The sequence below is a fragment of the Oncorhynchus keta genome, chromosome 2 (assembly GCF_023373465.1).
Source record: "Oncorhynchus keta strain PuntledgeMale-10-30-2019 chromosome 2, Oket_V2, whole genome shotgun sequence".
Classification (NCBI taxonomy): Eukaryota; Metazoa; Chordata; class Actinopteri; order Salmoniformes; family Salmonidae; genus Oncorhynchus; species Oncorhynchus keta.
In genome coordinates this window covers 52,096,066-52,240,244 of record NC_068422.1, presented here as the reverse complement: position 1 = coordinate 52,240,244, position 144,179 = coordinate 52,096,066, and the positions used below count along the sequence as shown (strand labels likewise).

The following is a 144,179-nucleotide window of genomic DNA, read 5'->3' as shown; positions in this document are numbered from 1 at the left end:
CCGTTTTTAAGTCACGAAAAAATTAATTAAAAAATGCACTTTTTCGTGAAAATGGTTTTAAATTATTTTTTGGGTCCTTTCCAGAATGTCGCCAATTCGGCATGTCCAGGTTCGCCATATTTGGGTCACGAAAAATGTTTTTTAAAAAATGCACTTTTTCGTGAAAATGGTTTTAAATAATTTTTTGGGTCCTTTCCAGAATGTCGCCAATTCGGCATGTCCGGGGTCACCATTTTTGAGTCACGGAAAAATTGATTAAAAAAATGCACTTTTTCGTGAAAATGCTTTTAAATTATCTTTGGTCCTTTCCAGAATGTCGCCAATTCGGCATGTCCGGGGTCACCTTTTTTCAGTCACGAAAAAATAAATAAAAGAAATGCACTTTTTCGTGAAAATGGTTTTAAATTATTTTTTGGGTCCTTTCCAGAATGTCGCCAATTCGGCATGTCCAGGGTCACCGTTTTTAAGTCACGAAAAAATTAATAAAAAAAATGCACTTTTTCGTGAAAATGGTTTTAAATTATTTTTTGGGTCCTTTCCAGAATGTCGCCAATTCGGCATGTCCAGGGTCACCGTTTTTAAGTCACGAAAAAATTAATTAAAAAAAAAAAACTTTTTCGTGAAAATGGTTTTAAATTATTTTGGTCCTTTCCAGAATGTCGCCAATTCGGCATGTCAGGTTCACCATATTTGGGTCACGAAAAAAATGCACTTTTTCGTGAAAATGGTTTTAATTTTTTTGGGGGGGTCCTTTCCAGAATGTCCCCAATTCGGCATGTCCGGGGTCACCTTTTTTAAGTCACGAAAAAATAAATAAAAAAAATGCACTTTTTCGTGAAAATGGTTTTAAATTATTTTTTGGGTCCTTTCCAGAATGTCGCCAATTCGGCATGTCCAGGGTCACCGTTTTTAAGTCACGAAAAAATTAATTAAAAAAATGCACTTTTTCGTGAAAATGGTTTTAAATTATTTTTGGTCCTTTCCAGAATGTCGCCAATTCGGCATGTCAGGTTCGCCATATTTGGGTCACGAATTTTTTTTTTTTTAAATGCACTTTTTCGTGAAAATGGTTTTAATTTTTTTGGGGGTCCTTTCCAGAATGTCCCCAATTCGGCATGTCCGGGGTCACCTTTTTTAAGTCACGAAAAAATAAATAAAAAAAATGCACTTTTTCGTGAAAATGGTTATAAATTATTTTTTGGGTCCTTTCCAGAATGTCGCCAATTCGGCATGTCCAGGTTCGCCATATTTGGGTCACGAAAAATGTTTTTTAAAAAATGCACTTTTTCGTGAAAATGGTTTTAAATAATTTTTTGGGTCCTTTCCAGAATGTCGCCAATTCGGCATGTCCGGGGTCACCATTTTTGAGTCACGGAAAAATTGATTAAAAAAATGCACTTTTTCGTGAAAATGCTTTTAAATTATCTTTGGTCCTTTCCAGAATGTCGCCAATTCGGCATGTCCAGGTTCACCGTTTTTGGGTCACGAAAAATGTTTTTTAAAAAATGCACTTTTTCATGAAAGTGGTTTTAAATAATTTTTTGGGTCCTTTCCAGAATGTCGCCAATTCGGCATGTCCGGGGTCACCATTTTTGAGTCACGGAAAAATTAATTTATAAAATGCACTTTTTCGTGAAAATGGTTTTAAATTATTTTTGGTCCTTTCCAGAATGTCGCCAATTCGGCATGTCCGGGGTCACCTTTTTTCAGTCACGAAAAAATAAATAAAAGAAATGCACTTTTTCGTGAAAATGGTTTTAAATTATTTTTTGGGTCCTTTCCAGAATGTCGCCAATTCGGCATGTCCAGGGTCACCGTTTTTAAGTCACGAAAAAAATAATTTTAAAAAATGCACTTTTTCGTGAAAATGGATTAAAATGGTTTTTTTGGGTCCTTTCCAGAATGTCGCCAATTCGGCATGTCCGGGGTCACCATTTTTGAGTCACGGAAAAATTGATTAAAAAAATGCACTTTTTCGTGAAAATGCTTTTAAATTATTTTTGGTCCTTTCCAGAATGTCGCCAATTCGGCATGTCCAGGGTCACCATTTTTGAGTCACGAAAAAATAAATTTAAAAAATGCCCTTTTTCGTGAAAATGGTTTAAAATTATATTTTTGGTCCTTTCCAGAATGTCGCCAATTCGGCATGTCCGGGATCACCTTTTTTAAGTCACGAAAAAATAAATAAAAAAAATGCCCTTTTTCGTGAAAATGGTTTAAAATGATATTTTTGGTCCTTTCCAGAATGTCGCCAATTCGGCATGTCCAGGTTCACCGTTTTTGGGTCACGAAAAATGTTTTTTTTTAAATGCACTTTTTCATGAAAATGGTTTTAAATAATTTTTTGGGTCCTTTCCAGAATGTCGCCAATTCGGCATGTCCGGGGTCACCATTTTTGAGTCACGGAAAAATTGATTAAAAAAATGCCCTTTTTCGTGAAAATGGTTTAAAATTATATTTTTGGTACTTTCCAGAATGTCGCCAATTCGGCATGTCCGGGATCACCTTTTTTAAGTCACGAAAAAATAAATAAAAAAAATGCACTTTTTCGTGAAAATGGTTTTAAATTATTTTTTGGGTCCTTTCCAGAATGTCGTCAATTCGGCATGTCCAGGGTCACCGTTTTTAAGTCACGAAAAATTTAATAAAAAAATTCACTTTTTCGTGAAAATGGTTTTAAATTATTTTTTGGGTCCTTTCCAGAATGTCGCCAATTCGGCATGTCCAGGGTCACCGTTTTTAAGTCACGAAAAAATTAATTAAAAAAATGCACTTTTTCGTGAAAATGGTTTTAAATTATTTTTTGGGTCCTTTCCAGAATGTCGCCAATTCGGCATGTCCAGGTTCGCCATATTTGGGTCACGAAAAATGTTTTTTTAAAATGCACTTTTTCGTGAAAATGGTTTTAAATAATTTTTTTGGTCCTTTCCAGAATGTCGCCAATTCGGCATGTCCAGGGTCACCGTTTTTAAGTCACTAAAAAAATAATTTAAAAAAATGCACTTTTTCGTGAAAATTGATTAAAATGGTATTTTTGGTCCTTTCCAGAATGTCGCCAATTCGGCATGTCCAGGGTCACCGTTTTTAAGTCACGAAAAAATTAATTAAAAAAATGCACTTTTTCGTGAAAATGGTTTTAAATTATTTTTTGGGTCCTTTCCAGAATGTCGCCAATTCGGCATGTCCAGGGTCACCGTTTTTAAGTCACGAAAAAATTAATTTAAAAAATGCACTTTTTCGTGAAAATGGTTTTAAATGATTTTTGGTCCTTTCCAGAATGTCGCCAATTCGGCATGTCCAGGTTCGCCATATTTGGGTCACACATTTTTTTTTTTTAAAAGCACTTTTTCGTGAAAATGGTTTTAAATTTTTTTTGGGGGTCCTTTCCAGAATGTCGCCAATTCGGCATGTCCGGGGTCACCTTTTTTAAGTCACGAAAAAATAAATAAAAAAAATGCACTTTTTCGTGAAAATTGTTATAAATTATTTTTTGGGTCCTTTCCAGAATGTCGCCAATTCGGCATGTCCAGGTTCACCGTTTTTGGGTCACGAAAAATGTTTTTTTTAAAATGCACTTTTTAATGAAAATGGTTTTAAATAATTTTTTGGGTCCTTTCCAGAATGTCGCCAATTCGGCATGTCCGGGGTCACCGTTTTTGAGTCACGAAAAAATAAATAAAAAGAATGCACTTTTTCGTGAAAATGGTTTAAAATGATATTTTTGGTCCTTTCCAGAATGTCGCCAATTCGGCATGTCCAGGGTCACCGTTTTTGAGTCACGAAAAAATAAATAAAAAGAATGCACTTTTTCGTGAAAATGGTTTAAAATGATATTTTTGGTCCTTTCCAGAATGTCGCCAATTCGGCATGTCCAGGGTCACCGTTTTTGAGTCACGAAAAAATAAATAAAAAAAATGCACTTTTTCGTGAAAATGGTTTTAAATATTTTTTTGGGTCCTTACCAGAATGTCGCCAATTCGGCATGTCCGGGGTCACCATTTTTGAGTCACGAAAAAATAAATTAAAAAAATGCCCTTTTTCGTGAAAATGGTTTAAAATGATATTTTTGGTCCTTTCCAGAATGTCGCCAATTCGGCATGTCCAGGTTCACAGTTTTTGGGTCACGAAAAATGTTTTTTAAAAAATGCACTTTTTCATGAAAATGGTTTTAAATAATTTTTTGGGTCCTTTCCAGAATGTCGCCAATTCGGCATGTCCGGGGTCACCATTTTTGAGTCACGGAAAAATTGATTAAAAAAATGCACTTTTTCGTGAAAATGCTTTTAAATTATTTTTGGTCCTTTCCAGAATGTCGCCAATTCGGCATGTCCAGGGTCACCGTTTTTGAGTCACGAAAAAATAAATAAAAAGAATGCACTTTTTCGTGAAAATGGTTTAAAATGATATTTTTGGTCCTTTCCAGAATGTCGCCAATTCGGCATGTCCAGGGTCACCGTTTTTGAGTCACGAAAAAATAAATTTAAAAAATGCCCTTTTTCGTGAAAATGGTTTAAAATGATATTTTTGGTCCTTTCCAGAATGTCGCCAATTCGGCATGTCCGGGATCACCTTTTTTAAGTCACGAAAAAATAAATAAAAAAAATGCACTTTTTCGTGAAAATGGTTTTAAATTATTTTTTGGGTCCTTTCCAGAATGTCGCCAATTCGGCATGTCCAGGGTCACCGTTTTTAAGTCACGAAAAAATTAATAAAAAAATGCACTTTTTCGTGAAAATGGTTTTAAATTATTTTTTGGGTCCTTTCCAGAATGTCGCCAATTCGGCATGTCCAGGGTCACCGTTTTTAAGTCACGAAAAAATTAATTAAAAAAATGCACTTTTTCGTGAAAATGGTTTTAAATTATTTTTTGGGTCCTTTCCAGAATGTCGCCAATTCGGCATGTCCAGGGTCACCGTTTTTAAGTCACGAAAAAATTAATAAAAAAAATGCACTTTTTCGTGAAAATGGTTTTAAATTATTTTTTGGGTCCTTTCCAGAATGTCGCCAATTCGGCATGTCCAGGGTCACCGTTTTTAAGTCACGAAAAAATTAATTAAAAAAATGCACTTTTTCGTGAAAATGGTTTTAAATTATTTTTGGTCCTTTCCAGAATGTCGCCAATCCGGCATGTCCAGGTTCGCCATATTTGGGTCACAAATTTTTTTTTTTAAATGCACTTTTTCGTGAAAATGGTTTTAAATTTTTTTGGGGGGTCCTTTCCAGAATGTCGCCAATTCGGCATGTCCAGGTTCACCATTTTTGGGTCACGAAAAATGTTTTTAAAAAAATGCACTTTTTCATGAAAATGGTTTTAAATATTTTTTTGGGTCCTTTCCAGAATGTCGCCAATTCGGCATGTCCGGGGTCACCATTTTTGAGTCACGGAAAAATTGATTAAAAAAATGCACTTTTTCGTGAAAATGCTTTTAAATTATTTTTGGTCCTTTCCAGAATGTCGCCAATTCGGCATGTCCAGGTTCACCATTTTTGGGTCACGAAAAATGTTTTTTAAAAAATGCACTTTTTCATGAAAATGGTTTTAAATATTTTTTTGGGTCCTTTCCAGAATGTCGCCAATTCGGCATGTCCGGGGTCACCATTTTTGAGTCACGGTAAAATTGATTAAAAAAATGCACTTTTTCGTGAAAATGCTTTTAAATTATTTTTGGTCCTTTCCAGAATGTCGCCAATTCGGCATGTCCAGGGTCACCGTTTTTGAGTCACGAAAAAATAAATAAAAAGAATGCACTTTTTCGTGAAAATGGTTTAAAATGATATTTTTGGTCCTTTCCAGAATGTCGCCAATTCGGCATGTCCAGGTTCACCGTTTTTGAGTCACGAAAAAATAAATTTAAAAAATGCACTTTTTCGTGAAAATGGTTTTAAATATTTTTTTGGGTCCTTTCCAGAATGTCGCCAATTCGGCATGTCCGGGGTCACCATTTTTGAGTCACGGAAAAATTAATTTATAAAATGCACTTTTTCGTGAAAATGGTTTTAAATTATTTTTGGTCCTTTCCAGAATGTCGCCAATTCGGCATGTCCGGGGTCACCTTTTTTCAGTCACGAAAAATTAAATTAAAAAAATGCACTTTTTCGTGAAAATGGTTTTAAATTATTTTTTGGGTCCTTTCCAGAATGTCGCCAATTCGGCATGTCCAGGGTCACCGTTTTTAAGTCACGAAAAAAATAATTTAAAAAATGCACTTTTTCGTGAAAATGGTTTTAAATTATTTTTGGTCCTTTCCAGAATGTCGCCAATTCGGCATGTCCGGGGTCACCTTTTTTCAGTCACGAAAAAATAAATTTAAAAAATGCACTTTTTCGTGAAAATGGTTTTAAATTATTTTTTGGGTCCTTTCCAGAATGTCGCCAATTCGGCATGTCCAGGGTCACCGTTTTTAAGTCACGAAAAAAATAATTTAAAAAAATGCACTTTTTCGTGAAAATGGATTAAAATGGTATTTTTGGTCCTTTCCAGAATGCCGCCAATTCGGCATGTCCAGGGTCACCATTTTTAAGTCACGAAAAAATAAATTAAAAAATGCACTTTTTCGTGAAAATGGTTTTAAATTATTTTTTGGGTCCTTTTCAGAATGTCGCCAATTCGGCATGTCCGGGGTCACCATTTTTGAGTCACGGAAAAATTAATTTATGAAATGCACTTTTTTGTGAAAATGGTTTTAAATTATTTTTTTGGGTCCTTTCCAGAATGTCGCCAATTCGGCATGTCCGGGGTCACCTTTTTTAAGTCACGAAAAAATAAATAAAAAAAATGCACTTTTTCGTGAAAATGGTTTTAAATTATTTTTTGGGTCCTTTCCAGAATGTCGCCAATTCGGCAAGTCCAGGGTCACCGTTTATAAGTCACGAAAAAATTAATTTAAAAAATCCACTTTTTCGTGAAAATGGATTCAAATTATATTTTTGGTCCTTTCCAGAATGTCGCCAATTCGGCATGTCCAGGGTCACCGTTTTAAAGTCACGAAAAAATTAATTAAAAAAATGCACTTTTTCGTGAAAATAGTTTTAAATTATTTTTGGTCCTTTCCAGAATGTCGCCAATTCAGCATGTCCAGAGTCACCGTTTTTGAGTCACAAATTTTTTTTTTTTTTAAATGCACTTTTTCGTGAAAATGGTTTTAAATTTTTTTTGGGGGGTCCTTTCCAGAATGTCGCCAATTCGGCATGTCCGGGGTCACCTTTTTTAAGTCACGAAAAAATAAATTAAAAAAATGCACTTTTTCGTGAAAATGGTTATAAATTATTTTTTGGGTCCTTTCCAGAATGTCGCCAATTCGGCATGTCCAGGTTCGCCCGTATTTGGGTCACGAAAAATGTTTTTTTTTAAATGCACTTTTTCGTGAAAATGGTTTTTAATAATTTTTTGGGTCCTTTCCAGAATGTCGCCAATTCGGCATGTCCGGGGTCACCATTTTTGAGTCACGGAAAAATTGATTAAAAAAATGCACTTTTTCGTGAAAATGCTTTTAAATTATTTTTGGTCCTTTCCAGAATGTCGCCAATTCGGCATGTCCAGGGTCACCGTTTTTGAGTCACGAAAAAATAAATAAAAAGAATGCACTTTTTCGTGAAAATGGTTTAAAATGATATTTTTGGTCCTTTCCAGAATGTCGCCAATTCGGCATGTCCAGGTTCACCGTTTTTGAGTCACGAAAAAATTAATTTAAAAAATGCACTTTTTCGTGAAAATGGTTTTAAATATTTTTTTGGGTCCTTTCCAGAATGTCGCCAATTCGGCATGTCCGGGGTCACCATTTTTGAGTCACGGAAAAATTAATTTATAAAATGCACTTTTTCGTGAAAATGGTTTTAAATTATTTTTGGTCCTTTCCAGAATGTCGCCAATTCGGCATGTCCGGGGTCACCTTTTTTCAGTCACGAAAAAATAAATAAAAAAAATGCACTTTTTCGTGAAAATGGTTTTAAATTATTTTTTGGGTCCTTTCCAGAATGTCGCCAATTCGGCATGTCCAGGGTCACCGTTTTTAAGTCACGAAAAAATTAATTTAAAAAATGCACTTTTTCGTGAAAATGGTTTTAAATTATTTTTTCGGTCCTTTCCAGAATGTCGCCAATTCGGCATGTCCGGGGTCACCTTTTTTAAGTCACGAAAAAATAAATAAAAAAATGCACTTTTTCGTGAAAATGGATTCAAATTATATTTTTGGTCCTTTCCAGAATGTCGCCGATTCGGCATGTCCAGGTTCACTGTTTTTGGGTCACAAACATTTTTTTTTTTAAATGCACTTTTTCGTGAAAATGGTATTAAATTATTTTTGGTCCTTTCCAGAATGTCGCCAATTCGGCATGTCCGGGGTCACCTTTTTTAAGTCACGAAAAAATAAATAAAAAAATGCACTTTTTTGTGAAAATGGTTTAAAATTATCTTTTGGGTCCTTTCCAGAATGTCGCCAATTCGGAATGTCCGGGGTCACCATTTTTGAGTCACGGAAAATGTTTTTTAAAAAATGCACTTTTTTGTGAAAATGGTTTTAAATCATTTTTTGGGTCCTTTCCAGAATGTCGCCAATTCGGAATGTCCGGGGTCACCGTTTTTGAGTCACAATTTTTTTTTTTTTTAAATGCACTTTTTTGTGAAAATGGTTTTAATTTTTTTTGGGGGTCCTTTCCAGAATGTCGCCAATTTGGCATGTCCGGGATCACCGTTTTTAAGTCACGAAAAAATACATTTAAAAAATGCACTTTTTCGTGAAAATGGTTTAAAATTATATTTTTGGTCCTTTCCAGAATGTCGCCAATTCGGCATGTCCAGGTTCACCGTTTTTGGGTCACGAAAAATGTTTTTTAAAAAATGCGCTTTTTCGTGAAAATGGTTTTAAATCATTTTTTGGGTCCTTTCCAGAATGTCGCCAATTCGGCATGTCCGGGGTCACCGATTTTGAGTCACGAAAAAATAAATAAAAAAAATGCACTTTTTTGTGAAAATGCTTTTAAATTATTTTTTGTGTCCTTTCCAGAATGTCGCCAATTTGGCATGTCCGGGGTCACCTTTTTTAAGTCACAAAAAAATCTATTAAAAAAATGCACTTTTTCGTGAAAATGGTATTAAATTATTTTTGGTCCTTTCCAGAATGTCGCCAATTCGGCATTTCCGGGGTCACCGTTTTTAAGTCCCGAAAAAATAAATTAAAAATATGCACTTTTTTGTGAAAATGGTTTAAAATTATTTTTTGGGTCCTTTCCAGAATGTCGCCAATTCGACATGTCCGGGGTCACCATTTTTGAGTCACGGAAAAATTAATTTAAAAATGCACTTTTTCGTGAAAATGGTATTAAATTATTTTTGGTCCTTTCCAGAATGTCGCCAATTCGGCATGTCCAGGTTCACCGTTTTTGGGTCACGAAAAATGTTTTTTAAAAAATGCACTTTTTCGTGAAAATGGTTTTAAATCATTTTTTGGGTCCTTTCCAGAATGTCGCCAATTCGGAATGTCCGGGGTCACCATTTTTGAGTCACGGAAAAATTAATTTAAAAAATGCACTTTTTCGTGAAAATGGTTTTAAATTTTTTTGGGGTCCTTTCCAGAATGTCGCCAATTCGGCATGTCCGGGGTCACCGTTTTTAAGTCACGAAAAAATAAATGTAAAAAATGCACTTTTTCGTGAAAATGGTTTAAAATTATATTTTTGGTCCTTTCCAGAATGTCGCCAATTCGGCATTTCCGGGGTCACCGTTTTTAAGTCACGAAAAAATTAATAAAAAAAATGCACTTTTTTTGTGAAAATGGTTTTAAATTATTTTTTGTGTCCTTTCCAGAATGTCGCCAATTCGGCATGTCCGGGGCCACCTTTTTTAAGTCACAAAAAAATCTATTAAAAAAATGCACTTTTTTGTGAAAATGGTTTTAAATTATTTTTTGTGTCCTTTCCAGAATGTCGCCAATTCGGCATTTCCGGGGTCACCGTTTTTAAGTCACGAAAAAATTAATTAAAAAAATGCACTTTTTTGTGAAAATGGTTTAAAATTATTTTTTGGGTCCTTTCCAGAATGTCGCCAATTCGGCATGTCCGGGGTCACCATTTTTGAGTCACGGAAAAATTAATTTAAAAAATGCACTTTTTCGTGAAAATGGTATTAAATTATTTTTGGTCCTTTCCAGAATGTCGCCAATTCGGCATGTCCAGGTTCACCGTTTTTGGGTCACGAAAAAATGTTTTTAAAAAAATGCACTTTTTCGTGAAAATGGTATTAAATTATTTTTGGTCCTTTCCAGAATGTCGCCAATTCGGCATTTCCGGGGTCACCGTTTTTAAGTCACGAAAAAATAAATAAAAAAAATGCACTTTTTTGTGAAAATGGTTTTAAATTATTTTTTGTGTCCTTTCCAGAATGTCGCCAATTCGGCATGTCCGGGGTCACCTTTTTTAAGTCTCGAAAAATTAATAAAAAAAATGCACTTTTTCGTGAAAATGGTTTTAAATTATTTTTTTGTGTCCTTTCCAGAATGTCGCCAATTCGGCATGTCCAGGGTCACCGTTTTTAAGTCACGAAAAAATAAATTTAAAAAATGCACTTTTTCGTGAAAATGGTTTAAAATTATATTTTTGGTCCTTTCCAGAATGTCGCCAATTAGGCATGTCCAGGTTCACCGATTTTGAGTCACGAAAAAATACATTAAAAAAATGCACTTTTTTGTGAAAATGGTTTTAAATCATTTTTTGGGTCCTTTCCAGAATGTCGCCAATTCGGCATGTCCGGGGTCACCTTTTTTAAGTCACGAAAAAATCTATTAAAAAAATGCACTTTTTCGTGAAAATGGTTTTCAATGATTTTTTGGGTCCTTTCCAGAATGTCGCCAATTCGGCATGTCCAGGTTCACCGTTTTTGAGTCACGAAAAAAATTATTAGAAAAATGCACTTTTTCATGAAATTGGTTTTAAATAATTTTTGGTCCTTTCCAGAATGTCGCCAATTCGGCATGTCCAGGTTCACCGTTTTTGGGTCACGAAAAATGTTTTTTAAAAAATGCACTTTTTCGTGAAAATGGTTTTAAATTATTTTTTGGGTCCTGTCCAGAATGTCGCCAATTCGGCATGTCCAGGTTCACCGTTTTTGAGTCACGAAAAAAATAATTAAAAAAATGCACTTTTTCGTGAAAATGGTTTTAAATGATTTTTTGGGTCCTTTCCAGAATGTCGCCAATTCGGCATGTCCAGGTTCACCGTTTTTGAGTCACGAAAAAAATAATTTAAAAAATGCACTTTTTCGTGAAAATGGTTTTAAATTATTTTTTGGGTCCTTTCCAGAATGTCGCCAATTCGGCATGTCCAGGGTCACCGTTTTTAAGTCACGAAAAAATAAAAAAAATGCACTTTTTCGAGAAAATGTTTTAAAATTATTTTTTGGGTCCTTTCCAGAATGTCGCCATTTCGGCATGTCCGGGGTCACCGTTTTTAAGTCACGAAAAAAATAAATTTAAAAAATGCACTTTTTCGTGAAAATAGTTTTAAATTATTTTTGGTCCTTTCCAGAATGTCGCCAATTCAGCATGTCCGGGGTCACCATTTTTGAGTCACGGAAAAATTTATTTAAAAAATGCACTTTTTCGTGAAAATGGTTTTAAATTATTTTTGGTCCTTTCCAGAGTGTCGCCAATTCGGCATGTCCGGGGTCACCGTTTTTAAGTCACGAAAAAAATAAATAAAAAAAAAACACTTTTTCGTGAAAATGGTTTAAAATTATTTTTGGGGTCCTTTCCAGAATGTCGCCAATTCGGCATGTCCAGGTTCACCGTTTTTGGGTCACGAAAAATGTTTTTTTAAAAATGCACTTTTTCGTGAAAATGGTTTTAAATATTTTTTTTGGTCCTTTCCAGTATGTCGCCAATTTCGGCATGTCCGGGTTCACCGTTTTTGAGTCACGAAAAAATAAATTTAAAAAATGCACTTTTTCGTGAAAATGGTTTTAAATTATTTTTTTGTGTCCTTTTCAGAATGTCGCCAATTCGGCATGTCCAGGGTCACCGTTTTTAAGTCACGAAAAAATAAATTTAAAAAATGCACTTTTTCGTGAAAATGGTTTAAAATTATTTTTTGGGTCCTTTCCAGAATGTCGCCAATTCGGCATGTCCAGGTTCACCGTTTTTGAGTCACGAAAAAAATAATTTAAAAAATGCACTTTTTCGTGAAAATGGTTTTAAATGATTTTTTGGGTCCTTTCCAGAATGTCGCCAATTCGGCATGTCCAGGGTCACCGTTTTTAAGTCACGAAAAAATAAAAAAAATGCACTTTTTCGAGAAAATGTTTTTAAATTATTTTTTGGGTCCTTTCCAGAATGTCGCCATTTCGGCATGTCCGGGGTCACCGTTTTTAAGTCACGAAAAAAATAAATTTAAAAAATGCACTTTTTCATGAAAATAGTTTTAAATTATTTTTGGTCCTTTCCAGAATGTCGCCAATTCAGCATGTCCGGGGTCACCATTTTTGAGTCACGGAAAAATTAATTTAAAAAATGCACTTTTTCGTGAAAATGGTTTTAAATTATTTTTTGGGTCCTTTCCAGAATGTCGCCAATTCGGCATGTCCAGGTTCACCGTTTTTGGGTCACGAAAAATGTTTTTTAAAAAATGCACTTTTATCGTGAAAATGGTTTTAAATATTTTTTTTGGTCCTTTCCAGTATGTCGCCAATTTCGGCATGTCCGGGTTCACCGTTTTTGAGTCACGAAAAAATAAATTTAAAAAATGCACTTTTTCGTGAAAATGGTTTTAAATTATTTTTGGTCCTTTCCAGAATGTCGCCAATTCAGCATGTCCAGAGTCACCGTTTTTGAGTCACACATTTTTTTTTTTTTAAATGCACTTTTTCCTGAAAATGGTTTTAAATTTTTTTTGGGGTCCTTTCCAGAATGTCGCCCATTCGGCATGTCCGGGGTCACCGTTTTTGGGTCACGAAAAATGTTTTTTAAAAAATGCACTTTTTCGTGAAAATGGTTTTAAATATTTTTTTTGGTCCTTTCCAGTATGTCGCCAATTTCGGCATGTCCAGAGTCACCGTTTTTGAGTCACGAAAAAATAAATTAAAAAAATGCACTTTTTCGTGAAAATGGTTTTAAATTATTTTTGGTCCTTTCCAGAATGTCGCCAATTCGGCATGTCCGGGGTCACCTTTTTTAAGTCACGAAAAAATAAATTTAAAAAATGCACTTTTTCGTGAAAATGGTTTTAAATTATTTTTGGTCCTTTCCAGAATGTCGCCAATTCAGCATGTCCAGAGTCACCGTTTTTGAGTCACACATTTTTTTTTTTTTAAATGCACTTTTTCGTGAAAATGGTTTTAAATTTTTTTGGGGTCCTTTCCAGAATGTCGCCCATTCGGCATGTCCGGGGTCACCGTTTTTGGGTCACGAAAAATGTTTTTTAAAAAATGCACTTTTTCGTGAAAATAGTTTTAAATTATTTTTGGTCCTTTCCAGAATGTCGCCAATTCAGCATGTCCAGAGTCACCGTTTTTGAGTCACACATTTTTTTTTTTTAAATGCACTTTTTCGTGAAAATGGTTTTAAATTTTTTTTGGGGTCCTTTCCAGAATGTCGCCCATTCGGCATGTCCGGGGTCACCGTTTTTGGGTCACGAAAAATGTTTTTTAAAAAATGCACTTTTTCGTGAAAATGGTTTTAAATATTTTTTTTGGTCCTTTCCAGTATGTCGCCAATTTCGGCATGTCCGGGTTCACCGTTTTTGAGTCACGAAAAAATAAATTAAAAAAATGCACTTTTTCGTGAAAATGGTTTTAAATTATTTTTTTGTGTCCTTTTCAGAATGTCGCCAATTCGGCATGTCCAGGGTCACCGTTTTTAAGTCACGAAAAAATAAATTTAAAAAATGCACTTTTTCGTGAAAATGGTTTAAAATTATATTTTTGGTCCTTTCCAGAATGTCGCCAATTCGGCATGTCCAGGTTCACCGATTTTGAGTCACGAAAAAATAAATAAAAAAAATGCACTTTTTTGTGAAAATGGTTTTAAATCATTTTTTGGGTCCTTTCCAGAATGTCTCCAATTCGGCATGTCCGGGGTCACCTTTTTTAAGTCACGAAAAAATCTATTAAAAAAATGCACTTTTTCGTGAAAATGGTTTTAAATTATTTTTTGGGTCCTTTCCAGAATGTCGCCAATTCGGCATGTCCGGAGTCACCTTTTTTAAGTCACGAAAAAATCTATTAAAAAAATGCACTTTTTCGTGTTAATGGTTTTCAATGATTTTTTGGGTCCTTTCCAGAATGTCGCCAATTCGGCATGTCCAGGGTCACCGTTTTTAAGTCACGAAAAAAATAATAAAATAAATGCACTTTTTCGTGAAAATGGTTCTAAATTATTTTTGGGGTCCTTTCCAGAATGTCGCCAATTCGGCATGTCCAGGGTCACTGTTTTTAAGTCACGAAAAAAATAAATAAAAAAAATCACTTTTTCGTGAAAATGGTTTAAAATTATTTTTTGGGTCCTTTCCAGAATGTCGCCAATTCGGCATGTCCGGAGTCACCTTTTTTAAGTCACGAAAAAATCTATTAAAAAAATGCACTTTTTCGTGTTAATGGTTTTCAATGATTTTTTGGGTCCTTTCCAGAATGTCGCCAATTCGGCATGTCCAGGTTCACCGTTTTTGGGTCACGAAAAATGTTTTTTAAAAAATGCACTTTTTCGTGAAAATGGTTTTAAATATTTTTTTGGGTCCTTTCCAGAATGTCGCCAATTCGGCATGTCCAGGTTCACCGTTTTTGGGTCACGAAAAATGTTTTTTAAAAAATGCACTTTTTCGTGAAAATGGTTTTAAATATTTTTTTTGGTCCTTTCCAGTATGTCGCCAATTTCGGCATGTCCGGGTTCACCGTTTTTGAGTCACGAAAAATTAATTTAAAAATGCACTTTTTTAAAAAATGGTTTTAAATTATTTTTGGTCCTTTCCAGAATGTCGCCAATTCGGCATGTCCGGGGTCACCTTTTTAAGTCACGAAAAAAATAAATTTAAAAATGCACTTTTTCGTGAAAATGGTTTTAAATTATTTTTGGTCCTTTCCAGAATGTCGCCAATTCAGCATGTCCAGAGTCACCGTTTTTGAGTCACACATTTTTTTTTTTTTAAATGCACTTTTTCGTGAAAATGGTTTTAAATATTTTTTTTGGTCCTTTCCAGTATGTCGCCAATTTCGGCATGTCCGGGTTCACCGTTTTTGAGTCACGAAAAAATAAATTTAAAAAATGCACTTTTTCGTGAAAATGGTTTTAAATTATTTTTTTGTGTCCTTTTCAGAATGTCGCCAATTCGGCATGTCCAGGGTCACCGTTTTTAAGTCACGAAAAAATAAATTTAAAAAATGCACTTTTTCGTGAAAATGGTTTAAAATTATATTTTTGGTCCTTTCCAGAATGTCGCCAATTCGGCATGTCCAGGTTCACCGATTTTGAGTCACGAAAAAATAAATAAAAAAACTGCACTTTTTTGTGAAAATGGTTTTAAATCATTTTTTGGGTCCTTTCCAGAATGTCGCCAATTCGGCATGTCCGGAGTCACCTTTTTTAAGTCACGAAAAAATCTATTAAAAAAATGCACTTTTTCGTGTTAATGGTTTTCAATGATTTTTTGGGTCCTTTCCAGAATGTCGCCAATTCGGCATGTCCAGGGTCACCGTTTTTAAGTCACGAAAAAAATAATAAAATAAATGCACTTTTTCGTGAAAATGGTTCTAAATTATTTTTGGGGTCCTTTCCAGAATGTCGCCAATTCGGCATGTCCAGGGTCACTGTTTTTAAGTCACGAAAAAAAAAAAAAAAAATCACTTTTTCGTGAAAATGGTTTAAAATTATTTTTTGGGTCCTTTCCAGAATGTCGCCAATTCGGCATGTCCGGAGTCACCTTTTTTAAGTCACGAAAAAATCTATTAAAAAAATGCACTTTTTCGTGTTAATGGTTTTCAATGATTTTTTGGGTCCTTTCCAGAATGTCGCCAATTCGGCATGTCCAGGGTCACCGTTTTTAAGTCACGAAAAAAATAATAAAATAAATGCACTTTTTCGTGAAAATGGTTCTAAATTATTTTTGGGGTCCTTTCCAGAATGTCGCCAATTCGGCATGTCCAGGGTCACTGTTTTTAAGTCACGAAAAAAAAAAAAAAAAAAAAAAAATCACTTTTTTGAAAATGGTTTAAAATTATTTTTTGGGTCCTTTCCAGAATGTCGCCAATTCGGCATGTCCAGGTTCACCGTTTTTTTAAGTCACGAAAAATGTTTTTTTAAAATGCACTTTTTTGAAAATGGTTTTAAATATTTTTTGGGTCCTTTCCAGAATGTCGCCAATTCGGCATGTCCGGGGTCACCTTTTTTAAGTCACGAAAAAATAAATAAAAAAATTCACTTTTTTTTGAAAATGGTTTTAAATTATTTTTGGTCCTTTCCAGAATGTCGCCAATTCAGCATGTCCAGAGTCACCGTTTTTGAGTCACACATTTTTTTTTTTTTTTTTAAATGCACTTTTTTGTGTGAAAATGGTTTTAATTTTTTTTCGGGTCCTTTCCAGAATGTCGCCAATTCGGCATGTCCAGGGTCACTGTTTTTAAGTCACGAAAAAATTATAAAAAAATGCACTTTTTCATGAAAATGGTTTTAAATAATTTTTGGTCCTTTCCAGAATGTCGCCAATTCGGCATGTCCAGGTTCACCGTTTTTGGGTCACGAAAAATGCTTTTTAAAAAATGCACTTTTTCGTGAAAATGGTTTTAAATAATTTTTTGGGTCCTTTCCAGAATGTCGCCAATTCGGCATGTCCAGGTTCACCGTTTTTGGGTCACGAAAAATGTTTTTTAAAAAATGCACTTTTTCGTGAAAATGGTTCTAAATTATTTTTGGGGTCCTTTCCAGAATGTCGCCAATTCGGCATGTCCAGGGTCACTGTTTTTAAGTCACGAAAAAAATAAATAAAAAAAATCACTTTTTCGTGAAAATGGTTTAAAATTATTTTTTGGGTCCTTTCCAGAATGTCGCCAATTCGGCATGTCCAGGTTCACCGTTTTTGGGTCACGAAAAATGTTTTTTTTTAAATGCACTTTTTCGTGAAAATGGTTTTAAATATTTTTTTGGGTCCTTTCCAGAATGTCGCCAATTCGGCATGTCCGGGGTCACCTTTTTTAAGTCACAAAAAAATAAATAAAAAAAATGCACTTTTTCGTGAAAATGGTTTTAAATTATTTTTGGTCCTTTCCAGAATGTCGCCAATTCAGCATGTCCAGAGTCACCGTTTTTGAGTCACACATTTTTTTTTTTTTTAAATGCACTTTTTCGTGAAAATGGTTTAAATTTTTTTTTGGGGTCCTTTCCAGAATGTCGCCAATTCGGCATGTCCAGGGTCACTGTTTTTAAGTCACGAAAAAAATTATAAAAAAATGCACTTTTTCATGAAAATGGTTTTAAATAATTTTTGGTCCTTTCCAGAATGTCGCCAATTCGGCATGTCCAGGTTCACCGTTTTTGGGTCACGAAAAATGCTTTTTAAAAAATGCACTTTTTCGTGAAAATGGTTTTAAATAATTTTTTGGGTCCTTTCCAGAATGTCGCCAATTCGGCATGTCCAGGGTCACCGTTTTTAAGTCACGAAAAAAAAAAAAAAAAAAACTTTTTCGTGAAAATGTTTTTAAATTATTTTTTGGGTCCTTTCCAGAATGTCGCCAATTCGGCATGTCCGGGGTCACCTTTTTTAAGTCACGAAAAAATTAAAAAAATGCACTTTTTCGTGAAAATGGTTTAAAATTATTTTTTGGGTCCTTTCCAGTATGTCGCCATTTCGGCATGTTCAGGTTCACCGTTTTTGAGTCACAAATTTTTTTTTTAAATGCACTTTTTCGTGAAAATGGTTTTAAATCATTTTTTGGGTCCTTTCCAGAATGTCGCCAATTCGGCATGTCCGGGGTCACCTTTTTTAAGTCACGAAAAAATCTATTAAAAAAATGCACTTTTTCGTGAAAATGGTTTAAAATTATTTTTTGGGTCCTTTCCAGAATGTCGCCATTTCGGCAAGTCCAGGTTCACCGTTTTTGAGTCACAAATTTTTTTTTTTTTAAATGCACTTTTTCGTGAAAATGGTTTCAAATAATTTTTGGTCCTTTCCAGAATGTCGCCAATTCGGCATGTCCAGGGTCACCGTTTTTGAGTCACGAAAAAATAAATTAAAAAAATTATCTTTTTCATGAAAATTATTTAAAATGATACTTTTGGTCCTTTCCAGAATTTCGCCAATTCGGCATGTCACGGTGTCACCGTTTTTAAGTCACGAAAAAAAAAAAAAAGCACTTTATCGTGAAAATGTTTTAAAATTATTTTTGGGGTCCTTTCCAGAATGTCGCCAATTCGGCATGTCCAGGGTCACCGTTTTTAAGTCACGAAAAAATCTATTAAAAAAATGCACTTTTTCGTGAAAATGGTTTTAAATTATTTTTGGGGTCCTTTCCAGAATGTCGCCAATTCGGCATGTCCAGGGTCACCGTTTTTAAGTCACGAAAAAAATTATTTAAAAAATGCACTTTTTCATGAAAATGGTTTTAAATAATTTTTGGTCCTTTCCAGAATGTCGCCAATTCGGCATGTCCAGGTTCACCGTTTTTGGGTCACGAAAAATGTTTTTTAAAAAATGCACTTTTTCGTGAAAATGTTTTTAAATTATTTTTTGGGTCCTTTCCAGAATGTCGCCAATTCGGCATGTCCAGGGTCACCGTTTTTAAGTCACAAAAAAATTAAAAAAATGCACTTTTTCGTAAAAATGTTTTAAAATTATTTTTTGGGTCCTTTCCAGAATGTCGCCAATTCGGCATGTCCGGGTTCACCGTTTTTGAGTCACACATTTTAGTTTTTAAATGCACTTTTTCGTGAAAATGGTTTTAAATTATTTTTGGTCCTTTCCAGAATGTCGCCAATTCGGTATGTCCGGGTTCACCGTTTTTGAGTCACGAAAAAATTAATTTAAAAAATGCACTTTTTCGTGAAAATGGTTTTAAATGATTTTTTGGGTCCTTTCCAGAATGTCGCCAATTCGGCATGTCCGGGGTCACCTTTTTGAGTCACGATAAAATTAATTTAAAAAATGCACTTTTTCGTGAAAATGGTTTCAATTAATTTTTGGTCCTTTCCAGAATGTCGCCAATTCGGCATGTCCAGGGTCACCGTTTTTGAGTCACGAAAAAATAAATTAAAAAAATTCTCTTTTTCGTGAAAATTATTTAAAATGATACTTTTGGTCCTTTCCAGAATTTCGCCAATTCGGCATGTCACGGTGTCACCGTTTTTGGGTCACGAAAAAATGTTTAAAAAAAAGCCATTTTTCGTGAAAATGGTTTTTAAATATTTTTTCGGTCTTTTCCAGAATGTCGCCAATTCGGCATGTCCAAGTTCACCGTTTTTGAGTCACACTTTTTTTTTTTTTTAAATGCAATTTTTCGTGAAAATGGTTTTAAATTATTTTTGGTCCTTTCCAGAATGTCGCCAATTCGGCATGTCCGGGGTCACCATTTTTGAGTCACGAAAAAATTAATAAAAAAATGCACTTTTTCGTGAAAATGGTTTCAAATAATTTTTGGTCCTTTCCAGAATGTCGCCAATTCGGCATGTCCAGGGTCACCGTTTTTGAGTCACGAAAAAATTAATTTAAAAAATTCTCTTTTTCGTGAAAATTATTTAAAATGATACTTTTGGTCCTTTCCAGAATTTCGCCAATTCGGCATGTCACGGTGTCACCGTTTTTGGGTCACGAAAAAATGTTTTAAAAAAAGCCATTTTTCGTGAAAATGGTTTTTAAATATTTTTTCGGTCTTTTCCAGAATGTCGCCAATTCGGCATGTCCAAGTTCACCGTTTTTGAGTCACAAATTTTTTATTTTTTTTAAATGCAATTTTTCGTGAAAATGGTTTTAAATTATTTTTGGTCCTTTCCAGAATGTCGCCAATTCGGCATGTCCGGGGTCACCATTTTTGAGTCACGAAAAAATTAATAAAAATATGCACTTTTTCGTGAAAATGGTTTTTAAATATTTTTTCGGTCTTTTCCAGAATGTCGCCAATTCGGCATGTCCAGGTTCACCGTTTTTGAGTCACAAATTTTTTTTTTTTTTTAAATGCACTTTTTCGTGAAAATGGTTTTAAATTATTTTTTGGGTCCTTTCCAGAATGTCGCCAATTCGGCATGTCCAGGGTCACCGTTTTTGGGTCACAAATTTTTTTATTTTTTAAATGCACTTTTTCGTGAAAATGGTTTTAAATAATTTTTGGTCCTTTCCAGAATGTCGCCAATTCGGCATGTCCAGAGTCACCGTTTTTGAGTCACACATTTTTTTTTTTTTTAAATGCACTTTTTCGTGAAAATGGTTTTAAATTATTTTTGGTCCTTTCCAGAATGTCGCCAATTCGGCATGTCCGGGGTCACCATTTTTGAGTCACGAAAACATTAATTTAAAAAATGCACTTTTTCGTGAAAATGGTTTTAAATTATTTTTTGGGTCCTTTCCAGAATGTCGCCAATTCGGCATGTCCAGGGTCACCGTTTTTGGGTCACGAAAACATTAATTTAAAAAATGCACTTTTTCGTGAAAATGGTTTTAAATTATTTTTTGGGTCCTTTCCAGAATGTCGCCAATTCGGCATGTCCAGGGTCACCGTTTTTGGGTCACGAAAACATTAATTTAAAAAATGCACTTTTTCGTGAAAATGGTTTTAAATTATTTTTGGTCATTTCCAGAATGTCGCCAATTCGGCATGTCCAGGGTCACCGTTTTTGGGTCACGAAAACATTAATTTAAAAAATGCACTTTTTCGTGAAAATGGTTTTAAATTATTTTTGGTCATTTCCAGAATGTCGCCAATTCGGCATGTCCGGGGTCACCTTTTTTAAGTCACGAAAAAATAAAAAAATGCACTTTTTCGTGAAAATGGTTTAAAATTATTTTTTGGGTCCTTTCCAGAATGTTGCCAATTCGGCATGTCCGGGGTCACCGTTTTTGAGTCACGAAAAAATTAATAAAAAAAATGCACTTTTTCGTGAAAATGGTTTTAAATAATTTTTTGGGTCCTTTCCAGAATGTCGCCAATTCGGCATGTCCGGGGTCACCTTTTTTAAGTCACGAAAAAATATATTTAAAAAATGCACTTTTTCGTGAAAATGGTTTAAAATTATATTTTTGGTCCTTTCCAGATTCTTTCTTTTTGTGATTAATGGGAAAAGTAAAGTTTTGAATTTTAATTTGGTTAATTATGTTTTAAGTCATGCTAGATACGCTGTAAGATTAAGAAGGAACATGGGTCATTATGAAGGGAAATGTGTGAGTGTGGAAGGTCTTTTTAGGAGGATTTTAGAAAAGGATACAGAGATAATATATAAATACGGTGGAGGAAATTTTGAAAAACTGTTTGTGTGGGGGAGTACTTTTATTGAAATTCTGTCAAATGGGAAACTTGTATTTAATTACTAATTGGTATTAGTGAATGATTGTGTTTTAAATTGTTTTTTTTCTCTATTATTTTTCTGATTTTGTAAAAGGGTGAATTGTTCATCCTTAATTATTATTGGCTGAATGTTGTAAATATGATGTGTTTTAGTACTAGGATGGGAGACCGCCTGGGAATACAAATACCATTTGTCACTGCCTTGTGGAATTTCAACTCTTTGTCCGTTTTTTCCCACAAGGCTGAAATATGTGCCCTCGCTTTGAAATAAGTAAGCAAGGTTAGTTTGTATTTCATCCAACAATCTGTGCTACAAATTATGGCTACAGTATATGCAATTTCTTCCACTTTTTGAGTGACACAAAGAATTTTTGATATCTGTTATACTGTTTCCGTTTATCACTTTCTTGTCCTCTTTATGTCCTCCTTCCGCTTTCATTGGATCTCTCAAGAAACTCAAGTGCCCCATTGTGACATCATCACTTCCAAGTGACATTCTTTGTAAGTGAAATCAAGCCATTTTTGACACAAATCAGCTAATAAATCCACTTTGCAACCACTTAGACAAGACAGTTTGGAGAGTTTGGAGACAAAAATGATATTTGCATCAAAAGTTACAGGAGTTTAAGTAACAGCACTGATAGAGGAATTTCTAATTTCCTTATTGTTTTGCAGCCAAAACCAAATTCACACTCTTATCTATTTCATTATAAGTTGTAAGTTTATCATTTGCATGAATTAGCAAGAGACCAGTCTTAAAAACAAGTTCAGCATTTATTCTTGATGAAAATACAAAGAACCTTATTTTAAAGAGAGAACATAAAATGACGTCATCAGTTTCACACTCTCTCCCATCCTTACAATAGCGTAGTATACTCAGGCCTGGAGATTTTCTACTCCCCTCATAAAACAGACATTCCAATCTGTCTAAAATATATACTTTTTCTCCCCTAATGGAACATAAGCCAAACATTCTTATCTTGTCTGAAAAGCTATATCATCTCTCCCCCTTAAACTTCCCAAGAGGCACAGACAATTAATTCGTTCTGCTTACATTTTCAGTAACAGCTTAACCAAAAACTCATACTTTTCATATCATAACATAATAGTATTAGAATAAATGGTTCTAATCAATAATGTATACATAATTAATCATTTCAACTATAATTTCCTCTAACAAGCAACAACATCAGTTTTGAGAACTAAATCAAACAAAAAGTTCTGTATTTCAATGTTTCCACTTTCTGTCCACAATGTTCATTTAATCTCAAATAGACAGCACAGCAAAAATTGGACATCCAGAGTGCATCAAACATGATTTAGAGCTTGTTTATGGGGAAAAAAACATTTTTCTGTATTTCAATGTTGAAACTTGCTGAAAACTGTCCACAATGTTCATTTAATCTCAAATAGACTGCACAGCAAAAATTGGACATCCAGAGTGCATCAAACATGATTTAGAGCTTGTTTATGGAAAAGGGCTTATTTCTGCATTCTACAGTGTTTTCATAACATCTCAAATAAACATAACAAAAACATTTTTTATCCAGAGTGCATCAAACATGATTTAGAGCTTGTTTCTGTATTTCAATGTTGCAACTTGCTGAAAACTGTCCACAATGTTGATTTCATCTCAAATAAACAGCACAGCAACAATTGGACAGCCTGAGTGCATCAGAGTCACTGTTTGTTTAGTGGTCAAAATGATAGTTGTTTGGGAAAGTAATAAATTGCCTTGCTGCTGGCATGATTTACAGACACTTGAAAGTGAGGCGATGGGTTATGAAAACGGCTATAGTTACAGATTGGTAGCCCCGATTTGAAATCCACCCTTTTCTATGAAGAGCAGAGAAGCAGGGGAAGATTTTAGCTTGCGTAACTTTTTTCCTAAAAAATGGTCCGAAAGTGGTCAAAACGACCGTTGTTTGGGAAAGGAACACTGTGGACAATTTTCAGCAAGTTACAACCATGAAATACAGAAATAAACACTTTTCAATAAACAATGTATAAATCATGTTTTGATGCACTCTTGTAAGTACAATTCTTGCAGTACTGTTTAACCTAGATGATAGGAACACTGTGGACAATTTTCAGCAAGTTGCAGCCATGAAATACAGTTAAATAGTTTTCCATAAACAAGGTCTAAATCATGTTTGATGCAATTTGTAAGTAAAATTTTGTCCAGTACTGTTTAGTTCATATGTTATGAACACTATGGACAATTTTCAGCAAGTTGCAACCATGAAAAATTGTTATAAACAGTTTTCCATAAACAAGGTCTAAAACCTGTTTAATGCAATTTGTAAGAAAAACATTGTCCAGTACTGTGATTGTGAGATGGTAGGAACACTGGTGTTACGTTTTTTTTCTATCTCCTCCTCTGACGAAGAGGTGTAGCAAGGATCGGACCAAAATGCAGCGTGGTAATTTTGATACATGTTTAATGAATAAGAAAAAACACAAACAATAAAGGTAACGCGAAAACCTAAACAGCCTATCTGGTGCAAACAAACACAGAGACAGGAACAATCACCCACGAAACACTCAAAGAATATGGCTGCCTAAATATGGTTCCCAATCAGAGACAACGATAAACACCTGCCTCTGATTGAGAACCACTTCAGGCAACCATAGACTTTTCTAGAAAACCCCACTATACCACAATCCCAATACCTACAAAAAAACAAGACTAAACACACCACATGATAAACCCATGTCACACCCTGGCCTGACCAAAATAATAAAGAAAACACAAAATACTAAGACCAGGGCGTGACAACTGGACAATTTTCAACCATGAAATAATGTTATGAACAGTTTTCCATAAACAAGTTCTAAAACATGTTCGATGCAATTTGTAAGTAAAATTGTTTGCAGTACTGGGTAGTGTAGATGATAGGAACACGATGGACAATGTTCAGCTAGTTGCAACCATGAAATACAGTTATAAACTGTTTTCCATAAACAAGGTTTGATGAAATTTGTAAGTAAAACTTTGTCCAGCACTGTGCAGTTGAGAATGTTGGAACACTATGGACAATTGTCAGCATGTTGCAACTATTAAATAAAGTTAAACAGATGGTAGGAACACTATGAGACACTTGCGCCTGTGAAATACAGTTATAAACAGTTTTCCATAAACAAGTTATAAAACATGTTTGATGCAATTTTTAAGTAAACATTTGTACAGTACTATGTAGTTGAGATGGTAGGAACACTGTGGACAATTGTCAGCATGTTGCAACCATGAAATTAAGTTATAAACAAGGTTTAAAATATGTTTGATGCAATTGGTAAGTAAAACCTTGTCCAGTACTGCGTAATTGAGATGATAGCAACACTATGGACAATTGTTAGCAATTTGCAACCATTAAATATAGTTATAAACAGTTTTCCATAAACAAGGTCTAAATCATGTTTGATGCACTCTGTAAGTACGTTTTTTGCAGTACTGTTTAACCTAGATTATGGAAACACTGTGGACAATTTTCAGCAAGTTACAACCATAAAATACAGAAATAAACACTTTTCCATAAACAAGGTCTAAATCAGGTTTGATGCACTCTGTACATACAATTCTTGCAGTACTGTTTAAACTAGATGATAGGAACACTGTGGACAATTTTAATCAAGTTGCAACCATGAAATACAGAAATAAACACTTCTATAAACAAGGTCTAAAACATGTTTGATGCACTCTGTAAGTACAATTTTTGCAGTACTGTTTAAATGATCGTGCTCCAGGTTATATGAAAAACCACATTGATATGGTCTATAGCCAACACTATTACAATACCAGAGCTGGTATTGTCTTGTAAAATCCCAAGTGTAAACAGTACTGCGAGAAGTGCGTTTTTTTTACAGGCATTTGTCTGTGGAATAGCCTCCCCCTGGATATCAAGCAAAGAAAAAGTAGAAATAGCTTTAAAAAGCAGTCAAAGGTTAAAATTTGGACAAGGTTGTTTATGTAAGAGAAACCACTTCACTGCCACTTGTTCGATATGATGTGAAATGAATAGATTGTTTTAATGTGAAATTGATATGGTTGATTTTTAAGGTTAGGGAAAAGTGCAGTGAATAGTGCCACTTTTTAGGATGTCAATATAAATTAATGTATTTATGGTTGTTTGCAATTTTGTCATCATTATATGTCTTATTATTTTTACCATTGAGGACCACTTTGGAAACAAGCATTTTGATGAATACTTTCAAGTGATATCCTCTGGGTCCACATTGTAAATTGTTGTATATGTCTCTTACCCCCCAAAAAACTCAATTCAAAACTAATTGAAGAGCTTATGACTGAACAAAAATGTAATGTTCATTTGAGAATATAACACAGAAAAAGACAAATTAGAAACATTCCCTTCCACTCTTTATTGCAGGATTGTGATCTGTGATTAATCAACATCGACCCTTGTTCATCTTGAATAATAGTTCAGTTAACAATTAAAACAAGTTTAAAGACTGAACATCAAAGATGAAACACTATTTCATACATTTTCAAAGTGTACAAGTAAGATAACTCATGTATGTAAAAGTTAGATATCTTATTATAAAAAAAGAGCCAATTCCAGAGGTGTCCAACCTCGCTCCACTGATCCCTGATCTACTTGGTGAGCAGACTTCTGTTCCAGCCCAGCAATAGCACACTGGATTATTAACTAATTAGGTTTGATATATTAAAATAGAAATGGAAACATTGTGATTTTAGAGACATAAAGTAACAATAGCCTCTGATTAAAGGGTTAGGCTATACTGGGCTCTCACCATCATTGTAATTATCATTGTTCCCATCATTCAAAATGAATCAAGTCACAATTATCAGCTTTGGTATTGACGTCAGTGATCAGGCTTTCCGAGTGTGGAGAGACACATCGGTAGGTCTACCTACGGAAAATGTCTGAAAACGAAAATGATTTATAAACTGGAGCCAGAAATCCAATGTTTATATAATATGTCTGCCTTTCCCCCTGCATTTTAACAGTCTAAGTCTATTAAATATAGGACAGCGTCACAAAATCCACAAAGACCAAGGAAAAACAAAAACTATATAATTTCCTGTAATTCCACATCATTTTACATGACAGACATATTTTTTTATACCACACAAATGACCCAAATGACAAGATACTCTGACATTGACATAATGAGATCAATAAAACAAACGACCCATATCTTAAATGCAACCAAAAGCAGAGGCCAATGAAAATAGTGGATAACAGATTGTGTCATAGTGGATGGATCATAATACCCATAATAGCTAATGGTCAAACACGCAAATGGTTCCAATCGTATTTCCAACATTCATTTTAGACATAGTGAACTTTACAAACACTTCATATTAAGTATGTGTTTGGTGTAGACTTACATTGGCATGACATTTTGAGAACTGTGTTATTCTCTCTCATACAAGGTGAGTTTTTATCAATATAGTCGCCTCCATTTACTTTAAAAAAATTGAAATGTTAATTAGCGACAGAGAAGACCTCAGCAAGACTACTAATTCAGTAAGACACTGCTACTGTCCTAGCTAGCCACTGACTACACCATAGCTAGCTAGTTAGCAGTGCAGTAGATACATTTTTTATTTTGTAATACTTGGCCTAAAGAACTGTTTGTACAGTATATCGACTTTGGTGTCAATTTCAGACCACATAGCATTTTTGAAGAATTAAAGGTGAAGAGGTGACGTATTACAACTGTACTTCTGATACTAATTCTCAAAAGGAAAGTTAAAGACCTCAGCTGTGAGGTCAGTGAGGAAGACCAACAGTGATAGGGAGATTGTCTGAAAGGGACTGACATGCAGAGATGGAACATAAGGATTAAGACCATGATTTCTACTAACCCGGGTAACATTCAGGTCCTAAATCTGTGGCATGCAATGTTTGTAAAGGCAAAATTTCACTGCTGTGTCAGGCTAGTTTGTCAAATTTTCTACTAGCCATTTCACTGCTGTGTCAGGCTAGTTTGGCACATCGCTAACTTTAGAAACTTTTGCTAGCATGTCAACACCTGTCGGAAAAGTCTGCTTATACCACAGTGAGATATGGTACAACGTTAGCTGTAAGGAAGTACAGTGTGTTGTAGACGTAACTACAGTCAGTGGTTATCTAGCTAACCACAGATTTTTGACCTAACCAAAATAGTTTGTTAGAAGCAACGCCTCTGGCTTACAGAGGTTGGAAAACGATAACATGCACGTGTGCTTATCAGAGTAGTTACAATTTGGTACATAGCAGAGAACCATCCTTGCTTCTGATCGATGAAGAGACCTAAAGGTTAGCCAGTTAGCTTCAAAGGCCAGGGTAATTAAAAAAACATTTAGTAATTAAAAAATGGTAGCTAGCTAGGTAATTACAAAAATGCTAAACAAGAATACACACAAGAAATACATTATATAAATGATTTACATGATAAACTAAAAAGGCTATAATATCTACTTGCTTGGTTACTTGCTACTTGTCGATGAGAGTTTGCATGGAGAAATGTTAATGTTTTTCCCACCCTGTTCCATGAGTGATGAAGTCAAAACTTGTGACAGGATGTGTAGTTCTGCATGATTAGCGGCCACATTTAGAGGCTAGTTAGCGTTTCCTTTTTTGGGGTGTAATTACAGGCGAATGTATTGATAAATGTTACCTTGTCCGAGAGAGATTTGCGTGGTTATGAAAACATCATGTCAGGGTAAGCCTACACACAATACAGGCCTTATATGAAGTAGTTCTAAAATCCCCTATGAAAAAAGGAATGGTGGAAAGACGATTGGAACCACTAGGTTTTATGAGTATTATGACTCATACTGTGGTACTCAATATGAGGAGGTAATTATAGTCTACCAACTTTCCAGTGGCACTCACATACCTAAGGTCTAAATTATGTTTGATGCACTCTGTAAGTGCAATTTTTGCAGTACTGTTTAAACTAGATAAGAACATTGTGGACAATTTTCAGCAAGTTGCAACCATGAAAATAGTTATAAACAGTTTTCCATAAACAAGGTCTAAAACATGTTTAATGCAATTTGTAAGAATAACATTGTCCAGTACTGTGAGGGTGAGATGGTCGGAACACTATGGACAATTTTCAGCAAGTCGCAACCATTAAGATGTCAAATATATCATTAAGTTTAAGTTGGTCCATTCTGAACTCAAGGCAACAAGCCCACCTCCCGGAACTCCTGTACCCCTATGTGGGTCCTAGGGGGTGCATTCAGCATATACCTGATACCATTATTTTGCATGACCTGCATTCTCTTTTTCAGCATTTTTGATATCCCTCTATACCAAGCAGAGCAGGCATAATAAAAATGACACTGAATCAAGGTTGAGTCAAGCAGTTATTTTTTATTTATTTAATGAGGGAAGTCAGTTAAGAACAAATTCTTATTTACAATGACAGCCTAGGAACAGTGGGTTAACTGCCTCGTTCAGTGGCAGAATGACATTTTTTTTTGTCAGCTCAGGGATTCGATCTAGAAATCTTAATGGCTCTAACCACTAGTCTACCTGCCGCCTCATCTTAACTTTGATGTTAAAATAGTTACAATGTTACAATATAAACATTTCAATTTGTTCGCCGTTTCAGAAATAATTTTAACAGTAATCATGTCTCAAGAAAATGATTTATCAAGGGACACACCAAGATAAGTAACACTTGTTTTAGATTCAATCTCCTTGCCTGAACAGTTTGCCTTTATCTTGTCAGCCCTAAGCAATCCACGTTTGGTTCCAAACAAAATCGATTAAGTTTTTACAAAAATGTAGCGACAATTTGTTGTCATTTAACCAATCGCTAACTAAATCTGCAATTCCTTACTCAGGGTCTCTGCTATGTAAACTATATCCTTCCCTGATACTAGAATATGGCTGTGTCATCAGCATAAAGTAGGAGTTTGCACTTTACTGTATCTGGCATATCATTAACATATACAAAAGAGACCCTTAAATGTATCCCTGCGGAACTCCATAGGATATTTATTTGGCTTCTATTTATTTATTATATTTATTTGACAGAACATCACCAACATTACATACTTGTGTTCTGTTGGTCAGATAAACCAATTCACTGCTATATCATTTCAGTTTGCATTTCAGTTTCATCAGGAGAATATCATGGTCCACAGTGTCAAAAGCTTTCTGCAAGCCTAACTTCTTTTTTTAATGAGCAGAAAGCAAACATGACCATACCTGTATAATTCCCCTTCTCACCTTCCTGCTTGATGTAGTCAAAAAGGTGGATACGGCAAGTATCGGTGGAATGAGCTGTTCTAAAGCCAGATTGGAGTTCATAAAGAAGTTTGTGCTCGAGAAGGTATCCCTCAAGTTGATTAAAAAATAATCTCTCAACAACTTTGGATAAAGTGCTGAGGATTGACACAGACCTGTAGTTTCCTACATTTGTTTTACTGCTCTTCTTGTGGAGCAGAACCAGTCGGGCTGTTTTGAGAACAGTGGGAAATGTACCACTACTAATAGAAAGGTTTACAATATGCATGATCATTTTAGCAGTGACACAAGCACTATCCTTTATGAATCTTGCAGGAAGGGTATCCAACCCAGTTGCTTTGTTTGTGCTCATTAAGCATAGTAGATTGGAGACGTTGTCCTCTGTTACCATGTACAGATCAAACAAATTTGCAACCTTTTCCTGGTCATAGCATAAAAAAATCATCAATATCCAGGCCAATACTACTGGTTTTTACCTTATGGGGAGATTTTGAGCCAACATTTTCCACAGTTTACCAGGCTGATGTAAATTGTCATTTACAGCGTCTATGTAATGTTGGGATTTGGCCTCATCCATTTTGTATCTTGCGTGGTTTCTAAAGTTTATATAACCATCATTATCTTGTTGTAGTTTGTGCTTTCAAGACAAAGTTGTTTTTATTGATCTGTTGTCAGTGTCAGTAGAGTAGGCTTGAGCTACTATCGCATTAAAAAAATATTTAGCTATCCTTTGCTATAAAGATGTTTTTTTTATGGTGAAAAAAAGACCTTCCCCAAAACTTGAAACTCATGAGACACATGCTAATAGGTGGACTGACTATATGCTATCTAGCTAATTTTGTCTGACAGCTGTTTGCGTTCAGGTTTTGTCGGGCAAAAAGGTCTCTTCACTCTTCTCATTGGCATCACCAATGGTGTTTCATGATTACGGGGAATCTTCCTTGTTCGAGCAGCCAAACACTCCACAGAAAATGACTGTGTCCGTCTTTGATGAATCAACTAGTTTTAGGCACTGTAATTATGCAGTTTGGAGAGCCACTCAGCTGTTGTTGACAAAATAATTAATGCGGTGGTCTTCCAACATGGCCGCCAGGAGGCGTCGTATGTCAACTGCAAGCACTCTATATTTGCACTTCTCCACATGGCCAGACATAGTGCTCTTCTCCCCTTGTAGTGCTCTTAAGCTCATCCTTGAAAAATGCCATAAGGTCTGAAATAGCAGACTGTACAAACAATTATCTAGGCTAAGTAATATCAATTTTTTTTTTATCTACTGCTCTGCTAACTATCTAGCTAAAGTGTAGTCAGTGGCTAGCCAATACAGAGAAAGGGGACGGAAGAGGTTGAACACTTTCTGGTTCATGAAACAACCTATGAGAATTGTTAGGGGGCACAGTAAATCTGTTATTTGTTATTTTGTTATTTTCATGTCCTCCCTCTCTTTGCTCCTTTCATCTCACCTAGAGGTTATTATAGGCACTTATTTTTTGCCTACGTTACAGACTGCTATATAGGTCCACAAATACAGGACTAGTAAAGACCTGTTTACTACTTTTGTAAAAAAAAATGTAAATGATGTATTCTGATTTTTCAGGGAGTGCTGCAGTACCCTCGGCATCCCTACTTCTTGTGGCTACGCCGGTCCGGACAGAACCAAAAAACAAAACAAAACAACAAGACAAGACAAAAAAAGATGTCCAAAAGATATCAACTGTGCCACAAACAGACCACCGACCATTTCGAATCTCACCGTACCTTCTCCGCTATGCTATCTGGTTTCTGAGCTGGTCATGGGTGCACCTCAGCCATGCTCAAGGTCCCAAACAATATCATAACCTCCACTGACGAAAGATAATACTGTGCAGCCGTATATATCGACCTGGCCAAGGCTTTCGACTCTGTCAATCACCGCATTCTTATCGGCAGAATCAACAGCCTTGGTTTCTCAAATGACTGCCTCACCTGGTTCACCAACTACTTCTCAGACAGAGTTCAGTGTGTCAAATCAGAGGCCCTGTTTTCCAGACCTCTGGCAGTCTCTATGTGGGTGCCACAGGGTTCAATTCACGGGCCGACTCTTTTCTCTGTATGCATCAATGATGTCACTCTTGCGGCTGGTGATTCTCTGATCCACCTCTACGCAGACGGCACCATTCTGTATACTTCTGGCCATTCTTTGGACACTGTGTTAACTAACCTCCAGACGAGTTTCAATTCCATATAACTCTCCTTCCGTAGGCTGCAACTGCTCTTACATGCAAATAAAACTAAATGCATGCTCTTCAACCGAACGCTGCCCGCACCTGCCCACCCGCCTAGCATCACTACTCTGGACGGTTCTGACTTAGAATATGTGGACAACTACAAATACCTAGGTGTCTGATTAGACTGTAAACTCTCCTTCCAGACTCATATTAAGCATCTTCAATCCAAAATGAAATCTAGAATCTGCTTCCGATTTCGCAACAAAGCATTCTTCACTCATGCTGCCAAACATATCCTCGTAAAACTGACTCCCCTACTGATCCTTGACTTCAGCGATGGCATTTACAAAATAGCCTTCAACACTCTACTCAGTAAATTGGATGCAGTCTATCACAGTGCCATCTGTTTCGTCACCAAAGCCCCATATACTACCCACCACTGCGACCTGTATGCTCTCATTGGCTGGCCCTCGCTTCACATTCGTTTGCACTCGTTTGCACACTGTATATAGATTTTTTTCTGTTGTGTTATTGACTGTACGTTTGTTTATTCCATGTGTAACTCTGTGTTGTTGTTTGTGTCGCACTGCGTTGCTTTATCTTGGCCAGGTCGTAGTAGTAAATGGGAACTTGTTCTCAACTGGCCTACCTGGTTAAATAAAGGTGAAATAAATCAAATAAAAAAATACTACTGGAGTGTAGCCTACAGTGTCAGCCTGCAATGGAATGTTACGAATGCCCATTCATGTGGTAGGCCCAGTGCTTAATTCAAGCCTATCCATTTTTAACTGTTTTGTTCCGGAACCTATTTGGCCGGATCGGGTACCTCTACGTGCGAGATTTAAAAAATCCCTGTTTGCAATGTAAAAATTATAATAAAAGCAACCAGAGTTAATTCGAGTTACCTCTTATCTCCTGCCCACTAAAAAACATGAGAATGAGATTCACATTCTGTCATACCCTAATCTGTTTCACCTGTTTTTTTGCTTGCACCTGTCCAGGTGTCACCCATCTTTCCAATTATCCCCAGTGTATTTATACCTGTGTTCTCTGTTTGTCTGTTGCCAGTTTGTTTTGTTTGTCAAGCCTACCACCCTTGTCACACCACCCTGGATTATTGCCCTGACCCTGAGACTGCCTGCCATTCTATACCTTATGGACCCTGATCTGGATTACTGACCTCCTTTTGCCCTTGACCTGTCATTTTGCCTAGCCCCTGTTCTAGTAATAATCTTTTGTTACTTCGACACGGTCTGCATCTGGGTCTACTCCTGAAACGTGATAGTACGAACTGGCCATGACTGACCCAGCAGACTCTGACCAGCTCCGCAACACCATCACCTCCCAAGGAGCCACGAGGAGTTGCTTTGTGTTCTTATGGAAGGGTTCCAGACCTTGGCCGAACGCCATGACCGAGCGTTGAACACATTGCTGGAGCAATTCCACAGGATGTCTGTTAGGCAGCCTACCACGATAGTAGCCTATCATGATGATGGCAGCCTACCATGGCGGCTTAAATTCCCAGCCACTCAGTAACCCGGCTATTAACAGCACCATCTCCCCAGCCACCCTATTTACTGGGGAAACCCGCTTACCTCCCACGGAACGCTACGATGGAGAGTCGGGCAACTGTCGGGCATTTCTCGCTCAGTGTTCCCTCATCATCGAGCTGCAGCTCTTCTCCTTCCCCTCAGACCACTCTAATATAGCGTACCTCATCACAGTGATGGCCGGGAGGGCTCTCACCTGGGCTACGGTAGTGTGAGGAACAACAGTTGGCAGTATGCTTCCTGCACAGAGTATCGGAGAAAGTAAAGGATGAGCTTACAGCCCGGGATCTACCGACGGATCTCGACTCGCTCATCGCTTTGTCCATTCAGATTGATGGGCGGCTACGGGAGCGAAGGAAGGAGAGGAGATTTCACTCGCCCGCCCAAGGCTTTCACCTCGCCTCCGAGATATCCCAGAAGTCCTCAACGGCTCCGTTGCTGAGAGAACCTGAGGCTGCCCGAGTTACCCCGAGAGTCGCCGAAGTCTGCCAATTCCCCTCTTCCAGTGGTGATGCAACTAGGCAGAGCTAGGCTGTCCGCAGTAGAATGGCAATACAGGCTTCACACAAAGAGTTGCCTGTATTGCAGGACTACTGGTCATTTTGTGGCCACGTGTCCACTAAAAGACCAGGCTCACCGGTAGGAACAACTACTCTGGTGGGCCAGACGGAAAACTTTTCCTCTCCCCTTACTCGCACCCCCTTTCATGCAATCTGTGGGGGAACCAGTTGAAATCTCTCCGGGGATTCATCAACTCTGGGGCCAATGAGAGCTTTATGGACGCTACCCTTTTGCCCGAGCTGGGCATCCCCACACAGTCCCTCTCCATTCCCATGGACGTTAGAGCGCCCGTGGGTTGGGTCACCCACAATTCCACCCCCATCAACCGACGTGTGTCAGGGAACCACAGCGAGACCATCCAATATTCCTGCTGTTTAAGTCTCCTCAGGTTCCTGTGGTATTGTGGATTCTCTTGGCTCCAGTGACACAGTTCCTTTATTGACTGGCCTGCTGGGCTGGAGCCCATTCTACTCAGCCTGCCCCGGGATGTCTTCCTGGGGGCTCAGAAGTTTCTCCGGATGTCTCCACCATTTCCGCGGAGTACCAGGACCTCCGAGAGGTGTTCAGTGAGGCCTGGACCACTTCGCTTCTGCCGCACCAACCCTATGACTGCGGGATCAACCTTCTCCCAAGCACCACTCTGTCCCCGGGTACGACTGTACTCCCTGTTGGGTTCGGAGACCAAGGCTATGGAGAAGTACTTTGAGGACTCCCTAGCTGCAGGATTCATCCGTCCTTCTTCCTCCCCCACCTGTGCAGGGTACCTCTTTGTGGAGAAGAAGGACAAAACCCTGAACCCATGCATCGACTATCGGCGCCTCAACGACATCACGGTGAAGAACTACTATCCGCTACCGCTCATCTCCTTGGCCTTCGAGCTGCTCCAGGGGGCCAGTGTGTTCTCCAAGCTGGACGAAACGCCTACCACATGGTGCGGATTGGGAAGGAGAAGAGTGGAAGACTCCCTTCAACACAGTCACTACGAGTATCTGGTCATGTCAGTTGGCCTTACCAACGCCCCTGCTGTGTTCTAGACTCTGGTGAATTATGTTCTCTTGTGGTGAAGCTGGCATTGAAGGAATGGAGGCACTGTCTGGAGGGTCGGAAAATCAGTTCATTGTGTGGACAGACCACAAGAACCTGGAATATCTCCCCATTGCCAAATGTCTCAATTCCAGGCAGCTAGGTAGGCACTGCTTTTCACTCGGTTTAACTTCTCCATCTCATACTGACCGGGATCCAAGCATGCCAAGCCGGATGCGCTGTCATGCCGCTATAGCCCTGTGGCTCTCGGAACCCAAAACCATCCTTCCCACCTCGTGCCTGGTGACGGCACTCAGCTGGTGAATAGGGTGCAGCATTCCCAGCCGAAACCCCGGACAGGGGCCAAGATAACCAGATATTTGTTCCTGATGCTGTCCTCTCCTCGGTCCTAGAGTGGGCCCACTCCTCTAAGCTTGCCTGCCACCCAGGCTCTCGTCGGACCCTGGCCTTTGTGCAACAGCGCTTTTGGTGGACTACCATGGTTCCTGGCATCACCGCGTTTGTCGCCGCAGAACAAGACTCCCCATGCGATACTTTCTATGATTTCTCTCACTCTCTCTGCAAGACATGAGCCTGCAGCTCTCAACTCTCCAGTGTTGCACTTCATCATTTATTTTCAATCATAGCAGCGGGAAGAGGGCTGGAGGAGCTGCAGCACCCCTAATTAGGCTAATTGAAATACCTTGCCAAAATTATAGAATTGCTCCTGTCTGTTCAGAAATAATTGAAATAATGCAGATTACTACATTGGAGTAGGCCTATAATTTTGCCACACAGGACCAATAGCTTATTTGTTTTATTGTCTATCTGTGGATTGTGTTTATGCAGCCCAATCACAAGGCATGGCCCAGGAACGCATGGAAAATCTGTCAGTGAACAGCATGCAGCCAGAACAAGCCTTTCGCAATATTTCAGATACAATTGCGAGAAAACATGGGTTGGAAAACAAATGGCCTCTGCTTAAAAGAGAACACTCTAGTCTGACTGTTGGATGCTAAAATAGTTGATCAACTTCCGAATAGGCCGATTGATAGAGTCTCGTGCCAAAAGCCTATCGCCATCGCGGGCAATTGAGCTGCGCGTCATTGGGTGAGTCAGTGAAAGTGAAAAGCTTTTCTAGGACTATAATGTCCTCCTCATATTGCATGCACACAGTTTTTAATATACCAAAAACAAGTTATTCAATCAATCAAAGCTAAATATGATGTGGCAGTCCATGGTTCTGATTTGAGTGCGTTCGTGTAGAAAAAACATGTTGACTCACCCTGCCATCCTCCTCTCTTTCATGTTGATGAAACGGTCAATGACTGTCATACTGTTTATTTTTTGTTGACCCAAGCTACCTAGCGAAAATGCTTGCTCGCTATCCTAACTTCCTTTCATGGCAATGTTAGCTAGGTAACATTAGCCTTCTACATCTAGCTACTTCCATCCTCTCAGTCCAGGGGCACACTGTGTACTTTTATGGTTTGATCAGATTTTTTTATTTAACCTTTATTTAACTAGGTAAGTCAGTTAAGAACAAATTCTTATTTACAACGATGACCTACTCAGTTAAAATGGCCATTACGGAGGATTGAGTAAAACCACAAGTCCAAATCCCTATCTCTATCCATGGCTAATTTAGGAAAGGGTCAATTTTAACTTGCTAGCCACTGGAGGACAACAACACAACGAGGTGCAACAATTCAAGTTGTTTCAGTTATTTTACGTGATAGGGGTGAAGTCAAATCCAAACCGGCTTCCTTTAACACTTTTCTTTGGTAAGCCAGGACCATTCACAGTTGAGCTCACTCAGTTTACCTCAAAGCTGATTGGCTATTATTTTATCAAGTGAGGCCAATGCTCACTGCCTTCCCTTGTATTCAATGCTACAGGTGGCAGTCATACTCTTTATGACCAGACAGATGATAGATGGATGGCTTACAGAGACAGTGAGGTTTCACTCGCTCGGATGCTTTCTCCTGTGAGATACATTCAACCTCTTGCGAATTGAAGGGAAATTATGAAAACACAGAGATGAAAAATGAGTTATTTAATTTAAAAAACAAATCTTGGTCAATTTTGGGGGGAAGCTTGGCTTCCCTTGGCATCCATGAATACACGCCACTGTGTGTATATAACTTCTGTAAGTTCCTCTACTCTAATGCTCTCTGTGTGATATTCCTCCATTCCAGGTACCTCAGACCCTCCCAGGCAGTTGCATTATTAGTCCTGATTCCTGTGACGAATCAATTTGGCTATTTAATATCAGCTACCCAACTTTATCAGGAGTTATCCCGAATGAGCCTATTTGCAACGAGAATCAATAGTTTATTTTATTTTTTCGCCATGATCTGCTCGTATAAAAACATTTACGGATACAAACTTGAAACCATTGATCATGACAATTTAGCTCACGGGGTGAAACTCCTGGACAGTAGTTTTGAGTAGCCTGTGTTGTGACATGACTATAATTAATGTGATGCTACTTATCGAATAATTACCTACTACATTTAATTATTACTCGATTCAATTAAACATGTAAGAATGAACTCATTAGGAATTTGGGGCACCACATGAAAAGTCATACCAGTCACTAAATAATCATTTACTCATATCAGTTTCATTCTGAACGTCGTTGACTTCGTAAATATGCACAATCATACTAATCATTCTGTACCACACAAATTGATTTTTATTATTTATTTATTAACAAGCTAAATGATAACATAAGATAACACACACACACACATAACACATACACACAATATAGGTTATTGATTGGAAACTTAGTCGGCTAGGGATTTGTTGTTGTATTAACACACGATGGAGATTTAAAGAGTGAGCGAGAGAAAGAGAAACAACACTTGGATACATGTGTAAACAACGCCCTAATACCTTGCCCTGAACAGCCGTTCCTTTGGGTACGAAGTAATGTAAGGATGTATTTACGTGTTGAAGGTCTTTGTCGTGTATCTCTGTTGGGCCCTCTTCGGATGGCCTTGTCTTTTATTCTCAGGTGTAAGTCTCTGATTGTCCACAAGAGGTCACAATGTCCTTAGTTGTCTGTTTACTTGCACTCGTTCTGGACAAGTGGCCTTACTGAGGACGGCTAATCAGCCGTGTCAATGATCCCAGAGTGGTGATGAAAGCAGTGTAGGACACAATGATTTGAAGAGATTAACTGGATTGTCCTACTTAAATTCACTTTCTTAGATACAGTACAGTACTACTCAACCATAGCATTAATTGTTAAGAGGTTATTTAGTATTTTTCAACTTCGTGTTGCATTTTCGGGGTTGCGACTATCTGTGGTCCGTTTTAGTCTGATATGTTATTTCTTAACTCAAATACTTTATGCCCTCGGATAAAAAGGGGGCCTTTACATCAGGCTGACACGCTCTCTGGGTTCCCTGGGGCGTGGCTATGTACGAGGCAAGGTATCACAACTTACTATGATCTTCTTAGAGAACTAAAATCACAATCTTATTGTCACAATAACGTTATCTTTATTCTGGATATTTTCCACACAACGTAAAGCATGTAACATGACATACACAGTATGAAAACTCTTCAAGTTACAGTGTTTTCGTTATAACGTCTTCATGAAACTTTTAATGGCATCACAAAATAGACATTCATTTTCCATATTCCATCTCTCATCATTCCCAATATTCTGATGTTGAAATATATTGTCCCAGTGTCCATGGTTTGATGTTGTAGTTTTGGTCGGAAAACTCTTCATAAGACACAAAGACATCACCCAAAATAGGCCCCAAAATAAATCGTCTGCTGCCTATGGTTTATGATCGACATGAAGTGTCATAAAACCCCCACATCCATCCCTCTCCCCCTCTGCGGTAGAGAGAGAGAGAGAGAGCTCTGTGGAGTTTATCCCCTGAAGCCTGAACTTTTGGATCCTCACAGGTGAGTCATGACACCTGATTGTCCATTCCATTTTGTCCATTTTACCTTGACCTGTCCTGTTTTTAGGATATAGTGTTTGTTAACATGTCAATGCATTTTTTATTTCATTGGGAACCATTTAGGTTAGGCTATTTGATTTGAGAAACGTGCATGATGTAAAAAAGTGTCCATCTCGTTACATTGTACATGTCATCTCCGGCCTGTAGGCTACAGAAAAGGAAATATAATAGGCTATATCTGCTACATGATTTATGTAAGATCATTTTTTTACGGAACGTTGGTGTAGCGCACCAGCGATGAATCTCTCCAACAGCACCTTGGAGAGGCGAACTGGGAATGGACAAGCAAAACATTTTGTGCCAGTCGTCACTGCTTATCACAGGGCAAATTCAGCGCTCACCTTAAAAGCCCAAATGCCAATTTTTTAGATAAATTGTTGTTTTTGGGCAGAATTATGTGAGGTTTTATGTGTTGTTGGAGGTGCGTCTTAGTCCGTTTAGCTTGTCAATCTGCCGCCATAGGCAGCTGACTAATCCTGACCAATGGGCAGACCGGCCTTGTTCACAGAGATTAAGTGGCTCCCACGTGTGGGGAATTTGATTGGTTGTTTACTACACACCTCCTTGTGATTGGTGGATTGTAGCTCACCACGGCCAAAACTTGGTCTGCATGGCTAGTGGTTAATGTTAGCCAGCATCTAACTCAGAATAGATTCTCCATATGACATTGAGAAAGAGTGTATTGTGGGTAGTTTTTAAGAGAAGTTAATAAATATGTAAAAACACAAACATAACTGTGTTTGGATATAGTTATAGGTAAATAGATCGTGACTACAACTAAGTTACTTCCGAGGGCTCCCGAGTTGCACAGCAGTCTAAGGCAATGCATCTCAGTGCTAGAAGCATCACTATGGACCCTGGTTCGATCCCAGGCTGTATCCCAACCGGCCGTGATCAGGAGTCCAATAGGGTGGTGCACAATTGGCCTAGCGTAGTCCGGGTTAGGCTGGGGTAGGCCGTCATTTTAAAATATGAATTTGTTCTTAACTCAGTTGCCTAGTTAAATAAAGGTTAAATAAAAAAAATTAAAAACGTAGTCTTTGACCACACTGTGTTGTTACTTTGCTGAGTAAAAACTCTTTAATAGAATAGAATGTTACAAGGTGTATGTCACGATCGTCGTAGTGAGGAGACCAAAGCGCAGTGTGATGTGAATACATCCTTTTAATGATAGATGAAAACAAACACGAAGTACACTAAACAAACAAAACGTCAAAACGAACATGCCCGCTATAAATACTGAGTGCAAACATGCAACATCACATAGACAATAACCCAAAAACCACAATACAAAACAGGCTACCTGAATATGGTTCCCACTCAGAGACAACAACAAACACCTGCCACTGATTGAGAACCATATCAGGCCAAAACACATAGAAATAGACAAACTAGACTTACAACATAGAATGCCCACTCATATCACACCCTGACCAAACAAAACATAGGAACAAACAATGCAAATAATGGTCAGTGTGACAGTGTATGACAACATAGTGTCACGATCGTTATATAAATAATCAGACTATACTCAGTTCCACATTTTATTGATTGTGAAACTTCAAAGAAATAACGAACGTGAAAATACGTAGCGCGCATACAAAAACAATATCCCACATCGCAGGTGGGAAAAGGAACACAATAAGTATGATATCCAATTAGAGGCAATGATTATCAGCTGTCTCCAATTGGGAACCATACACGTACACCAACATATAAACACAATACCTAGAACCCCCCTAGTCACGCCCTGACCTAAAACACCATAGAGAACCCAGAGGACTGTTAAGGGATTTTTTATCAATGATGACTAATTATGTATACATTTCAATCAGGACTGACTAATCCGAATAATATTATGCTACTGTACATGTATGAATTTTCTCTCTTGCTCCCAGTATTGAATATAATGTAGTGAATGTAGTCACGAGTTTAGAACAATGACGGTCTGTTCCTTGGTACAAATGAATGAACTATAAATCCATACTGTCTAGAATGCTTAACTACACTGACTGACCTTGGCTCTAGGCGAGGAGGGAAGGCTTGAGAGCTATAGAGCCTTTCTACCAGTGTCAAGAAGAGACGGAACATTTAGAAAAGGGGCAGTATTTCATTTTTGGATAAAAAGACGTGCCCGTTTTTAGCGCAATATTTTGTCACGAAAAGATGCTCGACTATGCTTGGAATTGATAGTTTTGGAAAGAAGACACTCTGACGTTTCCAGAACTGCAAAGATTTTCACTGTGAGTGCCATAGAACAAAATCTACAGGCAAAACCAAGATGTTTGAGTGACCAGGAAATCAACAGGATTTCTGAAGGCACGTTTTCCATGATCTCCTTATATGGCTGTGAATGCGACAGTGACGTATTTGTAGGCATATCATTGGAAGATTGCCCATAAGAGCCTACAATTACCAAGTGTCCCGCATGGTGTCTGCGTGGAAATTGGTGTGCAAAAGTCAGGTCCCAGTATTTTTCCATCCGAATCAGAGAAGAATGCACGCTTCTAGGACTGGCATTTCAATGAAGAGATATATGACAAAACACCTTGAGGATTGATTCAAACAACGTTTTCCATGTTTCAGTCGATATTATGGAGTTAATTCGGAAAAAGTTCGACGTTTAGGTGACTGAATTTTCGGTTAGTTTCGGTAGCCAAATGCATAGTAACAAACGGAACGTTGTGTCCTACACAAGCATCTTTCAGGAAAAACTGGACATCTGCTATGTAACTGAGTCTCCTCATTGAAACATCTGAAGTTCTTCAAAGGTAAATTATTTTATTTGATCCCTTTGCTGGTTTTTGTGAATGTTGCGTGCTAAATGCTAACGCTAAATGCTAAGCTAGCTATCACCACTCTTACACAAATTATTGATTTTCTCTGGTTCTAAAGCATATTTTGAAAATCTGAGACAACAGGATTGTTAAGAAAGGGATAAGCTTGAGGACAGGCATATTTATTTCATTTATTTTGCAATTTTCAGAAATTGCTAATGTTGCGTTATGGTAATGAGCTTGAGGCTGTAGTCACGATCCCGCATGCGGGATGGGGCGGCCTAAGAGGTTAAGGGATTTTTTTATCAATGATGACTAATTATGTATACATTTCAATCAGGACTGACTAATCCGAATACTATTATGCTACTGTACATGTATGAATTTTCTCTCTTGCTCCCAGTATTGAATATAATGTAGTGAATGTAGTCACGAGTTTAGAACAATGACGGTCTGTTCCTTGGTACAAATGAATGAACTATAAATCCATACTGTCTAGAATGCTTAACTACACTGACTGACCTTGGCTCTAGGCGAGGAGGGAAGGCTTGAGAGCTATAGAGCCTTTCTACCAGTGTCAAGAAGAGACGGAACATTTAGAAAACGCTGACGTCATTTTCAGTTTATAACCTGTGGTAAAATGTGTATGAACTCAGTACTCTCTTGAATAAAGGCTGTTACTTGACTTTTAAGACCGGACTCTGTCCATTCCAATAAAATAAGGGTCTTACAAATTCTTATGAACTGACAGAGTGTTTAATTTAATTGGGTATTAAAACAGAGGAATAAAATTCCTTCAACAAGGACCTAAATCACCATAGAGAACCCAGAGGGCTCTCTACGGTCAGGGCATGACACATTGTCAAACAGCAGAGTCAAGTTTGAGTTCTCTATATGTCAGGGGTATTTCAGGTTATTTCATGATTATGACATATTTATAGGGCATATGAGGGAGAACTGAATTCAGGGGTCGAGAGGGCACGACTTTCCTGTTACCAGTGGTTTAAGGACAGACTGACACAGACAATGCATACACACACACACACACACACACACACACACACACACACACACACACACACACACACACACACACACACACACACACACACACACACACACACACACACACACACACACACACACACACACACACACACACACACACACACACCACACACACACACAGTAAATCCAGAATAAGTGTTAAGCAGTGGTCAGGTTGGTAAGGATGATTGAGAGATAAGTTCTAACAGCCCGTTCATACCAAGGACAGTTACAGATATAGACCCAACTCTAGACCTCTGGGAACACCAGACCAGACATGTAATCTAAAAGCAATCACTCAATTATTCATTCACTCACTCACTCCCTCCCTCACTCGCACACATACATTCTCTCTTTCTCTCTCTTTCTCTCACTCACTTTGTCCCCCCTCTCCAACCTTATTTTTTTCTTTTTGAACCACCACCCAATCAAATCTTCTCTCTTTCGCTTTTCCACGCCTTTCAGTAAACTGCTGTTGTTCCTGTCAGTGCACAGAGGCGTGTGGTCCTGCTCTATGAGACACATCTGTGTTAGAATTTATCCTCTTTCAAATACTAAATCTTAGCTTGATTGAGCTCGTCTGGCAGTGGGATAGTCCCAAAAGTACTGTACAAACCCTGTCCACCTGACAAGCTCAAACAAACGTGCGAAGAAAACAAATACTATTTGATAACAGGTCTGTTAAATCCAAGTGTGTCTCTTTTGCTACAAAAAACTACCTATAATTTACAAAAGAAGGATTTTTTTGTTTGTTACACAGCTGTGCATGGTGCAATGTTTCATCCTTGGTGTGTGTGTCCCTCTTACGGTTATAGCAACCCCCTCACAATTCCATGTCTAATGCCCCATACGTCGAACAACCCCCTGAAAAGAGAATTTTGTTCTCCAGGTTCATAACTTTAATTGTGATTACTCAAGTCTGCTATATCAGGATTTGTAAGATACTGATAGAAATGAAAACAGACAGAGGCCCAGTCTACCACAGTTAAATGTTTATTCGCGGAACGTTCTAAGGTCAAGAATACAAAAAAAATGATTTTATACACACTTCTCACGCCCACACATTCACACAGCCATACACACACACACACACACACACACACACACACACACACACACACACACACACACACACACAAACAGACGCACATACACACAAACAGACGCACACACATGTCCTGCTACGCACACACTGTCTGTCTCACTACCCTGTCTCACTACCCACCCTACCCTGACATAGATAGTGACCTTGTCCTTGTCCTTGAGACGTACTCCCCGTTGACACGCCCTGATCGTAGATTGCTTTGTAGGTTTCTATTTTTAGTTTGGTCAGGATGTGATGTGGGTGGGTATTCTATGTTGTAGGTCTAGATTTTATTTTTCTATGTGTTTGGCCTGGTATGGCTCTCAATCAGGGGCAGCTGTCTATCGTTGTCTCTGATTGAGAGCCATACTTAGGTAGCCTGTTTTCCCATTTTGAGTTGTGGGTGATTATTTTCTGTTTCAGTGTTTTCACCATACTGGACTGTTTCGGGTTTCCTTTATTATTTTGTTTGTTTGTATTCAGTGTTCAGTTTATTAAAGGCATCATGAACACGTACCACTCTGCGCTTTGGTCCACTCCTTCTTCCACCAACAAAAATCCTTACATCCGTTCTCACCCAAATCTCTAGTCAGGTCGGCACCAAGCTCAGACAGTCTGTGTTTAAAATACCATAAAGACATTATTTTACCCTAATTCTGACTAGGACTACACATTTATTGATTATGATTTGATACATTCTAATCAATTCCATACAATTATATGTTTCAGGGCGGAATATTCTAATCATTAAATTAACAGACAATTCTCACCTATCACCCCCCCACATACATTTCTTTTAACAAGTGCTGTTTGTGTCACACACACAACACTCACACTCACATATGCATGCACACAGTTTGCGACAGAGTAATATAGTTTACAGTAGCTAATGTAGTTTACATCAGTAGATGATGCAATTTATGTTAGTTTCTCTGAGAGAACTTCCCTTATACGGCTCTGAGAGCATTGAGGTATAGAACTCTTTCTCTGAGCTCTGTAAGGACAGGAACATAACAGGGAGACAGAACATCAAGATCGCTTAGCAGGCCTTGCTATAAAACCCCGTACTGCCTTAATACCAAAATACTACTGTAGGTAAGTAACCTGAATGGCCCATAGGGCAGGAGTCTATCTCCTGTTTCTGTAGTGTGAGGCAGCTTGATGTACAAGTACACCCCCTGGATAGGACGCTAGTCTATCACAGGGCCTTACCCTCAATCCATCTCCTTAATGCTGAGTGCCAAGCAGAGAGGCATTGGGGTCCATTTTTTTAAAGTATTTAATAAGACTAGGCCGGGGTTGATTCAACTGGGATAATTCTAACCCCTAACCTTCCAATCTTAGGGCAGACACTCTTAACCACAAGGCTACTAAGTTACCAAGTACTACTGGTTCGTTTTCAAATCAGGAGGAGCCCATCTCTTTGCGCAGCTGGTCACACTAGAGAGTCAAGTCCTTCAGCTCCTGCTACAGTTTCTGGTTTCCAACCCTAGATTCAGATTAACCTCTATGGGCCACTGCTTATACACACAGACCACCCAAACTTAAACATGTACAGTGTACACACCATACATCTAACCACAACCCATTCCCCAAACACTCAACAAACGTATAAGCCTGCCCAGAAAGCAAATGCACTGACCAGACACTACAGACCTCCTGGAGAGGGAGAGAACTGGAGTTATACCAATGTCAATATCCTCCTGGTAGTTCATCCACCTACTCCATCTCCTTAATTTTCAGCATACTAGACAGTCAGGCAGGCTCTACAGAGGAACAAGGGTTTAACCAAACGTCTAAACCCAGGCAGTCCATTTGCCATTGCGAGAACAAGCCTCAAATGTCCTTATTAACCCAGCAAGCAGTAAGGAAAGTTGGGCTGGGGTAACTGGGTGGGGTAGTAGCGCAGTGTTACATTTCCATTCCCCCTCCCAGCTCCTGTGGGCTGCAGAAGATAGCTGAGCTGCTTGATCTGGGGCAGCTAGGAGCAGCAGAAGGAGCCCTTGTTCTTATTATAGAGCTAGTGGCCAAAAACGACAGGCTGGAGACACGTTAACGGTAACTCCTGACCCTCCTTTTAGCTAACCCAGATCAGGTGACAGACCAGGAGAAGTCCCAATTGGCACCCTATTCGTACATAGTGCACTATTTATAACCAGGGCCCATACGGCTCTGGTCAAAATTGGTGCACTAGAGTATAGAGTGCCATTTGGGATTGACACCAGCTCTAAAGCAGCCTAACACTCAGACTCATAGACCAGAGAGAGTGTTTTTTCCCCCAGTGGCTTGGAGTGGGTACGGTTTAAGTTGAGGTCTACTTGTGGTTTACCTATGGTCTGGTTGAAGGTATATGATGGCATGTCCGAAAGTTACATTGTTACCATCCAGCTCTGGTGTGAAATGTTGCAATAACTCCATATTAATACCAGGTCTCTCTCACTCTCCTTCCACCCCCTTTCCCCGACCCCCCACCATCTCACTCTAGCACTCCCTTTTTCGGCAACCAGAATGCATGACGTCATTTGGGAACAGCTTTCACATGCAGTGGTATAACGGTGTGCGTGCGTGTGTGCGTGTGAGTGTGATGAGAAGCCGTCTGTGCCCACCAATCCTATTAAGAGATGTATCTCGTGCAGTCAGTCATTGGCTGAGATCTCGAACTGTGATTTCTCCTGTCACGATTTTCGGTGTTCGTCTCACAATCGCGGACAAGGGGCTGACACCGCGCATTGCAGACCGTCCACGCTGGAATACGCACTCCAGGAGTGGAACTAAAGAAGAAAAAGGCATTTTGTTTGTCAATTTTTATTGTCGGGTAAAGACGGCGGAGGAATAAAGCAGGATTTTAACAGCGGGGTGTTGGAGCTGCAGCAGCCGTGTTTCAGGTCTCTTTGAGCGGGCTAACAGCTGTAACCATGCCAGTGTTCCACACGAAGACCATCGAGGGCATCCTTGAGCCGGTGGCCCAGCAGATCTCCCACCTGGTCATCATGCACGAGGACGGGGAGGTGGACGGGAAGGCCATCCCGGATTTGACCGGCCCGGTGGCCGCGGTACAAGCAGCGGTCAGTAACCTTGTCAGGGTAAGTGCGTCTCCCTCTCTCTCCCCTCACAACTCAGTTTGGTGTAGTGATTTTGTAATGTACTGGATGGTAAATGAACCGAGAGGAGTTTGTGTTGCAGAATGAAACGGGAGTGTTGTTATTGTTTGTTGTAGTGGTAAACACTTTGTTACAGGGACAATCTCGACAGGCACTGCTGTCACTGTGGACTGGTCAAATGGGGTTAGGGCAGTATCCATTCATGTTGAATAAACCTTCATCTGTAGCAGAAAGAAGGCAGTGTAAAACAGTGTAATAGTATTGTCATAAATGCCATGTCATACAGTAGTGTACATTGGAAGAATCTTATCTCTGGAAAACTGAGCGAGCAACAGAATAGCCTAACCTTTCAGCACATGTGAATGTACACTCTGGTGTGGTGTGTGTGCGGGAATGTGCATGTGCACGTGTGTGTCTCCCCTCTTGGAGTGAGTCTATTAGACTTGAGGATTCTGCTGGTTTCTTTCACAGGAAACAGCATTAAGAATGCTCCCTCTTTCTTTCTCTCTCTCTCTGTCACTCATTCGCTCTCTCTCTCTCACTATTTCCTTCCCCCTCACTCTCGCTCCTCTGTAATAAACAGAGTCATGTCTCGTTGTTTTCAATGAGACAGCAAGTGGTGTAGTGTTGCCTGGAGAAGTGCATATATTCTAATTTTGCTAAATGATTCCCCAAACGGCCCTCCAAAGGAAAAATGCTCTGTGAAAAATTAATGAGAAATCGTGTCATACACTCTGAATTACCAAAAATAAAAAATTCCACATTGGTAATTCACAGTCACGTCAACCCATGTTGTACTGTGCAAGTAGGCTAATTGAAGGTATATTATTGAAACAGATAAATGAGGCTGTGAACTGAGTCGGAAATACTTTGTGTTTCAGATTTGTTCATTTTGTTCACAAAGTTTGTTCATTTTGCTCTCAAAGTCAGACTTTTTATTAGAAAACAACAAATTGGATGTTGTAAGTCATAACTTGCTTAAACCACATCAGGAGATCAATTTTGAGGTCTTGTGTAGTTACCCTTTAATTCAAGTGTGCAAACACCTAGCTCTGTTTTTATGGTGGTGTTTCTGTAGCACATGAGAGGGAGTTTGCAAAACAAATAGCCACTGGATTGATGCAAATAATCATATCATTCTGCCTGGTAGTCATAGGCTACTCTGTGTCGAGTTTACATGTAATTTAGAAGGCTTTGGGAAAGCCTCTCCATCTACCAGATATGGTTAGGCCTATCATTAGCATCACTATACTTTACCTGTTCCTTAATTGTTTGAAATCTGAACCTTTTCTACATATGAGGCATGTCTTACCTTGCTTCAATGTAGCCTATAGCCAAAATCCCACCATGGAAATGTAAAGGCAATTATTTTATAAGCACTTATGCACTTATGCATTCTCCTGCTCTATTGGTTTTCTTACAACTTTGGTTCATTGTGTAGCACCCAAAAGCATTATCCTAGTCATATTAGCAACCCATGATAGTTATTGCATATTTAGATCTTCCCTCTTTCTAAATTTCAAACAGATATTTCCATCCCTGTCCATAAATCCTCTTGCATGTGCAGTGTGCATTTTAGAACATTGTTTTCCCTCAAATTGCATTTGGAAACATTTGTGCATACACCTACTGCTATGTGCACATTTCTGCACCTAAAATGTGAAGAAATAATAGTTTATAAAAATAAATAAAGTGAGTCGCACGCTCTCTCCCATTAATTAATGTATTTTATAGCTTACAGTTTATTCGCCATTTGTCAGCACCTCTACACAAAATAATTTTCTCTGCGTTTGCGCCAGCTCATGTTTTTTTTAAGAAGTAATAGTTTACAACATTTTAAGCTAAACATTCTGATCTGTTCCATCAGCCTTATTAATTGGTATGGCTTTTACCTCCACTACACTACTTTGATACACACCATGGGGATTAAGTAGTGAATATATGCAATACACACTGAAAAATAAATGGGCTTACGTCATATAAGTGTACCCTCCACTACACCACTGGACAGCAAACACAGAGACTGGCAGAGAGCAGGCTGGGATAGTGTAACGAAGACGCTGAGGGTCGAGAAGCAGGTGCAGGTGGTACGTTTAACAAAGCAACAAACATGGAACAAGACAACATAGCAGTGGCGTCTACACAAACAATACTGACAGGGGAAAGAAGCTAAGGGAATTCCAGATATAGGGGAGGTAATAAATGAGGTAATAGAGTCCAGGTGTTCCTCATGATGAAGTGCAGGTGCGCGTAATGATTGGTGCCAGGTGTGTGTAATGATGGATGTCAGGACCGCTGGACACTGGCAACGTCGAACACCGGATGGGAGGAGCTGTAGATGTGACAGACACATTCTTTTTTTTAAAACATCGAAACAAAAATGGTAGTTTATATATTTACTTTCTTTTACATTTGTCACATCCCTACATTACACTGACACTCGTCATAATCTACCTGTCTGGAGTCAACAATTGTTTTATTTTTTTTAATTCACCTTTATTTAACCAGGTGAGCTAGTTGAGAACAAGTTCTCATTTGTAACTGCGATAAAGCAAAGCACTTGATAAAGCAAAGCAGTGTGACACAGACAACAACACAGAGTTACACATGGAGTAATCAATAAACAAGCCAATAACACAATAAACAAGTCAATGACACAGTAGAAAAAAGAAAGTCTATATACAGTGTGTGCAAAAGGCATGAGGAGGTAGGCAATAAATAGGCCATAGGAGCGAATATTTACAATTTAGCAGATTAACGCTGGAGTGATAAATGAGCAGATGATGATGTGCAAGTAGAGATACTGGTGTGCAAAAGAGCAGAAAAGTAAATAAGACAGTATGGGGATGAGGTAGGTAGATTGGGTGGGCTATTTACAGATGGACTATGTACAGCTGCAGCAATCGGTTAGCTGCTCAGATAGTTGTTTAAATTTGGTGAGGGAAATAAGAGTCTCCAACTTCAGCAATTTTTGCAATTCGTTCCAGTAACTGAAAACTGGAAGGAAAGGCGGCCAAATGGGGTGTTGGCTTTGGGGATGATTGCTGGAACATGTGCTACGGGTGGGTGTTGTTATCGTGACCAGTGAACTGAGATAAGGCGGAGCTTTACTTAGCATAGACATAGAGTACCTGGAGCCAGTGGGTCTGGCGACGAATACGTAGCAAGTGCCAGCCGACTAGAGCATACAGGTCGCAGTGGTGGGTGGTATAAGGTGATTTGGTAACAAAACGCATGGCACTGTGATAGACTGCATCCAGTTTGATGAGTAGAGTGTTGGCAGCTATTTTGTAGATGACATCGCCAAAGTCGAGGTTCGGTTGGATAGTCAGTTTTACTTGGGTAAATTTGGTGTGAGTGAAGGATGCTTTGTTGCGAAATAGAAAGTTGATTCTAGATTTGATTTTGGATTGGAGATGTTTAATAATAGTCTGGAAGGAGAGTTTACAGTCCAGCCAGACACCTAAGTATTTATAGTTGTCCACATATTCTAGGTCGGAACCCTCCAGGGTGGTGATGCTAGTCGGGCGGGCAGCGAACGGTTGAAAAGCATGCTTTTGGTTTTACTTGCGTTTAATTAAGAGCAGTTGGAGGCCACGGAAGGAGTGTTGTATGGCATTGAAGCTCATTTGGAGGTTAGTTAGCACAGTGTCCAAGGAAGGGCCAGAAGTATACAGGATGGTGTTGTCTGCGTAGAGGTGGATCAGGGAATTGCCCGCAGCAAGAGCGACATCATTGATATATACAGAGAAAAGAGTCGGCCCGAGAATTGAACCATGTGGTACCCCCACAGAGACTGCCAGAGGTCCAGACAACATGCCCTCCGATTTGACACACTGAATTCTGTCTGCAAAGTAGTTGGTGAACCAGGCGAGGCAGTCATTAGAAAATCCAAGGCTATTGAGTCTGCCGATAAGAATACGGTGATTGACAGAGTCGAAAGCCTTGGCCAGGTCGATGAAGACGGCTGCACAGTAATGTCTTTTATCGATGGCGGTTATATTTCTTGGGACCTTGAGCGTGGCTGAGGTGCACCCGTGACCGGCTCGGAAGCCGGATTGCACAGCGGAGAAGTACGGTGGGATTCGAAATGGTCAGTGATCTGTTTATTAACTTGGCTTTCAAAGACTTTAGATAGGCAGAAGAGGGGGATGACTGCGGCAGCTTTCCAATCTTTAGGGATCTCAGACGATACGAAAGAGAGAAAGAGAGGTTGAACAGGCTGGTAATAGGGGTTGCAACAATGGCGGCGGATAGTTTTAGAAAGAGGGGATCCAGATTGTCTAGCCCAGCTGATTTGTACGGGTCCAGGTTTTGCAGCTCTTTCAGAACATCTGCTGTCTGGATTTGGGTGAAGGAGAAGCTGGGGAGGCTTGGGCGAGTAGCTGTGGGAGGCGGAGCTGTTGGCTGGGGTTGGAGTAGCTTTCCAGGATACCCGGGCCAAGTCGATTAGAAAGGCCTGCTCGCAGAAGTGTTTTAGGGAGCGTTTGACAGTGATGAGGGGTGGTCGTTTGACCGCGGGCCCATAGCGGACACAGGCAATGAGGCAGTGATCGCTGAGATCCTGATTGAAAACAGCAGAGGTGTATTTGGAGGGCAAGTTGGTCAGGATAATGTCTATGAGGGTGTCCATGTTTACGGAGTTAGGTTTGTACCTGGTGGATTCCTTGATGATTTGTGTGAGATTGAGTGCATCTATCTTAGATTGTAGGACTGCCGGGGTGTTAAAAGCATATCCCAGTTTAGGTCACCTAACAGAACAACTCTGAAGCTAGATGGAGGGCGATCAATTCACAAATGGTGTCCAGGGCACAGCTGGGAGTGGAGTGCGGTCGATAGCAGGCGGTAACAGTGAGAGAGTTTTTTCTGGAGAGGTTAATTTTTTAAATTAGAAGTTCAAACTGTTGGGTATTGTGAGAGGACCAAGTAATTGGGCGTCACTCTAAAGCGGGAAGGTGGAATAAACGAGACAGGAGTAGGTTTTCTTGATTCAACACAGTTCTCTATTGAGGGCATTTGGTCAACACAAACACTCCAACATCTTCCAAGGAAAAACATACATCTTCTTCTCCAGATGAAACAGGAACACAATAGGCTTATCTTTAAACTACAACAAAAAGTCACGGGATTGTCACCGTCTTAGTGGTTCTTCCTGGATAGCTCCTCTCTCTCGGTGGCCATCTTCCAGAGATAGTTTTCCCCCCTCCTCTCTGCTGATTCCATTCTCTCTCTTATAGGGGAAGGAGAGTATGTCATTAATACCGTCAGCTGTGCTTAATTGCCTCTGGTTACCTTGTCTCCCATGCCTTGTTGGGCTACTATCCATGAGCCCAGCCTGCCCTCTGGTGGTCCTTCCACAGTATAGACCTGGAAAGTTTGACAGAACTTTGCAGGCTATCTCTGCAGTAGATTACAACTCCTCCTCCTTTAGCAGTTCTATCTTGGAGGAAAATGTTGTAGCTGGGTATGGAAATCTCAGAATTGTTGGTGGCCTTCCTAAGCCAGGATTCAGACACGGCAAGGACATCAGGGTTGGCGGAGTGTGCTAAAGCAGTCAGTAAAACAAACTTAGGGAGGAGGCTTCTGATGCTGACATGTATGAATCACAGAAGACGAAAAATGAGAGTGCCTGGGGACACGCGGGGCCTGGGTTTACCTCCACATCACCCGAGGAACAGAGAGGGAGTAGGATGAGGGTACGGCTAAAGGCTATCAAAACTGGTCGCCTAGAGCTTTGGGGACAAAGAATAAAAGGAGCAGATTTCTGGGCGTGGTAGAATAGATTCAGGGCATAATGTGTAGACAGGGGTATGGTTGGGTGCAGGTACAGCGGAGGTAAGCTCATGCACGGAGTGATAAGAGAGGTTGTATCTCTGGATAAGCTGGTTAAAATGGGTGAGGTCACCGCATGTGTGGGAGGTGGGACAAAGGAGGTATCAGAGGTATAATGAGTGGAACTAGGGACTCCATTGTAAACTAAAACAATGATAACTAACCTAAACAACAGTATATAAGGCATATTGACATATGAGAGACATACAGCAAGGCATAAAGTAATCACAGGTGTTGATTTGGAGAGCTGGCGAAGACAACAACGAGTGAGACAACAACAGCTAATTAGCTAAAACAACAACAGGTAAAATGGCGATGAATGGGCAGAGAGGGTCGGTTAACTACACACAGAGCCTGAGTTCGCGGCTGGGGCCGATAGATGAACAAAATAAAATAAACAGAATAGAGTACCGTGATTAATGAACAGTCCAGCGGGCATCAGCTATGTAGTCAAGTGATCATAGGGTCCAGGGGGCAGGAATAGATGGAACAGGGAAGCTGCGGAGGAGTCACTACTATGCATGTGGGCGACACAGCGTTTAAAGTTAGCCGTGGGGCTTGTAGACGCGTCTGCTCCTACGTCCGACGGAGGCCGGTTGAAAGGCACAGCGGATGGAGTATTCGTCGGCAGACCTGTCTTGGTGGTGTGGAGGGGCGCCGTGTCGACTAAGGATCCAAGCCAGATGGCGAAAGAGATATTATAGTTGTTGTAATTTACTTTTCTATATGGGAGATGTGCCTGATTCACGGCTAACCGGGGCAGGGGCGTTAGCCACACGGTAGCAGCGGTGATCCAGTGCCAAGGTCTAGAGCTTGCGGCAAGGATCCGGTGGAGTAGTGTGTTATAACAGTGTCTGGGTGGAGTCCGGGTGAACAACTGAGTAGGCCGGGAGGTGGGCCTCAGGGTACTTCGGTACTGGGTAATTTAGTCGGTGCTAGCTAGCTGTGAAGATCAGGAGAATTACGGCAGGAATACGGCGTTGTAGAGGAGAGACAGTCCTTTACTGGTAGGCTGGCGAGTATTATCCAAGCTAAAAAAGGGCTGGTACCTGTGCAGAAGGTAAAGGCAGTGGCTAACAATGACTAAATATCTTGTAGCTAATTAGCTGGTTAGCTTCTGATGGCGAGGTGGTTCTTTCTATAAGGTCTAGAAATTAAAAATAATAGCGGTTCCGTATCACATTGGGTGAGGCATGTTACCGGAAGGTATAATTGAACTAAAATGGAGAAGAGATTGAAAATAAAATTGAAATATATACAAAAAAATACAAAAGTACACAAGAGGACAAAGAAAACACATCTGCACTGCTACAACATCTTGGAAGAATGAAGAGTGGGACTTCCACAACTCCATTGCAGATACAATCCCCTCCTCCTCCAGTCCCGTGTCACATTTGTGCTGGTCCAAATATGCAATCTCTGGCCTGTCTCTGCGAGTTGGTACCATGCAGTGGTTTCTAGAGGATCAGTTCACTTGCTGGAGTGTCCTTCTGCCTGTAAACATGTGCATTATGGCATGTTACTGTGGAATGATCAGTACATTGATTACACTGATTCTAGGTTAGCTAGAGAGTGTTCAGTCCTAACTGAACTGTTACTACTGTGGAAAGCAGGGATTTCTGTCAGCAACTACAGAACCAAAGTTGACCAACAATTGACTAAACAGTAATATTTTATTTACATACATATATTGTTTACCTCAGGGATGGGTAACTTCGATGGGGGTGGAGGCACTCATCATAAGGGGCCGCAGTGTACCCACATCCATACCCACACATGCAGTCTGAGCCAGCCCTAGCCTTTTGGGTGCCCTAAGCAAAACAATTGAGTTGCTTCCCTTTTGACAGCAGAAAGAAATCATCTATGTTTTAGTTAATTTCCTGCAATTCTACACATTTTGCCATGGGGCGTAGAGAAAGTGTTGCAGTTTTAAAGCAAGTCTGCAGCAATTCTACAAATTTTGCCATGTGGTAGAAAGAAGATTTAGCAATTTTAGAACAAATTTCATGCAATTATACTCATTTTGCTATGGGGTGGAGAGAGAAATTAGCGGTTTTGCAGATAATTTCCTGCAATTCTACACATTCTGCCATAGGGTGGAGAGAAATGTTTGCAGATTTTAATGATATTTGAGTGAGAGTGAATAAACAAAATCAATGGGGGCTTCCCGGTCGGTAATTTGACCATGAATACAACAAGTTTGGATAGCTGGATAGACTGATTTAACAATCTAAAAATGTTTAGCTGACACGAGACAATTGAGTGACTTGTCAGAGACTGACATAAGAAAGAAACTGCTGAAGCACAACGAAATTGCACGTTGTGTTCAACTATTCTAACTCTCAACGATAAGTTTAGACCCGGACTGATTTGGGGGAGTTGACCTGCAGTTATCCATCCCTGGTTTACATGATCTTGGCAACTCCTTGACAACAGATGGTTCATTACACTTACGGGAAACGTGTATTTTGCGACGTTTGGAAGGGGTTTGATGGGTTTAGATTTTTTTTTGAGGGACACACATATACACCACTGACTAAGTTAAATTATATTGAGTTTCCTTTCCGATCTGAGGGTTGCTCAGTGTTTATTGACCCTGTGGTACACGCCTCCTCCCGCAGTACGGAGCAGGCTAATGCTAAATCCAAAAACCACTCAACATGAATTATATATGAAAATGGCTAATCGACGCTAAAGGCACTCGGTGTGTTTGTGTCCATGCCGTTCCTGTGGTCAAGCAAAATTAAGACAATTTATACAATTTTAAAAACATTATATTATATTCATAGATTTCCCCACTCCACCACTACCACATATCTACATTACTAAATCCATGTGTATGCATGTTATCGTGTGTGTGTGTCTGTGCCAATGTTTGTGTTGCTTCACAGTCCCCGCTGTTCCATAAGGTGTTTTTAAAATCAAATTTCAGTTTATTGATGTGGAATAGAGTTCCATGTAGTCATGGCTCTATGTAGTAATGTGTGCCTCCCATAGTTTGTTCTGGACTTTGGGACTGTGTAGAGACCTCTTGTGGCATGTCTTGTGGGGTATGCATTGGTGTCCGAGCTGTGTGCCAGTATTTTAGACAGACAGCTCGGTGCATTCAACATGTCAATACCTCTCATAAATAAAAGCAGTGATGAAGTCAATCTCTCCTCCACTTTCAGCCAGAAGAGATTGACATACATATTATTAATATTAGCTCCCTGTGTACATCCAAGGGCCATCTGTGCTGCCCTGTTCTGAGCCAATTGCAATTTGCAAGTTTTGTTGCACCTGACCACATTGTAGCGGTATTTATTAGAGAGGGGTAAAGAAAGATTTTGTTCGGGTGCCAGGCAGGTATTAACCATGCCGAAAGGAAAAGAGTAGAATAGAGAGTGTACCACTACCAGACCCACACACATCAGCAGAAGAGACTGCCTACTGTAGCCTGTTTACCAGATAGCCAGTAGAGATAAAAGAGAATACACACCATATAAAACCCACATCACAGCACAGGGGTAACCCAAACAAGAATACCTCATACAATAATACTAATACTAATAATGGCAGAGCAATTCAACAGCAACTTCATACAAGAACGAACCCAGTCATCAACATAGGATTTGCAATAATCTGTATTATTTTCTAGTGGGTGAGTGCAGAGGGTATGAATGTGGGGGGTGTTCATCGACACAACAAAGGCCTTAAAAATGTCCACAGTCTTCTCGGCCACATGTCATTAGTACACCCCACCTCAATACAGTTCACATAATATACAACTTGCAAGCAACCTACTAAAATGTCCATCCAAATACTTCTGGCAGGGAAATAAAAGTCCAGCTCTAATGAACTTCAATGGGAAGTGCATTTAAAAATAGAGAGTCTGTTGCAGGGTAAAGCACTGGAACGAGAGGGAAGAGAAAGAGAGAGAAAAAGATAAATCTTAGCTGTGGTCTTCAGGCCTGCCGGTGTCTGACTGTCTGATGGTTTGTTGGTTTGTTTGTTAAAGCTTCGCAACAATGTTGCTACTAATCCATGCGATCAATAACGGGCGCGGTCCCAAACAAAGACAACCATGATCTAAAGCGATCACACCGATGATTGAGTTAAATACTTAATAAACTACAAACGCTGAAAACAAACAAAACTTCTGCAGCACAGCACACACAATCAAACTATCGCGCCACCCAAGAGTTCCTCCCCAAAGAGCTGAACTAGCTCTCTTTATTTCCTCCTTCCTTACTGCTCATGCGCTCTTAAAGTGGCAGCGCACGGTGAAGGCTGAACAGTATTCAGGGTGTGACAAAACTAGGGCCTGCAGGACCTGCCTTGCTGATAGTGTTGTTAAAAAGGCAGAGCATCACTATTATAGACAGACTTCTCCCCATCTTAGCTACTAATGCATCAATATGTTTTGACCATGACAGTTTACAATCTAATGTTACTCCAAGCAGTTTAGTCATCTCAACTTGCTCAATTTCCACATTATTTATGACAAGATTTAGTTGAGGTTTATTTAGGCTTTAGTGAGTGTTTTGTTCCAAATACAATGCTTTTAGTTTTATAAATATTTAGGGTTAGACTGTTAACTTATTCCTTGCCATCTGTTCTGAAATGAGCTGCAGCTCTTTATTGAGTGTTGCAGTCATTTCAGTCACTGTAGTAGCTGACGTGTATAGTGTTGAGTCATCCGCATACATAGAAGTGGCTCGGCGCCGACAGAGATGGCCGCCTCGCTTCGCGTTCCTAGGAAACTATGCAGTTTTTAGTTTTTTTACGTGTTATTTCTTACATTAGTACCCCAGGTCATCTTAGGTTTCATTACATACAGTCGAGAAGAACTACTGAATATAAGATCAGCGTCAACTCACCATCAGTACGACCAAGAATATGTTTTCCGCGACGCGGATCCTGTGTTCTGCCTTACAAACAGGACAACGGAATGGATCGCATGCAGCGACCCAAGAAAACGACTCCGAAAAAGAGGGAAACGTAGCGGTTTTCTGGTCAGACTCCGGACAAGGGCACATCGCGCACCACTCCCCAGCATTCTTCTTGCCAATGTCCAGTCTCTTGACAACAAGGTTGATGAAATCCGAGCAAGGGTAGCATTCCAGAGGGACATCAGAGACTGCAACGTTCTCTGCTTCACGGAAACATGGCTTACTGGGAAGACGCTATACGATGCGGTGCAGCCAACGGGTTTCTCCACGCATCGCGCCGACAGAAACAAACATCTTTCTGGTAAGAAGAGTGGCGGGGGCGTATGCCTCATGACTAACGAGACATGGTGTGATGAAGGAAACATACAGGAACTCAAATCCTTCTGTTCACCTGATTTAGAATTCCTCACAATCAAATGTAGACCGCATTATCTATCAAGAGAATTCTCTTCGATTATAATCACAGCCGTATATATCCCCCCCAAGCAGACACATCGATGGCTCTGAACAAACTTTATTTAACTCTTTGCAAACTGGAAACCATTTATCCGGAGGCTGCATTCATTGTAGCTAGGGATTTTAACAAAGCTAATCTGAAAACAAGACTCCCTAAATTTTATCAGCATATCGATTGCGCAACCAGGGGTGGTAAAACCTTGGATCATTGTTACTCTAACTTCCGCGACGCATATAAGGCCCTGCCCCGCCCCCCTTTCGGAAAAGCTGACCACGACTCCATTTTGTTGATCCCTGCCTACAGGCAGAAACTTAAACAAGAGGCTCCCACGCTGAGGTCTGTCCAACGCTGGTCAGACCAAGCTGACTCCACACTCCAAGACTGCTTCCATCACGTGGACTGGGACATGTTTCGTATTGCGTCAGCTAAAAATATTGACGAATACGCTGATTCGGTGTGCGAGTTCATTAGAACGTGCGTTGAAGATGTCGTTCCCATAGCAACGATAAAAACATTCCCTAACCAGAAACCGTGGATTGATGGCAGCATTCGCGTGAAACTGAAAGCGCGAAAAACTGCTTTTAATCAGGGCAAGGTGTCTGGCAACATGACCGAATACAAACAGTGCAGCTATTCCCTCCGCAAGGCTATTAAACAAGCTAAGCGTCAGTACAGAGACAAAGTAGAATCTCAATTCAACGGCTCAGACACAAGAGGCATGTGGCAGGGTCTACAGTCAATCACGGACTACAAGAAGAAACCCAGCCCAGTCACGGACCAGGATGTCTTGCTCCCAGGCAGACTAAATAACTTTGAGGACAATACAGTGCCACTGACACGGCCTGCAAAGAAAACATGCGGTCTCTCCTTCACTGCAGCCGAGGTGAGTAGTAAGACATTTAAACGTGTTAACCCTCGCAAGGCTGCAGGCCCAGACGGCATCCCCAGCCGCGCCCTCAGAGCATGCGCAGACCAGCTGGCCGGTGTGTTTACGGACATATTCAATCAATCCCTATACCAGTCTGCTGTTCCCACATGCTTCAAGAGGGCCACCATTGTTCCTGTTCCCAAGAAAGCTAAGGTAACTGAGCTAAACGACTACCGCCCGTAGCACTCACTTCCGTCATCATGAAGTGCTTTGAGAGACTAGTCAAGGACCATATCACCTCCACCCTACCTGACACCCTAGACCCACTCCAATTTGCTTACCGCCCAAATAGGTCCACAGACGATGCAATCTCAACCACACTGCACACTGCCCTAACCCACCTGGACAAGAGGAATACCTATGTGAGAATGCTGTTCATCGACTACAGCTCGGCATTCAACACCATAGTACCCTCCAAGCTCGTCATCAAGCTCGAGACCCTGGGTCTCGACCCCGCCCTGTGCAACTGGGTACTGGACTTCCTGACGGGCCGCCCCCAGGTGGTGAGGGTAGGCAACAACATCTCCTCCTCGCTGATCCTCAACACGGGGGCCCCACAAGGGTGCGTTCTGAGCCCTCTCCTGTACTCCCTGTTCACCCACGACTGCGTGGCCACGCACGCCTCAACTCAATCATCAAGTTTGCGGACGACACAACAGTGGTAGGCTTGATTACCAACAACGACGAGACGGCCTACAGGGAGGAGGTGAGGGCCCTCGGAGTGTGGTGTCAGGAAAATAACCTCACACTCAACGTAAACAAAACTAAGGAGATGATTGTGGACTTCAGGAAACAGTAGAGGGAACACCCCCCTATCCACATTGATGGAACAGTAGTGGAGAGGGTAGCAAGTTTTAAGTTCCTCGGCATACACATCACAGACAAACTGAATTGGTCCACTCACACTGACAGCGTCGTGAAGAAGGCGCAGCAGCGCCTCTTCAACCTCAGGAGGCTGAAGAAATTTGGCTTGTCACCAAAAGCACTCACAAACTTCTGCAGATGCACAATCGAGAGCATCCTGGTGGGCTGTATCACCGCCTGGTACGGCAACTGTTCCGCCCTCAACCGTAAGGCTCTCCAGAGGGTAGTGAGGTCTGCACAACGCATCACCGGGGGCAAACTACCTGCCCTCCAGGACACCTACACCACCCGATGTTACAGGAAGGCCATAAAGATCATCAAGGACATCAACCACCCGTTCACCCCGCTATCATCCAGAAGGCGAGGTCAGTACAGGTGCATCAAAGCTGGGACCGAGAGACTTAAAAACAGCTTCTATCTCAAGGCCATCAGACTGTTAAACAGCCCCCACTAACATTGAGTGGCTGCTGCCAACACACTGTCATTGACACTGACCCAACTCCAGCCACTTTAATATTGGGAATTGATGGGAAATTATGTAAATCTATCACTAGCCACTTTAAACAATGCTACCTTATATAATGTTACTTACCCTACATTATTCATCTCATATACATACGTATATACTGTACTCTACATCATCGACTGCATCCTTATGTAATACATGTATCACTAGCCACTTTAACTATGCCACTTTGTTTACTTTGTCTACATACTCATCTCATATGTATATACTGTACTCGATACCATCTACTGTATGCTGCTCTGTACCATCACTCATTCATATATCCTTATGTACATATTCTTTATCCCCTTACACTGTGTATAAGACAGTAATTTTGGAATTGTTAGTTAGATTACTTGTTGGTTATCACTGCATTGTCGGAACTAGAAGCACAAGCATTTCGCTACACTCGCATTAACATCTGCTAACCATGTGTATGTGACAAATAAAATTTGATTTGATTTGATTTGATGGAAACTCTGGCTTTACTCAAAGTCAGTGTCATGTCGTTAGTAAAAATTGAAAAATCAATGGGCCTAAACAGCTACCCTGGGGATTTCCTGATTCTAACTGGATTATATTTGAGAAGCTTCCATTAAAGAACACCCTCTGTGTTCTGTTAGACAAGTAACTCTTCATCCACAATATAGCAGGGGGTGTAAAGCCATAACACATATGTTTTTCCAGCAGCAGACTTTGATCAATAATATCAAAAGCTGCACTGAAGTCGAACAAGATAGCCCCCACAATCATTTTATCATCAATTTCTCTCAGGCAATCACCATTAATTTGTGTAAGTGCTGTGCTTGTTGATTGTCCTTCCCTATAAGCATGCTGGATTTCTGTTATTAGTTTCTTTACTGTGAAATAGCATTGTATCTGGTCAAACACTATTTTTTCCTGAAGTTTACTCAGGGTTGGTAACAGGCTGATTGGTCGGCTATTTGAGCCAGGTATGGGGGCTTTACTATTCTTGGGTAGCGGAATGACTTTAGCTTCCCTCCAGGCCTGAGGGCACACGCTCTCTAGTTGTCTTAAATTGTTTTTATTTTTTACAGTCTTTTCAAAAATGAGAATTTTTTTTAAGTTGTCATTTCCATTATTACGTTAGAAAGGAAAATTTACCATTATGGATGTTATAGTCTAAAATGGACATTCAAATCTTTTAAATATTTTTTTATTAAATTCTATCATAACACATTTGTTGTCATCTGAAACATTTCTAAAATGTCAGCAGAAGTCATAATACCTTAGCACAATATAATTACAGGTAGCCTGAATACAGGATAGGCTAAGGCCATACACCACACCCTAATAGGGCATTTTTTTCTCTTTATAGGGCCACACAAGGACATTACAAAAATATTTTGGGCATTAGATTGTTCTGTAAATTCTCACCTGGAAACATTATTGGGACGAAGGATGTTTGACATGCTTTTTACATGTCACTTTTACAATATTTTAGGCCCTTTTTAGACCTATACTTGCCTCCTGTATCAAATCAAATCAAATCAAATTGTATTTGTCACATACACATGGTTAGCAGATGTTAATGCGAGTGTAGCGAAATGCTTGTGCTTCTAGTTCCGACAATGCAGTAATAACCAACAAGTAATCTAGCTAACAATTCCAAAACTACTACCTTATACACACACGTGTAAAGGGATAAAGAATATCTACATAAAGATATATGAATGAGTGATGGTACAGAGCGACATAGGCAAGATGCAGTAGATTGTATCGAGTACAGTATATACATATGAGATGAGTATGTAAACAAAGTGGCATAGTTTAAAGTGGCTAGTGATACATTTATTACATAAAGATGCAGTAGATGATATAGAGTACAGTATATACGTATACATATGAGATAAATAATGTAGGGTATGTAACCATTATATTAACCTCTTGCTCCTACCTGACACGCAGGCGTCCCATCTAGACATCTGGAAATGCAAATGCGCTACGCTAAATGCTAATAGTACTAGTTAAAACTCAAACGTTCATTAAAATACACATGCAGGGTATTGAATTAAAGCTACACTCGTTGTGAATCCAGGCAACAAGTCAGATTTTTAAAATGCTTTTCGGCAAAAGCATGATAAGCTATTATCTGATAGCATGTAACACCCCAAAAGACCCGCAGGGGACGTAAACAAAATAATTAGCATAGTCGGCGCTACACAAACCGCACAAATAAAATATAAAACATTCATTACCTTTGACCATCTTCTTTGATGGCACTCCTAGATGTCCCATAATCACTATTGGGTCTTTTTTTTATTAAATCGGTCCATATATAGCCTAGATATCAATCTATGAAGACTGTGTGATAAACGAAAAAAAATAGCGTCTTATAACGTAACGTCATTTTTTAAAATTAAAAAAGTTGACGATAAAGTTTCACAAAACACTTCAAAATACTTTTGTAATGCAACTTTAGGTATTAGTAAACGTTAATAAGCGACCAAATTGATCACGAGGCGATGTATATTCTATATGGGTACGTCTGGAAATAATGTCCGGGTAAATCTCAACCAAAATATCCGGTCCGAGACCTGAAGAAATTGGCTGTCTCTTCTTCGTTTGACCAAGAAACAAAGCCTAGGCAAATGACAAGACTGTTGACATTGTGTGGAAGCTGTAGGAATTGCAATCTCAGCTCCAGGTAATTTGCTTTCCCATAGACAATACATGCAAGTGGCGCATTGATATATTTTCCAATTTTCAGTGATCAGATTTTCCTGCGCTTTTCGATGAAACGCACGTTCTGTTATAGTCACAGCCGTGATTTAACCAGTTTTATAAACGTCTGAGTGTTTTCTATCCACACATACTAATCATATGCATATACTATATTCCTGGCATGAGCAGCAGGGCACTGAAATGTTGCACGATTTTTAACAGAATGTTCGAAAAAGTAGGGGGTAGTTAGCATTGTTTAAAGTGGCTAGTGATATATTTTACATCAATTCCCATCAATTCCCATTGTTAAAGTGGCTGGAGTTGAGTCAGTGTGTTGGCAGCAGCCACTCAATGTTAGTGGTGGCTGTTTAACAGTCTGATGGCCTTGAGATAGAAGCTGTAAGACCCTGTAAACCGTACATGATACAGAAATCATCTTGTTGTTATTATACTCCTTACAGTGTGCTCTCAAATATTGAGTATTTCTCGATACAACAATAAAAATAATAATATTAATATCCCAAAGGCAGCCTTTTTGATGTTGATTTTTTGATTTTGATTTAGATTTTTTACATATTGTTCGGAACAATATATTCTTCAAACACGTCAAATTTTCAAAATGTGCTCTCTGGTACTTTTGAAGATATAACCCATTTTATAGGGTCATTAACCATTCAGCAAATCACCAACAGAGGGAGTTTGAATCCATTTTCCCATTAACTTTTTTGGTGGTGCTCATTAGTAGAAAGCCCACTCTGAAAAGTTGCTGTACTTGTAGTGTATATTGCTTCAAACAATGTCTAAGAATAAGCTAACTCAATAAGGGTACTTTTGAAATGTACTTATCGAAATAACGTTTTTAATTCAAATATGTCAGTCATTGTTTTAATGTTGGTAGCCGGTTTATAAAAGCTATAAGACGTAGTTGGTTAAAATATGTTTAATAATCTACATTCATCAATCTGACTCCAATTTAATATCAAGGTTTATAGACATACTATTTTAGCAAGAGACCCTTTTCGTGACTAACGGGTCTAGCCATGCAGCAAGCTTGGGCATCACCAGACTTTTTTTTGTGTTTAAAATGAACCTTTATGCAATTAACAAGAGGCTAGACACAAAGAGCATTAATCAATTAATTAATTGAGTCAGTTTTAAGCAGAGGTGTCAAGTTGGTACCTCAAGAATACAATGTGTGTGTAATTAACTTACTGAATAAGAATTTGCCAATTCTAATTTATGAAAGTAGTCAATCAAAGAGGAATGCATTCACTCAAATCAACTAATAGATTTATTAGTCAAAAATAAACTAACTCTCAAACAATAACAGTGTACATGGAATACATTACACAGCATAAAACAGAGTAAATTACTATCAACTAATAAGACTTCAAATATTAACCTCTAAGAGAGAAGATCTATGTGTCTGTACACACGAGGGGCTTGCAAATAAGGTCTCAATTAACTAAAGGAGACACAGTCCTTTTAACTATGAAAAACGGAACTCAGGTCCAGTTTTAATACATTTCAGCCTTGAGGGCACAAGGAGGCACATGGATTCTCCTGTACTTCGTGGGAAGGTCCCGCCATGTGGAGAAGGTGCAAACACAGCTGTGCCTTGCTCTTTTAAGTGGTAAAACACGATCAATTATCTAGATAATTCCATAAATTGTGATTGACCACATGCTGGTCTCCCACGGCAGCATGTCGCCAACGTAGTCTTCATCACATTCCAGGATGGCCATTCTCTCTCCCCTACAAAGGCGCATTCACGTTGTGCCTAAGAACAGGCCTTGGCCATATACCACACACCCTCATGCCTTATTGCTTAAGTATAGCCCAGGAGGTGCTTACATGGCAGCCATCAAGCTATGTGATGTAATTCTCAAGGATTCATGATGTTTAGTGGTTGAAACATCAATTTCCAACCTGTCTTTATTTCTGTACACTGAGTATACCAAACATTAGGAACACCTTCCTAATAATGAGTTGCACTGTATACTCAGTGTAGTTCTAGTGCTGTATATGCTACACTACATTACTCATGTATCCCTGCTATTGATGCTTTTGATACTGACACACCAATCTACTGTACACTGGCAACCCCTCTTCCTGTTCTTATATGTGTATGCGTGTGTGTGTGTGCGTGCATTCTTGGGTGTGTGCGTGCATTCTTGCATGTGTGCGTGCATGCGTGTGTGTGGTGCATGCATGTGTGCGTGTGTGGTGTGTGTGTAGGTGGGAAAGGAGACTGTTCAGACAACAGAGGACCAGGTGATGAAGAGAGACATGCCTCCCGCCTTCATAAAGTGAGTCACGCCTCTTACATTGACCTCTGATCTACTCCTGACCCCCTAACCTCTAACACTAACGATTGGGACTGATTTCTAGGGGTTTGCAGTGTGTACTGTTCAGCCAAACAGCAGCATTCATTGATCAGTAAAGTACCAGAGAGAAACACAAAAAACAACAGGAAAGGAGGATTGGAGGGCTGAGGTTTACACCCCATGTCAAATCAAACTTGATTCATTCTAACAAAGCCTAATTATACATCTTTTATACCATCTCTTTTAGCCTTGGTAGTCTTCAGTTTCAGAGGCCTTCTGTCTTTAGTTTATAAATGGTTTAGTAATGATGCCCTTCTCTTGTGTCAGTGAGTGACGTTGCTCTCTTCTCCGCCCATCTGGTCTTTTTGTCTATGCGTCTGTTTCTCTCTCTCTCATCGGTGGAGGAAATAATAATTATAATTCGTTTTAGGTTTGCTTAGCAGGATGTGAACTCTGTCTGTATGTTGGTGATGTAATTTAATAACAGGCCTGACTGGACTGTCTGTTTTGCCTGAGAATGCTCTGCCCAGAGGTGTATACTGTAGCTGTGCTCTGTCTTCTGCTGTGAGTCTGTCTATCAGTATGTTAGTTCTGCTGTGTGGTTCTGTCTGTCTGTCCAGAACTCTGCTGTGGGGTTCTACTGACTGTCTGATCTGATCTGCTATACTCAGTGTCCAGAGGAGAGTGAGCGTAGATTAGACTCCGTTACTCAGCAGTCCTGCTGCTACCTCTCTCTTTTTCACTCTCTGTCTCTTCTCGCTCCTGGTAACTGCTGTAGGAGTAAAGTTTTTAGATCTCTTCACATGAGAAGTCCACAGCGCAATCCCACGCAGACACACACACACAAACTGGCACTGCATCATAAATATCATACTCGGTTCTCAGCAGGGGTTATGAGGGAATGTGAACCCTGCTATATTTAGTTCTCTTTGCAGAAAATTGATACTCTGGCCAATGAGGGCTCAACCCATTGATACTCTAACCAAATGAGGTCACAGGAAGGCCCTCTTCCAATAGTCTTAAAATCCTCCCTCCTTACCTTTCTTCTACCCATACTTTATTCCATATTTCCGTCGTTCATTGCTTCCTTCCTTCCTTCTCTGGGCTGTCAATAATAATTAATGTTATATATCCAGTACTGTAGGTAAATTGTTCTAAGTTGTATCTATGTTCTAACAGTGGAAAATGTCTGTTTTAGGAGGGTTCTATGGTCTGTGTTCTAACAGGGTGGAGAACACCTTTTCTAAACTTGATCTATGTTCTAAAAGGGTAGAGAACACATATTGTCAGCTGGTTCTATGGTCTATGTTCTAACAGGATGGAGAATACATGTGTTCTAAGCTGGTTCTATGGTCTGTGTTCTAACAGGGTGGAGAATGCGTGTTCTAAGCTCGTGCAGGCAGCTCAGATGTTGAAGGCGGATCCCTACTCTGTCCCTGCCAGAGACTACCTCATTGACGGTTCCAGAGGAATCCTGTCTGGAACCTCAGACCTGCTGCTCACTTTCGACGAAGCTGAGGTGGGGGGGGGTCTGTCTGTCTGTCTGTCTGTCTGTCTGTCTGTCTGTCTGTCTGTCTGTCTGTCTGTCTGTCTGTCTGTCTGTCTGTCTGTCTGTCTGTCTGTCTGCAGCAGTGTAATAGGCATCACACTTTTTCATCACCAGCTGCCCTGGTACTGAACGACCACAACTCCCCTCGATCACAAGACTTACATCACAAGACGCACACACACACACACGCAGGGTTCAAAAGGAAAGATGTAGGTAGTTGTGAAACTGTATTTACAATCACAAGCTACAACATCCTTTAAGTGTGCACTTGCAAGCATTGGCTGGAGGGAGTTTTCACCACTGTTAAATTCATGTCCATGAAGAAATCCATGGAGAATCGTTCAAAGTGAAGAGGTCCTATTATACTGAACAAAAATATAAACGCAACATGTAAAGTGTTGGTCCCATGTTTCATGAGCTGAAGTAAAAGATCCCCGAAAAGCTCCATACACACAAAAAGCTTATTTCTCTCAAATTTTGTGCACACATTTGATTACATCCCTGTTAGTGAGCACTTCTCCTTTGCCAAGATAATCCATCCACTTGACAGGTGTGGCATATCAAGAAGCTGACTAAACAGCATGATAATTACACAGATGCACCTTGTGCTGGGGACAATAAAAGACCACCCTAAAATGTGCAGTTTTGTCACACAGCACATATGTCTCAAATTTTGATGGAGTGTGCAATTAGCATGCTGACTGCAGAAATGTCCACCAGAGCTATTGCCAGGGAATGTAATGTTAATTTCACTACCATATATCAGGTATGAAGGTAAAACACAGATACAGACAACGTCAAATTAATAATGATTTAATATTCCAACAGGGGCAGGCAATAGACAGGTCAAGGCAGGCAGGGGTCAGAAAACCAGAGGTGGGGCAACGGTACCGGACGGCAGGCAGGGTCAGGGTAGGCAGAGGTCAATAGTCCAGAGGTGGGGCAAAGTTACAGATCGGCAGGCAGGACCAGGGGTAGGCAGAGTGGTCAGGCAGGTGTGGTCAGAGTCAGGACTGGCAAGAGTCAAAACCAGGAGGGTGAGAAAAAGAGAGACAGGAAAAAGCAGGAGCTGAGACACCAAAGCACTGGTTTACTTGACAAACAAGATGAACTGGCAACAGACAAACAGAGAACACAGGTAGAAATACATAGAGAATAATGGGGAAGATGGGTGACACCTGGAGGGTGGTAGAGACAATCACGAAGACAGGTGAAACAGATCCCTCCAACATTGTTTTAGGGAATTTGGAAGTCAAATCAAATGAAATAAAATGTATTTTATGGTCCCGGGAATCGAACCCACTACCCTGGCATTACAAGTGCCATGCTCTACCAACTGAGCTACAGAAGGACCATTGTGTCAAGAGATATAGTACTAAAACACTTGAGTGTCTCTCTTGATCCTAGGTCCTGGCAGAGTTGTGCAGACTCAGTACAACTGAGTTTTGAAGGAATATGAAGATTTAAAGAGGTGTCTGTAATTTGCTTTCTAATAATAATGATCTTTTCGTGGTCCTTCTGTAGCTCAGTTGGTAGAGCATGGTGCTTGTAATGCCAGGGTAGTGGGTTTGATTCCCGGGACCACCCATACGTAGAATGTATGCACACATGACTGTAAGTCGCTTTGGATAAAAGCGTCTGCTAAATGGCATTTTTTTTTTTTTTTTTTTTTTTTTTTTCTCCTCGAAGTTCATGAATTTATTACTGCTGAAGTGAAAGCTATCCTCTCTTGGGGAATGCTGCTATTTAGTTAGCTTTGCGACAGTATCAAAAAGGAATTTCGGATTGTTCTTATTTTCCTCAATTAAGTTGTAAAAATAGGATGATCGAGCAGCAGTAAGGGCTCTTCGATACTGCACGGTACTGTCTTTCCAAGCTAGTCGGAAGGCTTCCAGTTTGGTGTGGCGCCATTTCAGTTCCAATTTTCTGGAAGCTTGCTTCAGAGCTTGGGTATTTTCTGTATACCAGGGAACTAGTTTCTTATGAGAAATGTTTTTCATTTTTAGGAGTGCAACTGCATCTAGGGTATTGCGCAAGGTTAAATTGAGTTCCTCAGTTAGGTGTTTAACTGATTTTTGTCCTCCTTGGGTAGACAGAGGGAGTCTGGTCGGACATCAAGGAATCTTTGTTGTCTGAATTTATAGTACGACTTTTGAGGTTCCTTGGTTGGGGTCTGAGCAGATTATTTGTTGCAATTTGCAAACTTAATAAAATGGTGGTCCGATAGTCCAGGATTATGAGGAAAAACATTAAGATCCACAACATTTATTCCATGGGACAAAACTAGGTCCAGAGTATGACTGTGACAGCGAGTAGGTCCAGAGACATGTTGGACAAAACCCACTCAAATCAAAATCAAATCACTGAGTCAATGATGGCTCCGAAAGCCTTTTGGAGTAGGTCTGTGGACTTTTCCAAGTGAATATTAAAGTCACCAAAGATTAGAATATTATCTGCTATGGCTACAAGGTCCGATAGGAATTCAGGGAACTCAATGAGGAACGCTGTATATGGCCCAGGAAGCCTGTAAACAGTAGCTATAAAAAGTGAATGAGTAGGCTGTATAGATTTCATGACCAGAAGCTCAAAAGACGAAAACGTCTTTTTTTTTTTTTTTTGTAAATTCAAATTTGCTATCGAAGTACGTCCAACTGGCCTCAACCGCAGGCCACGTGTAACCACATCAGCCCAGGACCTCCACATCCAGCTTCTTCACGTGTGGGATTGTCTGAGACAAGCCGCCCGGACAGTTGATGAAACTGTGTTAGCACAACCGAAGAATTTCTGCACAAACTGTCAGAGATTGTCTCAGGCAAGCTCATCTATGTACTTTATTGTCCTCACCAGGGTCCTGACCTGACTGCAGTTCGGCATCATAACTGACTTCGGTAGGCAAATGCTCACCTTTGATGGCCACTGACATGCTGGAGAAGTGGGCTCTTCACGGATGAATCTTGGTTTCAACTGTACGGGGAATGATTTTTCTGATGTCAACAATAAACACAATTGCATTTTGTCGATGGCCATATGAATGCACAGAGATACCGTGAAGCAATCCCGAAGCCCATTGTCGTGCCATTAATCCGCAGCCATCACATGATAATGTGATACATGCATGTTGCGTGCATGATAATGAACGTCCCCATGTCGTAAGGGTCTGTACACAATTCCTGGAAGCGAAAAATGTCCTAGGTCTTCCATGGTCTGCATACTAACCATCCATGTCACCATCCATTGAGCAGGTTTGGGATGCTCTGGACCGACGAGTTCGACAGCGTGTTCCAGTTTACGCCAATATACAGCAACTTTACACAGCCATTGAAGAGGAATTGGACAACATTCCACAGGCCACAATCAGCAGCCTGATTAACTCTTTGCAAAGGAGATTTGTCGCGCTGCATGAGACAAATGGTGATCACACCAGATACTGACTGGTTTTCTGTTCCACGGCCCTATCTTTGTTAAGAGGTATCTGTGACCAACCGATGCATATCTATATACCCAGTCATGTGAAATCCATAGATTAGGGCCTAATGAATTTATTTAAATTGACTGATTTCCTTATGTGAACTGTAACTCAGTAAAAGTTGCGTTTACATTTTTGTTGGTCAGTCCTGTTGGGTGTGCTGTGGTGTCACACAGTTAGATGGGTTAAGGGTTAGAGCCAGGGGGTTAGAGATAAGGTCAGGGTTATGTTAGCCTCTGCCGATACCCCAACAACCGGACGCTTTTGGACGTTAACAGGGTGGCACTCCATCTTAACTCCAATGCAGAAGAGAACCTCCCCCAACAGTTTTTTTTTTCATCGCGTCAAGACCAGTATATAGGGGATCTAGTTTCAGGCGTTTATTTTACACCTGCTATGTTATGTTAAGGTTATGGTTAAGAGTTGCTGTAGCTTAACTATCTGATGTGTACATGAAAGCTCATCCAAGTGTGTGTATTTATGTGTGTTTTTTTTTTAGGTGCGTAAGATCATTCGTGTGTGTAAGGGGATCCTGGAGTATTTGACTGTAGCTGAGATTGTGGAGACCATGGAGGACCTGATCACCTACACCAAGAACCTAGGACCAGGTAACCTCACCTGTAGGCTCTGACCCTTAACCTCTGAACTAACCTCTAACCCTGATCACCTATACAAAGAAACTGGGACCAGGTGACCTCACCTTAAGCCTCTGTCCCATAACCTCTGACCTCTAACCCAGCGGTTTCCAACCTTTTCCCTTCTGGGAACCACCAAATCAACATCAAAAGTTCATGAGGACCACCATTCGTGGAGTCTTTTTATTTATTTTATTTAGCCTTTATTTAACTAGACAAGTCAGTTAAGAACAAATCCGGGGTAGGTCAAGTATTTTTTTCTCAGTGAAGGTAATAGATTAGAGCCCTATTATTATTAACAATTTGAGTTGTGAAAAGTAATGTAAAAGTAACGTTAAATTGCTTAGAATACCATTAATACTGTTATTAATTTTGGAAGAAGAAAAATATTGACAAAATAAAATAAAATCTCTTAAAAAATGCGGACCACCAGACCACAGGTTGCAACTCTAACCTGACCTCTAACCCTGATAACCTACACTAAGAACACCAGGTAACCTCTGACCATGAAGATAATTGGTTCAGGATATTTTTCACTCCGTGTTGTGATTGGCTACAGGTATGACTAAGATGTCTAAGATGATTGAGGAGCGACAGCAGGAGTTGACCCATCAGGAACACAGACAGATGCTATTCAACTCCCTGAACACTGTCAAACAACTACTGCCTGTACTCATATCAGGTCTGTCGGACTGTCTGTCTCTCTCTCTCTCTCTTTCTCTCTCCCTCTCTCTGTTGGTGTTTGTGTGTGTGTGAATTTGCTCACCTCCTTGAACACTGTCAAACAACTATTGCCTCTTCTCATATGAGCTTTGTCTCTCTGTGTTTATTTGTGTGTGTCTGCCTGTCTTCTCTGCACACTCCACACACACAGCCGCCCAGCAGATACCAGAGTTGTCATAGCAGCACTGATAATTGCAGTGGTAATTAGAACTTGGCTCTGGCAGAATGACTCCCACCCCACCATTTTTCTATACACACTCACTCAGGCTCTCATTCTCTCAAAGATACACACTCACACACACACACACTAGTCCATGTACTCTGCAGTAATCCCCATCTCTCTCTCACCAGCCATAAAGATATTTGTAGCGACTAAGAGCACGCATAGTGCTGGGGTGGATGAGGCAGAGAGAAACAGATGCTTTACGTTTGAGAAGATGAGTGCTGAGATTAGTGAGATCATCAGAGTCCTACAGCTTACCACCTGGGATGAAGACACATGGGCCAACAAGGTACACACACACATACACACACACTTCACCCCCTGACTCCCCTTCCAGACACACACCAGTCTCTGGTAGTCCCTCCCTTCCCATGTTCCTCTACACTAGACGCAGCATTCCTAAACCAGGGGTGTTCCCATCCAGGTCTGGTGGTCTGCTGGTTTTTTTCTCCCCGGTAATTAATTGATTGACCAGAGTCCACTCGCCTTGTTTTCCAAATCTGAATTAGTCCCTGAATAGAGGGTAGGGTGAACATCAGCAGTACTATTGACCTCCGGAACTGGATTGGAAAAACCCTGTCTTAATGCATACTTCACTTTCTCTCTTTAGTTTCCACTCTTTTCTTCTGTTGGGCTTCTGTTATAACTATTTTCTTTTTTCTCCCTTCATTCTTTTCCTCCCTGTAGAAGGTAAGCCTGTCTCTTTCCCCTTTGCCATGCTGCAGTGTGTGTGAGAGAGAGAGCGTGAGTGTGTGTATGTCTGTAAATGCTGTGTGATGAGAGTGGGTGCGTGAGTGCATGTGTGTGTGTGCGAGTGTATAACTGCGCTCTTTGTGTCTCTCTAGGACATGGAGTGTATGAAACGTTCTCTGGCGGTGATAGAGGCTAAGATGACCATGGCGAAAGGCTGGCTCAAATACTCCCATGGACAACCAGGTACACACACACATATCCTATCCATAATCCTATCCGCCATGGTCCAGTGATACAGTCTACCCAAATACCTGCCTGCCCCATCATCCTTATAGTGACATCCTCACAATACTAGCACTGCACTCCTTATGGTTAATTCATTGTGTGTGTGTGTAGGCGAGCCTGGGGATGTAGCGGTGCGCGTGATATTGGATGAGGCAGGGAAGGTAGGAGAACTGTGTGCTGGAAGGGAACGCAGAGACACACTTGGAGCAGCAAAGACTCTGGGACAGATGACTGACCAGGTCACAGAGCTACGTGTCAGGTACTGTGTGTGTGTGTGCGTGCTCGTTGTTATAATAATCATGTATAAGCCTTTCCAATCTCGCATGATAAGGCTTACATTATGTTATGTAGGGATGCACTGATATGACATTTTTGGCCAATACTGATATCCGATATTTTCCTTGCCAAAAAACTTGATACCGATATAAAAGAAGATGTGCGGCCCTTTAAGCATTCTAGTAGTTAAATAGTTGAAACACACACACACTGGCTAAAAAGTTATTTAGTTGGCATTTACATATGTCCCCATTACCAGTAAACCATCATCAAATGGGGCGGCAGGGTAGCCTAGTGGTTAGAGCATTGTACTAGTAACCGAAAGGTTGCAAGTTCAAAATCCCCGAGCTGACAAGGTACAAAGTCGTTCTGCCCTTGAACAGGCAGTTAACCCGCTGTTCCTAGGCCGTCATTGAAAATAAGAATTTGTTCTTAACTGACTTGCCTATTAAAATCAATTAAAAAACCTATTTCTTTCACGTACTTGCTGTGCTGTTTCGTTGTTCATTTGTTCAGTCGTTTCATTCTCAACCAGGATTTCATCATACAGGTCAAGAAGTGAAGTCTCAGGTCTGTCTGTCCATGGCCTCTTCTGTCATGGGTTCTCTTCTTTGGTGCGCACTGTCACGGTATCTGTTTCCATCTTGTCCAGCTGTGTCTGTAACATTTCACATAAACCCTGTTTCTTGTCTGCATCGAAGTAGCGGTCCTTGTACCTAGCATCAAGCATGGTGGCGACACTGTAAACAGGTTCAGAGAGAATGCCACTGAATTGCTTTTTCACAGCCTCTAGGCAGCCTCTGCAGTTTTGTTGAGCAGGCGTTTCAATGCCACGACAGAGTATCACGTCTGATGCAGACACAGTTAATGAGCTTATTTCTCAAGTCAGTTGTTCGAATGGAGCTAAGTGTGTTCATGTTTCAAACATGTTCTCAAATGCCATTGAAATGGCAGCAGCGATATGAGAACCAGCACATTCTTGAGCATATCCGCAGTACGATATCGACCCACTGTGCTGTCAGACTCAGCATGCTCATGGGGTTGACATAGCTGGTTCAAATGTCAGTCGTGAAGCTAATAGCAGTGACACCCATAGCAAGTAGCTCATGGATGTGCGTTTCAACAATACTGTGTAACTAGGACAAAAAGGCTTCTCAACAGTTTTTACCCAATAATATAAGACCCCAACCCCTCTTTTACGCTGCTGCTACTCTCTATTTATCATATATGCATAGTCACTTTAACCATATCTACATGTACATACTACCTCAATCAGCCCGACTAACCGGTGCCTGTATATAGCCTCGCTAATGTTATAGCTTCGCTATTGTTATAGCCTCGCTACTGTATATAGCCTCGCTACTGTTTTTTTTCACTGTCTTTTTACTGTTTTTATTTCTTTACTTACCTATTGTTCACCTAATACATTTTTTTTGCACTGTTGGTTAGAGCCTGTAAGTATGCATTTCACTGTAAGGTCTACGTGACAAATAAACGTTGTCCCTGAATAGAGGGTATTTGATTAACTCCGGTAGGGCAACATCTGAAAAATAGCGCCTACTTGATAATGTGTACCGAGGCTCGATGTGCTCGACCAGTCGGTGAAAGCCAACATCATCCACGACATAGAACGGTTGATTTTCAAGGGCTTTTGTCCTAAGTAGTCGCTGAACATCTGGGGGTGATGTACTTTCAAATGAGTAATTAGGTTTGTGGTATTGAAATATTTCACTTTCTCCCCTTCTTGGGAAATAATAGTAGCACAAATGTTGCATATGGCCTTTTTGTTATCTTCCTTTGAAACTTCAAAATAGATCCACATAGCAGACATTGTGGGCTAGGTTAGGAATGCTGTATTTTTTTGTGGCGTCATTACGTCATCTACCTACGTTATATAGGTATGCACATCAGCTTTGACATCGGTTTTGCACATCGGTGTTAAACTAGACATTGGGCCGAGGCAGATGTTGCCATTTTTAGCTAATATCGTCAGATTCTGATATACTTACCGATATATTGTGCTTCCCTAATGTTATGTCTATATGTATCAGCATTTCAACTTTCTAATGGCTGGTATTATAAGGGTGTCGTACATGGTCATGACAATCTTACAATACATTAAACCTGTGTGTTAAAGTGTGTGTGTGTATAATCTCTTCCTGTAGAGGACATGGTCTGTCCCCACCATGTGTTCAGCGGGCCAGTCAGTGTTCTCAGGGTCTGGACCTGTTGCTTGGGAAAGTGGACGGTGCCACCCACAGGCTCGAGGCTTTAACTAAAGCTAAACTGGCATTCGCTAGGAGACTGGATGCTGCCCAGGTCAGCACACACATACCAATATTTGACGTTTTGTTTCTGGGTTGGTCGAAATATCAGATTAAATATTAAAAGTACAAAACCTAAAATGTAAAGTATGTGTGTGTGCCTCATAGGCATGGCTGGCAGATCCTAATGGGGGTCCAGAGGGTGCAGAAAACATCAGAGCCTTGCTGGCCAATGCCCAAAAAATCGCTGACCTGTGCGAAGACCTCCTCGAGAGAGACGACATCCAGAGATCCATCAATGAGATTGCGGGGCTCACCGCACGACTAGTGGAGCTACGCAAGCGGTAGATTTTTTTGTTTCTTTGTTGTTGCCTGTTTTTTCAAGTGTGTAACTGTTGTCTATTTTGTATTGTGTGTATATTTTGTCTGTTTGCAGGCCATACTATGGGTAACTACTGTTGTCTGTTTGCAGGCCACACTGTGTATAAATGTTGTCATCTGTGTGATTGTCAGTTTGTCAGTTTTAGGCACATGCTGCAACCTCATGCCACCAGCATGTTCTCCCTTCCCAGGGAGCCATGTCTGGCTGAGTGTCTGCCCACTAGTAGGTTCAACACATGTGGAGTGGACACGTGCACACACAAATCATATTTTCTTTGGGATGGTTTGGAGACAGCCCAGATTAAAAAGTCAACAGTAGACAAGACAACAAAGTTCAAGAACAATTTGATTGATCTGAATTGCCTAGTTTTAAAGCACCTGCTGACGGCTATTGACATCTTGGGGTGTTTTCACATACATTTTTGTGAAGTCAGTGCAGTTCACTTTTTTTGTGCAGTGCGAACACTCCAAAGGAACTCAGACCCCTCAAAAGAGCCCCCGAAAGGAATCAAACTGAGACTCTCAGAGGTCTGAGGTGGTCTGAGTTCGGTTCGCTTGAATTCCGCAGTCCGGTTCCATTTTTTTAGGGCAATGTGAACACAAAGCTCCCCAGGTTCGCTTGTAATTATTTTGTAATTATTCCCACACCACACACTAGTCTACTGCAACACCATTTCCCCTGCAATAAACCCTTTCACATGTGCCACATAAGAGTGAAGATGGGGTGCCACATAAGAGTGAAGATGATGATATGCAGGTTCACTGAAAAAACATTGAACATTCACTGAAAAACCAGCCTATTGATTAGCGAGGCACAGAAATTCCAAAATATGTGTGGAGTTTTTAGTTCAATTGATTTGTTTTCAATATGTGATCTTTAGGCTAAGCTGTTTATTTGTGGGGTTTGAATAGTGTGAGAAGACACCAACATATTTGGTGAGAATGACAACGTAGAAAAATCTATTCTAGCTCTTAAAGGGGCAGTAGTCTACATGGGGTGTGCAATTTCCAATTACAACATGATTTAATCTACAGTTATTCTTCAGCTATGTTTTCTGTTACCAATAATATGTACATTTTAATAGGGCTGGTCGGTATACCATATTTTACGATATACTGGTATTGATGCACTGACTAGTTTGGGTTTTTACTTCTATAACCCTATTTGAATGTTTGATTTGTTAAATGGTATACGCTGTGTGTAACGTCTATTTTTATAGTTTACTTCTCTACTTGAGTCCTCTCTCTCCGCTCTCTCTTTCTCCATGCTGCTTTCCACACAGACCTAGCCCTGCCCTATGTCACACAAGGAGTGCATTTGTTGTTCTTCGACCACGAAACAGTTGCGTTCAGTCTGCATGTGACAATGTTGACGACAATGATGCTATTTTCACTTTGCTTCTTCATATAAATCCACTAGCATTCTATAATTACGCTATACATTTGTGTTTCTTACATCTGTAAACAGCTAGTTTGTCTCTTCTTAGCAAGTTGGGACGAAACTTTATTGGCCACTAATGCTAATCGCAAGTTAACTGGCTAGCTACCTAATAAATGTCAGTGGTAGAAAAAGTACCCAATTGTCATACTTGAGTAAAAGTAAAGATATCTTAAAAGAAAAGGACTCAAGTAAAAGTGAAAGTCAACCAGTAAAATCGTAATTGAGTAAAAGTATAAACGTATTTGGTTTTATATATACTTAAGTATCAAAGTGAATTGGTGTGAATTAGAAGTAGCTAAAAGAAAACATTCAATGTAGCCAAAGATTATAGGGTCCCCTAAGAAAACTCTTTGTATTTGTATTTTGTGTGTTTATTATGGATATCCATTAGCTGCTACTCTTCCTGGGGTCCAGCAAAATGAAGGCAGTTTAAACTATTTAAAAAAGATTTCGATACATTCACAACACACTGTGTGCCCTCAGGCTCCTACTCCACCACTACCGCATACAGTGGGGAGAACAAGTATTTAATACTTTAAAAAAAATGTTATTTCACCTTTATTTAACCAGGTAGGCTAGTTGAGAACAAGTTCTTATTTGCAACTGCGACCTGGCCAAGATAAAGCATAGCAGTGTGAGCAGACAACACATAGTTACACATGGAGTAAACAATTAACAAGTCAATAACAAAATAGGAAGAAAAAAAGGGGAGTCTATATACATTGTGTGCAAAAGGCATGAGGTTGGCGAATAATTACAATTTTGCAGATTAACACTGGAGTGATAAATGATCAGATGGTCATGTACAGGTAGAGATATTGGTGTGCAAAAGAGCAGAAAAGTAAATCAATAAAAACAGTATGGGGATGAGGTAGGTAAAAATGGGTGGGCTATTTACCGATGGACTATGTACAGCTGCAGCGATTGGTTAGCTGCTCAGATAGCAGATGTTTGAAGTTGGTGTGGGAGATAAAAGTCTCCAACTTCAGCAATTTTTGCAATTCGTTCCAGTCACAGGCAGCAGAGAACTGGAACGAAAGGCGGCCAAATGAGGTGTTGGCTTTAGGGATGATCAGTGAGATACACCTGCTGGAGAGTGTGCTACGGATGGGTGTTGCCATCGTGACCAGTGAACTGAGATAAGGCGGAGCTTTACCTAGCATGGACTTGTAGATGACCTGGAGCCAGTGGGTCTGGCGACGAATATGTAGCGAGGGCCAGCCGACTAGAGCGTACAAGTCGCAGTGGTGGGTGGTATAAGGTGCTTTAGTGACAAAACGGATGGCACTGTGATAAACTGCATCAGGTTTGCTGAGTAGAGTGTTGGAAGCAATTTTGTAGATGACATCGCCAAAGTCGAGGATCGGTAGGATAGTCAGTTTTACTAGAGTAAGTTTGGCGGCGTGAGTGAAAGAGGCTTTGTTGCGGAATAGAAAGACGACTCTAGATTTGATTTTCGATTGGAGATGTTTGATATGAGTCTGGAAGGAGAGTTTACAGTCTAGCCAGACACCTAGGTACTTATAGATGTCCACATATTCAAGGTTGGAACCATCCAGGGTGGTGATGCTGGTCAGGCGTGCGGGTGCAGGCAGCGAACGGTTGAAAAGCATGCATTTGGTTTTACTAGCGTTTAAGAGCAGTTGGAGGCCACGGAAGGAGTGTTGTATGGCATTGAAGCTCGTTTGGCGGTTAGATAGCACAGTGTCCAAGGACGGGCCGGAAGTATATAGAATGGTGTCGTCTGCGTAGAGGTGGATCAGGGAATCGCCCGCAGAAAGAGCAACATCATTGATATATACAGAAAAAAGAGTCGGCCCGAGGATTGAACCCTGTGGCACCCCCATAGAGACTTCCAGAGGACCGGACAGCATGCCCTCCGATTTGACACATTGAACTCTGTCTGCAAAGTAATTGGTGAACCAGGCAAGGCAGTCATCCGAAAAACCGAGGCTACTGAGTCTGCCGATAAGAATATGGTGATTGACAGAGTCGAAAGCCTTGGCAAGGTCGATGAAGACGGCTGCACAGTACTGTCTTTTATCAATGGCGGTTATGATATCGTTTAGTACCTTGAGCGTGGCTGAGGTGCACCCATGACCGGCTCGGAAACCAGATTGCACAGCGGAGAAGGTACGGTGGGATTCGAGATGGTCAGTGACCTGTTTGTTGACTTGGCTTTCGAAGATCTTAGATAGGCAGGGCAGGATGGATATAGGTCTGTAACAGTTTGGGTCCAGGGTGTCTCCCCCTTTGAAGAGGGGGATGACTGCGGCAGCTTTCCAGTCCTTGGGGATCTCAGACGATATGAAAGAGAGGTTGAACAGGCTGGTAATAGGGGTTGTGAAAATGGCAGCGGATAGTTTCAGAAATAGAGGGTCCAGATTGTCATGCCCAGCTGATTTGTACTGGTCCAGGTTTTGCAGCTCTTTCAAAACATCTGCTACCTGGATTTGGGTAAAGGAGAACCTGGAGAGGCTTGGGCGAGTAGTTGCGGGGGGGGAGAGCTGTTGGCCGAGGTTGGAGTAGCCAGGCGGAAGGCATGGCCAGCCGTTGAGAAATGCTTGTTGAAGTTTTCGATAATCATGGATTTATCGGTGGTGACCGTGTTACCTAGCCTCAGTGCAGTGGGCAGCTGGGAGGAGGTGCTCTTGTTCTCCATGGACTTCACAGTGTCCCAGAACTTTTTGGATTTGGAGCTACAGGATGCAAACTTCTGCCTGAAGAAGCTGGCCTTAACTTTCCTGACTGACTGCGTGTATTGGTTCCTGACTTCCCTGAACAGTTGCATATCGCGGGGACTGTTCGATGCTATTGCAGTCCGCCACAGGATGTTTTTGTGCTGGTCGAGGGCAGTCAGGTCTGGAGTGAACCAAAGGCTATATCTGTTCTTAGTTCTGCATTTTTTGAACGGAGCATGCTTATCTAAAATGGTGAGGAAGTTACTTTTAAAGAATGACCAGGCATCCTCAACTGACGGGATGAGGTCAATGTCCTTCCAGGATACCCGGGCCAGGTCGATTAGAAAGGCCTGCTCACAGAAGTGTTTTAGGGAGCGTTTGACAGTGATGAGGGGTGGTCGTTTGACTGCAGCTCCGTAGCGGATACAGGCAATGAGGCAGTGATCGCTGAGATCCTGGTTGAAGACAGCGGAGGTGTATTTGGAGGGCCAGTTGGTCAGGATGACGTCTATGAGGGTACCCTTGTTTACAGATTTAGGGTTGTACCTGGTGGGTTCCTTGATGATTTGTGTGAGATTGAGTGCATCTAGCTTAGATTGTAGGACTGCCGGGGTGTTAAGCATATCCCAGTTTAGGGCACGTAACAGAACAAACTATGAAGCTAGATGGGGGGCAATCGATTCACAAATGGTGTCCAGGGCACAGCTGGGTGCTGACGGGGGTCGGTAGCAGGCGGCAACAGTGAGAGTCTTATTTCTGAAGAGAGTAATTTTCAAGATTAGTAGTTCGAACTGTTTGGGTATGGACCTGGAAAGTATGACATTACTTTGCAGGCTATATCTGAAGTAGACTGCAACTCCTCCCGCTTTGGCAGTTCTATCTTGACGGAAGATGTTATAGTTGGGTATGGAAATCTCAGAATTTTTGGTGGCCGTCCTGAGCCAGGATTCAGACACGGCAAGGACATCAGGGTTAGCAGAGTGTGCTAAAGCAGTGAGTAAAACAAACTTAGGGAGGAGGCTTCTGATGTTGACATGCATGAAACCAAGGCCTTTTCGATCACAGAAGTCAACAAATGAGGGTGCCTGGGGACATGCAGGGCCTGGGTTTACCTCAACATCACCCGTGGAACAGAGGAGGAGTAGTATGAGGGTGCGGCTAAACGCTATCAAAACTGGTCGCCTAGAACGTTGGGGACAGAGAATGAAAGAAGCAGATTTCTGGGCATGGTAGAATATATTCAGGGCATAATGCGCAGACAGGGGTATGGTGGGGTGCGGGTACAGCGGAGGTAAGCCCAGGCACTGGGTGATGATGAGAGAGGTTGTATCTCTGGACATGCTGGTTGTAATGGGTGAGGTCACCGCATGTGTGGGAGGTGGGACAAAGGAGGTATCAGGGGTATGAAGAGTGGAACTAGGGGCTCCATTGTAAACTAAAACAATGATAACTAACCTGAACAACAGTATACAAGGCATATTGACATTTGAGAGAGACATACAGTAATCACAGGTGTTGAATTGGGAGAGCTAGCTAAAACAGTAGCTAAAACAGTAGGTGAGACAACAACAGCTAATCAGCTAGCACAACAACAGCAGGTAAAATGGCGTAGGCTAGGCAGGGAGGGTCGGATTAACTACACACAGAGCCTGAGTGCGGCTGGGGCCGACAGATAAAACATAAACAAGCAGAATGGAGTACCGTGATCAATGGACAGTCTAGCATGCATCAGCTATGTAGCCAAGTGATCAGTGTCCAGGGGGGCAGCGGTGGATGGGGCAGGGAAGCTGGACTGGCGAGTGTTATCCAGGTTAAAAAACTGTTAGCACTGGCTAACAATGACTAAATAGCTTGTTAGCTGGTTAACTTCTGGAGGTTCTTGAGTGTGTTCTAAAAATACAAAATAATGGCGATTCCGTATCACATTGGGTGAGGCAGGTTACCGGAAGGTATAAACAAATATAAAAAACGAAAAGAGAAAGTAAATATGGGTCCAGTGAGTGTTTGGGACGCGGCGATTCAGACGGTTAGCAGGCCTGTGCTAACAAGCTAACAGTTAGTAGGCCAGGGCTAAACAAGGTAGCAGTTAGCGGACCGGGGCTAAACAAGCTAGCAGTTAGCAGGCCGAATTAGCAAGCAAGGACGTCGCGATGGGGTGAGTCTGTTTATTCCTCTTCATGCGGTGACATCGATAGACCGGTCGAGGGTCCAGATATTGTAGCCCAGGAGTATGCTTCGGTGGTAGCACAGGAGCTCTGGCCGGGCTAGCTTCAAGCTAAGTGGGTGGAAACGCTAGCCAGGAGTAATCATCCGGGGTTGCGGTTAGCTAGATAGCTAGTTGTGAAGAATCCAGCTGAAAATGTTCCGTTTGCGGTGGGAATCCGGTGGGAATCCGGGGATAAAAAATAATAGGTCCGTTATGCTCTGGTTAGAGTTGCGTTGTTCGAACTGGCGAGAGCTTTCCGAGCTAAAGGTTAGCTGATGACCGGTTAGCTGAAGACCGCTAGCAATGGTTTGCTGACTGATAGCTGGTAGCTAGCTGGTAGTTAGCTGGCTAGCTTCAGTTGAGGGGTTCCGGATCCAAAGTAGATATAAGTACTTTAGAAGAAAATAGCTACATTGGATGAGGCAGGTTGCAGGAGAGTATTTAGAAGTTGAGGTTTAACAAAATGTTTTAAAAGATACGGGAAGAAAAATATGTTAAAAAAATATATAAAAAAACGATATATACAAGGGACACGACACGACAAGACGTTCGACTGCTACGCCATCTTGGAACAAACCGATTTTACAGGTTTTCCTACTTACAAAGCATGTAGAGGTCTGTAATTTTTTATCATAGGTACACTTCAACCGTGAGAGACGGAATCTAAAACAAAAATCCAGAAAATCTTTAAGTAATTCATTTGCATTTTATTGAATAACATAAGTATTTTGATCACCTACCAACCAGTAAGAATTCCGGCTCTCATAGACCTGTTAGTTTTTCTTTAAGAAGCCCTCCTGTCTCCACTCATTACCTGTATTAACTGCACCTGTTTGAACTCGTTACCTGTATAAAAGACACCTGTCCACACACTCAAACAAACTCCAACCTCTCCACAATGGCCAAGACCAGAGAGCTGTGTAAGGACATCAGGTATACATTTGTAGACCTGCACAAGGCTGGGATGGGCTACAGGACAATAGGCAAGCAGCTTGGTGAGAAGGCAACAACTGTTGGCGCAATTATTAGAAAATGGAAGAAGTTCAAGATGACGGTCAAAAACCCTCGGTCTGGGGCTCCATGCAAGATCTCACCTCGTGGGGCATCAATGATCATGAGGAAGGTGAGGGATAAGCCCAGAACTACACGGCAGGACCTGGTCAATGACCTGAAGAGAGCTGGGACCACAGTCTCAAAGAAAACCATTAGTAACACACTACGCCGTCATGGATTAAAATCCTGCAGCGCACGCAAGGTCCCCCTGCTCAAGTCAGTGCATGTCCAGGCCCGTCTGAAGTTTGTCAATGACCATCTGGATGATCCAGAGGAGGAATGGGAGAAGGTTATGTGGTCTGATGAGACAAAAATAGAGCTTTTTGTCTAAACTCCACTCGTCGTGTTTGGAGGAAGAAGATGGATGAGTTCAACCCCAAGAACACCATCCCAATCATGAAGCATGTAGGTGGAAACATCATTCTTTGGGGATGCTTTTCTGCAAAGGGGACAGGACGACTGCACCGTATTGAGGGGAGGATGGATAGGGCCATGTATCGTGAGATCTTGGCCAACAACCACCTTCCTTCAGTAAGAGCATTGAAGATTGGTCATGGCTGGGTCTTCCAGCATGACAACGACCCGAAACACACAGCCAGGGCAACTAAGGAGTGGCTCCGTAAGAAGCATCTCAAGGTCTTGGAGTGGCCTAGCCAGTCTCCAGACATGAACCCAATAGGAAATCTTTGGAGGGAGCTGAAAGTCCGTATTGCCCAGCGACAGCCCCGAAACCTGAAGGATCTGGAGAAGGTCTGTATGGAGGAGTGGGCCAAAATCCCTGCTGCAGTGTGTGCAAACCTGGTCAAGAACTACCGGAAACGTATGATCTCTGTAATTACTAAGGTTTCTGTACCAAATATTAAGTTATGCTTTTCTGATGTATCAAATACTTATGTCATGCAAGAAAATGCAAATTAATTACTTAAAAATCATACATTGTGATTTTCTGGATTTTGTTTTAGATTCTGTCTCTCACAGTTGAAGTGTATGATAAAAATGACAGACCTCTACATGCTTTGTATGTAGGAAACACTGCCGATTTTGCAGGTTATCAAATACTTGTTCTCCCCACTGTATCTACAGTACTAAATCCATGTGTATGTATAGTGCGTATGTTATCGTGTGTGTGTCTGTGTGTATGCATGTGTCTGTGCCAATGTTTGTGTTGCTTCACAGTCCCTGCTGTTCCATAAGGTGTTTTTAAAAATCGAATTTTACTGCTTGCGTCAGTTACTCGATGTGGAATAGAGTTCTATGTAGTACTGTGTGCCTCATAGTCTGTTTTGGACTTGGGGACTGTGAATTTTAAATTTTTTAAAATTTTACCTTTATGAAGAGTTTGATCACAGAAGTCAACAAATGAGGGTGCTCTTGTGGCATGTCTTGTGGGGTATGCATGGGTATCCGAGCAGGGTGCCAGTAGTTTAGACAGACAGCTCGGTGCAATCAATATGTCAATACCGCTCATAAATAAAAGTAGTGATGAAGTCAATCTCTCCTCCACTTTCAGCCAGGAAAGATTGACATGCATATTAGCCAGCCATGCTGAGTCAATTGCAAAGTCCTATTTTGTGGCACATCAACATCTGAACAGTAGTCAAGGTGTATAAGCATGCTGAATTTCTGTTATAAGTTTGTTTACTGTGAAAAGGCATTGTATCTGGTCAAACACTATTTTATCCCAGAAGTTTACTAAGGGTTGGTAACAGGCTGATTGATCGGCTATTTGAGCCAGTAAAGGGGGCTTTTACTATTCTTGGGTAGTGGAATGACTTTAGCTTCCCTCCAGGCCTGAGGGCACACACTCTCTAGTAGGCTTAAATTGAATATGTGGCAAATAGGATTGGCAATATCGTCTGCTATTATCCTCAGTAATTTTCCATCCAGATTGACAGACCCCGGTAGCTTGTTGTTGTTGATAGACAACAATAATGTTTTCACCTCTTCCACACGGACTTTACGGAATTCAAAAGTACAATTCTTGTCTTTCATAATTTGGTCCGATATACTTGGATGTGTAGTGTCAGCATTTGTTGCTGGCATGTCATCCCTAAGTCTGCTTATCTTGTCAATGAAAAAGTAATTAAAGTAGTTTGCAATATCAGTGGGCTTTGTGATGAATGAGCCATCTGATTCAAGCTGATTCTGAGCCGAGTTGGCTTTTTTTACCCCCAAAATGTCATTTAAGGTGCCCCATATCTTTCTATCATTCTTAATATAATGTATCTTTGTTTCATAGTGTAGTTTATTTTTATTTAGTTTAGTCACATGATTTCTTAATCATCAGTTGGGCTGCCAGACTTAATTGCCATACCTTTTGCCTCATCCCTCTCACCCATACAATTTTTCAATTCTTCATCAATCCAAGGGGATTTAACAGTTTTTACAGTCATTTTCTTAATGGGTGCATGCTTATTAGTAACTGGAATAAGTAGTTTCATAAATGCATCAAGTGCAGCATCTGGTTGCTCCTCATTACACACCACAGACCAGCAAATATTATTTACACCATCAACACGTGAATCACAACAAAATGTATTGTATGACCTCTTATACACTATATTAGGCCCAGTCTTTGGAACTTTGGTTTTCCTAGATATGGCTATTATATTGTGATCAAATACAAGTTTATTTGTCATGTGCGCCGAATACAACAGGTATAGCAGACCTTACAGTGAAATGCTCACTACATCCTATGGATTTGGATACTGCTTTAAAGCAAATATCTGCAGCATTAGTAAAGATGTGATCTATACATGTTGATGATTTAATTCATGTGCTGTTTGTAACTACTGTTAGCTTAACTGACAACCTGATCCAGGTTGCAGGCACTTGTTACAGTTTGACGTTTTTTCCAAGTGGGCAGATTGATGATAGCTAGTCAATATGTAAAATCACCCAGAAAATATACTTCTCTGTTGATATCACATACATTATCAAGCATTTCACACATATTATCCAGATACTGACTGTTAGCACTTGGTGGTCTATAGAAGCTTCCTACAATAATGGGCTTTAGGTGAGGCAGATGAACATGTAGCCATATTACTTAAACAGTATTTAACATTAGATTGTCTCTAAGTTTTACAGGAATGTGGTTCTCGACCGCAACACCACCTCTGGTGACATTTCTGTCTTTTTGGTAGATGTTATAACCATGTATTGCTACCACTGTATCATCAAAGGTATTATCTAAGGGAGTTTCAGAGATAGTCAGAATATCTTCTGTTACAAGCAAGTTATTGACTTCATGGATCTTGTTTAATTAGGCTACATATGTTCATATGGGCTATTTTTTTGCACTTTTCTGGGTTGCCTGATTATTTTTAATGCTTTTACTGGGAAGCTTATCAGAGGTATACTTACTCATGTTATTTACATTGAAGCTGATAGTGCAGGGTGAGCTGCATAAAGTGGTCTTCCTACTATTGCACACCGCCTCAGTGCTAACAGTGTAACTCTGGTTTATAGCCTCATGATTACGGCTTATGATAGCTGTAGGATAAACAGATGTATTCGGTGCAATTAGAGGTACATAAATTAAATTAATTACATTGTGTTTGCCAATGCCCCTAAGATCATGTACATTTGATGCAGCATTATGACGACTCATTGTCACAATGGTAGGGGTTAACTGAGATGGTCTTGGATCATTTACCAGTCATTGTTTCAACGCAGCCTTGAAATGTGTGGACAGAGTCCAGGAGCCAAGATGATTTGTATTTTTTTTATTTCACCTTTTTTTTAACCAGCTAGGCCAGTTGAGAACAAGTTCTCATTTACAACTGTGATCTGGCCAAGATAAAGCAAAGCAGTGCGACAAAAACAACAACAGAGTTACACATGCGATAAACAAACGTACATTCAATAACACAATAGAAAAGTCTATATACAGTGTGTGCAAATGTAGTAAGATTAGGGAGGTAAATGTAAGGGATTTCCTCTTCTTCAGGAGAGGCGAAAAGGATCAGAAGACCAATATGCGGCGTGGTAAGTGTCCATGGTTCTTTTAATAAGAAATAGTACACATGAACAACTGAATACAAAAACAATAAACGTGGAATGAACGAAACCCAAAACAGTACCGTGTGGTGAAAAACACAGACACAGAAACAAACACCCACAAACACACAGTGAAACCCAGGCTACCTAAGTATGATTCTCAATCAGAGACAACTAATGACACCTGCCTCTGATTGAGAACCATACTAGGCCGAAACATCGAAATCCCCAAATCATAGAAAAACAAACATAGACTGCCCACCCCAACTCACACCCTGACCATACTAAATAATGACAAAACAAAGGAAATAAAGGTCAGAACGTGACAGGTAAGGCAATAAATAGGCCATAGTGGCGAAATAATTACATTTGAGCAATTAAACACTGGAGTGATAGACGTGCAGAAGATGGTTGTGCAAGTAGAGATACTGGGGTGCAAAGAAGCAAAAAATAAATAACAATAAGGAGATGTGGTAGTTGGGTGGGCTATTTACATATGGGCTATGTACAGATGCAATGATCGGTAAGCTGTTCTGACACCTGATGCTTAAAGTTAGTGAGGGAGATATAATTCTCCAGCTTCAGTGATTTTTACAATTCGTTCCAGTCATTGGCAGCAGAAAACTGGATGGAAAGGCAGCCAAAGAGGAGTTGGCTTTGGGGGTGACCAGTGAAATATACCTGCTGGAGCATATTTGTTGCCAAACCCACTGGCTCCAAGTCATCTATACATCTTTGCTAGGTAAAGCCCTGCCTTATCTCAGCTCACTGGTCACCATAGCAGCACCCACCCTTAGCACGCACTCCAAATCAAATCAAATGTATTTATATAGCCCTTCGTACATCAGCTGATATCTCAAAGTGCTGTACAGAAACCCAGCCTAAAACCCCAAAACAGCAAGCAATGCAGGTGTAGAAACATGGTGGCTAGGAAGAACTCCCTAGAAAGACCAAAACCTAGGAAGAAACCTAGAGAGGAACCAGGCTATGTGGGGTGGCCAGTACTCTTCTGGCTGTGCCGGGTGGAGATTATAACGTGGCATGGCCAAGATGCTCAAATGTTCATAAATTACCAGCATGGTCAAATAATAATAATCACAGGCAGAACAGTTGAAACTGGAGCAGCAGCACAGCCAGGTGGACTGGGGACAGCAAGGAGTCATCATGTTAGGTAGTCCTGAGGCATGGTCCTAGGGCTCAGGTCCTCCGAGAGAGAGAAAGAAAGGGAGAATTAGAGAGAGCATACTTAAATTCACACAGGACACCGGATAGGACAGGAGAATAGCGTAGCGGAGAAGGTACAGTGGGATTCGAAATGGTCGATGATCTGTTTGTTAACTTGGCTTTCGAAGAATTTAGAAGAGCAGGCTAGGATAGTTATAGGTCTGTAACAGTTTGGGTCTTTGAAGAGGGGGATGACCGCGGCAGCTTTCCAATCTTTAGGGATCTCAGATGATACGAAAGATAGTTTGAACAGGTTAGTAATAGGGGTTGCAACAATTGCGGTGGATCATTTTAGAAAGAGAGGGTCCAGATTGTCTAGATGGACTTCATCATTCCTATTGAGTACCTTCTGTTTCCAGAAGGTGTCAAAGTTATCAATAAAAGTGACTCCAGCAGAGCTACAGTAGTCTTTTAGCCAGCTTGTCCACACTTTGGTTCCTACCCTGTCACAATATCTCCTCCCTGACATTTCAATTCGTTGTCATGTCAAACAACACTATTATATTAAATGCCCACTATTAAATTCTAACTACAGGATTAGAATAATCATTCTATGTCCATGATTCCAACAGTTCATGCAAGTGTTTTGCTTTAAACCTTAAGTCAAATTGCAATTGCAACATTTAGTTTAGGTTGTTTGCCCATATCGTGCAACCCTAAGTGGCAGCGTGGAAATTATCTCAAATTACAGCAGGAAATGCAGAAATGTATGAAAATGCAGAAACATTTTTGGGGTTGAAGTTGAAAGAATCCATGGAAATCACTTAAAATGTATGTGTTGCCACCTTAGGGTCACACACTACTCATAAAGCAAAAAAATGAAATAGAAAAAAGTCATACTATGATACCGTACCATTTAAAAAACACAGTCTCCCTTTACTCCCAAATCAAATCTAATTTCATTGGTCACATACACATGGTTAGCATATGTTAATGCAAGTGTACCAAAATGCTTGTGCTTCTAGTTCTAACAGTGTAGTAATATCTAACAAGTAATATAACATTTCCCAACAAGTTGATATAGAATGGTGCCAACAATGATGGTCGCTTAGCTTCGAGTTCTTAGTTAACTATGCAGTATTTTATTTTTTTACTTAATTTGTTACCCCAGGAAATCTTAAGTCTTATTACATACAGCCGGGAAGAACTATTGGATATAAGAGCAACGTCAACTTACCAACATTACGACCAGGAATACGACTTTCCCGAAGCAGATAATCTCTTCGGACCACCACCCAGGACAGTGGATCTAATCCCAGCAGCTGACCGAAAACAACAGCGACGCAGAAAGGGCAGATGAAGCGGTCTTCTGGTCAGGTTTCATAAACGGGCACATCACTCACTGCTCCTCACTACTCACCAATGTCCAGTCTCTTGACAACAGGTAGATGGAATTCGAGCAAGGGTTGCCTTCCAGAGAGACATCAGAGATTCCAACATTCTCTGTTTCACAGAAACATGGCTCTCTCAGGATATGTTGTCGGAATTGGTCCAGTCACCAGGCTTCTCCATGCATCGCGCCGACAGAGATAAACACCTCTCTGTTTTATGATGAACAACTCATGGTGTTCACCTGACCTAGAATTCCTTATGATCAAATGTCGGCCATTCTACCTACCAAGAGAATTCTCGTCAGTAATAGTCACAGCTGTGAACACCCCCCTTTGTCTTGTCCGACTTTCATGACGAAAAGCAGCAGCATGTGGTGTTGCTAACTAGCCTCCTCCCCGGTAATTCCATTGGTTTCGTCTGTCCGGTCAAAATTATATCCTCCAGCGTACCAATCAACGGGGAGAGGAAGCGACGCAAGCCTAACAAGGCTTGCCCCGGCAATTGCGGCCACTACGTGTCCCAGTCTGACTCCCATCAGCTCTGTGCTACTTGCCTTGGCGTAGACGGGGCAGCAGGGTAGCTTAGTGGTTAGAGCATTGGACTAGTATCCTGTAAGGTTGCAAGTTCAAACCACTGAGCTGACAAGGTACAGATCTGTCGTTCTGCCCCTGATCAGGCAGTTAACCCACTGTTCCTAGGCCATCATTGAAAATAAGAATTTGTTCTTAACTGACTTGCCTAGTTAAAAAAAGTAAATAAAATAAAAAAGACCACACTTTGGCAGCTCTCGTTGATACTGCTAGCTGTGCACACTGCGCTAAGCTGGGCCCTGGTGTCATCAAATGTAGAGCATGGTACATGGGAAGTATTGCCCAGGCCTTGGTCTTGCTCAAGGTAGACTTAGTTTCAGGAGTTCAAGCAGAGGGAAAGCCTGGACACTCAAATTAAATCCAAATCAAATGTATTGGTCACATACAGTGCCTTGCTGAAGTATTCGGCCCCCTTGAACTTTGCGACCTTTTGCCACATTTCAGGCTTCAAACATAAAGATATAAAACTGTATTTTTTGTGAAGAATCAACAAGAAGTGGGACACAATCATGAAGTGGAACGACATTTATTGGATATTTCAAACTTTTTTAACAAATCAAAAACTGAAAAATTGGGCGTGCAAAATTATTATTATGAGGGTTGACGCACTTAAATGTCTTACTCACGTTGGCCACGGAGAAGGAGAGCCCACAGTCCTTGATAGTGGGCAGTGTCGGTGGCAGTGTATTATCCTCAAAGCGAGCAAAGGTGTTCAGCCTGTCCGGAAGCAAGACGTCGGTGTCTGCGTCGTGGCTGGTTTTCCTTTTATAATCCGTGATTGTCTGTAGACCCAGCCACATGCGTCTCGTGTCTGAGCCGTTGAACTGGGACTCAACTTTGTCCCTATACCGACATTTAGCCTACTTGATTGCTTTGCGGGGGGAATAACTATGCTGTTTGTATTCTTTCATATTCCCAGTCTTCTGGGAATGCGGCAGTCCGCATGATAAAAACAATCTTGAAGCGTGGATTCCAATTGGTCAGACCAGCATTGAATAGTCCTTACCACGGGTGCTTCCTGGTTGATCTTCTGCCTATAGGAGGGGAGCAGCAAGATGGAATCGTGGGCCGATTTGCCGAATGGAGGACGTAGGAGGGCCTTATATGCATTCTGGAAGGTAGTATAACAATGCTCGAGAGTTTTAGCAGCGCCACTACAACAATCAATATGTTGATAGAATTTCAGGAGCCTTTTCCTCAAATTTGCTTCATTAAAATCCCCAGCTATCATAAATGCAGCCTCAATATATGTGGTTTCCAGTTTGCATAAAGTCCAGTGAAGTTCTTTGAGGGCCGTCGTGGTATAGGTTTTTGGGGGGGATATAGACCGCTGTGGCTATTATTTACGAAAATTATCTCGGGAGATAGTGCGGTCAGCAATTGATTGTGAGATATTCTAGGTCGGGTGAACAGAAGGACTTGAGTTCCTGTATGTTCTCACAGTTACACCATAAGTTGTTAATCATAAAACATATACCTCCACCCTTCTGCTTCCCGGAGAGATGTTTGTTCCTGTCGGTGCGATGTACTGAGAACCCAACTGGCTTTACAGAGTCAGACAGTATATCTTGAGAGAGTCATGTTTCCGTGAAGCAGAGTATATTACAATCCCTGGTGTCTCTCTGAAAAGCAACTCTCACCTTGAGCTCATCAACTTTATTATCCAGAGATTGGACATTAGCAAGTAAAATACTCGGGAGCGGTAGGTGGTGTGCACACTTCCTAAGTCGGACCAGAAGACGTCCCTGAGTATCTCTCCTCCGCCAGCGTTGTTTTGGGTCAGCCTCTGGAATAAGTTCAATTGCTCTGGGGAGAGTAAAAAAATGATCTGTTCCAGCGAAGTCGTAATGCTGGAAGTTAGTTACCTCCTCTCTAATATCCAATAGTTCTTCCCGGCTGTATGTAACGACACAAAACAATTCCTGAGCTAATAACGTAAAAAAGAGCAGATAAACAAACAAAATACTGCAGCGTTTCCTAAGAGCTAGTCGCGATGCTCCCATCTCCGTCGGCGTCATCCCTCCACTTGAAGTCCTGACAAAATTCTTCCCAGGGGGCCAATGAGCCTGGTACCGCTATAGATTTTTTCCTTCTATGTAGTTTTTCCTTGCCACTGTGCTTCTGCTAGCTCTTTGTTGTCTTGGACAGACTACTATAAAGCACTTTGTGACAAAGGCTTATCTCTTTCTTGCCCTCATCCTCTCTCTTCTAGCCCTCACTCTTTCACTTTGTCTCGGTTACTCTCCTTCTCTTCTATCTCTCCCTGTATCTCAGGGGTAAAGGGGACAGTCCAGAGGTGCGTGCGCTATGTAAACTCATTGGAGCAGCTCTCCTGACCCTGCAGGCTAAGACCAACAGAGCGGTGGCCAACATGAGGCCTGCCAAACCAGCCATCACTCTGCAAGGCAAGATGGAGCAGGCCCTACGCTGGGTCAACAACCCTGGACAGGATGACAGGGGTGTGGGTGAGTGAGGGAGGGAGAAGGGGATGTGGGGAGAGGAGAGTGGAGAAGGCAGGGGAGAGGATAATACAGTATAGTGTCCATATTTATTTTGCACACCCCTATGTGCATGTGTGTTTATGTTGGACTTTGTTTCTGCCATGCTGCCGTCTGAGTGCAGTGTGTGAGCGGCCACAGCACAACACAGGTAACTACTTTTACAGAGAACTGAACCATAAAGCTGTTGTGCTGTATGTACAGTGAACTCATAAAAGTATTGGGACAGTGGCACATTTGTTGTTGTTTTGGCTCTGTATTCCAGCACTTTGGATTTGAAATTATACAATGACTGAGGTTAACGTGCAGACTGTCAGCTTTATTGAGTGAACTAAACTAACATATTGAGTAAACTGTTTAGAAACTAATGCACTTTTTGCACATAGGCCCCAATTTTAGGGGGGACTATAAACGGTTCAGCCGATATGGATGAAACCCCAAAATGAAAGCTGGCAGTCTGCATTTTAACCTCAAAGTCACTGCATCATTTAAAATTCAAAGTGCTGGAGTACAGAGCCAAAACAACTAAATATTTGTCACTGTCCCAATACTTATGGAGCTCACTGTATATCGTTTTACTATACTAAAGTTGTACTATCATGTCATTAGAGACATGGCCATGAACTCTGAGTTGCATTAGTGCACACCGTCGCAAAACGTTTTGAAATGGGAAATGTTTTGCAACAAAGTATATCAAATCCAGTGTGTTACACATGCATTACTCTACCCTCAAGGTCAGGCAGCAATCCGGGGCTTGTTATCGGAGGGCCGCCGGTTGGCTGGAGGGCTGGGGGGGCCGTATCGGCAGGACATGATTGTCTGCTGCGATCGCAATGAGGCGCTGATGACATCACTGGCAGACATAGCGGGGAGGGGAGAGGCCGAAGCCCCGCAGGCTAAAGCTACTGCTTCACAACTACAGGAAAGTCTGAAGGTAACACACAACGCAGTGATGGGCCAAGATACAGGTAACTTCCAAAATAAAGGAAACACTTGAGTAAATGAGGGATACAAAGTATATTGAAAGCAGGTGCTTTCACACAGATGTGGTTCCTGAGTTAATTAAGCAATTAACATCCCATCATGCTTAGGGTCATGTATAAAAAAAATTACATTTCATTTACATTTAAGTCATTTAGCAGACGCTCTTATCCAGAGCGACTTACAAATTGGTGCATTCACCTTATGACATCCAGTGGAACAGCCACTTTACAATAGTGCATCTAAATATTTTAAGGGGGGTGAGAAGGATTACTTTATCCTATCCTAGGTATTCCTTAAAGAGGTGGGGTTTCAGGTGTCTCCGGAAGGTGGTGATTGACTCCGCTGTCCTGGCGTCGTGAGGGAGTTGGTTCCACCATTGGGGGGCCAGAGCAGCAAACAGTTTTGACTGGGCTGAGCGGGAACTGTACTTTCTCAGTGGTAGGGAGGCGAGCAGGCCAGAGGTGGATGAACGCAGTGCCCTTGTTTGGGTGTAGGGCCTGATCAGAGCCTGGAGGTACTGAGGTGCCGTTCCCCTCACAGCTCCGTAGGCAAGTACCATGGTCTTGTAGCGGATGCGAGCTTCAACTGGAAGCCAGTGGAGAGAGTGGAGGAGCGGGGTGACGTGAGAGAACTTGGGAAGGTTGAAGACCAGACGGGCTGCGGCGTTCTGGATGAGTTGTAGGGGTTTAATGGCACAGGCAGGGAGCCCAGCCAACAGCGAGTTGCAGTAATCCAGACGGGAGATGACAAGTGCCTGGATTAGGACCTGCGCCGCTTCCTGTGTGAGGCAGGGTCGTACTCTGCGGATGTTGTAGAGCATGAACCTACAGGAACGGGCCACCGCCTTGATGTTAGTTGAGAACGACAGGGTGTTGTCCAGGATCACGCCAAGGTTCTTAGCGCTCTGGGAGGAGGACACAATGGAGTTGTCAACCGTGATGGTGAGATCATGGAACGGGCAGTCCTTCCCGGGAGGAAGAGCAGCTCCGTCTTGCCGAGGTTCAGCTTGAGGTGGTGATCCGTCATCCACACTGATATGTCTGCCAGACATGCAGAGATGCGATTCGCCACCTGGTCATCAGAAGGGGGAAAGGAGAAGATTAATTGTGTGTTGTCTGCATAGCAATGATAGGAGAGACCATGTGAGGTTATGACAGAGCCAAGTGACTTGGTGTATAGCGAGAATAGGAGAGGGCCTAGAACAGAGCCCTGGGGGACACCAGTGGTGAGAGTGTGTGGTGAGGAGACAGATTCTCGCCACGCCACCTGGTAGGAGCGACCTGTCAGGTAGGACGCAATCCAAGCGTGGGCCGCGCCGGAGATGCCCAACTCGGAGAGGGTGGAGAGGAGGATCTGATGGTTCACAGTATCGAAGGCAGCCGATAGGTCTAGAAGGATGAGAGCAGAGGAGAGAGAGTTAGCTTTAGCAGTGCGGAGCGCCTCCGTGATACAGAGAAGAGCAGTCTCAGTTGAATGACTAGTCTTGAAACCTGACTGATTTGGATCAAGAAGGTCATTCTGAGAGAGATAGCGGGAGAGCTGGCCAAGGACGGCACGTTCAAGAGTTTTGGAGAGAAAAGAAAGAATGGATACTGGTCTGTAGTTGTTGACATAGGAGGGATCGAGTGTAGTTTTTTTTAGAAGGGGTGCAACTCTCGCTCTCTTGAAGACGGAAGGGACGTAGCCAGCGGTCAGGGATGAGTTGATGAGCGAGGTGAGGTAAGGGAGAAGGTCACCGGAAATGGTCTGGAGAAGAGAGGAGGGGATAGGGTCAAGCGGGCAGGTTGTTGGGCGGCCGGCCGTCACAAGACGCGAGATTTCATCTGGAGAGAGAGGGGAGAAAGAGGTCAGAGCACAGGGTAGGGCAGTGTGAGCAGAACCAGCGGTGTCGTTTGACTTAGCAAACGAGGATCGGATGTCGTCGACCTTCTTTTCAAAATGGTTGACGAAGTCATCTGCAGAGAGGGAGGAGGAGGGGGGATTCAGGAGGGAGGAGAAGGTGGCAAAGAGCTTCCTAGGGTTAGAGGCAGATGCTTGGAATTTAGAGTGGTAGAAAGTGGCTTTAGCAGCAGAGACAGAGGAGGAAAATGTAGAGAGGAGGGAGTGAAAGGATGCCAGGTCCGCAGGGAGGCGAGTTTTCCTCCATTTCCGCTCGGCTGCCCGGAGCCCTGTTCTGTGAGCTCTCAATGAGTCGTCGAGCCACGGAGCGGGAGGGGAGGACCGAGCCGGCCTGGAGGATAGGGGACATAGAGAGTCAAAGGATGCAGAAAGGGAGGAGAGGAGGGTTGAGGAGGCAGAATCAGGAGATAGGTTGGAGAAGGTTTGAGCAGAGGGAAGAGATGATAGGATGGAAGAGGAGAGAGTAGCGGGGGAGAGAGAGCGAAGGTTGGGACGGCGCGATACCATATAATATAATATAATAATAATAATAATATATGCCATTTAGCAGACGCTTTTATCCAAAGCGACTTACAGTCATGTGTGCATACATTCTACGTATGGGTGGTCCCGGGAATCGAACCCACTACCCTGGCGTTACAAGCGCCATGCTCTACCAACTGTGCTACAGAAGGACCACATCCGAGTAGGGGCAGTGTGGGAACTGTTGGATGAGAGCGAGAGGGAAAAGGATACAAGGTAGTGGTCGGAGACTTGGAGGGGAGTTGCAATGAGGTTAGTGGAAGAACAGCATCTAGTAAAGATGAGGTCGAGCGTATTGCCTGCCTTGTGAGTAGGGGGGGAAGGTGAGAGGGTGAGGTCAAAAGAGGAGAGGAGTGGAAAGGAGGCAGAGAGGAATGAGTCAAAGGTAGACGTGGGGAGGTTAAAGTCGCCCAGAACTGTGAGAGGTGAGCCGTCCTCAGGAAAGGAGCTTATCAAGGCATCAAGCTCATTGATGAACTCTCCGAGGGGACCTGGAGGGCGATAAATGATAAGGATGTTAAGCTTGAAAGGGCTGGTAACTGTGACAGCATGGAATTCAAAGGAGGCGATAGACAGATGGGTAAGGGAGAAAGAGAGAATGACCACTTGGGAGAGATGAGGATCCCGGTGCCACCACCCCGCTGACCAGAAGCTCTCGGGGTGTGCGAGAACACGTGGGCGGACGAAGAGAGAGCAGTAGGAGTAGCAGTGTTATCTGTGGTGATCCATGTTTCCGTCAGTGCCAAGAAGTCGAGGGACTGGAGGGAGGCATAGGCTGAGATGAACTCTGCCTTGTTGGCTGCAGATCGGCAGTTCCAGAGGCTACCGGAGACCTGGAACTCCACGTGGGTCGTGCGCGCTGGGACCACCAGATTAGGGTGGCCGCGGCCACGCGGTGTGGAGCGTTTGTATGGTCTGTGCAGAGAGGAGAGAACAGGGATAGACAGACACATAGTTGACAGGCTACAGAAGAGGCTACGCTAATGCAAGGAGATTGGAATGACAAGTGGACTACACGTCTCGAATGTTCAGAAAGTTAAGCTTACGTAGCAAGAATCTTATTGACTAAAATGATTCAAATGATACAGTACTGCTGAAGTAGGCTAGCTGGCAGTGGCTGCGTTGTTGACTTTGTAGGCTAGCTGGCAGTGGCTGCGTTGTTGACACTACACTAATCAAGTCGTTCCAAAAATGCTCAGTTGCCCATTATTTTGGCTACCATGGCTAGAATAAGATATTTCAGTGACTTTGAAAGAGGAGTCTCAAAGGAGCATATGGTGTTTAAAGTGTTGGTGTGTGTCTCAGTCAACAGATCCCAACCCAATTGAACACTTCAGGGAGATTCTGGAGCGACACTTGAGACAGCTTTTCCCACCACAATCAATAAAACACCAAATTATGTAATTTCTTGTGAAAGAATGGTGTTGCATTCCTCCAGTAGAGGTCCATGCAGAATCTATTCCAAGGCACATTGAAGCTGTTGCAGTCCATGCCCTATGTGCTAACCACAGGATACCCGCATCATGTGCGTTGCAAAATAAATGTACACATACAAGTTATTCAATCATTGCGCATCAACTAAAATAGAACTTGGTTCTATTTGTGACACTTGACACGCTGCAAGTCCCGCCTCTCCAATCTCCAGCATATACCCACGTGGGGGATTGAACGATGAATTGAGGTCCACACTCCAGTCCAGTTGTTGGTGGTAATGCACCTTACAGTTGCATGCCAACCACCATATAAAGTCCAAAGATGAAGAAGCCTGATGGAGAGATTACGAACTCGGTTCACACTTTTATCTGTGGCTTAATTGTCGGAGTAGAAGACCTTGTGCATTTCAGGTAAAATAAAAAACAAAATGGACAAAATAGCGAACAACAGCAAGCTAGCTAGCTAAATTGCCATAAATGTTTAATGCTTTTCGACCAGTTGTTTTGATATTTCATCCTGCGTGGACTGATTGCGTCTGGTGTGGGTGGACAAAATCAACATGCGCTTGAGCAGTGTGGTCAGTACGTAAGACACTTAATGTTGGCACGTAAGACACTTAATGCCAACATTAAAGCATCCTGAGACATTCATGTGTGGGGTTGCTTCTCAGCCAAGGGAGAGGGCTCACAAAATTTTGCACAAGAACACAGCCATGAATAAAGAACAATGCCTTTTCCAGCATGATGGAGCACCTTGCCATAAGGCAAAATTGATAACCAAGTGGCTCAGGGAATAAAACATTGATATTTTGGGTCCATGGCCAGGATAACTCCCCAGATCTTAATCCCATTGAGAACTTGTGGTCAATCCTCAAGAGACGGGTGGACAAACAAAAACCCACAAATTCTGACGAACTCCAAGCATTGATTATGCAAGAATGGGCTGCCATCAGTCAGGATGTGGCCCAGAAGTTAATTGACAGCATGCCAGGGCAGATTGCAGAGGTCTTAAAAAATAAGGGTCAACACTGCAAATATTGACTCTATTAATGCCTTTGACACTTATGAAATGCTTGTAATTATACTTCAGTATTCCGTAGTAACATCGGACAAACAAAAATATCTAAAGACACTAAAGCAGCAAACTTTGTGAAAATGTATATTTGTGTCATTCTCAAAACTTTTGGCCACGACTGTACATTAGACATAATGTAAAAAAACAAACTGATATAAATATCCATGCTGTCAGGACTTGAAGGGTCGTATGCAGGAAGTCATGACCCAGGAAGTATCCGATGTGTTCAGTGACACCACCACCCCCATTAAACTACTGGCTGTGTCTGCGACTGCCCCCCCAGAGGCCCCACACAGAGAAGAGGTACTGTCTGTGTGTATGTCTATATATGTATATTTCCTTTCTACAACGTTGTGTTGCGTTACGGTCAGTGTTTGTAGAGGCTAATTTGTGTGTGTTGCAGGTGTTTGATGAGCGTGCTGGTAACTTTGAGGCCCATGCGGGTCGCCTGGGCGCAACAGCGGAGAAGGCGGCGGCCGTGGGATCAGCTAATAAAAACACAGTTGAGGGAATACAGGCTACCGTTAAACACACCAGAGAACTCACTCCACAGGTACGTGTGTGTGTGTGTCCACGGACTTAGTTTTTAGATAGACACAACAATGATGTTGATTATGAGTGTGTGTTCAGGTGACCTCCGCAGCTCGTATCCTGTTGAAGAATCCAGGTAACCAGGCGGCCTACGAACACTTTGACACCATGAAGAACCAGTGGATCGACAATGTAGAGAAACTCACTGGTAACACACACACACTCGCATGCATGCATATGCAACCACACACACACAGACACACACACACACACGTGGACACACACCCAAAGATTTCTGAAGGCTGTATACTGTATGTTTCACTCTTCCTCATGTCTCTTTGTGTGTCTGTGTGCTTGCATGCGTGTGTGTGCAGGTCTGGTGGATGAAGCCATAGACACCAAGTCTCTGCTGGATGCGTCTGAGGAGGCGATAAAGAAGGACATCGATAAGTGTCGTGTCGCCATAGCGAATGTACAGCCACAGATGCTAGTTGCCGGGGCGACCAGCATAGCTCGGCGAGCCAATCGCGTACTTCTGGTAGCGAAGAGAGAGGTGGAGAACTCAGAGGACCCATGGTTCAGAGAAGCAGTGAAACGTGCATCAGATATACTTAGCCACACTATATCACCTATGGTTATAGACGCTAAGGCTGTGGCCGGAAATATACAGTACCCAGGTACTTACACGCACACACACATATATGCCTTGTTTCTGCCACTTGTATGTACAGAATTTGACTGTATTTCATGCCCATACTCTCCCACTCAGCCCTTCAGAAGGCCTTTTTAGATTCTTGCCTCAGAATTCTGGCTGCTGTTGGGAAGGTCAGAGAAGCCTTCAGCCTCCCGGAACCAGACTTCCCCCCTCCACCCCCAGACCTAGACAAGCTACACGTGAGTACAAACACACACACACACACACACACACACACACACACACACACACACACACACACACACACACACACACACACACACACACACACACACACACACACACACACACACACACACACACACACACACACACACACACACACACACACACACACACACACACACACACACACACACTTACACAAACTCTTGAACTGTTTCAGCGTCAAGCATTGTTAATTAAAACAAGAAAAACAATGCTATCTGGGGCTTAGAGGGGGCCTACATCTCTCCGCCCGTCCAACCGTCTTTCTGACCGTCCGTCTGTTTGTCTGTCCCCTCCAGGTGAGTGATCAGGAGCAGGCCCCGCCTAAGCCCCCCCTACCAGAGGGAGAGGTGCCCCCACCCCGCCCCCCACCTCCAGAGGAGAAAGAGAGAGACAAAGATGAAGACTTTCCAGAGCAGAAGGCAGGAGAGCTGCTCAGTGAGCCCATGATGGTGGCTGCTAGGCAACTACACGATGAGGCACGCAAGTGGTCCAGCAAGGTCAGCACAAACACACACACACTATACATACACTGCTCTGGTGTTAGGGTGCTAGCCATTAGCTTTAGTGCAGCTGTAAGTATGTGCTAGTGTGTATGTGTGTTAGTGCAGGTGTTCATGCATTTCTCAGACAGGAGTAGACCTACTGTATACGGTTTAGCTGTGCTAGTAGGCCCTACCAGTGGTATTACTGTGGTAATGCAGGCTTAGTTCCAGTGGTAATGTAATCTATTGGGTTTAGTGCAGAGTTTTACTTCAGCTACTGTATTAATATCTACAGAGGAAGGATTGGTTATGACAAATAGGAGAGTTATGGAGGGGTTATGGTTATGATATAGGAGACATGTGGAGTGGTTGGGTATGACAGATGCGGTTCTCTGATGTCCTGTGTGTCTCTACTCTGAGTTGTGCAATAAAGGGATTTCTCCAACACAACTGTGTTGCTGAAATATGAAGATCTGGAAGCTGATTCCAATTTCAGACGAAAACTGGAAACTGTCATCTGAGAAAGGTGTCTGTTGCAAAATTCCCTTAACTTTACTAAAAATTCAAAAAATTCTCAGATTTTCCATAAATTGTAGGATTCCGTATTTCTTGCTTATTCCTTTCTGATTCCGGGAATCTTCCAACCAGGATTTCCGGAAAACCTGGGAATTTTGGGAAAGTTACGGGAATGGTTTAACCCTAAACAAGAGGACTAGAACAGAACAGTCTTACATTGTATGGACAAAAACACAATTCTCTCTCTGTCAGAGTCAGTATGGGTTTGGTTTCTGTCTGCTACACAACATTGAAACAATTATAGAATAATTGTGTACCTGTATCTAAATGAACACTGTCGCCCAGGCTGACTCCCTCTCCCCCTACCACAGCTCTCCTCATTGCTACCTGCCTAGCCCAACTCCTCCTTCCCCTCCTCTCTCCTCCCTGATAGAACTGTCTGCCTCTTCTCCTCTCTTCTTTCCGTTCTCCCCCAGTGGTAGTATCGCTTTTTCCCCTCCATTCTCTCATTCCTCTTCCTCCCGACTGTAGACTTCCTCTTGTCCTTCTCTCCACTCAGTGCCTGTCATACTAACGCTCTACTTTCTACATGCTGCCTCCCATCTTATCACTCTCCTCGTCCCTCCGCCTCTCTCCTCACCCCTATCCCTCCTACTCCACTCCACTCCCCTCCTCTCCTCACCCACCCCCAGCCTGAGGAAGAGGAGGGTGTAGAGGTAGATGATGAAGACGAGTTTACTGACGGTGAGGATGACTATGAGCCAGAGCTGTTAATGATGCCGTCTAATGGCAATGCAGTAAATCAACCCATCCTAGCCGCCGCACAATCGCTTCATCAGGAGGCGCGCAAGTGGTCCAGCAAGGTACTGGCCACTGCATCCCCTCTGCATCCTGCTGTTGAAAAAGTAACTTACTGTTACTATGGGAACAAGTAATTTACTGTTACTATGGGAACTTGTAATTTACTAGGATTGCGTTTTCAGAAAGGTGTAGACTACGTCCTGACTGCATCCCATCTGCACCGCTACTATGGAAACTCTCGGCTCTGCATCCTGCTGTAACCATGGGGACATCCAATCAGCTATGGCTGCTGCATTACTCCTGGACACTTAGTTGACACACAGTTGTGTTTACATTGCGTTGTTGGGGTTAAGGTTGCCTGTGAGGATTGTTGTTGGAATGGCACCTTTGTTGCACCTGCTGGATAAACTGATACTGGCTTCTCAAGTCCCTCCCTTGGGTAACTAAGTGGTTTAGAGGAGGAGCCAGACGCTCTGACTCTGCCTTTGTCCAACCTGTGAAGCCAAGGATGACAGTTTCTCAATACTTTCTGGGTGACGTAGTGTTCCTAGCTGCCTGCTGTTGGTAGGATGACACTTCCTGCTTTGCCTGATAATAAATATTAACCTCCACCTGACCATCATCACATGGTATAAGCTATCCGGATGTATGTGAGTGTGTGTGAACGTGCATGCCTGAGTGTTGTAAAACATTCTAAATCAAGCTCAAGAAAACTAACTTTTGGACTACACATTTGCATTACACATGATCGTCAACCATTGAAGATCAATGTCTGAGAACATACATGTATGAAAGACAGAGGCATGGAGATGTGGAACGTGAAACACGTCAGATGCATTCAGGAGTACCCCACCCATCCACAATACTAACTCCCTCTTTCCCATTGTCCCTCCCCCCAATCTCCCCCATCACACCCTTCACCTTTTCCCCTTCCCCCCCTTCCTCCACAGGGAAATGACATCATTGCGGCGGCCAAGAGGATGGCGTTGCTGATGGCTGAGATGTCTCGGTTGGTACGTGGCGGCAGCGGTAATAAGCGGGCTATGATCCAGTGTGCTAAAGACATTGCCAAAGCCTCGGATGAGGTCACCCGGTTGGCCAAAGAGGTGGCCAAGCAGTGTACTGACCGACGCATCAGAACCAACCTGCTGCAGGTACTCAAGCACGCACATACAAACACGCACCTGCACGCACACTCGCTCAGGGGGTGTACTGTAACATGCTGTTTGTATCCAGGTGTGTGAGCGTATCCCCACCATCAGTACTCAGCTGAAGATCCTGTCAACAGTCAAAGCCACCATGCTGGGACGAACCAACATCAGCGAGGAGGAGTCTGAACAAGTGAGAGAGAAAATTAAGAAAAAAAATCCTCAGCAAATCTACACACAATACCTCATACCGACAAAACAAAAACAGGTTTTTCAATTTAAAAAGAAAATGTATTAAAAGTAAAAAAACAGAAATACCTTATTTACATAAGTATTCAGACAGCTTGCTATGAAACTTGAAATTGAGCTCAGGTGCATCCTGTTTCCATTGATCATCGTTTGATGTTTCTACAACTTAATTGAAGTCCACCTGTGGAATATTCAATGGATTGGATATGATTTGGAAAGGCACACACTCTGTCTATACAAGGTTCCACAGTTGACAGTGCATGTCAGAGCAAAAACTAAGCCATGAAGGAATTGTCCGTAGAGCTCCAAGACAGGATTGTGTCGAGGCACAGATGTGGGGAAGAGTACCAACAAATGTATGCAGCCTAGAAGGTCCCCAAAAACACAATGCCCTCCATCATTCTTAAATGGAAGAAGTTTGGAACCACAAAGACTCTTCCTTGAGCTGGCCACCCCGCCAAACTGAGCAATCAGGGGAGAAGGACCTTAGTCAAGGAAGTGACCAAGAACCCGATGGTCACTCTGACCGAGCTCTAGAGTTCCTCTGTGGAGATGGGAGAATCTTCCAGAAGGACAACTATCTCTTGAGAACACCAATCAGGCCGGAAGCCACTCCTCAGTAAAAGGCAAATGACAGCCCGCTTGGAGTTTTCCAAATGGAACCTAAAGACTCTCAGACCATGAGAAACAAGATTATCTGGTCTGATGTAACCAAGATTCAACTCTTTGGCCTGAATGCCAAGCATTATGTCTGGAGGAAACCGGGCACCATCCCTACGGTGAAGCATGGTGGTGGCAGCATCATGCTGTGGGGATGTTTTTCAGCAGCAGGGACTGGGAGACTAGTCAGGATCGAAGGAAATATGAACAGAGCAAAGTACTGAGAGATCCTTGATGAAAACCTGCTCCAGAGCGTTCATGATGTCAGACTGGGAAGGAAAGTTCACCTTCCAAAAGGAACACGAGACAATGTAGGACTGGCTTCGGGACAAGTCCCTGAATGTCCTTGAGTGGCCCAGCCAGAGCCCGGACTTGAACACCGATTGAACATCTGCAGAGATCTCCCCAAATACATACCCAAGACTCGAGGCTGTATTTGCTGCTTCAACAAACTATTGAGTAAAGGGTCTGAATACTTATATAAATGTGATATATATATATAAATGAGCAAAAATGTCTAAAAACCTATTTTTGTTATGTAATTATGGGGTATTGTGTGTAGAGGATAAAAACAATTTAATCGATATTAGAATAAGGCTGTAACCTAACAAATTGTGGAAAAAGTCAAAGGTCTGAATACTTTCTGAAGGCACTCTATATATTTTCAAACCTGTTTCAACTCCCTTGCTCCCCCAATGGCCACAGTGTTTAACCTCTCTCTCACTCTCTCCCTCCAACATCCAGGCTACAGAGATGCTGGTCCATAATGCCCAGAACCTGATGCTGTCAGTCAAGGAGACCGTGAGAGAGGCCGAGGCTGCTTCAATCAAGATCCGCACCGATGCAGGCTTCACCCTGCGCTGGGTCCGCAAGACCCCCTGGTACCAGTAACACACACTGGTGCCAACATACACATACAAACAAACAGGTGTAGTTTTACGGCATACTCTGTATGTGTAGTTAGTAGAGTACACTTAACGACATCCCTGTTGAAATAAGTTTGAGTTGTTAGCTCCAAAGTTCAATTTATCCGTTACCATGTTATTATGTAGGACAACAGCTTCAATATATATTTTTTGTATGTTGGGTTTCAAGAGTTTTTTTAGCATGAAGAGTTTTTATATTTTCTAAACATGGTGACTTCTTTTTTTACCTGTCCCATTCTAAATGAATGTCACCGGCCCACTTCAACCACTGGTACACAACGAATGGGTTCTAAATGCCACCCTATTCCCTATATGTCGCACTACTTTTGACTACAGCCCTATGGGTCCTGATCAAAAGTAGAGCACTACATAGGGAATAGCATGTGACATACAGTGACAGCTTTGTTTGTATGATGTTAATATGATATGAAGTGAGTGATATGCTATTTATTGACTTCTGGAAGCTGTCAGGCTGGCGTGTTGGTTGGTGCTCAAGAGATGCTTCCTGTGTTTTTACTGAATTTTATTTGACATGTCACAAACATCACCAAAGACTTTGTTTTACACCACTGTATATGAACATACACTATACACTACCGTTGGAAAGTTTGGAGTCACTTAGAAATTTTGCCAATTAAAATAACACAAAATTGATCAGAAATACAATGTAGACATTGTTAATGTTTTAAATGACTATTGTAGCTAAAAAAACGGCAGATTTTTTTAACGGAATATCTACATTGGCGTACAGAGGCCCATTATCAGAAACCATCACTCCTGCGTTCCAATGGCACATTGTTAGCTAATCCACGTTTATCATTTTAAAAATGCTAATTGATTATTAGAAAACCCTTTTGCAATTATGTAAGCACAGCTGAAAACGGTTGTGCTGATTTAAAGAAGCAATGAAACTGGCCTTCATTAGACTAATTGAGTATTTGGAGCATCAGCATGTGTGAGTTTGATTACAGGCTCAAAATGGCTCGAAACAAAACTTTCTTCTGAAACTCGTCAGTCTTATTGCTTAAGGCCAGACTTAAGGCCAGTTTTATTGCTTTCTTAATCAGGACAACAGTTTTCGGCTGTGCTAACATAATTGCAAAAGGGTTTTCTAATGATCAATTAGGCTTTTAGCTAACACAACGTGCCATTGGAACACGGGAGTGATGGTTGCTGATAATGGGCCTCTGAACGTCTATGTAGATATTCCACAAAAAAATCTGCCGTTTCCAGCTACAATAGTCGTTTACAACGTGTCTAAACTGTATTTCTGATCCATTTGATGTTATTTTAAATGGACAAAAAACGTGCTTTTCTTTCAAAAACGAGGACATTTCTAAGTGACTCCAAACTTTTGAACAATAGTGTTTATACAAAAGTATGTGGACACCCCTTCAAATGAGTGGGTTTGGTATATTTCAGCCACACCCGTTGCTGGCAGGTGTATAAAATCGAGCACACAATCATGCAATCTCCAGAGACAAACAATGGCAGTAGAATGGCCTTACTGAAGAGATCAGTGATTTTCAACGGGGCACCGTCATAGGATGCCACCTTTCCAACATGTCAGTTCATCAAATTTTTGCCCTGCTAGAGCTGCCACGGTCAACAGTAAGTGCTGCTATTGTGAAGTGGAAACGTATAGGAGCAACAAAGGCTCAATGGTAGGCCACACAAGCTCACAGAACGGTAACACAGAGTGCAGAGGCGCGTAAAAATTGTGTGTCCTTGGTTGCAACACTCACTACCGACTTCTAAACTTCCTCTGGAAGCATTGTCAGCACAAGAACTGTTCGTCGGGAGCTTCATGAAATGGGTTTCCATGGCCGAGCAGCACAAGCCTAAGATCACCATGTGCAATGCCAAGTGTCGGCTGGAGTGGTGTAAAGCTTTCCGCCATTGGACTCTGGAGCAGTGGAAACGCGTTCTCTGGAGTGATGAATCACGCTTCACCATCTGGCATTCTTGATGGCCGAATCTGGGTTTGCTGTTTCCCAAGAAAGAGCTACATGCCCCAATGCATAGTATCAACTGTAAAGATTGGTGGAGGAGTAATAATGGTCTGGGGAAGTTTTCCAAAGTTCGGGCTAGGCCCCTTAATTCCAGTGAAGGGAAGTCTTAACGCTACAGTATTCAATGCCATTCTAGACGATTCTGTGCTTCCAACTGTGTGGCAACAGTTTGTAGAAGGCCCTTTCCTGTTTCAGCATGACAATGCTCTCATGCACAAAGCAAGGTCTATACAGAACTGGTTTGTCGAGATCGGTGTGGAAGAACTTGACCCCATCGGACACCTTTGGCATGAATTGGAACGCCAACTGCGAGCCAGGCCTAATCACCCAACATCAGTGCCCGACCTCAATCATGCATGCTCTTGCGGCTGAATGGAAGCAAGTCCCCGCAGCAATGTTCCAACATCTAGAGGAAATCCTTCCCAGAAGAGTGGTGGCTGTTATAGCATCAAAGGAAGGACCAACTCCATTTTAATGCCCATGATTTTGTAATGAGATGTTTGATGAGCAGGTGTCCATATACTTTTGGTCATGTAGTGTATGATAGGACTTTCTGACAACCTTAAAAGCACAATTAATGCAGATGTAAAGATCAAGTTAGAAAACACTGAATGTACTCAAGTTTATTAGAACCTTGTTTTCTGGAGTTCAAAAGACAATTAAATAAGATTGTTTTGCAGTGTGATTGTGACACTGATTAGATTATTATTTTCTGTATGTTCCATGTAACAGTTGAACTGTTAGTTTGGTACTTTTTCATGAGTGAACACTAAAGCCAATCTTTACAGTTACACATCCCGTCCACCTGCTCTATCAGTGTGAATGTGTTTGTCTGTGATATATGTTTATGTGTGTGCGCATGCAAGCATTGGTATTAAGCTGTAATGGTTAAGGCCGGTAAAGCACCACAGTACTGCGTAGGGTAAAGCAGCCTACAAGCTGGGTTTAAGGCTGTCAATACTATGGTTTATGCTGGTACAGTACAGGTGGCAGTTCTAAAAATGTATAATTTTATTTTTAGCCAGCTAACTTTCCAAAATTGCTTGAAATAACTTAATGTTTTTGAGAAATGCGACTGTTTATTAAAGTTTGGTGGCTAACTTGATAGTCCCGATATCTGGAATACCCCACGTTAACAAGCTTTATTTATGTTATTATGGTTACATATTGAGCATGTAGTCACTGAGCACCCTGTCCATGTATAGGTGTGTTGTGTGCACAGGGTTAGGGTGTGTATTCTGTGAATGTACGTATAAAACACTATCAGACAGCCTGCCAACACATACATTGTATTGTGCCTTGGAATAATAAAGAAAACAACATTCAAATATATTTTATCTTTCATTTATATATTACATCTACAGTGCCTCCAGAAAGTATTCACATCCCTTGACTTTTACATTTACATTACATTTAAGTCATTTAGCAGACGCTCTTATCCAGAGCGACTTACAAATTGGTGCATACACCTTATGACAACCAGTGGAACAGCCACTTGCATCTAAATCTTGTTGGGGGAGAAGGGGGGGGGTGAGAAGGATTACTTACCCTATCCTAGGTATTCCTTGAAGAGGTGGGGTTTCAGGTGTCTCCGGAAGGTGGTGATTGACTCCGCTGTCCTGGCGTCGTGAGGGAGTTTGTTCCACCATTGGGGGCCAGAGCAGCGAACAGTTTTGACTGGGCTGAGCGGGAACTGTACTTCCTCAGTGGTAGGGAGGCGAGCAGGCCAGAGGTGGATGAACGCAGTGCCCTTGTTTGGGTGTAGGGCCTGATCAGAGCCTGGAGGTACTGAGGTGCCGTTCCCCTCACAGCTCCGTGGCGAGCACCATGGTCTTGTAGCGGATGCGAGCTTCAACTGGAAGCCAGTGGAGAGAGCGGAGGAGCGGGGTGACGTGAGAGAACTTGGGAAGGTTGAACACCAGACGGGCTGCGGCGTTCTGGATGAGTTGTAGGGGTTTAATGGCACAGGCAGGGAGCCCAGCCAACAGCGAGTTGCAGTAATCAAGACGGGAGATGACAAGTGCCTGGATTAGGACCTGCGCCGCTTCCTGTGTGAGGCAGGGTCGTACTCTGCGGATGTTGTAGAGCATGAACCTACAGGAACGGGACACCGCCTTGATGTTAGTTGAGAACGTCAGGGTGTTGTCCAGGATCACGCCAAGGTTCTTAGCGCTCTGGGAGGAGGACACAATGGAGTTGTCAACCGTGATGGCGAGATCATGGAACGGGCAGTCCTTCCCCGGGAGGAAGAGGAGCTCCGTCTTGCTGAGGTTCAGCTTGAGGTGGTGATCCGTCATCCACACTGATATGTCTGCCAGACATGCAGAGATGCGATTCGCCACCTGGTCATCAGAAGGGGGAAAGGAGAAGATTAATTGTGTGTCGTCTGCATAGCAATGATAGGAGAGACCATGTGAGGTTATGACAGAGCCAAGTGACTTGGTGTATAGCGAGAATAAGAGAGGGCCTAGAACAGAGCCCTGGGGGACACCAGTGGTGAGAGCGCGTGGTGAGGAGACAGATTCTCGCCACGCCACCTGGTAGGAGCGACCTGTCAGGTAGGACGCAATCCAAGCGTGGGCCGCGCCGGAGATGCCCAACTCGGAGAGGGTGGAGAGGAGGATCTGATGGTTCACAGTATCGAAGGCAGCCGATAGGTCTAGAAGGATGAGAGCAGAGGAGAGAGAGTTAGCTTTAGCAGTGCGGAGCGCCTCCGTGATACAGAGAAGAGCAGTCTCAGTTGAATGACTAGTCTTGAAACCTGACTGATTTGGATCAAGAAGGTCATTCTGAGAGAGATAGCGGTAGAGCTGGCCAAGGACGGCACGCTCAAGAGTTTTGGAGAGAAAGAGAGAAGGGATACTGGTCTGTAGTTGTTGACATCGGAGGGATCGAGTGTAGGTTTTTTCAGAAGGGGTGCAACTCTCGCTCTCTTGAAGACGGGAGGGACGTAGCCAGCGGTCAGGGATGAGTTGATGAGCGAGGTGAGGTAAGGAGAAGGTCTCCGGAAATGGTCTGGAGAAGAGAGGAGGGGATAGGGTCAAGCGGGCAGGTTGTTGGGCGGCCGGCCGTCACAAGACGCGAGATTTCATCTGGAGAGAGAGGGAGAAAGAGGTCAGAGCATAGGGTAGGGCAGTGTGAGCAGAACCAGCGGTGTCGTTTGACTTAGCAAACGAGGATCGGATGTCATCGACCTTCTTTTCAAAATGGTTGACGAAGTCATCTGCAGAGAGGGAGGAGGGAGGGGGGGGATTCAGGAGGGAGGAGAAGGTGGCAAAGAGCTTCCTAGGGTTAGAGGCAGATGCTTGGAATTTAGAATGGTAGAAAGTGGCTTTAGCAGCAGAGACAGAGGAGGAAAAATGTAGAGAGGAGGGAGTGAAAGGATGCCAGGTCCGCAGGGAGGCGAGTTTTCCTCCATTTCCGCTCGGCTGCCCGGAGCCCTGTTTCCCTCATTGTTGTTACAGCCTGAATTTAAAATTGCTAAAATAAATTGTGTCACTGGCCTAGACACAATACTGCATAATGTCAAAATGGAATTAGAGTGAGATCAAGTACTCCAGTACTTTGGATTTGAAATTATACAATAACTAAGGAGGTTAAGGTGCAGACCCTTTAATTTAAGGGTATTTCCATCCATATCAGATAAACCGCGTACAAAATACAGCACTTCTGTACATTGTCCCCTAATTTTAGGGGACCAAAAGTATTGGAACAAATTAAATTATGTATTACAGTAGTAAAAAGTTAAGTATACTGAAAAAAATATAAATGCAACATGTAGTGAAATTTTCCATACACACAAAACGCTTATTTCTCTCAAATTGTGTGCGCAAATTAGTTTATTTCCCTGTTAGTGAGCATTTCATCTTAGCCAGGATAATCCATCCACCTGACAGGTGTGGCATATCAAGAAACTGATTAAACAGCATGATCATTACACAGGTGCACCTTGTGCTGGGGGACAATAAAAGGACACTAAAATGTGCCATTCATCCACCGCAATCACCTCGTTTCAGCATAATAATGCAATGCCCCATGTAGCAATGATCTGTACACAATTCCTGGAAGCTGAAAATCCCAGTCCCAGTTCTTCCATGGCCTGCACACTCACTAGACATGTCACCCATTGAGCATGTTTGAGATGCTCTGGATTGGCGTGTAAGACAGTGTGTGCCAGTCCCGCCAATATCCAGCAACTTCGCACAGCCATTGAAGAGGAGTGGGAAAACATTCCACAGGCCACAATTAACAGTCTGATCAACTCTATGCGAAGGAGATTTGTCACGCTGCATGAGACAAATGGGGATCACAACAGATACTGACTGGTTTTCTGATCCAACAATTTTTTAAAGGTATCTGTGACCAAGAGATACATATCTGTAGTCCTAGTCGTGAAATCCATAGATTAGGGCCTAATGAATTTATTTCAATTGACTGACTTCCTTATAAATCAAATCACATTTTATTTGCAATATGCGCCGAATACAACAACACCGTAGTGAAATTCTTGTACATGTAGGTAAAAAAAGTGACAATGCATAGATAATAAACAGAGTAGCAGCAACGTACGGGGGTGGGGGAGGTCAATGCAAATAGTCTGGGTAGACATTTGATTAGCTGTTCAGGAGTCTGATAGTTTGGGGGTAGAAGCTGTTAAGAAGCCTTTTGGACCTAGACTAGCTCCGGTACCACTTGCCGTGCAGAAGCAGAGAGAACAGTCTATGACTAAGGTTGCTGAAGTCTTTGACAATTTTTATGGCCTTTCTCTGACACCGCCTGGTATAGAGGTCCTGCTTGGCAGGAAGCTTGGCCCCAGTGATGTACTGGGCCGTACGAACTACCCTCTATAGGTCGGACGCCAAGCAATTGCCATACCAGGCAGTGATACAACCAGTCAAGATGCTCTCGATGGTGCAGCTGTAGAACTTTGAGGGTCTGAGGACCCATGCCAAATCTTTTGGGTCTCCTGAGGGGGAATAGGCTTTGTCGTGCCCTCTTCTTGACTGGCTGGTGTGTTTGGACCATGAGTTTGTTGGTGATGTGGACACCAAGCAACTTGAAGCTCTCAACCTGCTCCACTACAGCCCGGTCAATGAGAATGGAGGCATGCTCGGTCCTCCTTTTCCTGTAGTCCACAATCATTTCCTTTGTCTTGATCATGGCCAGGTCTTTGAACTCCTCCCTTAAGGCTGTCTTGTCGGTGATCAAGCCTACTGTTGTGTCATCGGCAAACTTAATGATGCTGTTGGTCGTGCCTGGCTATGCAGTCATGAGTGAACAGGTAGTACAGGAGGGGCTTGAGCACGCACCCCGAAGGGGCCCCTGTGTTGAGGATCAGTGTGGCGTGTGTGTTGTTACCCGTACCACCTGGGGGCGGCCTGTCAGGAAGTCCAGGATCCAGTTGCAGAGGGAGGTGTTTAGTCTGAGGGTCCTTAGCTTAGTGATGAGCTTTGAGGGCACTATGGTGAACACTGAGCTGTAGTCAATGAATAGCATTCTCACATAGGTGTTCATTTTGTCCAGGTGGGAAAGGACAATGTGGAGTGCAATAGAGAGTGCATCATCTGTGGCTCTTCAAAAACAAGGACAATTCTAAGTGATACCAAGATTTTGAACAGTAGTGTACATAGACTTGAAATCTCTGGACACTTTAATAAATGGAACACTAGTCACTTCAATAATGTTTACATATTTTGCATTACTCAACTCGTATGTATATACTGTATTCTATTCTACTGTATCTTAGTCTATGCCACTCTGACATTGCTCGTCCATATATTTATATATTCTTAATTCTATTCCTTTACTTAGATTTGTGTGTATTGGGTATATGTTGTGACATTTTTAGCTATTACTGCACTGTCAGAGCTAGAAACAAGCTTTTCGCTACACCTAAAATAACATCTGCTAAACACGTGTATGTGACCAATACAATTTTATTTGGATGCATTTGCTTCAGGTTGTGTTTTGCCCAATATGAACTGACTGGAGTAATTTTCTTTCTAAGTGAGTACACTGAAGAAAAATATAAATGTGTTGGTCCCATATTTCATGAGCTGAAACAAAAGATCCCAGAAATGTTCCATACGCATAAAGCGCATATTTCTCTCAAATGTTGTGCACAAATTTGTGTACAACCCTGTTCGTGATTAAACATGATCATTACACAGGTGGACCTTGTGCTGGGGACAATAAAATGCCACTCTAAAATGTGCATTTTGTCACAATGCAACGCCAAAGATGTCTCAAGTTAAAAAGGAGAGTGCAACATACATTCTGAGTGCAGGAATGTCCAACAGAGCTGTTGCCAGATAATTGACTATACATTTATCTACCATAAGCCACCTCCAACATTGTTTTAGAGAATTTGGCAGTACGTCCAACCGGCCTCACAGCTGCAGACCACGTGTTACCACGCCAGTCCACGACCTCCACATCCAGCTTCTTCACTTGCGGGATTGTCTGAGACCAGAAAGCCAGACAGCTGATGAAACTGTTGGTTTGCACAATCGAAGAATGTCTGCCCACTGTCAGTAACTGTCTCAGGTAAACTAATCTGTGTGCTCGTTGTCCTCACCAGGGTCTTAACCTGATTGATTGCTAGAAAAGTGTGCTCTTCACTGATTAATCCCGGTTTCAAATGTACCGGGCAGATAGCTTCATGTGGGTCAGCTGTTTGCTGATGTCGAAGTTGTGAACAGAGTGTAATAGCAATTTGAACGCACAGAGATTCCATCACAAACATTGGCACAGACACACGATACTATACATTCAGATGGATTTAGTAATGTAGATATGTGGTAGTGGTGGAGTAGGGGCCTGAGGGCACACAGTGTGTTGTGAAATCTGTGAATGTATTGTTATATTTAAAAAAAAATGGTATAAACTGCCTTAAATTTTGCTGGACCCCAGGAAGAGAAGCTGCTGCTTTGGCAGCAGCTAATGGGAATCCATAATAAATAAATGCAAATACCGAGACGCAATCCTGAGGCTCATTGTCGTGCTAAACATCCGCTGCCATCACCTTGATTCAGCATGATAATGCACGGCCCCCTGTACACAATTCCTGGAAGCTGAAAATGTCCCAGTTCTTTTATGGCTTGCATCCTCACCAGACATATCACCCATTGAGATGTTTGGGACACTCTGGATCGATGTTAACAACAGCGTGTTCCAGTTCCCGCCAATTATCCAGCAACTTTGTACAGCCATTGAAGAGGAGTGGGTCAACAGCCTGCTCAACTCAATGCTAAGGAGATGTTGTGCTTATCTTCATATTTTTTGTTCAGTGTAGATAAGATGTTTCTGAACACTTCTAAATTAATCCTGAAAAATGCCATGATGATTATTGTGCCTCTAACTTTCTCACTCATCAGTATTCACGATTAATTCATGATTATGCATAATCATGGTAGCATCCACATTAACCACATTACTCTAACCCTCTATGGGAAAATGTCTATTGTGCATCAGGCATGACAAATTCCAGATAGCACATTTCATTCCTTGGAACTTACGTGGGAACGTATTTTGAATTTTAGTTTGCAGGGAGGTTTTAAAAACATTATTTGAATAATAAAATAATTTGGTAATAAAATAAGTTTGAGAACATTCTAAAATGTTGTGACCCCAAACTTTCACTAAGACTTTTAATTACACTGCTAGCTTACATTTGGGATAACTGTTCTGAACTCCAAGCACCCGGCTCATGGAAACTAATTTAAGCATTAAATCATGCAAACATAAATGTTTTATTGTGGCATGCCGTCCCGTCAGTGACATTCTAACCTATGATCTTCTTGACTTCATCCGTGCATTTCGTCCACTGCACCACCAGGAAGGAGCTGGCATGCCATGTTTTTTAACTCATACAAAGCTGTTAATTTTAGTCTATTCAAACAGAACCCATTTCAAAGAAAACAAGTTCAAGCCAACACACCTGAACACACTTAACAAGATAGAGGATAGAGAGTTTTGTTGACGATGAGAATTCATGTTTTTAAATAACATTCTTAGAACATTACAAAATATTTACAGCAAGTTTTCTTAATGTTCTGAGAACATGACTTTAAATAGAACCATGAGGAAACCTGCAGAAAACATTATGCTGAAGTACTGACATTTCCACAGAAGAACATTGATTCTTAATGTTCTCTGAACTTTGAGAACATTCCCAATGTCAAACAAGTTGGAGAATGTTCCTAGAACATTACCAAAATTGAAATGAAATGTAACCATGTTTGAACTTTTAGGAAACGTTGTGTTAAAGTAATGAAATACAAAGGAAATAATGTTTTTTTGTCAAGTTCTTTAACTGTGCTGACAATGTTCCAAAGCCATGCAACTACCCTGCACCATTCCCAAAAGGTTGTGGGAAGGTTGTAGGCAAAATAACATTAGGACAACGAAAAGGCCCTGCTGAGAACGGCAAATAAAATGCAGTAGTGACTTTATGTATATTTATTAATACTTGCAGTAATTGTTAGCCTGTATATTAATTAACACCATGTATGACCAAATGAGATTCCACTCATGGTTGCAGTTACTCAGCATTAGAGGGTTATTAGTCATAAAATGGTCAAAAAATATGCTTTATATAAAACTAGATATTAAATCTTTACCTGCTAAAGCAGAGAAATAGAAGATAGAAAGAGGGGAGATGAGTGAGCAAGAGAGACAGAGAGCGAGAGGTGGGCTCTGCCGGAACACAGTGAGATTCCGTAGAGGTTATTTAATTCCAGATACAGGAGAAATAATAGGTTGATTGTCCAAATCAATTCCCTTCGCAGACCAACAACTCCATTCCATCCAAATAATAAACATTTAAATAAACAACAAAGTTATTTAATACAGGCTCTGTCCCTAATATAGAAGGAGTATCGGGGTATAAAAGGCATAAGGTAGGAGGGTTGACACTGGGCATGTAAAAAGCTCAATTCAGTTTGCTGTTGCAGAGCCACAACAGTCTGCTGTGACGTGAATCTTTTTACAAGTTTCAGACATTTGTCATAATGGACCGATCATGGCTCTGAACTACAAATAGAGAGCATAATATTTGACAGCCAGCGTGTCTAAGAGTTGACCTTTGACCCAGAGCATTAGGCACGTTGGCTAGTTGACCTATGACCTTTAGGTTTCACTCTTCAAGTCCGCACCTGGAACTTCCCAGCCTTGGTGATGTATTTAACCCCTTTAAAAGGCTTGTACTTCTCACCAAACATATCCAGCCTGTTCACCTTCAGTCCTAAAACACAGTTAACATAAACGCATCACCATTTGTTTTGCTCTGTACTGAATTTTCTTTATCTTGACATTTTGACCGCTAACATGCACTATAACAGTGGACAAATAAACAAAATACTAAAAGATTGTTTTTGGATTAACTATATCATGGATTTACCATAAACTTTAGTTACCATATATTTACACATTTATCAAAACGCCTATACTGTAACATTTATCGACACACATATTATCCATTGAGTCTGAGGTTTATTAGGTACACCCATTTATACTGAACAAAAATGTATGTAAAGTGATGGTTCCATGTTTCATGAGCTGAAATAATGGATCATAGAAATTTTTCAAAAGCACAAAAGCTTCTCTCAAATTTTGTGCACAAATTTGTTCAAATCCCTGTTAGTGAGCATTTCTCCCTTGCCAAGAATATCCATCCACCTGACAGGTGTGGCATATCAAGAAGCAAAAGTGTGCTCTTCACAAATTAATCCCGGTTTCAACTGTACCGTGAAGATGTGAACAGAGTGCCCCATGATGGCGGTGGTGTTATGGTATGGGCAGGCATAAGCTACGGAAAACAAACACAATGTGCATTCCAATTGCCATCGATAAAATGAAAGAGATACCATGGCGAGATCCTGAGGCTCATTGTCGTGCCAAACATCCGCTGCCATTACCTTGATTCAGCATGATAATGCACATCCCCATGTAGCAAGGATCTTACACAATTCCTGGAAGCTGAAAATGTCCCAGTTCTTCCATGCCCTGCATACTCACCAGGTATGTCACCTATTGAGCATGTTTGGGATGTTCTGGATCGACGTGTATGACAGCGTGTTCCAGTTCCCGCCAATATCCAGAAACTTCGCACAGCCATTGAAGAGAAGTGAACATTCCACAGGCAACAATCAACAGCCTGATCAACTCTATGCAAATGAGACGTGTCACGCTGCATAAGGAAAATGGTGGTCACACTTGATACTGACTGGTTTTCTGATGCACACCACTTTTTTAAAAGGTATCTGTGACCAACAGATGCATATCTGTAGTCCCAGTCATGTGAAATCCATAGATTGGGGCCTACTTTACTTATATGAACTGTACAGTGGTTCCTCCTTTAAAAAGTTGTGAGCTTACGCCACGGGACTTAGAGGTCATTTGTGGTTTAGTACGGTACCCTGCTTCACCACTTTATTGCTCCAGACCAGCGCAATGGGGAGTTAGAGAACTGATTATGCTTTTGGGCCCTACTGTGTCTCTAACTGACAATGAATGGGCGACAAACCTAAATAGAAATTGCTAATTGTGCACAACTTCAGTATTACTTCCTAAAACTGTAGTTACACAAAGGTTTTTATTCTTTTAGTGTTTAGGATTATTTTGCTCCCAACCGGTCACATTGTACAGTTCTTGAGTGGCGCAATGGTCTAAGACACTGCATAGCTGTGTTACAGATGCTGCTTCAATACCTGTGGTGGGCTCAACTGAGAGACCCATGAGATGACTGTAGGTTTTTGGTTTTTCTCCCTCTAAAAACAGAAATAAATCTTCCTAAATAACAAACTGTCTTGATTTACAAATTAGTAACAATGTCTCACTCCATGTTCAAGAATGTCCTTTTTCCTCGCTCATTTTATGTTATTTGAAAACGAAATCTCCAAAATATTGTTATTTTTAAACAAAGTGACTATTATTATTAATTCAGAATTATATAAAAGCCCGTTGGATATTCTCACATATATATTATTAACCCCGTTATTAGCAGGACAATATATATTGGTCACAGCTCCCAATGCACAATGGGACTGCATTGCAGTTTTCCAGCTGTATCCACTGAAAGCGCGCGAGATTCAAGGCACAAGGGCAGGGGGCACGGGATGGGCCGCAGAGCCGCGCACAGAAGACCGACCTAGCCCATGGGGAAGGGAGGAGGAAGGGGGTGGACACCCACCCTGCCACACTGGCAACACTTTAAGGGGCATTGCACTAATAATGGCGCTGACTAGGGAATCGTTCCAGCTGTTCTGTTCTTAGTGCCAGTCTGCAGGTTCAAACTAAAACCATGTAACTAATAAATGGCATTTTTATGCTTTCATTCATAAAATAATAAAAATACTCTTTCAAAATGCTGATGTTTATTTAGTTATGGATCCATAAAGAATTACTACGGGAATACATATCATTGAATTACAGAAATATCCTCCAATCCTCTTTATATGTAATTATTGGTCACATCATATTTTTTAGATATACTGTAGGCTTACCGTAGGCGACAAGAGTCTCACTAGTATTGAGTAATGTGCTGTTAAAAGTGGTGTAGGTCTTATTTAAAGAGGATTTATTTAACTAGGCAAGTCAGTTAAGAACAAATTGTTATTTACAAGAACAGCCTACTCCTTCCGCCTCGTCGGGGAATTCAACCCCGGTATCCTGCTCACCCGCAGGACACTACATTCTTTAGCTAAATAGACCAGTACTGTACTCCCGACCATCACGTTGTACAGAGTCATATTTCCCGTCCCCATCCTAACGGAAACTCCGAGGGTTTTTCGTTTTCCTTGGAATAGAACCACCATAATATTAAATCAAATTAATTAAGCAAATACCAGTCAAAAGTTTTTCAGCAGCAGGGACTGGGAGACTAGTCAGGATCGAAGGAAATATGAACAGAGCAAAGTACTGAGAGATCCTTGATGAAAACCTGCTCCAGAGCGTTCATGATGTCAGACTGGGAAGGAAAGTTCACCTTCCAAAAGGAACACGAGACAATGTAGGACTGGCTTCGGGACAAGTCCCTGAATGTCCTTGAGTGGCCCAGCCAGAGCCCGGACTTGAACACCGATTGAACATCTGCAGAGATCTCCCCAAATACATACCCAAGACTCGAGGCTGTATTTGCTGCTTCAACAAACTATTGAGTAAAGGGTCTGAATACTTATATAAATGTGATATATACATATAAATGAGCAAAAATGTCTAAAAACCTATTTTTGTTATGTAATTATGGGGTATTGTGTGTAGAGGATAAAAACAATTTAATCGATATTAGAATAAGGCTGTAACCTAACAAATTGTGGAAAAAGTCAAAGGTCTGAATACTTTCTGAAGGCACTCTATATATTTTCAAACCTGTTTCAACTCCCTTGCTCCCCCAATGGCCACAGTGTTTAACCTCTCTCTCACTCTCTCCCTCCAACATCCAGGCTACAGAGATGCTGGTCCATAATGCCCAGAACCTGATGCTGTCAGTCAAGGAGACCGTGAGAGAGGCCGAGGCTGCTTCAATCAAGATCCGCACCGATGCAGGCTTCACCCTGCGCTGGGTCCGCAAGACCCCCTGGTACCAGTAACACACACTGGTGCCAACATACACATACAAACAAACAGGTGTAGTTTTACGGCATACTCTGTATGTGTAGTTAGTAGAGTACACTTAACGACATCCCTGTTGAAATAAGTTTGAGTTGTTAGCTCCAAAGTTCAATTTATCCGTTACCATGTTATTATGTAGGACAACAGCTTCAATATATATTTTTTGTATGTTGGGTTTCAAGAGTTTTTTTAGCATGAAGAGTTTTTATATTTTCTAAACATGGTGACTTCTTTTTTTACCTGTCCCATTCTAAATGAATGTCACCGGCCCACTTCAACCACTGGTACACAACGAATGGGTTCTAAATGCCACCCTATTCCCTATATGTCGCACTACTTTTGACTACAGCCCTATGGGTCCTGATCAAAAGTAGAGCACTACATAGGGAATAGCATGTGACATACAGTGACAGCTTTGTTTGTATGATGTTAATATGATATGAAGTGAGTGATATGCTATTTATTGACTTCTGGAAGCTGTCAGGCTGGCGTGTTGGTTGGTGCTCAAGAGATGCTTCCTGTGTTTTTACTGAATTTTATTTGACATGTCACAAACATCACCAAAGACTTTGTTTTACACCACTGTATATGAACATACACTATACACTACCGTTGGAAAGTTTGGAGTCACTTAGAAATTTTGCCAATTAAAATAACACAAAATTGATCAGAAATACAATGTAGACATTGTTAATGTTTTAAATGACTATTGTAGCTAAAAACGGCAGATTTTTTTAACGGAATATCTACATTGGCGTACAGAGGCCCATTATCAGAAACCATCACTCCTGCGTTCCAATGGCACATTGTTAGCTAATCCACGTTTATCATTTTAAAAATGCTAATTGATTATTAGAAAACCCTTTTGCAATTATGTAAGCACAGCTGAAAACGGTTGTGCTGATTTAAAGAAGCAATGAAACTGGCCTTCATTAGACTAATTGAGTATTTGGAGCATCAGCATGTGTGAGTTTGATTACAGGCTCAAAATGGCTCGAAACAAAACTTTCTTCTGAAACTCGTCAGTCTTATTGCTTAAGGCCAGACTTAAGGCCAGTTTTATTGCTTTCTTAATCAGGACAACAGTTTTCGGCTGTGCTAACATAATTGCAAAAGGGTTTTCTAATGATCAATTAGGCTTTTAGCTAACACAACGTGCCATTGGAACACGGGAGTGATGGTTGCTGATAATGGGCCTCTGAACGTCTATGTAGATATTCCACAAAAAAATCTGCCGTTTCCAGCTACAATAGTCGTTTACAACGTGTCTAAACTGTATTTCTGATCCATTTGATGTTATTTTAAATGGACAAAAAACGTGCTTTTCTTTCAAAAACGAGGACATTTCTAAGTGACTCCAAACTTTTGAACAATAGTGTTTATACAAAAGTATGTGGACACCCCTTCAAATTAGTGGGTTTGGTATATTTCAGCCACACCCGTTGCTGGCAGGTGTATAAAATCGAGCACACAATCATGCAATCTCCAGAGACAAACAATGGCAGTAGAATGGCCTTACTGAAGAGATCAGTGATTTTCAACGGGCACCGTCATAGGATGCCACCTTTCCAACATGTCAGTTCATCAAATTTTTGCCCTGCTAGAGCTGCCACGGTCAACAGTAAGTGCTGCTATTGTGAAGTGGAAACGTATAGGAGCAACAAAGGCTCAATGGTAGGCCACACAAGCTCACAGAACGGTAACACAGAGTGCAGAGGCGCGTAAAAATTGTGTGTCCTTGGTTGCAACACTCACTACCGACTTCTAAACTTCCTCTGGAAGCATTGTCAGCACAAGAACTGTTCGTCGGGAGCTTCATGAAATGGGTTTCCATGGCCGAGCAGCACAAGCCTAAGATCACCATGTGCAATGCCAAGTGTCGGCTGGAGTGGTGTAAAGCTTTCCGCCATTGGACTCTGGAGCAGTGGAAACGCGTTCTCTGGAGTGATGAATCACGCTTCACCATCTGGCATTCTTGATGGCCGAATCTGGGTTTGCTGTTTCCCAAGAAAGAGCTACATGCCCCAATGCATAGTATCAACTGTAAAGATTGGTGGAGGAGTAATAATGGTCTGGGGAAGTTTTCCAAAGTTCGGGCTAGGCCCCTTAATTCCAGTGAAGGGAAGTCTTAACGCTACAGTATTCAATGCCATTCTAGACGATTCTGTGCTTCCAACTGTGTGGCAACAGTTTGTAGAAGGCCCTTTCCTGTTTCAGCATGACAATGCTCTCATGCACAAAGCAAGGTCTATACAGAACTGGTTTGTCGAGATCGGTGTGGAAGAACTTGACCCCATCGGACACCTTTGGCATGAATTGGAACGCCAACTGCGAGCCAGGCCTAATCACCCAACATCAGTGCCCGACCTCAATCATGCATGCTCTTGCGGCTGAATGGAAGCAAGTCCCCGCAGCAATGTTCCAACATCTAGAGGAAATCCTTCCCAGAAGAGTGGTGGCTGTTATAGCATCAAAGGAAGGACCAACTCCATTTTAATGCCCATGATTTTGTAATGAGATGTTTGATGAGCAGGTGTCCATATACTTTTGGTCATGTAGTGTATGATAGGACTTTCTGACAACCTTAAAAGCACAATTAATGCAGATGTAAAGATCAAGTTAGAAAACACTGAATGTACTCAAGTTTATTAGAACCTTGTTTTCTGGAGTTCAAAAAGACAATTAAATAAGATTGTTTTGCAGTGTGATTGTGACACTGATTAGATTATTATTTTCTGTATGTTCCATGTAACAGTTGAACTGTTAGTTTGGTACTTTTTCATGAGTGAACACTAAAGCCAATCTTTACAGTTACACATCCCGTCCACCTGCTCTATCAGTGTGAATGTGTTTGTCTGTGATATATGTTTATGTGTGTGCGCATGCAAGCATTGGTATTAAGCTGTAATGGTTAAGGCCGGTAAAGCACCACAGTACTGCGTAGGGTAAAGCAGCCTACAAGCTGGGTTTAAGGCTGTCAATACTATGGTTTATGCTGGTACAGTACAGGTGGCAGTTCTAAAAATGTATAATTTTATTTTTAGCCAGCTAACTTTCCAAAATTGCTTGAAATAACTTAATGTTTTTGAGAAATGCGACTGTTTATTAAAGTTTGGTGGCTAACTTGATAGTCCCGATATCTGGAATACCCCACGTTAACAAGCTTTATTTATGTTATTATGGTTACATATTGAGCATGTAGTCACTGAGCACCCTGTCCATGTATAGGTGTGTTGTGTGCACAGGGTTAGGGTGTGTATTCTGTGAATGTACGTATAAAACACTATCAGACAGCCTGCCAACACATACATTGTATTGTGCCTTGGAATAATAAAGAAAACAACATTCAAATATATTTTATCTTTCATTTATATATTACATCTACAGTGCCTCCAGAAAGTATTCACATCCCTTGACTTTTCCCTCATTGTTGTTACAGCCTGAATTTAAAATTGCTAAAATAAATTGTGTCACTGGCCTAGACACAATACTGCATAATGTCAAAATGGAATTAGAGTGAGATCAAGTACTCCAGTACTTTGGATTTGAAATTATACAATGACTAAGGAGGTTAAGGTGCAGACCCTTTAATTTAAGGGTATTTCCATCCATATCAGATAAACCGCGTACAAAATACAGCACTTCTGTACATTGTCCCCTAATTTTAGGGGACCAAAAGTATTGGAACAAATTAAATTATGTATTACAGTAGTAAAAGTTAAGTATACTGAAAAAATATAAATGCAACATGTAGTGAAATTTTCCATACACACAAAACGCTTATTTCTCTCAAATTGTGTGCGCAAATTAGTTTATTTCCCTGTTAGTGAGCATTTCATCTTAGCCAGGATAATCCATCCACCTGACAGGTGTGGCATATCAAGAAACTGATTAAACAGCATGATCATTACACAGGTGCACCTTGTGCTGGGGGACAATAAAAGGACACTAAAATGTGCCATTCATCCACCGCAATCACCTCGTTTCAGCATAATAATGCAATGCCCCATGTAGCAATGATCTGTACACAATTCCTGGAAGCTGAAAATCCCAGTCCCAGTTCTTCCATGGCCTGCACACTCACTAGACATGTCACCCATTGAGCATGTTTGAGATGCTCTGGATTGGCGTGTAAGACAGTGTGTGCCAGTCCCGCCAATATCCAGCAACTTCGCACAGCCATTGAAGAGGAGTGGGAAAACATTCCACAGGCCACAATTAACAGTCTGATCAACTCTATGCGAAGGAGATTTGTCACGCTGCATGAGACAAATGGGGATCACAACAGATACTGACTGGTTTTCTGATCCAACAATTTTTTAAAGGTATCTGTGACCAAGAGGTACATATCTGTAGTCCTAGTCGTGAAATCCATAGATTAGGGCCTAATGAATTTATTTCAATTGACTGACTTCCTTATAAATCAAATCACATTTTATTTGCAATATGCGCCGAATACAACAACACCGTAGTGAAATTCTTGTACATGTAGGTAAAAAAAGTGACAATGCATAGATAATAAACAGAGTAGCAGCAACGTACGGGGGTGGGGGAGGTCAATGCAAATAGTCTGGGTAGACATTTGATTAGCTGTTCAGGAGTCTGATAGTTTGGGGGTAGAAGCTGTTAAGAAGCCTTTTGGACCTAGACTAGCTCCGGTACCACTTGCCGTGCAGAAGCAGAGAGAACAGTCTATGACTAAGGTTGCTGAAGTCTTTGACAATTTTTATGGCCTTTCTCTGACACCGCCTGGTATAGAGGTCCTGCTTGGCAGGAAGCTTGGCCCCAGTGATGTACTGGGCCGTACGAACTACCCTCTATAGGTCGGACGCCAAGCAATTGCCATACCAGGCAGTGATACAACCAGTCAAGATGCTCTCGATGGTGCAGCTGTAGAACTTTGAGGGTCTGAGGACCCATGCCAAATCTTTTGGGTCTCCTGAGGGGGAATAGGCTTTGTCGTGCCCTCTTCTTGACTGGCTGGTGTGTTTGGACCATGAGTTTGTTGGTGATGTGGACACCAAGCAACTTGAAGCTCTCAACCTGCTCCACTACAGCCCGGTCAATGAGAATGGAGGCATGCTCGGTCCTCCTTTTCCTGTAGTCCACAATCATTTCCTTTGTCTTGATCATGGCCAGGTCTTTGAACTCCTCCCTTAAGGCTGTCTTGTCGGTGATCAAGCCTACTGTTGTGTCATCGGCAAACTTAATGATGCTGTTGGTCGTGCCTGGCTATGCAGTCATGAGTGAACAGGTAGTACAGGAGGGGCTTGAGCACGCACCCCGAAGGGGCCCCTGTGTTGAGGATCAGTGTGGCGTGTGTGTTGTTACCCGTACCACCTGGGGGCGGCCTGTCAGGAAGTCCAGGATCCAGTTGCAGAGGGAGGTGTTTAGTCTGAGGGTCCTTAGCTTAGTGATGAGCTTTGAGGGCACTATGGTGAACACTGAGCTGTAGTCAATGAATAGCATTCTCACATAGGTGTTCATTTTGTCCAGGTGGGAAAGGACAATGTGGAGTGCAATAGAGAGTGCATCATCTGTGGCTCTTCAAAAACAAGGACAATTCTAAGTGATACCAAGATTTTGAACAGTAGTGTACATAGACTTGAAATCTCTGGACACTTTAATAAATGGAACACTAGTCACTTCAATAATGTTTACATATTTTGCATTACTCAACTCGTATGTATATACTGTATTCTATTCTACTGTATCTTAGTCTATGCCACTCTGACATTGCTCGTCCATATATTTATATATTCTTAATTCTATTCCTTTACTTAGATTTGTGTGTATTGGGTATATGTTGTGACATTTTTAGCTATTACTGCACTGTCAGAGCTAGAAACAAGCTTTTCGCTACACCTAAAATAACATCTGCTAAACACGTGTATGTGACCAATACAATTTTATTTGGATGCATTTGCTTCAGGTTGTGTTTTGCCCAATATGAACTGACTGGAGTAATTTTCTTTCTAAGTGAGTACACTGAAGAAAAATATAAATGTGTTGGTCCCATATTTCATGAGCTGAAACAAAAGATCCCAGAAATGTTCCATACGCATAAAGCGCATATTTCTCTCAAATGTTGTGCACAAATTTGTGTACAACCCTGTTCGTGATTAAACATGATCATTACACAGGTGGACCTTGTGCTGGGGACAATAAAATGCCACTCTAAAATGTGCATTTTGTCACAATGCAACGCCAAAGATGTCTCAAGTTAAAAAGGGAGAGTGCAACATACATTCTGAGTGCAGGAATGTCCAACAGAGCTGTTGCCAGATAATTGACTATACATTTATCTACCATAAGCCACCTCCAACATTGTTTTAGAGAATTTGGCAGTACGTCCAACCGGCCTCACAGCTGCAGACCACGTGTTACCACGCCAGTCCACGACCTCCACATCCAGCTTCTTCACTTGCGGGATTGTCTGAGACCAGAAAGCCAGACAGCTGATGAAACTGTTGGTTTGCACAATCGAAGAATGTCTGCCCACTGTCAGTAACTGTCTCAGGTAAACTAATCTGTGTGCTCGTTGTCCTCACCAGGGTCTTAACCTGATTGATTGCTAGAAAAGTGTGCTCTTCACTGATTAATCCCGGTTTCAAATGTACCGGGCAGATAGCTTCATGTGGGTCAGCTGTTTGCTGATGTCGAAGTTGTGAACAGAGTGTAATAGCAATTTGAACGCACAGAGATTCCATCACAAACATTGGCACAGACACACGATACTATACATTCAGATGGATTTAGTAATGTAGATATGTGGTAGTGGTGGAGTAGGGGCCTGAGGGCACACAGTGTGTTGTGAAATCTGTGAATGTATTGTTATATTTAAAAAAAAATGGTATAAACTGCCTTAAATTTTGCTGGACCCCAGGAAGAGAAGCTGCTGCTTTGGCAGCAGCTAATGGGAATCCATAATAAATAAATGCAAATACCGAGACGCAATCCTGAGGCTCATTGTCGTGCTAAACATCCGCTGCCATCACCTTGATTCAGCATGATAATGCACGGCCCCCTGTACACAATTCCTGGAAGCTGAAAATGTCCCAGTTCTTTTATGGCTTGCATCCTCACCAGACATATCACCCATTGAGATGTTTGGGACACTCTGGATCGATGTTAACAACAGCGTGTTCCAGTTCCCGCCAATTATCCAGCAACTTTGTACAGCCATTGAAGAGGAGTGGGTCAACAGCCTGCTCAACTCAATGCTAAGGAGATGTTGTGCTTATCTTCATATTTTTTGTTCAGTGTAGATAAGATGTTTCTGAACACTTCTAAATTAATCCTGAAAAATGCCATGATGATTATTGTGCCTCTAACTTTCTCACTCATCAGTATTCACGATTAATTCATGATTATGCATAATCATGGTAGCATCCACATTAACCACATTACTCTAACCCTCTATGGGAAAATGTCTATTGTGCATCAGGCATGACAAATTCCAGATAGCACATTTCATTCCTTGGAACTTACGTGGGAACGTATTTTGAATTTTAGTTTGCAGGGAGGTTTTAAAAACATTATTTGAATAATAAAATAATTTGGTAATAAAATAAGTTTGAGAACATTCTAAAATGTTGTGACCCCAAACTTTCACTAAGACTTTTAATTACACTGCTAGCTTACATTTGGGATAACTGTTCTGAACTCCAAGCACCCGGCTCATGGAAACTAATTTAAGCATTAAATCATGCAAACATAAATGTTTTATTGTGGCATGCCGTCCCGTCAGTGACATTCTAACCTATGATCTTCTTGACTTCATCCGTGCATTTCGTCCACTGCACCACCAGGAAGGAGCTGGCATGCCATGTTTTTTAACTCATACAAAGCTGTTAATTTTAGTCTATTCAAACAGAACCCATTTCAAAGAAAACAAGTTCAAGCCAACACACCTGAACACACTTAACAAGATAGAGGATAGAGAGTTTTGTTGACGATGAGAATTCATGTTTTTAAATAACATTCTTAGAACATTACAAAATATTTACAGCAAGTTTTCTTAATGTTCTGAGAACATGACTTTAAATAGAACCATGAGGAAACCTGCAGAAAACATTATGCTGAAGTACTGACATTTCCACAGAAGAACATTGATTCTTAATGTTCTCTGAACTTTGAGAACATTCCCAATGTCAAACAAGTTGGAGAATGTTCCTAGAACATTACCAAAATTGAAATGAAATGTAACCATGTTTGAACTTTTAGGAAACGTTGTGTTAAAGTAATGAAATACAAAGGAAATAATGTTTTTTTGTCAAGTTCTTTAACTGTGCTGACAATGTTCCAAAGCCATGCAACTACCCTGCACCATTCCCAAAAGGTTGTGGGAAGGTTGTAGGCAAAATAACATTAGGACAACGAAAAGGCCCTGGTGAGAACGGCAAATAAAATGCAGTAGTGACTTTATGTATATTTATTAATACTTGCAGTAATTGTTAGCCTGTATATTAATTAACACCATGTATGACCAAATGAGATTCCACTCATGGTTGCAGTTACTCAGCATTAGAGGGTTATTAGTCATAAAATGGTCAAAAAATATGCTTTATATAAAACTAGATATTAAATCTTTACCTGCTAAAGCAGAGAAATAGAAGATAGAAAGAGGGGAGATGAGTGAGCAAGAGAGACAGAGAGCGAGAGGTGGGCTCTGCCGGAACACAGTGAGATTCCGTAGAGGTTATTTAATTCCAGATACAGGAGAAATAATAGGTTGATTGTCCAAATCAATTCCCTTCGCAGACCAACAACTCCATTCCATCCAAATAATAAACATTTAAATAAACAACAAAGTTATTTAATACAGGCTCTGTCCCTAATATAGAAGGAGTATCGGGGTATAAAAGGCATAAGGTAGGAGGGTTGACACTGGGCATGTAAAAGCTCAATTCAGTTTGCTGTTGCAGAGCCACAACAGTCTGCTGTGACGTGAATCTTTTTACAAGTTTCAGACATTTGTCATAATGGACCGATCATGGCTCTGAACTACAAATAGAGAGCATAATATTTGACAGCCAGCGTGTCTAAGAGTTGACCTTTGACCCAGAGCATTAGGCACGTTGGCTAGTTGACCTATGACCTTTAGGTTTCACTCTTCAAGTCCGCACCTGGAACTTCCCAGCCTTGGTGATGTATTTAACCCCTTTAAAAGGCTTGTACTTCTCACCAAACATATCCAGCCTGTTCACCTTCAGTCCTAAAACACAGTTAACATAAACGCATCACCATTTGTTTTGCTCTGTACTGAATTTTCTTTATCTTGACATTTTGACCGCTAACATGCACTATAACAGTGGACAAATAAACAAAATACTAAAAGATTGTTTTTGGATTAACTATATCATGGATTTACCATAAACTTTAGTTACCATATATTTACACATTTATCAAAACGCCTATACTGTAACATTTATCGACACACATATTATCCATTGAGTCTGAGGTTTATTAGGTACACCCATTTATACTGAACAAAAATGTATGTAAAGTGATGGTTCCATGTTTCATGAGCTGAAATAATGGATCATAGAAATTTTTCAAAAGCACAAAAAGCTTCTCTCAAATTTTGTGCACAAATTTGTTCAAATCCCTGTTAGTGAGCATTTCTCCCTTGCCAAGAATATCCATCCACCTGACAGGTGTGGCATATCAAGAAGCAAAAGTGTGCTCTTCACAAATTAATCCCGGTTTCAACTGTACCGTGAAGATGTGAACAGAGTGCCCCATGATGGCGGTGGTGTTATGGTATGGGCAGGCATAAGCTACGGAAAACAAACACAATGTGCATTCCAATTGCCATCGATAAAATGAAAGAGATACCATGGCGAGATCCTGAGGCTCATTGTCGTGCCAAACATCCGCTGCCATTACCTTGATTCAGCATGATAATGCACATCCCCATGTAGCAAGGATCTTACACAATTCCTGGAAGCTGAAAATGTCCCAGTTCTTCCATGCCCTGCATACTCACCAGGTATGTCACCTATTGAGCATGTTTGGGATGTTCTGGATCGACGTGTATGACAGCGTGTTCCAGTTCCCGCCAATATCCAGAAACTTCGCACAGCCATTGAAGAGAAGTGAACATTCCACAGGCAACAATCAACAGCCTGATCAACTCTATGCAAATGAGACGTGTCACGCTGCATAAGGAAAATGGTGGTCACACTTGATACTGACTGGTTTTCTGATGCACACCACTTTTTTAAAAAGGTATCTGTGACCAACAGATGCATATCTGTAGTCCCAGTCATGTGAAATCCATAGATTGGGGCCTACTTTACTTATATGAACTGTACAGTGGTTCCTCCTTTAAAAAGTTGTGAGCTTACGCCACGGGACTTAGAGGTCATTTGTGGTTTAGTACGGTACCCTGCTTCACCACTTTATTGCTCCAGACCAGCGCAATGGGGAGTTAGAGAACTGATTATGCTTTTGGGCCCTACTGTGTCTCTAACTGACAATGAATGGGCGACAAACCTAAATAGAAATTGCTAATTGTGCACAACTTCAGTATTACTTCCTAAAACTGTAGTTACACAAAGGTTTTTATTCTTTTAGTGTTTAGGATTATTTTGCTCCCAACCGGTCACATTGTACAGTTCTTGAGTGGCGCAATGGTCTAAGACACTGCATAGCTGTGTTACAGATGCTGCTTCAATACCTGTGGTGGGCTCAACTGAGAGACCCATGAGATGACTGTAGGTTTTGGTTTTTCTCCCTCTAAAAACAGAAATAAATCTTCCTAAATAACAAACTGTCTTGATTTACAAATTAGTAACAATGTCTCACTCCATGTTCAAGAATGTCCTTTTTCCTCGCTCATTTTATGTTATTTGAAAACGAAATCTCCAAAATATTGTTATTTTTAAACAAAGTGACTATTATTATTAATTCAGAATTATATAAAAGCCCGTTGGATATTCTCACATATATATTATTAACCCCGTTATTAGCAGGACAATATATATTGGTCACAGCTCCCAATGCACAATGGGACTGCATTGCAGTTTTCCAGCTGTATCCACTGAAAGCGCGCGAGATTCAAGGCACAAGGGCAGGGGGCACGGGATGGGCCGCAGAGCCGCGCACAGAAGACCGACCTAGCCCATGGGGAAGGGAGGAGGAAGGGGGTGGACACCCACCCTGCCACACTGGCAACACTTTAAGGGGCATTGCACTAATAATGGCGCTGACTAGGGAATCGTTCCAGCTGTTCTGTTCTTAGTGCCAGTCTGCAGGTTCAAACTAAAACCATGTAACTAATAAATGGCATTTTTATGCTTTCATTCATAAAATAATAAAAATACTCTTTCAAAATGCTGATGTTTATTTAGTTATGGATCCATAAAGAATTACTACGGGAATACATATCATTGAATTACAGAAATATCCTCCAATCCTCTTTATATGTAATTATTGGTCACATCATATTTTTTAGATATACTGTAGGCTTACCGTAGGCGACAAGAGTCTCACTAGTATTGAGTAATGTGCTGTTAAAAGTGGTGTAGGTCTTATTTAAAGAGGATTTATTTAACTAGGCAAGTCAGTTAAGAACAAATTGTTATTTACAAGAACAGCCTACTCCTTCCGCCTCGTCGGGGAATTCAACCCCGGTATCCTGCTCACCCGCAGGACACTACATTCTTTAGCTAAATAGACCAGTACTGTACTCCCGACCATCACGTTGTACAGAGTCATATTTCCCGTCCCCATCCTAACGGAAACTCCGAGGGTTTTTCGTTTTCCTTGGAATAGAACCACCATAATATTAAATCAAATTAATTAAGCAAATACCAGTCAAAAGTTTGGACAAACCTACTTATTCCACGGTTTTTTCTTTATTTTTACTATTATTCTACAATGTAGAAGTGAAGACATCACAACTATGAAATAACACATATGGAATCAGTTAAGGTACAAATTCTTATTTACAATGCTAGTTAGCGCTAGTTTGACCCCCAGAGGGCATCTTTGAGAAGCATTTGGTAGCCTTCAATAAGGTCTGTACTAGAGATGGCGGGCACGCGGGAGACAGGGGTTCAATTCGCCAACGGGGAAAAACTAGCACTAACGAGCATTAATGGTACCAGTGGGTCACACTTAATAAACGTGCCATAAAATTCTGTGGCACCATGCAAGCTGCACTGCAACTTTTAAAAGATGAACCACTGTAACAATAACATCTTTGAAATTGTTGCATGTTGCATTTATATATATTTTTCAGTGTAGTGCAGTGTAGGATGCCCCTAAGTCTCCAGAACAACCTGCATTTTTCGGGGAATGGAAGTGCGGCGCAATTGGTAACAAGAGGACCTAACATGTGCCAGGAAAATATTCCCCACACCATTACACCACCAGCCTGTAACAAGGCAGGATGTGGCCTTGGACTCATGATACTTACACCAAATCCGGACTGCCATCAGCATGACTCATCGGGAGCTGGGATTCGTCAGAGGAGGCAATGTTTTTCCACTATTCAATTGTCCAGTGTTGGTGATCACGTGCCCACTGCAGCTGCTTCTTCTTGTTTTTAGCTGATAGGAGTGGAACCCGGTGTGGTTGTCTGCTTCAATAGCCCATCTGTGACAAGGACTGACGAGTTGTCCATTCTGAGATGCCGTTCTCAGAATTTGTACTGCACCGTTATTAGCTTATTTGTGACTTGCATGTTAGCTTGCATTTATCCTTTGACCTCTCATCAACGAGCTGTTTTCGCCCACAGGACTGCCACTGCCTGGATGTTTTTATTTTGTCTTACCATTCTCGGTAAACCCTAGACACTGTCATGCATGAAAAGTCCAAGGGGTCGGCCGTTTCTGAGACACTAGAACTGGCGTGCCTGGTACCGACGATCATACCACGCTCAAAGTCGCTTAGGTCACTCGTTTTGCCCATTCCAAACGTCCAATCGAACAGTAACTGAATGCCTTGATGCTTGTCTGACTGCTTTATTTATATAGCAAGCCACAGCCACGGCTCAGTGTCTGTAGGAGTGAACCATTTTCGTGAACGGGGTGGTGTACCTAATAAACTGAGTATACATGGATATTTAGCATGCAGTATTACTATGGCAATACAACCTTTTACAGAGCATGTTACTACCCCCAACACCATAAACTTTACTGCCAAGACACAGAGAAAGATTAGCTTAATTCCAAATGTACCCCTAGCACCTATTACTGAGCCACTCATAGATCTATGAAAATTGGATCAATGGAAGCAATATGGTCCCATTTCAACAGTCAATAAGGAGGCAAGACTAAACTATTACCATAAGTCTTCTACTTATCCAATTCCTCCAGATCTACAAGGGGGCTAGGTAGTAGGAACCGATTTGGAATAACCCAACAATGGGGAGAGGCTGAAAGGGACAAAAGTTACAGGTCAGGGGTACCTGATATTGCAAGTTGCTGTATCTTCAGGTCGATGTTCAGACTGGGGTTCTCCTCTGGTTTGGGGGCTCCAGCCTGCAGACTCAGACTACCTCGCAAGTTAGGAAGCTTCTGTGGGTTCAACTTTCCAATGTCCCACACCAACAACTAGAGAGAAGAGAGCGCGGGAGAGAGAGAAGGAGGAGGGGGGTTAGGTTCAGGGGTACTTGTGAGATGGAGAAGTTTGTTAATAGTAATATCTGCTGATTTGCTGTTTACCTGGTCTAACTTGGAAATAGGGTCGTAGGTATAGCTACTCTGTGTAGTGGTTAGGCTCAGGAGTTAGAGGTTACAGGGTAACAGGGTAGTAGGCGTGTAGTTAGTTACCTTTGTACCATTGTCATATGTGTAACTGCCCTGTGTGGCAGTCAGATTGATGCTGAGGATAGTTTTGGGCAAGTGGACCGTGACCATCACCCCTTCGACCGTCTTCCCCATGGTCTGCTTCGGTCCAACGGTCACGTCCAGATGGCCATCAGAACCACACTCAAAGAAACTGATGCTCTGCTTCACATACACTGGGATGGCTACAAGACTGCATAGAATATAACAGAATAAATAGAATATTACCAATACTATTATTAAACTGGGATGGCTACCAGACTGAAAATAATAGACATGGTAGTGTTAGGATTAGGGGTCAGAGTTTAAAGCCTTACTTCTGTGCATTGACGTGATAGGTCATTAGGGTGAAGTTCCCATCAGGGGGAATGAAGGAGAGGACGCGCTCAGATTCCCAGAGTTTATAGCGAACACATGGGTGGAAACTCACATCGTCAAGGAGACGAGGATTCTGCAACGACAAAATGCAGTATGAATAGACCAATACACTTGGGGCTCTCTCTCTGTGTGTGGGAAGGGAAATGCCTAGTTAGTTGCACAACCGAATGCATTCAGGCTGCCTTAATCGATGTCCACAGCACCCGGGGAGCAGTTGTTGTTGGGGGTTTACTGCCTTGCTCAAGGGCAGAGCGGCAATATTTTTCCACTTTCCTGGCTCAGTGATTCGAACCAGCAACCTTTCGGTTACTGGCCCAGCGCTCTTAACCGCTAGGCTACCTGCCACCCATGTGTATGTGTGTGTGTGTGGTCAATTTGAATTGAAGGAAATCAATTCAAGAAGTAACTTTCAAAAGTTATTTATTATTTCCATTTTTTTATTAAAAAGTTAAAACACTTCCTGAAATGATTACCTTCAATTCAAATGGACCCCAACCCTGATATAGTGTGTGTGTGTGGGGGCCCACCATGAAGGAGAGTGTGAGGTCGGGCATACCAGACAGCTTGACACACGCCTCGACCACGCCCTGGATCTCGGCAAACACTGTTGTACCTGTTAACCAATCATAACACAGCTTAACCTCTGGATCTGACTTCCGGGATCTCTGCACCGTGGTGCCGGTGGACAAGTCAGTACTTCTCCTACCTGATTGGTCCATGATAGCGTCAATCTCCTCCACCACGTCAAAGTAAGCTTCATTATTGGTGTACTTCACTCCGGCCCGCCTCCACGGGATGGTCGACAGCTGACCAGTTGGCAACGTGTCTCCAACGTTACTGGTCCCTGGAACACACACACACACTTTTTAAACTAACTCATAACATACGCTGCTGCTACAGTTTATTATCTATCCTGTTGCCTAGTCACTTTATCTCGACCTACAGTGCTTTTAGAAAGTTCACACCCCTTGACCTTTTTGTCAACGACTTACACAAAATACTCTAATGTCAAAGTGGAAGAATATTTAAAACAATTTAATGGAAAATAAAACACTAATATTTCTTCATTAGATAAGTATTCAGCCCCCTGAGTCAATACATGTTAGAGTCATGTTTAGCAGCGATTATAGCTGTAAGAGCTTTTGCACAGCTGGATTGTATGATATTTGCCCATTATTTAAAAAATGATTCAAGCACTGTCAAGTTGGATGTTGATCATTGCAAAACAGTCATTTTCAAGTCTTGCCATAAATTTAGAAGCCGATTTAAGTCAAAACTGTAACTAAGTTACTCAGGAACATTCAATGTTGCCTTGATAAGCAGACTAAAACCAAGTTTCCTCTATAATTTTGCCTGTACTAAGCTCTTTTCTGTTTTTTTTTATCCTAAAAAAAACTCCTTAGTCCTTGCCGATGACAAGCCACCACCATGCTTGAAAATATGAAGAGTGGTACTCAGTGAAGTGTTGGATTTGCCCCAAACATCACACTTTGTATTCAGGATGAAAAAGTGCATTTCTTTGTCTCTTTTTTTGCAATATGTACTTAAGTGCCCTGTTGCAAACAGGATGCATGTTTTGGAATATTTGTAATCTGTACAGGCTTCATGCATTTCACTCTGTCATTTATGTTAATATTGTAGAGTAACTACAATGTTTTTAATCCATCCTCAGTTATCTCCCATCCCAGCCATTAAACTATTTTAAAATCACCATTGACCTTATGGTGAAATCCCTGAGCGATTTCCTTCCTCCTCCGGCAACTGAGTTAGGAAGGGCGTCTGTATCTTTGTAGTGACTGGGTGTATTGATACACCACCCAAAGTATAATTAATAACAGCCATGCTCAAAAGGAAACTCAATGTCTGCTTTTTTGTTTTTACCCAATAGGTAGGTGCCCTTCTTTGTGAACCATTGGCCATGTTCTGTTATAATCTCCACCTGGCACAGCCAGAAGAGGACTGGCCACTCCTCATAGCCTGGTTCCTCTCTAGGTTTCTTTCTAGGTTCTGGCCTTTCTAGGGAGTTTTTCCTAGCCACCATGCTTCTACACCTGCATTGCTTGCTGTTTGGGGTTTAAGCTGGGCTTCTGTACAGCACTTTGTGACAGCAGCTGATGTAAGAAATGCTTTATAAATAAATTAGATTGATTGAGGTTTATCAGTGCAATTTTTACTGCCAAATAACTTTTTCCGCTAGCTGGCCGTAAAAATTGCACTGATAAACAACAGGGAATTGCAGTCTCCTCGTCCTTCTGCAACTTGCCTGCCAATGCATGCTTGTCACTACCAAGCACCCAAGCTAACTGACAAAAGTTGGCTAGATTGCTACTTCCAAACAGAAATGAGAAAACATCTCACTCTGAGCATTTTACTCGGAGAAGCAGAACTGGTTAGGCTGTTTACATGTTGTTATCTAAAGCATTGACTAACTATTACTTTTTTTGTCTACGTTTACTGACACCAGTCATATTCAGCGGTTGTTGAGCATTTGTAAATGTATCAGTTGTTCTGCGCTCTGCCACATTCAGATGGAGTGCTCTGAAATCGTAGTAGATAATCAGAGTGAATTTGCAAATGCAAGAGATACGCTAACTGGTTGGTTAGCCTGCAAGAACTTGACGAAATGAAACCTGAATCTGTAGCTGTGTATAACCACCAAAAGACAATATGAGGAGAAAAGTCAGTCAGTCACCCACTCCTCCAATGGCATGACATGAAATTATCCTACCTAGCTAACGATAGACTCAGGGTTTTTAGCTTGCTAAATAATTGTATTTTTTATTTGATTTAACCTTTAACTCAACAAGTCAGTTAAGAACAAATTCTTATTTACAATGACGGCCTACCCTGGCCAAACCCTTCCCTAATCCGGACGACGCTGGACCAATTGTGCGCAACCCTATGGGACTCCTGATCACGGCCGGTTGTGATACAGCCTGGGATCGAACCAGGGTCTGTAGTGACGCCTCTAGTACTGAGAAGCAGTGCCTAAGACCGATACGCCTATTAGCCACATTATGACTGTCTTGTGATCATTGACAGACAAAGTACTGTCAGTTCCACTTTAAACTTTAGGTCCCCGTTACTTTGTGTGCTAAATGTGAAATGTTTTTTGCAATGTGAAGTAATAGTAATAGATTTATCTTGGGAAATGCTTAACGGTTGTGTTTTTGTATTGTTATGATTGGAACCTACTGGCTTTTTATGTCCCAGTTTATGGACTGCTTATCCTTTAACATAATGCAGTGTGTAACTGCTGTCTTTCCCTCAGCCCTATGCAGTGGTGTAGTGGTGCCTGGAGAAGTGGGTATAAGCTAATTTTGCCAAAAGGTTCCCAAACGGCCCACCGCGACGGAAATGCACCGGTCTGAAAAATCCTATTTAAAAAAAAATGTTTTCCTATATATTTTTCAGATTTTCACTCTCAAAATTACGTATTTTTTTATATAAATAACTAAAGTTTGAACCAAGTCCACAACAATGCTTAAACCACATCAATCTGATTGGGTGGGCCTGTCAGGTCCTGGCTCCCCAGTAGGTGGGTCTTTGTCCACCCAGGAGCATCCATGTCTATGCCCCTGATGCAAATGGCGCATGACGACAATTGCAGCAACACAAATAACACTTCGGACTAAACTGTTTCAATATCTGGTTTGCATAACCATTGTTGCCTAAGTTAGCATTTACTGGCGGATATCATTAGTTGAAACATCTTTCCTACCCTACCGGCTACCGATGTCATTCTTCTGTGAGCTGTTCCATGCCAAAACCTGCAGGCAGCAAGAGCTACACACTCTTGCTGCCTGCAGATGATATTCTGCTGAAACTAGGCTGTGTGCATGTGAATATATTTCACGTGCTTTGTGATTGGGGCAGTAGGGTAGCCTAGTGGTTAGAGCGTTGGACTAGTAACCGAAAGGTTGCAAGTTCAAATCCCCGAGCTGACAAGGTACAAATCTGTCGTTCTGCCCCTGAACAGGCAGTTAACCCACTGTTCCTAGGCCCTCAGTGAAAATAAGAATTTGTTCTTAACTGACTTGCCTAGTTAAATAAAGGTAATTTTTTAATTGTGTAGTCTATTTTGTGCATTATTTCTCTATTGTACTACATAATTGATCAGTCGTATACCTCCACTACACTACTTTGATATCAGTAGGGATTAAGAAGTGAGAATACGCAATGCCCACTGAAAAAAGTTGCTAACCGACTTGTCAAAACTATCGTTTGTTAACAAGAAATTTGTGGAGTTGTTGAAAAACGAGTTTTAATGACTCCAACCTAAGTGTATGTAAACTTCCGACCTGTCAGTGTGTTGACAACAGATCTGAGGATGGTGGGTGGTCTGATCATCTCTTTGAGGACGTTAGATTCGGTTGCCAGGGGAAACCCGTTGTCAAGCATCTCTTCCAACAGCTCATACACCATCACCATGTTGTCCTTGACTACTGTCTCCGAACACTCCCCAAAGTAGTCCTGCAGAAAAAAAATGCACACACACACACTTAAACATTACTGGTTGTAAAATAGTTCAGGTAATCCAGGTATAATCCAGGTTTAACTAGTCAGGTTGAACTAATCCTGGCAATCTGTCAGGCTTAGAGTTGTGTCAGACCTGGATCATCTCTGCGACGCGGTGCAGGAACTCAATGACAAACAGCGGAGGAACCTCAGTCTGGATGACAGAGAGGAAGAACAGCTTGTCCCTGTAATAATAAAATGTGTGAAGCAACGTTCATACATTGTATACAAAACAAATGTTATAAAAAAAATACACTAATAAAGACAGACCTTAAAACTGTCTGTCTTGAGTGAGCAGGTTTTTACATTGGCTTTGGATATATGACGGTTTCTTAAATAGTGATATAAATTCCAATAAAATAACTTGTAGATGATGAGGTGTGAGTGTGCGTCCTGTAGCTGTTGAAGTGTGTGTGTGTGTGTGTGTGTGTGTGTGTGTGTGTGTGTGTGTGTGTGTGTGTGTGTCTTTCTATGTATACATACAGTGCATTCAGAATGTATTCAGACCCCTTGACTTTTCCCACATTTTGTTAGGCTTTTTCTAAAATTGATTAAATTATTTGTTTCCCCTCAAATCTACACACAATACCCTACAATGACAATGCGAAAACAGGTTTTTAGAAATGACCTTATATACGCAAGTATTCAGACTCTTAGCTATGAGACTCAAAATTGAACTCTGGTGCATCCTGTTTCCATTGATCATCCTTGAGATGTGTCTACAGCTTGGAGTCCACCTGTGGTAAATTCAATTGATTGGACATGATTTGGAAAGGCACACACCTGTCTATATAAGATCCCACAATTGACAATGCATGTCAGAGCAAAAATCAAGCCATGAGGTTGAAGGAATTGTCCGTAGAGCTCCAAGACAGGATTGTGTCAAGGCACAGATCTGGGGAAGGGTAGAAAACATTTCTGCAGCATTGAAGGTTGCCAAGAACACAGTGGCCTCGTCATTCTTAAATGGAAGACGTTTGGAACCACCAAGTCTCTTCCTAGAGTTGGTTGCCTGGACAAACTGAGCATTCGGGGGAGAAGGACCTTGGTCAGGGAGGTGACCAAGAACCTGATTGTCACTGACAGAACTCCAGGGTTCTTCTGGAAGGTTCTCCCATCTCCACAGAAGAACAACCATCTCTGCAGCACTCCACCAATCAAGCCAGATGGAAGCCACTCCTCAGAAAGAGGCTCATAACAGCCCGCTTGGAGTTTGCCAAAAGGCACCTAAAGGACTTCTCAGACCATGAGGAACAATAACTCTTTGGCCTGAATTGCCAAGCGTCACATCTGGAGGAAACCTGGCACCATCCCTACGATGAAGCATACCGTGGGGATGTTTTTCAGCGGCAAGGACTGGGAAACTAGTCAGGATCGAGGGAAAGATGTACAGCGAGATCCTTGATGAAGTCCTGAGCGCTCTGGAGCAGGTTATCAGACTGGGGAGAAGATTCACCTTCCAACAGGACCCTAAGCACACAGCCAAGGCAACGCAGGAGTGGCTTTGGGTCACATCTCTGAATGTCCTTGAGTGGCACTGCCAGAACCTGGACTTGAACCGGATTGAACATTTCTGGAGAGACCTGAAAATATCTGTGTGGCGACGCTCCCCATCAACCTGACAGAGCATGAGAAGATCTGTAGAGAAGAATGGGAGAAACTCCCCAAAGACAGGTGTTTCAAGCTTTTAGCAGCCTACCCAAGAAGACTTGAGGCTGTAATTGCTGACAAAGGTGCATCAACAAAGTACTGAGTAAAGGATCTGAATACTTATGTAAATGCGATTTCTGTTTTATAACATATCACTAGTTCATTATGGGGTATTGTGTGTAGATTGATTAAGGGGAAAAAAATATTGAATCATTTTTTTTTACAAGCCTGTAACGTAACAAAATGTGGAAAAAAATCAAGGGGTCTGAATACATTCCTAATACACTGCATGCATGACCTGTAGATGCTGATGAGGTAGTGATGAGGGGTGTGTATGACAGGTGGAACGTCCTCAGGTTCCAGAGCCTTCTCTTTGGCTTCCAGGAAGTAGTCACACACCGACCGACTGACCACACTTTTCCAGTGCTTCTCCAGGAAGATCTCCCCCGAAGGGTTGATCAAGAACAGGCTGTTGATCATCTCTGCTGGTAGAGAGGGACAGGTGTTACACGGGTAGGTTTGTTTGTGTGTGGCCTACCGAGTGGCGCACTGGTCTAAAGAGATTCTGGGTTTGAGTCCAGGCTCTGTCGTGACCGGGAGACCCATGGGGCGGTGCACAATTGGCACAGCATTGTCCGGGTTAGGGGAGGGTTTGTCCGGCAGGGATGTCCTTGTCCCATTGCGCACTAGCGACTCCTGTGGCGGGCCGGGTGCAGTGCACGCTGACACTGGAGCAGTGTACTTGTTTCCTCCGACACATTGGTGCGGCTGGCTTCAGGGTAAAGTGGGCATTGTGTCAAGAAGCAGTGCGGCTTGGTTTGATTGTGTTTTGGAGTACGCACAGCTCCCGACCTTCGCGTCTCCCGAGTCCATACGGGAGTTGCAGCAATGAGACAATACTAACTACCAATTGGAAGGGCTAAAAATAAATAAATATAAAGGTTTGTTTGTGTGCTCACGGGTCCACAGCCCTAAGCCAAAGGTGTAACACATGTGTCCTACATTACATGGCTAGAGATATATTATCTACCCCATGGATCAGATCAGTGGAATAGACAGGCCAGAACAGTACAACAGACCAGGGTTGTGTACAATGCACAATGAAATCACTGTCTTTCACTTTATTTTGGTATGTGCCACGTTGCATCCAAGATGCAGAGACAAACTCCAGATGTCTAGAAGGGCTGTACAGCCTAAAGTTGATCCATGATGATAAATATCATCCACTGTCAGATGTTAAAATCAAAGCCTAGTAGTCCACTGGCTAAATAGTTCAATCTGGTTATTAACTAGCTCATAAACTCTGTCTGCACCGATATGGACTCAACGAAGTTAGCCTTGCAGCCTCGAGCACAGTGATCGAACTGTCTGCAACATTGTAGCCAGCAATCTTATTCTAGCTTGTGACATTCAGCAAGATGAGTCTTGTTAAATCGGTTGATATAGCGGTTAAATTAGTTCAACTGTATCAAAAAGTATCGTTACCTGCGTTGTTCCAGTGCTAGAGTGGCAGGAATAAAACTGTGTTGCACTGTCAGAGTAGTCTGGCCACTATACACAGAAGCCTGATTTAATATGCACATTTCTACTCTTATCAGCACAATATACAACCTTTAAACATTCAACCTCGACATTTGTGAATATATGTGTGTAAACATGCACCGACCGAAAAGCACAACATCAACTTCTTACCAAAGTTCCTGTATTTCTAGTCAGGCACAATCGTCTGCAGGCAGCTAATATCGCGTTCAAAACAACTGGAATCTCGGAAATCACCGACTCCGCAGCTAAGGCACTGCAGCGCTAGAGGCGTCACAACTGACCAGGGTTGTGTAAATGTCACAACCGGCCGTAATCGGAAGTCCCATAATTGGCACAGCGTTATCCGGGTTGGCTCATCACGCTTTAGCGACTCACTAGTTACCATAGCCACAAAGTCAGAAACCCCGCCTATTTCTAAAACGTATATTTTTAAAGTGTGATTGTAGACCTAACCTTAAATTAAGTACAAAAATAAAAACACGTGTCACGAAGTTTGACATTGTGGAAGTGGTAGCCGTTTCCCCTGTCTAGATTCATTTTGATATTCTCATCTTTACTCAAGGAGGTCTCTGCGTAATCATTCATGGTGTCAGGCAAACCTAGTGCAAAATAAACTCCGACCGTTCGAGGAGAAAAAGGACAACGCATCAGAAAATAAAAAAACTTCAGAGAAAGCTTCAAAGAGGAAAACTCCAGGGAGAACCTCGACCAAACCCAGGTAGATAATAGTAGTAGCTAGTTGAATGCAGCTCTGCTGGGCATGGCTACTGACTACACACAGAGTTTTCGCTAGCATGCAGCTACTGCCAAAACCTCGAAGCGAGGGGCTAGTCGGTGAACTCTGAATGTATCTAACTTATTCAGTTCGGAAATGTGTGCACACTGCTACACACGGACATCATTATGAATTATTAAGCTTTTGCGTTTTTTAATTACATAAATACTTCAAAATTCACAAAGGTAATGTTAGAACAAAACTTATAGCTAAAATCTCTTAAGCCTGTGTTTGTTTACCACAGACCTTATTTTCTGCATTTATCGAAACACCTTACAAAAAAACTAAATTTTCCCATGGTTTTGTTAAATGAACCACAAGAAGGCCAGCATCCCAACTGTTGACTTTGAGACTGGTGTTTTGCAGATACTATTTAATGAAGCTGTCAGTTGAGGACTTGTGAGGCGTCTGTTTCTCACTCAAACTAGACACTCCAATGTACTTGTCCTCTTGCTTAGTTGTGCACTGGGGCCTCCCATTCCTCTTTAAATTCTGGTTAGGGCCAGTTTGCGTTGCTCTGTGAAGGGAGTAGTACACAGCTTTGTACGAGATCTTCAGTTTCATGGCAATTTCTTGCATGGAATTTTGATTTTTTTTCTCTGTACTTTAGGCCAATAGGGTGGACATTTGAGGGGGACATACATACTAATAACATTAAACATTTATACAACTTTGAGTGTTTCAATTTATTTAGCTTTGCACCATAGTTTTTTCCACCAAAGAAATTGTCACTTCCTGAGTGTGGTGTCATTGTAGGAAGTAGGTTGTTTTCTTAAATGGAGAATTACAACAAACTAGCAAGATTGAAAGTGATATCAGGGACACACAGAAAATCTTAAATGAATAATCAATACAAAAATTGTGAAAACATTTTATTGAGAGGGAATTTAACTAGGACTACAAAATGCTTTGAATATTTTATGACTTTTATGGCTTCTATTTCTTGTGGAAGTTTATGATTAACACCTGGGGACAGAAAAGGCACCACAGTAGGAATGACCCAGCTAGTGCAGCCCATATGTCTTTATGTAGCTATGCGTGCTCTGAAGTTCCCTGCAATCAGTAGTTTAGGGTAAGAGGTTAGGGGTCAGAGACTCTGTACTGTCACCCGAGTCTCCTTGGTCTGTCTGACTCAAAATCCTTGAAGCACCGATGAAAATAATGTTTTAGTCTGAGTGGCTGTCTGTCCTCAGCACAAGTTCAATGTCACTGTAGTGTCACAAAAGGAAAGCTACTCACTCCGCAATTTCAAAAATATATATTTGACCTTTATTTAACTAGGCAAGTCAGTTATGAACAAATTCTTATTTTCAATGACGGCCTAGTAACAGTGGAGTGGGTTAAACTGCCTTCTTCAGGGGCAGAACGACAGATAATGGACTAAAGGAGCCTTGCGTTATAAGGACCTTACATGTTCTGTTTCGAGGTGAAGTGACTCTGGCAGCCAAAATGGCCAAATATTCAATCTAAATGTGAACCGATTCTCAATTACGGTGTGGTTCTAGAAACAAAGCCCTCTACTTTCATTTCACATCCAAATAATTTCACAAATGCAAAATACAATGTTTTGAAACAGTTGTAGCTGAGGAACGCTCAACTCTATTCGCTTATATCAAGATGAAGTTGAGTTTTGATAAGCTTACCTCTACCAACGTTTGTCCTGT

At 41.5% G+C, this 144,179-nt stretch overlaps 2 protein-coding genes across 11 annotated transcripts; one reads left to right on the top strand and one right to left on the bottom strand.

Moving 5' to 3' along the window:
• The first annotated feature begins 46,611 nt into the window (after positions 1-46,611).
• LOC118370373 (vinculin) lies at positions 46,612-122,667 on the top strand. 5 transcript variants are annotated; one of them, XM_052478457.1, is made up of 23 exons: positions 46,612-47,009; positions 65,468-65,538; positions 66,925-67,075; positions 71,071-71,179; positions 71,766-71,888; positions 72,281-72,441; positions 72,998-73,088; positions 73,242-73,389; positions 75,572-75,725; positions 75,839-76,014; positions 92,855-93,045; positions 93,203-93,229; positions 93,813-94,012; positions 99,166-99,294; positions 99,395-99,544; positions 99,622-99,730; positions 99,897-100,199; positions 100,292-100,416; positions 100,744-100,944; positions 102,138-102,308; positions 103,197-103,400; positions 103,483-103,587; positions 119,685-122,667. In XM_052478457.1, exons 1-23 carry the CDS (start codon positions 46,842-46,844, stop codon positions 119,829-119,831), a joined length of 3,414 nt encoding a protein of 1,137 aa, XP_052334417.1. In that variant the 5' UTR covers positions 46,612-46,841; the 3' UTR covers positions 119,832-122,667. The 5 variants fall into 5 exon arrangements, with proteins under 5 accessions (XP_052334417.1, XP_052334416.1, XP_035611224.1 ...); XM_052478456.1 differs by lacking the exon at positions 119,685-122,667 and adding an exon at positions 105,048-107,300; XM_035755331.2 differs by lacking the exons at positions 93,203-93,229; positions 119,685-122,667 and adding an exon at positions 105,048-107,300.
• LOC118402397 (AP-3 complex subunit mu-1-like) lies at positions 115,687-142,282 on the bottom strand. Of its 6 annotated transcripts, none has more exons than XM_052478527.1 (10): positions 141,891-142,281; positions 140,497-140,680; positions 138,643-138,733; positions 138,332-138,503; positions 134,737-134,874; positions 134,558-134,643; positions 133,970-134,103; positions 133,638-133,845; positions 133,274-133,418; positions 115,687-116,485 (listed from the first exon to the last, which is right to left on the bottom strand). In XM_052478527.1, exons 2-10 carry the CDS (start codon positions 140,676-140,678, stop codon positions 116,385-116,387), a joined length of 1,257 nt encoding a protein of 418 aa, XP_052334487.1. In that variant the 5' UTR covers positions 140,679-140,680; positions 141,891-142,281; the 3' UTR covers positions 115,687-116,384. The 6 variants fall into 6 exon arrangements, with proteins under 6 accessions (XP_052334487.1, XP_052334489.1, XP_052334482.1 ...); XM_052478529.1 differs by lacking the exon at positions 115,687-116,485 and adding an exon at positions 128,119-129,070 and having other exon boundaries at positions 140,497-140,683; positions 141,891-142,282; XM_052478522.1 differs by lacking the exon at positions 115,687-116,485 and adding an exon at positions 128,119-129,070.
• Positions 142,283-144,179: the final 1,897 nt, after the last annotated feature.

Coding starts and splice junctions, on each gene's coding strand:
- LOC118370373 (XM_052478457.1), top strand. CDS start 46,842: ATGCCAGTGTTCCACACGAAGACCATCGAGGGCATCCTTGAGCCGGTG. Junction 67,076..71,070: donor TCACTTTCGACGAAGCTGAG/GTGGGGGGGGGT, acceptor TTTTTTTTTTAG/GTGCGTAAGATCATTCGTGT. Junction 99,545..99,621: donor CCAGAGAACTCACTCCACAG/GTACGTGTGTGT, acceptor GTGTGTGTTCAG/GTGACCTCCGCAGCTCGTAT.
- LOC118402397 (XM_052478529.1), bottom strand. CDS start 140,678: ATGATCAACAGCCTGTTCTTGATCAACCCTTCGGGGGAGATCTTCCTG. Junction 134,104..134,557: donor ACCTCACACTCTCCTTCATG/GTGGGCCCCCAC, acceptor TTGTCGTTGCAG/AATCCTCGTCTCCTTGACGA. Junction 133,419..133,637: donor CATATGACAATGGTACAAAG/GTAACTAACTAC, acceptor TCTTCTCTCTAG/TTGTTGGTGTGGGACATTGG.